This window comes from Sturnira hondurensis, unplaced genomic scaffold (genome assembly GCF_014824575.4).
Source record: "Sturnira hondurensis isolate 20B ecotype Veracruz unplaced genomic scaffold, ASM1482457v3 Scaffold0001872, whole genome shotgun sequence".
Lineage (NCBI taxonomy): Eukaryota > Metazoa > Chordata > Mammalia > Chiroptera > Phyllostomidae > Sturnira > Sturnira hondurensis.
In genome coordinates this window covers 21,247,293-21,352,110 of record NW_028074503.1, presented here as the reverse complement: position 1 = coordinate 21,352,110, position 104,818 = coordinate 21,247,293, and the positions used below count along the sequence as shown (strand labels likewise).

General features: G+C 43.5%; 1 protein-coding gene across 2 annotated transcripts; it reads left to right on the top strand.

Annotated features, from left to right (window-relative positions):
• Positions 1-7,630: 7,630 nt before the first annotated feature.
• On the top strand, positions 7,631-103,274 carry EPG5 (ectopic P-granules 5 autophagy tethering factor). 2 transcript variants are annotated; one of them, XM_037033682.1, is made up of 44 exons: positions 7,631-7,761; positions 22,205-23,149; positions 24,773-25,016; positions 25,846-25,982; positions 26,844-26,951; positions 28,285-28,358; positions 30,214-30,319; positions 31,164-31,278; positions 31,702-31,852; positions 34,769-34,924; positions 38,248-38,405; positions 39,527-39,681; positions 41,316-41,456; positions 44,857-45,021; positions 47,106-47,225; positions 47,832-48,091; positions 54,252-54,392; positions 55,171-55,315; positions 55,546-55,743; positions 56,114-56,224; positions 57,355-57,477; positions 58,292-58,458; positions 59,260-59,481; positions 61,227-61,350; positions 64,465-64,609; positions 68,105-68,276; positions 69,380-69,542; positions 73,449-73,591; positions 74,818-74,974; positions 76,973-77,167; positions 78,222-78,435; positions 80,557-80,705; positions 81,183-81,384; positions 81,939-82,011; positions 83,456-83,556; positions 86,677-86,852; positions 89,217-89,402; positions 89,881-90,090; positions 90,762-90,906; positions 93,541-93,783; positions 95,466-95,682; positions 96,158-96,373; positions 98,678-98,792; positions 101,369-103,274. In XM_037033682.1, the coding sequence occupies exons 1-44, from the start codon at positions 7,699-7,701 to the stop codon at positions 101,549-101,551; spliced, it is 7,734 nt and encodes a 2,577-aa protein (XP_036889577.1). In that variant the 5' UTR covers positions 7,631-7,698; the 3' UTR covers positions 101,552-103,274. The 2 variants fall into 2 exon arrangements, with proteins under 2 accessions (XP_036889577.1, XP_036889569.1); XM_037033674.1 differs by having other exon boundaries at positions 83,453-83,556.
• Positions 103,275-104,818: the final 1,544 nt, after the last annotated feature.

The following is a 104,818-nucleotide window of genomic DNA, read 5'->3' as shown; positions in this document are numbered from 1 at the left end:
GTCATCCAGGTTTCCACTGCGGGAAAGAAAGGAGGTGACTCACCCCAGGGGAAATAGCACAGAACAGCATGTCAGAGCACTTCCACCCCGCAGGTGGGGGAGCTGGGTGTCTGTACCAGTTTGCTAAAGCTGCTGGAATATCTACAAACTGGGCGGCCTAAATAACGGAGGTTCATTACCTCACAGTTGGGAGTTCCAAAATCAAGGTGTAGGCAGCTTTGGTTCCTTCGGAGGGCTGTGAAGGAGGGATCTGTTCCTGGCCTCGCTCCCTGCCTTGTGTGTGTCTGTGTCAAAATCCCCGCTTTCTGGAAGGACACCAGCTGTATTGAATGAGGGCCTATCCTTATGACCTCATTTTGACTTGATTACCCCATGGAAAGACCGTTTCCAAGTAAAGCCCCACATTCGGAAACACTGAGGGTTAGGACTTCAACACAAACGATTTGGGGGATGCAGTTCAACTTGTAACTATTTACAAGCTGACTCCCATGTTCCTGGGTGAGGGTTGCTTTCAGTTCAGGGCAGTGGGTTAGTTCCCTGGCACTTTTAGCCCATTGTACACGTGGCCAAGTGAGCGCTGAGGCTCAGAGGTGGTACCTGTTGGGATTTGGGTCTGCGTACTCAAAACGAAGTGCCCAGAGGATGCAAGTGGGGCATGAGCGGTGTCCGATGCTTTGGGGGTACAAATTACTGCTTCTAGGACCAATTTAAACTTTTTTCTTAATAGGTAAAATTATGAAAGGGAAAATAATAGGAAAAAGACAAGTTTTACATGTTTTTCTTCTTGTGGAAGCCAAAGTCTATTAACAGAAGAGAGCCTCTCTATACAAGAGTCTTAAAAAAATGTAGTCTGGGTATTTTTGGTAATGACTTGCACTATCGGCTAATTGTCTCAAGAAACTGAAATAATTTAGGAGTAACGTGATTTTTAATAACTTACAAATTTATTCAGTAAGCATGAATGGTGACATAATGCCTCCTACAGAATCATGTAGAGCAGGGGTCTCCCAACCCCTGGGCTGCAGACCAGTACCAGTTCAGGCCTGTTAGGAACTGGGCTGCACAGCAGGAGGTGAGCTAGAAAGTAACGCACTTGAAATTGTTCTGAAACCATCGCCCTCACCCAAGACCATGGAAAAATTGCCTTCCATGAAACTGGTCCCTGGTGCCAAAAAGGCTGGGGACCACTGATGCAGAGGAAGTAATTTACTATAAAATGAATGACTTCTTGGAAATCCTGTCACAGGAGGTTTCATCACTGCAGAGTCGCCACCAGGTGGCCACAGAGATTCTGGAATCCAATTTTGTGAGCAAGTTTGAGAAATGGCCAGGAGGGACTCCTTCCCAAGTTCATCAGCTTTCACCAAACCCTTTTCGAGGAGCGCTGTTCCTGGTGCTGGCTGACTTAGGAATCCTGGCCATGTTACATTTTGGGGTGCCGTAATATAATATGTGAATTACACTCCTTCCCTGAATGCCCGGTGTTTTGTTTTGAATTGATTAGGATTTTTCTGAGATTAAAAACTATTTTAAATTCTGAAAGTTGTAGTAAAAACTAATATAACCCACTGAAAGGAAATTTGGTAAATATTTACTAACATTAAAAATGAAAGCTTTCCAACTTGGGCCTGGCATAAAGACCCCCACAAAGAAGGGTAGCAAGAAGAAGGGCCATTCTGCCATCAACGAAGTAGTGACCAGAGAGTACAGCGTCAGTATCCACGAGCGCATTCATAGGTGTGGGTTTCAGGAAGCACGCCCCTCTGGCCCTCAAAGAGATCCAGAAATTTGCCATTCGGAGAGGGGAACTCCAGATGTGCGCATGGACACCAGGCTCAGCAAAGGCCAGGCCCTCGTCTGGGCCACAGGAATAAGGAATGTCCCAGCGGGGTTGTCCAGAAAACACAAAGAGGATAAAGATTCACCAGACAAGCTCTGTTTCTCGGTCACCTATGTACCTGTCACCACTTTCAAAAATCTGCAAACAGTTAATGTGAATGAGAACGAACAGCTGATTGCCAAGTAAAGTTATAAAACTGCCAAAAAACAAAAAAATAAAAAATGAGAATGTCTCTCATGAGCAGTAATCTCACATCTAGGCCTCTATCTTATGGAATTACACATGCACAAAAATATGTAAGTGTAGTCGCTTGTAAGCATTGTTTTTATTAGGGGACAGGTTGGAAATAATTGAATGGCCATCAGAAAGTCTAAATAAAGTTATGTAACATTTAATTAAAATGAAATAGAGCTATTTGTCCTTACAAGGAAATATCTCCAAGATTTGTAAATTAGAAAGCCACAGGTAATACGTACACTGAGTTTTTCAGAGTGTGATATTTGTACATGGGTCGAAAAATCCTGAAAGGACGCACCCTGCACTGTTGATAATAGTTAACTCTAGGGCAAGGAATGTTAATTTTTTATTATGTGCACTTTGATTGCTTGTAGAGACATTTAAGAATATTATAAATTAAGACTATTACAAAAGTAAAACTATTAGGGAAACCTTTGAAGAAAAAATAAATGCAGTACCCAATAGTTAACATTGTGACTATTATGAATAATCCAGTATCTTTTAAATAAAATATTTCTGATATTCATCTTGGCCTTGGTGTATGAGTATAGAGTATTGTAAACATGAAGAGACTAAACCTGGCTTCCTATCTTAAAAGTTCACTTTTTTGTTTTTTTAATATATTTTATTGATTATGCTATTACAGTTGTCCTATTTCTCCCCCTTTATTCCCTCTGCCCTGCACTGCCCCTCCCAACCACCTCCCCTTAGTTCATGTCCATGAGTTGTACATATAAGTTCTTTGGCTTCTACATTTCCTATACCACTCATAACCTTCCCCTGTTTTCTACATACCATTTATGCTTCTTATTCCCTGTAACTTTTCCCACATTCTTTCCCCTTCCCCTCCCCACTGATAACCATCCATGTGATCTCCATTTCTGTTCCTGTTCTACTTGTTTGTTTAGTTCGTTTTTTTTTTGTTTTAGGTTCAGTTGTTGGTAGTTATGAGTTTGTTTTCACTTTACTGTTCATATTTTTAATTTTCCTTTTCTCAGAAAAGTCCCTTTAACATTTCATATAATAAGGGCTGGGTGATGATGAACTCCTTGAACTTGACCTTATCTGGGAAGCACTTTATCTGCCCTTCCATTCTAAATGAAAGCTTTGCTGGATAAAGTAATCTTGGATGTAGGTCCTTGCCTTTCATGACTTGGAATATTTCTTTCCAGCCCCTTTTTTCCTGCAAGGTTTCTTTTGAGAAATCAGCTGACAGTCTTAGGGGTACTTCTTTATAGGTAAATCTTTTATTTATTTTTCTTTTTTTGCTGCTTTTCAGATTCTCTCCTTATCTTTAATCTTGGCTAATGTAATTATGATGTGGCTTGGTCTGTGCTTCCTTGGGTTCAACTTCTTTGGGACTCTTTGAGCTTCCTGGACTTCATGGAAGTCTATTTTTTTTTTCACTAGATTGGGGAAGTTTTCCTTCATTATTTGTTCAAATAAGTTTTCAATTTCTTGCTTTTCCACTTCTCCTTCTGGCACCCCTATAATTTGGATGTGAATTCTTCTTTCTTCATTGTTTCAACTGAGTATTTATTTCGTCCTTCTGGTCTGAACTGTTGATTCAAGTCTCAGTTTCCTTCCCATCACTGTTGGTTCCCTGTGCATTTTCCTTTATTTCACTTTTCATAGCCTTCACTTTTCCCTCTATTTTGCAACTATACTCAACCAATTCTGTGAGCATCCCAATTACCAGTGTTTTAAACGCTGCATCTGATAGGTTGGCTATCTCTTCATTGTTTAGTTCTATTATTTTCTGGAGCTTAGATCTATTCTTTCATTTGGGCTATATTTCTTTGTCTCAGTGCGCCTGTTCTGTAGTAAGGGCTGAAGCCTTAGGTATTCACCAGGCAGGGCAACGCATGTGGCTGCTGTAATGGCTCTGTATGTCGGGGAGGGGTCTGAGAGGGAACAGTGCCACCTGCTCTACTCTCTGCCAGATTTCAGTCACTTCCCCCACTTCTCCCAAGCAAAGTGGGCCCTTCTGGTGCTGATTCCTGGGTGGGTGGGTTTGTGTACATTCTAGGGCTATGTGGGTCTCTCCAAAAAACTGTCTCATGAGCCTGGGAGTTTCTCCTGCTGCCACCTCAACCCCCACAGGTGTTTTCAGTCAGAGGTTTTGAGGCTTTATTCCTCACACTGGAACCCTGGGTTGTGGGGTCTGTCTTGCTCCCCAGTTGTTCCTCCTGGTTTATCTGTACATGAGTGTGGAACTGCCTGGTCTGCCCCCCCACTGCCTACTCACCCAGATCCTCCAGCCACTGCCTTGCCGTGAGTTCTCTCTGCCTTCCACCCAGCTGCCCGTCTCCACCCCTCCTACTGGTCTCGGTAAATGTTTCTTTAACTCGTTGGTTGTTGGACTTTATTACAATTCAAGTTTCTAGCAGTTTTGATTGTTTTTTTTAAAATTTATTGTTGTCCTTCTTTTCATTGTGCGAGGAGGCAAAGTGTATCTACCTATGCCTCCGTCTTGGCCGGAAGTCCTTAAAAGTCCATTTATACCACACAACTCCATTGGTTCAAATCCCAACTCCACCATTTACTAGCTGTGTGACTTTAAACCAATAATTTAACCTCTCTGAGTCTCAGTCCCTGCCTATAAATTGAGAACAATAAAATTATTGACTTTGTAGGGTTGTTATGAGAATCAAATGAGTTATGTGAAAAGTACTCAGAACAGTCTTTGGTTGATAGTAAGAGCTCAGGAAATGGTTATTATTACCAGCCAGGAATCAATAGTGGCAAAGCCCTCACTGCTAATTAGGCCAGTAATTAAAACTGCTTGCTACCATAGTGATTTAAATTTTTTAAAAATTTATTTTTAGAGAGAGGAAAGGGATGGAGATGAAACATTGATGTGTGAGAGAAACATCAATCTATTGCCTCCTTCCTCTTGCACAACCACAACTGAGGACCTGGCCTGCAACCCAGGCTTGTGTCCCGACCTGGAATTGAACTAGCAACCTTCTGTTTGCAGGCTGGTGATCAGTTTCCTGAGCCACACCAGCTGGGGGTCAAAGTGACTTTTTTAAAAGAGTGACTTCATAAAGCATTTACTTATAGCAAAGACACTTGCCATTATTTTGTTTTTTAAAAATAATTAATCTTTTAAATTATTTAAAAATCTTTGTGCATGCAAGTCATACACATTTTAGTTTTTCCTTTTCAAATGTGACTATTTTATTTTTACTTTTTAAGTTTTTAAATAATATTTTATTGGTTATGCTATCACAGTTGTACTAATTTTTCCCCCTTTGCCCCCCTCTGCCCAGCACCCCTCGCTTTCTCAGGCAATCCCCACACCATTGTCTATGTCCAGGGGTCATGCATATAAGTTATTTGGCTACTCCATTTCCTATACTGTACTTTATATCCCCATGGCTATTCTGTAACTACCTACCTATTGGTAATTCTTTCTTTTCAGATTTAAAATATTTTTTAATTTTTGCTCTTTTTTATTGTTTAACTACAGTTGTCTCCGTTTTCCCACCACCACTTCTCTCTGCTGCACCCACCCCCACCTCCTGCCTCCCACCCTGGATCCTACCTCCTTGTTGTCTTTGTCCATGGGTCCTTTATACATGTTCCTTGAAGGCCCTTCCCCTTCTTTCCCCCTTTATACCCCTCCCCCATCCCTTCTAGTTACTGTTAGTTTGGTCTTTATTTCAATGTCTCTGGGCCACATTTTAAATTTTAGTTTTTTTTTAAGTTTCAAGTTACCTTCATAAATCTTAACATTCTACTTAAAGATCTAATTAATACATTTAAATAACCACTTTCAAGGTGTAACTTTAAGATTTGGCAAACTCAAATTACATAAAATTACATAAAATTACAAATTACAAATTACAAGCTTTGTTGAACAAATGATTCCATTTATGGCTTAAATTCCTTCAAAACCTCAGTATGAAATATATTTTGATTTCTTCTATTGCCTAAACTGACCAATAAGCATAACTTCTTACACTATACTACTAAGGTCTAACACATTTAGTTTATAAGAGTAACATATGCCTCCTTTACCCCATAGGTGGTGATACATTTTTGTACTTCATGTGTACATTTTGTCTGCTTCCCAAATAAGCTGTAAGGTGTGGGGAGTGAAGGTAGGGCCAGTTCAGTTCTGTTAAGTAGTGACTGGCACTCAGAGAACATTAAAGACCAGGAAGGATCTGAATTGGAAAGAAAAGGCCAGAGAGCGTTTTCTACACTGAAAGAAACACCAGCAAAAATTGTGGACAGTAATGGTGATAAAAAGATTTTGTTATTATTGGCCAAGTCTTGCCCATGATAATTTTATATATACTTTATACACATCCCCTCCACCCCAGGATGTGCAAGGTGCATTTATATTCTTAGTATTCTTGTAGTCTTGATAACTTTTTTGTTGTTGAAGATTTTGGATCAAAATACATGAAATTGTGATTTATATGTTTAATTAGCTCTTCAACAAGACATTATCCAGATTGCACATCTGAAGTCCTTTCTATTTCTCATGCCATATTCCTGGATTTTTCATTCTAGGTGGAGTATGCTACCAGTGGCTACAAACTGTTTTTGAAAATTTTTCCTCCTTTATACTCCACCAGCTATTTTACTCCACCATTAGACAAAACAACTCACACTCATTCATTTGATTCATCAAATACTAACTGAGCATGTACTATGCGCTCACCAGTGTTCTAGCAGCACTTGGGATGCCTCAAGGAACAAAAACAAAGAACACTGCCCTTGAGGACTTTATTTTATATTTTAGCCACAAATATGTAAGACAGACACAAATATGATGACAGATACAAATATGTAAGCAAATTATTTTAACAACAACAAAACAAAAATTAAAATGTCAAAAGGCAAATTACTTGGTATTTTAAGAGTTACTAAGGGCTTTGGAAGGGCTTTTTTTGGGAAAAAAATTGTAGAGCTGGGAAAGGGAAATGGTGTCAAGTTTCCCACACCTGGAATTTTTAAATGAAGATGTGTAAAATTTATACTAAGAATATTTTTATGGGTCTTACTGCTTTTTTTTCTGCCTTCTTCAGGACAGATTTCTCTTTCCTGCCTGAGAATTTGTACTGTAATGAAAATAACTACTATTTTTTGACATGCCTGTCATTACCAAGCACCTTTCATGATTATCCCATCTAATCTTCATTACACCGGAAAAGACAAGCTCTCCTTTTCTTGAGCACAAACTAGAGATTTAGACTAACTTGATCTGTTTATCAAAACAAGACTGACAATCACTTCTCCTTGGACTCCTTTAAGCCAATGCGGTTGAGATGTGCTTGTGATGCCACCTGTCAGTCGCATGATTCCCGCCTGCTCCCTGCTCTCCTGCCCCACCTGATACCACAAGCCCGAGGTCCAGAGTACCAGGGCACGGGGGCGGGGCCTGGACAGGAGGAGGCGGGGACACTGTCCTGTGAGGGATGGTGGGAGGACTCAGAAGTGGTTTGTCCTACGCTGCAGACCGTAGAGGCCCTGAGTTGCCGCCCCTTCTCTGGGAGTGGTGGACATTTGATCATGTGACAGTCGGAGGCGGCACCGGGTAGGTTGTGGGAAGCAGCAGGGGTTTGACAAAAACAAACAGCGACGCCGCTGCAGCCGTAGGGTCTATGGCTGAGGCTGTGAGACCCACTCGCCGTCCCAAGGCCAAGGCCAGCCGGACTAAAGCCAAGGTGAGGATACCTCTCCTCCCGCCCCCCTACTCTCCGAGGCCCAGGCCGGTGCTATTTCCCTTCCCCTCTCCTGGGCCTCTCCGGCCATTGGTAGATAGGACATTTACCTATATCCACTAAGCCCTGTGCATCCGGTGCCCCTACCTCCCCTTATTTGATTCCACCACCGGTCGACTCCATCCAGCTCCTGTCTTCCTCCACGTCCCCCTGCCAGACTTTGTCAGGAGCCCATTTTTTTCTTCTTTCTCAGACCTCGTTGGGTTTTCCCTTCTTGACTTTCCTTACCTGAGTCTGGATTCCTGCCCTGAAGCAGCTTTTCCTGCCCCAGACTTATCTGTGACTGTCTTCTTTTCTCTTTTATAACCTGGGAACATTTTCAGTCCCTTTGGCATATAGAGGGAAGGAGCCTGTCCTCCATTTGGAGAATGTATCCTTTGGCAGAGCTTCATGGGTAGCGACAGCCAGAAAGTAGACTGTAGTGGTGGGCCTGTTCACTTTTGAAATTAAAGATGATGGTGGTGGTGGTGGTGTTCTTTATTTCTCATTATCCTGTTGTTTAAGGTGAGGGCACGAATGTCCAGAAGTTAAACCGTGACGAGACTCACACATTAGGGATTTGAATTTTCTGGGTTTCGTGGATTAGACTGATTTATGATGTTGGTGTGTTTTTAGGTTGATTTGTTTTGTTTTTAGGTGCAGACTGGGTTTGCATTTCGTTCCTATATTTTTCCTGAAATGACATTTATTGTACAGTGAACAGATTAAATGCTACCCCAGGATGACTGGACCTAGATAATTTTGGCTTCCCTGAAACTGAATTTACATTAAGTAAGTTATTAGCATGATATTGTAACTTCAGGAAATTTCCATTTCTGCAAATGGGCAATGTTCCAGTGCAGGTGTGACTTAAAAATGAGAACAAAATCTGATTTTCTCTTTGGGAACAAGGCTTGAACGGGGGACTAGTGTTCAAAGGTACTATATTTAGTAAGTTGTCAATGACTTAGGAGAATCCCTTTCATTATGATGCCTTTTGAAAAGCCTCTAGTGGAGTTGTGCACCTCAGTGCTCCCAGGTCTGGGAATGTTACTCTTCAGAGAGAAAGCCCTTTTACTACCTAATTTCAGAAACATTTTTGAGAGGAGTACTTTTGCATTTAATTTGGCAAGAACTATCAAGAAGAGGAAGAAAACAGCCATCCGTCAGCTGTGCATCAGGTCCCCGAACCTAGAATACAGGAGTGTTTAACATGTACACATCAATCTGTAAAGAACAGAATCTTAATTATTTTTAATCTCTATTTTTAAAAAAATAATGATGAAATTAAAGTCTAGAGAAGTTAAATGATAAGCTGAAAGGCATGTAGTTAGTGAGAAAAGCCAGAAGTCTGAATTCTCAATCCAGTCATCAATAATTGTAATATATATATTTATATGTAACTTCTTATAGATGGAATGTTATAAAAACAGTTAACAGGATTCTCAGTCCAGTTATTTTGTTGAGAGCAGTTTCTAAAATAAATTTAAAATCTTACAACTTTTAAATCCATCATGAAAAACCAATGCACATTTTACTGACAACTTTCAGGCAACTTCCCTACACAAGCATAGTTTGACTTATTTATTTAGTCTGTTAAAATTTATGAAGAGGTGACCTGGCCATTGTGATTCAGTTGGTTGGTCATTTTCCTGCAAACCGAAAGGTCGTCGGTTGGGGCACATGCCTGGGTTGTGGGTTCGGTCCCTGGTCTGGGTGCCTACAGAAGGCAACCAATTGGCATTTCTCTCTTGCATCTATGTATCTCTCTCTTTCTGTCTCCCTTCCCCTCTCTCTAAAATCAAAAATTAAAAAAAATTATGGAGAGGTTTTCATTCTAGAAGAATTTAGTGAAACCAGAAATTCTTTTGTTAAAAATATTTTTATTTCTTTTTTTTTATTTTTAGAGAGAAGGGAAGGGAAGGAGAAAGAGAGGGAGAGAAATATTAATGTGTGGTTGCCTCTCACATGGCCCCTACTGGGGACCTGGCCTGCAACCCAGGCATATGCCCAGACTGAGAATTGAACCGTGACCTTTTGGTTCACAGCCCGTGTCCGATCCACTGAGCTACACCAGCCGGGGCTCAGACCAGAAATTCTTTACATATACTTTTTCTTACCCTCCAAAGATAATCAGCCATTAAGTCTTACCAGTTGTATTTTTAAAATGTTTTCTCAAATCTGCCCATTTCTTCCATCTTAACTATTACACCCATTCTCCAAGGAGGATTTTTTGCTAAACTGGCCTCTCCAAGTTCATTCTTGCTGTCTGTTCTCTAAACTAAAGCTGGGTTGATATTTTTAAAAACAAAATATTGATGACTGTGCTCGAAACCTTTCAAAGATAACCCAGAGGCTAGAGTCTGTAAAGTCCTTAGCATGGACTCAGGTCCTCAATGATCTGGCTTTTTCTCCTCCACCTCAGGTCTGTTCCCACTGTCCCTCTCTCCTCCCAAATCCATCAGTACCACTCGGCATCTTTGTGTCCCTCATTCCACTGGTAGTTGCTTTGGCAATATCTTTCTTATCCCTTAAAACTGTGAACTCAGAGAGGGAGGGGCCTGTCATGTTTGCCATGTTTGTGGTATTTTTCACAGCCTTTGTGGGCCCTTGATAATATTGGCTGGATGAAGGAATAAATGTCAGTATTGAAAAATATTTCCAAGCTTTGTCACTCAGAAGAATTTCCTCCTGTAAGTTTCCTGAGTAGTATGAGAAAACAAATGAAAAAGTCCACAGTACCAGCAAGGCCCTCAAACTTGTCAATCTAGAAGATTAACTCTTTTAGTGCTGGCTGTGGTTTGGCATTGATCATAAAGCCTATATCAATGAAACCTTGATCATTTGTGGTATAATTTGGCACCTATTTACAGAGCTATAAAGTAGTTCCAAGGCTCAGTTCAGGAAGTGAGTAGTGTCATGTGTTATTGTCTTTGCATAGTTTGAGCAGCGTCTGGATTCTACCCAGCTGCTGGTCTACATTCTTCAGTGTTAATCATCTGGTGGGTGACCTCACACTGCTAGGTTGTGGTGATCATCTGATACCTAATAGATAGTGCTAATAACATCTTCATTTAAAAATATCTTACACTAAACATATTCCCCATCTCAGAGGACCCTGACTTTATTGATCTTGTTAGATCTCTTGGTCTCTCCCTCCCATTTCGGTTGTAGGAGCTAAGTTGGGGGTTGCTGTATACTATGTAGCTCCTTCTGTGCCTCCTAAGATTCAGTCATTTGTTGAAGAAACACTCATTAATCACCTGTTTTGTCCCAGAAGCTGTTCTAGGCATTTGGGAAATAATAGAGGGGGGAAAAGATGCACGAAGAACCTGGCCTTAATGGAGCTTACATTCTAGAGGGAGAAAACAAATAGTAAACCCCCCAAAAAGTAAATAAAATATATCATGTTAGAAGATGATAAGTGCTATAAAAACAAAAGAGAATAAGGAGTTGGAGAATACTGGTGAGATATTAGGATGGGTTGCAGTTTTAAATAGGTCGTCATGGTAATCCTTGGTGAAGATAACATTTACATAAAGACATGAAGGAGATGAGTTAGCTCTGTGGATCTTGGGGGATAACACTGCAGGCAGAGGGGACAGCTGGGACAAACGCCTTAGGGCAGTGGCATGTCTGTCCTAGGAACTGCTGGGAGGCAGTGCTGTTCGGGTGGGGTGAGTGAGGGAGAGTAGTTTGGATGAAGTTGGAAAGGTAACACAGGGCCAGGTCAGGGACCATTGTAAGGACTTTTACCCTGAATGGAGTATGGAGTCACCTCAGGGTTTTGAGCAGAGGAGCAATGTGATTGGAGTTATGTTTTCAAGGATCACTGTGTGCGCTTTGCTGAAAATAGGCTGTAAGTGGGCAAGAGTAGAAGCAGAGAGACCATCTAAGAGACAGTTGTGTTAACCCAGGCAAGAAGAGGTGGTGGTGGTGTGGACCAGAGGTATAGGAGCAAAGGTGATGAGAAGTGTTTGAAGTCTGGGGAGTTTCTTTCTTTTTTTTAGAGAATTCTAATAAGTTTATTTGAGCCACACTGATGGCATATGCCAGGGAGCAAGATCTCATCTGCTCTCTGTAGTCTGGGGAGTTTCTGAAGATAGAGCCAGTAACTGCTGGTGACCTGGATGTGGGCCATTGGAGAAAACATTCATGGATGACCCTGAGGAGAAGAAGGCTGTGGATGGAGCAGATATTTTGTGGGGCAGGTCAGTCGTTCAGTTGTGGGCAGCTAATTTTGTAATAAATGTTTGTTAGGCGCTTGAGGGGAGCAGCATTTGCCACCCTAGAATATGCCTCTTTGAGATGCTGATTATTTTGGACTAGTTAATTTTAAGAAATGGTAGACATGGGAAAAGTTCTGAAACCCAAGCAGAAGCTACCCTTTGTAAAAGGACATTTATATTTGTAAGGGAAATCTCCATTTCTAAGGGTGTTTCCCTCACTATCTGGAAAAGGAGGATGTCAGAATCTCTAGAAAGTATTCTATGGAACGTTAAAAGCTGGACCTTTGCCCTGGTAGGTGTGGCTCAGCAGGTTGGGCATTGTCCTGCAAAGTGAAAGGTCACTGGTTCAGTTCCGGATCAGGGCATGGGCCTGGGCTGCAGGCCAGGCCCCAAGGTGGGGACGTGCAAGAGGCAACTGGTTAGTGTTTCTCTCCCTCTCCTTAAAATAAATAAAATATATAAAATTGGACCTTCATCCTTGTAAAGAGGCAGCTCATCCTTACTTTTAAGGAGGGAAAAGAGTTGTAATTTTTTTCTTAACTACATACAGTTCTAAGAGAAAGAACTGTAGTTAGTGGAAACGTCCCATTTGTTTTTCAGAATTTTTAAAAAAGACTTATTTTTGTTACAAAAGTGCTGATTCTTTTTTAAAAGTATGTCTTTATGCGTGTCCACACATACAGAGAAACAACCCCCAAAAGAAATGCTTTGAATTCCATCTCCCAGAGATAGCGGTTGGTACCAGTTTGCGGTGTGTTCTTTAGACTTTTTCCCAAGCATACTGCAACACTCAGCACGTGAACTGTCATGAATAGTGCAGTGTTCCGTGTTTGTTAACAGCTCTTCCATTTCTGTATGATTCCTTGATTGTTTTTCCTCTCAGAATTATATATTTTAAAATTGGCTCTTTACCTGTATGTAACTTTTATATGGAGGTCAAAAATAAAGATATACACATTTTTCTTAATCTCCTGCCCATTTTTAGTTCTAAGATACATGCCTTTTTCGTAAATTAGTTTGAAAGCATTAGTTTTGGCACGTGACTTGATATGCATGGTGTTCTGTTTGAAGTTTTATTTTGTGATGTGTACTGGTTAGTATAAGTACAGTATATTCTATGTCTTTATCTGTGTTAAATAGGCAAGTAGTTGTAAGCTGTTTTTTTTAATTTTGAAATGAAATTTTGTATTCTAAGTATAATAATAGATTCAGATTTTGGCATGAAAGTTCAGTTTCTTCTTAATTCTTTAGATAGTCCCTCTGTCTTCTGATGGGCATATTAAAATTTTTTTCTAAATGGTGCAGATCACATGGTAAGTGTAAATACTGTTGGATAATTTAATAATTTATTCACTTTAGGATTCCTGTACCGAGAACAGAGCTCAGCATGTACTCGGTACTCAAGAAACACCTCTTGAACACAGTGTGAAAAGTTAAAAGCAGAGCACATCCACGGAGGCATGAGATACTTACGTGGCCTCGAGACGATGCTGGGCAGCGTTGGGGTGGCCAAGGGAGGCCTCAGCCTGATCCGGGTCCTGTCATGGAACAAGAAGGAATTCAAGAGTGTGACAGAAAGATTGAGCAAAGCACAGTACATTTACTAATCCGATAGTATTACCAACAAGTTTGCCTTTTTTAATTTTAATTTTTTATTTTTTAATATATTTTATTGATTATGCCATTACAGTTGTCCTATTCCCCCCCTTCATTCCCCTCAACCCTGCACACCCCTCCCCCATCATTCCCCTCCTTTAGTTTATGTCCGTGTGTCACAAGTTCTTTAGATTCTGTATTTCCCATAGTATTCTTGCCCTCCCCCCTGTCTATTTTCTACCCACCGCCTATGCTACTTATTCTCTGTTCCTTCTCCCCCCCTCTACTTCTCCTACTCCCCTGTTGCCAACCCTCCATGTGATCTCCATTTCTATGGTTCCACTCCTGATTGAGCTGTCCTCTTAGTTTGCTTTTGTTTTAGGTGTGGTTGTTAATAACTGTGAGTTTGCTGTCCTTTCACTGTTCATATTTTTTATCTTCTTTTTTCTTAGATAAGTCCCTTTAACATTTCATATAATAAGGGCTTGGTGATGATGAACTCCTTGAATTTGACCTTATCTGAGAAGCACTTTATCTGTCCTTCCATTCTAAATGAAAGCTTTGCTGGGTAAAGCAATCTTGGCTTTAGGTCTTTAGATTTCATGACTTGGAATACTTCTTTCCAGCCCCTTCTTGCCTGTAAGGTCTCTTTTGAGAAATCAGCTGACAGTCTGATGGGAAGTCCTTTGTAGGTGACTGTCCCCTTATCTCTTGCTGCTTCTAGGATTCTCTCCTTCATTTTCATCTTGGCTAATGTAAATTATGATGTGCCTTGGTGTGTTCCTTCTTGGGTCCACCTTCTTTGGGAGCTTCCTGGATTTCCTGGAAGTCTGTTTCCTTTGCCAGATTGGGGAAGTTCTCCTTTATTATTTGTTCAAATAAGTTTTCCACTTGTGGCTGTTCCTCTTCTCCTTCTGGTACCCCTATAATTCATATGTTGGAACATTTAAAAATGTCCTGGAGGTTCCTAAGCCTCTCCTCATTTTTTAGAATTCTTGTTTCTTTATTCTTTTGTTTGGTCATTTTTTTCTTCTTTCTGGTCCACTCCCTTGATTTGAGTCCCAGTTTCCTTTCCATCACTATTGGTTTCCTGTGCATTTCCCTTCATTTCAATTAGTTTAGCCTTCATTTGTTCCTCTAATTTGTGGCTAAAATCAACCAATTCTGTGAGCATCCTGATCACCAGTGTTTTGAACTGTGCATCTGAAAGGCTGGCTATTTCTTCGTCGCTTAGAATTATAGGCTCTGGGGCTTTGAGCTGTTCTTGAGTCATGTTTTAGTCTGTTTGCACCTGTTATGTATGAGGGACGGAGCCTTAGGTGTTCACCAGGGCGGGGCGATCCAGTTCCTGGGTTACAGTGCTGTACGTGGGGGCGGGGTCAGAGAGGGAGCAATGGCGCTTGTTCTGTGTTCTCTTGGATTTCAGTCCTCTCTGCTGCTTCCCACAAGCAAATTGGGCCCCTCTGGTGCCGGTTCCCATGTGTGTGGGCCCGTGTACTCTCCAGGACCCTGTGGGTCTCTCCAGAGAACACTCTGTGGGCCTGGGAGCCTCTCCCAGCACCTCGACCCCGAAAGTCTTACCAATTGGTGCTTTCAGGCTCTAATTCCCATCGCTGGGGCCCTGGCCTGAGCAGTCTGTCTCACTGTTCACTCCTTCACTTGGTTTATCTGGGTGCGAATGTGTGACCAGGGTCAGCCAGCTGCCCGGCACCCTCACTGGGTTCGCTTTTTGCTACCCCATGCCTGGGATCCGCCCACTGCTGCCGCCTAGCCTACGCTCCTGGGTGTTCCTAGGTTGGTCCGACCAGACGATCTTTCCTGCCTGACTCTGCTCCGCTGCTGACTCTGCCCCTCTTACTGGTCTGGCTGAATGGTCTGTTGTCAGACTTCCGTACAGTTCAATTTTCTGTGTTTTGGCTGAGTTTTTGTTACTAAAACTTCGTTGTTTTTAAACTTAGTTGTGTGAGGAGGCACAGTGTTTCCACCTACACCTCCATCTTGGCCGGAAGTAAGTTTGGGTTTTTGTCTCCTGATGTAAAAGAATTTAGACCAGGGACACTGATGGAGGCTCTGCAGAGGACAAGAACACTGAGATAGGGTCTCAGGTTTTGTGTCCCAAATGTGGGGCTTAGCGGGTTTATGGCTTTGGGAGCACAAGTTGCTGGGGTTAACTGGGCAGCCAGCCGGTAGATTAGGCTTTTCTTGTTCGGAGCACTGATGTCTGGTACACGTCAGTGAAGTGAGGCATTGTGAGACTGTGCAGATGCTGAAGTGACATTCTCAACCAGAATTTGTCTCCGGGGTGGCGGCGGGGGGGGGCGTTGTGGCTTAGCTTTAGATCTGAAAAGCAAACTTACAAGAAGTCAGGGTGGTGCCTGGACCATTGCCTGTTGATAACTGCCATGGTCCTGGCGGGGCTTACCCTGATGGAGCAACTTCAGGGAACATTTTATTTTACCTGTTTCTATAGCTCGCACTTGAGAAGTGAGAGCTGGCAACCTGATGGGGTCTGGGTGGAAGGTTTTCATTAAACATGGGTGCGGGAGGTGGATAGGGTGGTCCTCGGCTTCTGATGCTGGTGGGCTTGGTCTTGTCTCTCCTGTCCAGATAGCAATTTCTTTTTGGTCCTCCTAATTACAGGAAAGTGGGGAGGGGGCACAGGTGGTCAGTGAAGGTCCCTTCCGTGATGTTCCAGCAAAGATAGAGAAGGGGAGGGGTGGGGTTTGAGGCCTTTGTTCCTGTTTTAATTTTCCTGCCTCAAAGATATTTGTGGTCTCTTTGGGGGTGGGCTGGGGACAGGATGTAAAGATAAATAATCATGTGGTGGTACTTGACAAGGACTGGCTGACAAGTACAGATTGCTGGAATTCAGGGTTGGTGTGGTTGTCGAAAATTTTGCATTGGAACTGAATCATAACTAATTTCACAGGGGCACTGAATGCCAGAGTTAAGAGTCAGTCTTTTATCAGCGGGGAGTCATGACTTTTTATGTTGCTCAAAGCGGTGTTCTATGGAGACCAGTCTTGAAGTGATGTTTGGGATGAATTGGTGGTGGGGCAAAGGCTGGAGGCTTGGAGTCATTCAGGACCTGCTCCTCTGTTCTGTGCTTTAGAGAAGCAAAGCGAGCCACCGGGAGGTTGCCACAGCTCACGAGGCAAGACATTGGTGACGATTGCATAAAAGCTCCTCTCCTCCCTATCCGTATGTCCCCCAGAAGGTCTTTCCCTTATCCAGGGCTCTGTGGGGGCAGGGCAGGCCTTTGCCACCAGCTCCAAGGTTGTGCGACCTGCTCTTGTACATCCTTGCCTCTCTCTGGCCTCTGATGGGCTAGGCCATTCTTCCAATGACATCTTCAGCTTCTTCTTTGCCCCCAACTTCTTCCCTGGGGCAACTCTATGTTAATTCCTCTTGGGACCCAACTTTACTGTCTGCATAGGTAGTTTTCTTTGGTTCCACTGTTGAAACCAAAAGAAACATTGAGTTCTTCCCTGAGGGAGAATAAAAGTCTGAAGGCCTCCGTGTTCTTCCCTGGAGGGGCTGGGAACTTTGAAAAATTCTCTGATTGGTTATCTAACCCTGTTTTCTGTTGCTCTTATGGTTACGATTATTTCCTGGAAGGTAGATCTGATGGAAGTGGGTGTGCAAGTTTGGGAGCAGCGGCTGGAGACTTCATCTTATTTGGAGAGGGGGAGAATTTGAAATCGCAAGGGCAGTCCTGCAGTGGGGAGAGAGGAAGGGTGAGGTGGGGTTGGAGTGGGGCCAGAGGCCACACAGGGAAGTTAGAAACTGCAGGATGGACGGGTTGGATGGGAAGTCTGGGGTGCCTGAGGCTGGGAGGAGGTCCTTTGCTATTTCCTCCATCATGTGGCCCGTCATGTGCCTGCCTCGTCAGCTTTCCTTCTAGTTAGCATTCACCATCCCCAGAGGTGGGTTAGAGTTTTGGAGAAGAGAGCTAAAGATTTTTTTCTCTTATTTTCCCCATTCGGGTCTCTGCTTGCTTACTTTCCTTTATTTCTGAACTTACTAAGTTTTTAGAATCTCTTGTGTTTATTTTCAAGAGCTTTATTGAGCTATAATTCACACTCTGTACAATTCTCACTTATTTAAATGTATGAGTGGTTTTTAGCATGATCACAGGGTTGTGCAACGTCACCACAGTTGGGAACTGCCAAGCTGTTTTCCATAGTGACTTCATCTTGTTCCAGTCCTTGTAGCCATGTGTGAGGCTTCCAGCTTCTCCGCACCCTTGCCACCACTTAGTATCTGACTTGAAGTAGTCACCCTCGTGGTATCTCATTCTGATTTTGATTGGCATTTCTCTAGTGGCTAATGATGTTGAGCATCTTGTTACGTGTTGTTTGTATATCTTCTTTGGAGCAACATCTGTTCGCTTCCTTTGTTTTTAAATTGACTTATTTATTTCTTAATTATTAAGTCAGAAGAGTTCTGTTAAAGAAATTTAACCCAGTAAATTTGAAGACCTACTAGGTTTTATTAAGTGATTCATGAATCGGGTAATATCCCACCCATCTAGCAACTTGAAGGGTCCTCTGAGGAGTTGAACACAATGGAAGGTTTTACAGTCAGATGGAAAGTGGGACTTAAGCATTAAGAGTGGGTTGTTTCAGTCAAGGACACCTTCCCTTACGGGAGGGCTGGGGTCTTATGGGGGGGGGCAGTTTAGCCACGGTATTGGTGGGAAATTCCAGTCTGACTGATTTAAAGTTCTCCCAGGGGAGGCTGAAACTGCAGTTAGGCTAGGTTTAAGTCTTGGTTTGGTGATGTGGTTTAGCAAAAGAGTTTGAGAGTCCATTTTGTGTTTTTTTTTTTAAATAGTTCTTTTTTCACTCTGGATGTAGGCCCCTTATAAGATTGAAACTGGAGGGCAGCTGGGTCCCTGGCTTGAGCTGCCTGTCACTGCTTGGTCTAAAATCAGAGACAGTGACTGGATTGTAACTGCGCTTTTGTTAATACTAGGGGCCACAGTCTGAGAAGGTGGTGCGTAAAACCCTAACATCCATCTCCCCTTGAGCTTTCAGAAGCAAGTCTATATAGGGGAATTGTAGGAATTTGGGAGGGGGAAATTCCTAGAGGGAGCTCAGAGGGTAGGTGGGGGACGTCCCCCTCCCCCAAGGGAGAGGGAACTGAGAGGGAGATCTGCAGCTTCTTCCCAAGCTAGCCCCTTTGTTTCCGTGTTCTCTCTCCATTTCATTAGAATTCCTCTTGCTCTCTTCCTGGGAGGCCAACGGTTTGTGGCCAGGGAGGTGAGGTATAAACCATTTACTCTCAAGTGTCCTTGGTTAGGTGAGGTGAGGTCTTGGGATTCACTAGCTGACTGTCAATTGCCCAGACTGTTTGGCTTTGTTTGATTTTCTTGTCTCAGTTTCCCCATTCCACCTGCTCAGGGATTTTCCTTGGTTCTTACTGCCTGCCTCAAGATCACTGACTTGCAAATATTTTTTCCCCATTCTGTGGAGTTGTCTTTTTACTTTCTTCGTGGTTTCATTTTCAGCACAAAATTTTTAAGCTTTTATAAAGTTCAGTTTATCGATGCTGTGGAGTATGGCAGTGTAGCACTTTATTTTATACATCACGATCAAAGGAAGAGACCTAAGGGAGTTACATGGTATCCACTGGTGATAGAGTAGGGAGCCTGGAGAAGGCAAAGCGGGAAGTGGGGGACCACTGGAATCGGATAAAAGGTAAAATGATAGACACTTCTTTTATGTGGGTGGGTAAAGTATGGTTAACAGTCAACAATTAACTCGATAACAAGAACACTAAGGGGATTGGTGCTTTCAGCTCTGGTATGTGTTGTGCCAAGAGGTTCGGGAAAAGGTAAGTTGCCTTGACATTCCATAGGTATGTTATCATAGATGCAAAAAGAGGATAGATAGGCCTGGTCCAAGTAGAGATTGACCTTGTTAGGAAAAATACCAGCCTAGCACGTTACCACCCGCCATGAGCTGCTCTTACTTAGAAAGGTTTTAATTTCCGACTTTACTGTGCGGTTACTTTAGGTCTCTGAACTTGTCAGGTTAATACGTGGCCCCTCTTCATCTGCACAGGTAGGGGTTCAGTTTCATTTGGACATCAGTTTGTCGGTGCCGTGTTTTCCTCATTGAATTGTCTCAGCACTCTTGAAAAATCAGTTGACTTTAAAGGGAAGGGCTATGTCTGGACTCTGAATTCTGTTCCGTCGGTCTCTTTGTCTAGTACGTGCTAGCACCACACATGCCAGCACCACCCTCTCGTTATTACTGCAGCGATAGTATTGTAGTAGGTTTTTTGTAAACTATGAGTTCTCCAGTTTTGTTTTTCTTTTAAAAGTTTGTTTTGTCTATTCTGAGTCCCATGTGTTTTCTCATCCTCTTGTTGTTTTCTGCAAAAAAAAAAAAGGCAGCTTAGATTTTGATAGAGATTCTGTTGAATTTGTATTGTGGTGCCAGTTTGAGGAGCCTTGTCATCTGAATAAGGTGATCTGATCCGTCAACATGGGATGTCTTTACTTTTACTAAGTCTTTAATTTCTTTTAATGTTTTGTAATTTTTGCTTTACATTTCTTTTGTTAAATTTATCCCTAAGTATTTCTTTCTTTTTGTGCTGTTGTAAATGAAATTGGTTTCTTAATTTTATTTCCTAATTGTTCGATTTGCTGACTAAAATTTGGCTGCTGCCCTGAGCAGTAAGTACTAATACACCAGTGTATCTGTCACTGTGGTAACCTTTGGTGTTTCCTGATTTTCGCTTTGGGACCTCCCATTTTGAGAAACCTGTTTATCGTAGCAAGTGTGCTCTAAATGTTACTGCAGTATCACTGGGCCTACTTTTTCATTTTCTTATGAACACTCACATAATGCTTTCCTGTTAGTCATGATTTTAGGCAGTTTGACATACTGGTCTGCATGAATTGTGTGGCTGACCTCTGATTGTGATATAGGTCACAAATGTGTAGTAAAGTAATTTTGGAGGGGCACATTGCTCCTTGAATCACTACCATTTGCAAATGTTTGGTGGCTTGGCTGTATTCATTTCCAGCAGACTGGCTTAATTCCATTTAAAAAATATTAATCCTCCTTAATTTTAGGTACATATAAACGCCTGACCTCTTTGGCTAATGTCAACTAGAAAAAAAATGTTTTTGCTGAACATTTGCTGGACAGCATAATCCAAAATCACCAATAACATATACCTGTCATATTTACCTTAAAGAAATTCCATAGTGGAAAAGTATTTGAGTGATTTTAGTCATTTTTGAAGTTTGTTTGAATGTAACAATTTTTAAAATCTTTTCATAATTTTTTAAATCCAGTTTATTTTCCTATATATCTAGTTTATATAACTAGCCAAAACATTTGTGTAAAACTTTTATTTGTTTAATTTATTGATTTTAGAGAGGGGGAAAAAGGGGATAGTGGTGAGAGGAAAACATTGATTTGTTACTCTCCTTATTTATGTGTTCAGCGATTCATTCTTGCATGTGTCCAACTGTGGGGACTGAGCCCTCAAACTTGGCATATTGGATAATGTTCTAGTTAACTGAGCCACCCAGCCAGGGCTTATTTTATTTTTTAATGGTCAACTTTTTTTCTGTATTTTGTTTTTTGGATTCCTTAGTCTTTTATGACCACAACACTTAAGTGATTTTGTAGATAGTTCCTTAATTGGGGCCTTCCCGTGGTGTTCTCTCGTAGTTACATTGAGGTTGTGCGCTGTTGGACAGGATATGGAGAGGCAGTGGGCCTTCCAGAGTCATACAGGGTTGTAGCACTGTGGTAGTAGCTTTGAATAGGTGGTTAAGGTAGGGTGTGCCAAGATTTCCTACTGAAATTACTGTTTTTCTTTGTAATACTGAATATTTAGAAGATATTTAGAGATGTTTAAAGATATTTACTTTTAGATAAATATCCAGAGTATTTAGAGATTACACAAATAATCCTGTTTTTGCTTAAATTTTTATTCACCCACTTCAGTATTGGTCTTGCATGTGGTGGTTTTATAATGGTATTGTGATGGTGATTTTTCTATTTTTTCATTCCATCTGCATTTATTAATTGAAATTCCTCTGTAAGGAAGGATTGTCACTTCTCACCCATTGAAAAAATACAGATATTCATTGATTCAGTTCTTTATGTCAGTATAAGCTTATGGATATTATCTTATTTTGTGGGTTATAATGCAATACTATAGTTATTTATTTTATAGCTTAAGTTGTTCTGACTTTTCTGCCAAAGTTTTGAGTGAATTCGTTTATCTAGATGAAGACAAACTTACTTGGAGACTGTTCTTTTCTACTTTAGCTCTAGCGGAATGGAGACCAACCAACTTTTCTTTTCTGTTCTTGAATCATAATTTGTTGCTTATTATGATGTCTTTCTCTGTTGAATTTAGACTACTGAATCTCCAAATTTCAACATACTCAAAATTGAATAATATAGAGTAGGGAACAGTGTTTGTGGAGTGAATATGGAGTCCATTTGTTAAATGAGAACATTTAGATTTTATATACAACTTAAAAATTCCTCATATTGAAAACATGGTTATTGTTGTAAGTTATTTCACAGGATAAATCTTGTTTTTAGGAAAAGAAGAAATATGAAACTCTTCAGAAGGAAGAGTCCGACGAAGTCTCCCTTCCAAAAACCTCCAGAGACCTGGAAATCCCTGCTCTAGCTTGTGAATTCAGAGGAGACCCTCTGAAGGAGTTAACTGACTCTCGGCTCCAGAATGACGCCCGTGGACGAGACGAGACTGCAATGTTTGACATACCACTCACCTCCTTAACTATAAATAATGAAGGGTCCCTGACATGTAGCATGGAGACTGTAAAAGAAGGGGAGGAGGTCGGAGCTGGCATTGGGGGTGATGCAGTCAAGCCGAAGATTGGCCCTGGAGACAACGCTGGAACCAAAGCAGAAACTCCCAGGAACTTTCCAGAAGGAGAGGAAAGTAAAGTGGTACAATGTGGACCTTCCGAAAGTACACTGCAGTCCAGTTTTTCTGCTGCTCTGCAGGGAATGGAAGACTTACAGGCCAGAGAACCTCAGCGTAGCAAAGGAGACAGACAAGCCTTGGGGCTTTCTTCAGAGGTGCTACAGAATGTTGGCTTGCAGAGTTCTCGTGAAGCCACGGGCATTTTTCAGCCACCCAGAGTGAAAACACTGTATCCCCAGCTGCCAGCTGAAATTGCTGAAGAAGTGCCCCCTTTGGTGGCAGCAAAACCCTCGCTTCGTAATGAGCGCCTCTACCCGGAGCTCCCAGCTCAACCAGAAGTGGTGCCATTTACTAAGGAACAGCTAAAAGTCTTTGAGCCTGGTTCATGGCTGGAAAATGTTGAGTCATATTTAGAGGAATTTGACAGCATGGCTCATCAAGACAAGCATGAATTTTATGAGTTGCTTTTGAACTATTCACGATGCAGGAAGCAGCTGCTTCTAGCTGAAACCGAGCTATTTGCTCTGACATCTGATTGCCAAAATGCTAAAAGTCGACTATGGCACTTTAAGGAGGAACAGTTGTCTGTACAGGTATTTTGACTAGTGTTCTGTAAAGCTTTCAGGAGCCTGGGGTACTGCTAACCAATGCCATTCATCTAGGCCAGGAGTCTGCGCCTGTACCCACACTAACCCTGTCTTAGCCCAGAGTAGTACAGTGCAGGAATCATAAAGTCAGGCACCTGCAGGGGCCATGCAAATAAATGAAGAAGCAAAGCAGGCTGAGCAAAGCAAAAAACTCATGTCCAGTCCAGCAGGGGCAGCCGCTGTTGAGTCCTAGCTGATAATTGCTGTGAGGTTGTGTTGATTCAGCATTGCCACATCTTATGATTTTCCAAATGTGAGGAATCTTGATTGGAAAATGTTGGCAACTAATTACACACACACTCACACAGTAGAGGCCAGGCAGGGCATGTGTCCAAGTCAGATTCAGCCCATGGACCTTTTGATTTGTAACCTTGGCCATAACAAGAACATCCAGTGGGTAGAGAGTATTAAGGAGAGGATGATTCATGGAGTAAGGTTTATAGAGGAGGAAACAGGGAAGGCAGTTCTATGTGTCCCAGTAGAGACCAAGGTGACCATCAGGAAAGCCATTTCATAGTGGCCTGGAAGGGATGTCAGGGAAGAGAAGGCCATTCTCAACAAGCTTGAAGGGAAGCTTAAGGAGATACCAGGGATAAACGTGATTTTTCCTCCCAGCCCTAATCCTGTTCATTGGGGTACTTGTGTTATCTCTCTTTGTAGATAGGAAGGAGTCTGGAGAGAGAGAAACATTTGGAGATACTGAAAAAGAGAGGTTGGTCTCAGTTGGTTGGAGCAGCGTCCCTTGGACTAAAGGATGGGTTGTGGGTTAAATTCCCGCTCAGGACACCTGCCTAGGTTGTGAGTTCAGTTCCCAGTCAAAAGGCAAACAGGGTTTCTCTTAGATCGTTTTTCTTTCCCTTCCTTTCTCTCCTTAGAATAATAATAAATAAAAAAGTTAGAATCAAGAGCACAGCTGGCAATGTTAGTATTGGAGAGGAGAGGAGTTTATTTGTTTTGAGCAAAATCACAAAGGATGATGAGGGTAAGTACAAACATATTTTTGAATTCCCTTAAAGTTGAGGCAGCAATCACATTGACCTCGGCGGGTTGTAAAATAGGAGGTAGGATCATCAGTCATGAGAGTCTTAGGGACAAGCTCTAAAATATTTATTTTTAGAGAGGGGAAGGGGGAGAGAAAGAGGGAGAGAAATAGCAATGTGTGGTTGCTTCTCGCATGCCTCCTACTGGGGACCTGGCCTGCAACCCAGGCATGTGCCCTGACTGGGAATTGAATCAGCAGCCCTTTGGTTTGCAGGCCCATGCTCAATCCACTGAGCCATACCAGCCAGGGCTCTATTATTTATTTGTATCTTTCTTCACCTACTTATTAGGGTTTCTCTTTGATCTTGTGGTGCATTGGTGATTGGCATTATACTGCGTGGCACTATACTCCTTGGTGGCACCTGATTCTACACTTTATTGTTCTCTACATGGTACTATGGCTCCCTCGCTGTGGTTTATAAGCGTGTTGAAGATGGCACTGAAGCCTGTGCCTCGTATGCCTGCTGCTGATTATTTTAAGTGCAAAGAGTAACTGGTTTCATATTTTACCCTTTTTTCCACTGCTAGGGTATCTGTGCAGATCAAGTGAAAGTTTCAGGCTATCATCGCTACCAAAGAGTAGAAATGAATGAAAATGCTCTGGAGGAGCTAAAGAAGCTATTTGATGCCAAATCTGAGCACCTCTACCAGACCCTGGCTCTGCACTCTTACACTTCTGTGCTCTCCAGGTTGCAAGTGGAGTCTTACATCTATGCCTTGCTTAACAGTTCGGCTGTTCTGAGATCTTTAGCAATTCATCAGCAAGGCCGAGGTGTGTAAGTAATGAAAGTCTCACTCTCTCTTGTAGTCTGAAATGCAAAAACAGTTGAGGGGTATGATCTGGTTGAATTGATTGTGCACTGATTGGTGGTATTACAAGGTAATGTTTGTGCTTGTGGTCTTGGCTTGCCTCCCCAACCCAGGACTGCGCTCCGCCTGTCTAACATTTTTAGGAGCGGTGTGAGGTCTACCTTCCCCACCATCCTTTGCTTTTCAGGAAGCCAGAAAGCTCACTCTTTACCCTTAATGTCCCAATTTATGTGCTTGTTACCATGTCAGGTCCAAATAGATTTTTTGGTTGTAAAACTGATGATAATTTTCCATCCTCCGTCTCCTGCACTTTATTTTTACTTGTCACATTAGCTGGGCTGTTTTTATTGTATTTAGATTTTCAGATCTAATGTTCTGAAACTTTCATCTTATTTTGGGTTTTAAGAAATGAGGGCTTTATTGTATTTTGTGTAAAGTATGAATGATAAACTTTTTATTTCTGGGAGAGATATTAGGATCATTTGAAGTGAAAACAATCCTTCCCCCCCATCATTGTTTTCATTACTAATCAGAGATGGGCTGATTTTTAAGTAAACGATAAATTTTAATGAAGTTAATTTCCCCTTGCTTTGAAATCCTTCACAAAGTTAAATACTTTCTTGGTTTACATATTTAGTAGAAATTCAAAATTTTTTTGACACAGCTTGTCTCCCTGGATTTTTATCTAAAGTAAATATTTTGAAGAGTTTTTTAAAAAGTGAAGATAATAAATATCCCCCCCAAACCCTACCATGTATGTGGGATTCATTCATTTTCTCTTTAATTTATAGCTTCTAAACAGGCAGAGAGCATTCCCTCTGATCTGTGTCAGCTGAAGGAGTGTATTGGTGTCTTATTCATGTTCACCAGGAGAGTGAATGAAGATACGCAGTTCCAGGATGATGTTCTCCTCTGGCTGCAGACCTTGGTGAGGGAATAGAGATAGATGCAGTAGTCTTTCTTTTTTTCTCTGATAACTTAAGAATTATTTCTTCTTTACAGTTTTTCTCCAACAGTTTCTTTAGCTAATTCATTTACCTTGTTAGTGACACTGTCTTTGATCAGGACACTCGGGAACAAGTTGTGCTTGCCTGGTGCATCATCAAACACAAAGGGCCTTTCTCTCTGATGAACCTTATGCCAGATGATTTCTGGCTTCAACTTAGGAAGAAACGGAATTGTGTGAAGCCTGCTAAATTTAAGACTGTATTCATGTTTAGAATATAGGTGTCTTCTCTAAAAGTCCATGTTTCTTTTTATCATCTTATATTTAATGTTGCACTTAGTCATACTTTAAAAAAGTTTAAAACATACTTAAAACATAGGAAGGATGTTAGGTATGTTACAGGGAAGGTTATTTGTTTATTGGTTATGTTTCTAATGGGGCTGCCTTGGACACTTTCAGGTTCATACTTTAGTTCTTAAATATGAGGTGAGGTTCTAAGCATACTCACTCAATATAGATTTGAGAAACTGTTACAGAGGAGCATAGATTAAAATACTTGACCTCTATCTATTTACAGATGGTCAGGAATGTTAGTGATTTGTGATTTGCCAGATGTAAAAATTTTGCAGAGAAACCACTTAAGATATTTTTATCATATTACTAATAGATTCATCAGCCTCTGGCTGCCTCTGTGGTAGAAACGCGATCAGTCAATGGCAGGTCTTCTGTCTGGTTACTTTTTGAAAGATCACATGTATTTGAACATTGGATGAGTAACTTCAGTAGACCCCTGGATACATTCTTCTTTTTGAGTAGTGATACTGTCCGTCCCCCATCATTTAGGTATCAGTGTTACAAAGAGTTGGCTGTCCTGGAGATCACCTCTTCCTGCTCAACCATGTTCTCCGATGCCCAGCCGGTATTAGTAAGTGGGCTGTTCCTTTTATACAGGTATGATGAATGAAGATTTTTCTGGTTTGGGGGGTATGGGAAGGAACTTTTGTTAACCAATTTTCCTGAAAAATTGTTTTAAAAAAGGCTAGTTAAAAATATTTATATTTACCTGGCTGGTGTAGCTCAGTGGACTGAGCACGGGCCTGCGAACCACACGATCGCGGTTCGATTCCCAGTCAGGGCACATGCCTGGGTTGCAGGCCAGTTCCCTGCAGGCCAACTCCCAGCAGGGGATGCACAAAAGGCAACCATACATTGATATTTCTCTCCTTCTCTCCTTCCCTTCCCCTCTAAAGATAAATAAATAATATATTTAAAAATATCTATATTTAAAATAAAATTCTTAAAATACACCCAGAATATACTTGTAGGAGATTTTTGTGCTGAAAGTTCTTGGGTCACCCATAGTGGATGAAGTTAAGTAAAACTGCAGGAGTTCGGTAGCAGTCTGGCTTGGTGTAGTGTGCAGTAGCATTTAATTCTGTAGTTTCTCTAGGACTCTTTTGTGTAATATTCAGCGTAGCTTCTTAAATTTCTTTTTTTAAAAATTCTTACTCAAGGACATGCTTACTGATTTAGAGAGAGGGGAAGGGAGGGAGAGAAGCATCAGTTGGTTGCCTTTAGTATGTGCCCTGACTGGCCACTGAAATGCAACCTAGGGAGGTACCCTGACCATTAATCGAATCCCGACCTTTCAGTTTATGGGACAGCACTCCAACCAACTGAGCCACACCGGCCAGGGATACACAGCTCCCTGAATTAAACCAGTTTACACCACAGTTGGTACAGGGAGAACAGAAACTACTGGCATCTCCAAGTTTATTAATACTGGTGTGTACCCAGGTCTGTGTGGTCAGCTCTCATATAATCAACTGAAGTGTTGATTTTATGGTTTATAGATTTTTCTCTCTGCTTCTTGCCTTTAGGTTGTGTTGTTACTAATAGCAACTACTCGGAGGAGTAGAAGCCAAGTGTATCCAAGTTCTTCACATTACCTTTTCTTTAGTATTTCTAGTGGCAAGAAGTTTGGATTTTTTAGGTAGAAGGGGGATTTTTCTTCTGTTTTGCTTATCTTTGGATTAAAATAGCACATTGTGCTTTGACCCATACTGTGACAGGTAATTATGAACGGCTCAGCTGCCTCGCTCCTGGAGCACAGCTGACTCATTACTGCTAGGGAACCCAGGAGCGGTGTTCTCACCCTTGGTCAGGTGCCAGTTGCATCTTTGTTTTCTTAACAGCGCCCTTTCTCAGAGTTCTTGTGCACTGAGATTGTGGGTACTCGGGTTGTTGGTTTTCTACAGTGTGCCTTTTCCTTCTCTGATTTCAGATCAAAGTGTTGAATAACCCATCAGGGGTCTTTCATTTCATGCAGTCCCTTGCCCTACTGATGTCTCCTGTCAAGTAAGTGTGGAAGATCTTTTTGTGTAGAAATTGAAATGCTTCTTTCTATCCAAGGGTTGGCTTTCTAAACTGTCCGTATCCAGAGAACTGTCCAGGGCCATGTCAGCATCCCAGAATTTCACATCGTAGGTTTTCTTTGGGTTCACTGCCCTTTGTCTATAAGCAACCTTATTAATGGCTTATATCTAAGTTATTGATCTTTTTGGGTCCCCCTTTTGGTGGGTTTGCCTCTCCTGTTGTGTATGTTATTGTGAAAGGCACTGTGGAGAGAGACAGAGAAGATAATCTGTTTCTTAGAGGAAGAGATTTAGTGGCAGAGGAAAAAACACCAGTTTAAGTGCTGAATCCTGTAGCTACAATCGATGTGATGAGATTGAAGAGAGCACAGTGGAGTAGCCAGGGCTTCCAAGTGGGTGAGCGGGGTTTGAAGGATGGAATGGACTTGAGTAGGAGGAGAGGAGGAGCGGGCGCTGTAGTGGGGAGAACAGCAAGCAGTGGCCCAAAGTGCAGATAAGGATAGCTCTGCAGGGGACAGGTAAGTGGACAGGTTGGCTGGGTGTGTGAGAGATGGTAATAGAGTGAGTTGGGTTATAAAAGGCCCTGACATTGAGACAGAGGGATCTAGATTTGATACTCCTTTGTTTCTTTTTGAACATGAATGAAAGTTGTATTTAAGCAAGTTTAGGCTCAACGGGAAGACAGAAGGTGTACTTCGGCTTAATTGAATTACAGTTACAGACATCTGGCTCTCCTGGCTGTGGAACCCAACCCAGCATCAAGAGAGCACCTCCTTAACTGGGGGAGAGGCAGAGTCTGTATCAAGGTGGCCTTGAGCAGTGTTACTGCCACTGGCTTTCAGTTTCAGAAAGCCTGTCTGCTTGCAAGCCTGAGATGGGGTAATAGTAGGGGGAAAGAGAAAGGGGAAGCTAAAGGTCATCTTCCTAAGAAAGCATTAGGAGTGGTTCAGATAGACCCAGTGGTAGAGAGAGGGTATTGGCAGCCCTAACAGACAGAAAAGACAGAGGGCGAGGCTGTTGTGTAAGGAGGGAGATTTGAAGTCATTGAGGTATGTGTACAAGTGGATACAGAAGTGACAGATGCCAGGGACCTTTGGAGCTCCAGGATTGGAGCTCCTGGGCACTACTAGAGCCCAGGCACTACTAGTGCCACTCCCGGGCACTACGGAGTGGGAAGTCGTGGAAGAAAGTTTCTGGTTGAAGGAAGGAATGGATGAATTCTCAGGGTCAGGCCAGAGAGGCGGGAACGGGGCTGAGAACCAAGCTGTGGTCTCAGAGAAGAAACTTTTGGCCACACCTACTCACCAGACCCAGCCAACACTGTGTGGGAATCTAGCTGGCGGGAATTCTTTCCGCCGCCTCTTTCATTTCCTGGATACAAAGATAGATATGATTTGACTTAAAAATGTGTTTGCATTTAGGTGTATTTTGTACCCCAAACAAGCTTCTACATTACCTGAGGATTACCCTTTTTTATTCAGTAAAGCATGGTTTTTAAAGTGATGACCCCCTTTTCACTGGCAACACTGAAAGCCTGGTGGGAGTTAAGGTGCTGCAGCAGTCTGTGCCTGCTGAGGTCCCACTGTGTGCAGGAGAGGTGCTAGTTTAACTGCATTTCTGCCTTTTCTTTCATCATTCCCAGCAGAATGGTTGTGGTCGCTGCACCGACATTAGTGAGATTTGGGGCTTCTTGGGTTTTAGTCAGTCCTTTCTTGTTTACCAACTTAAACCGTTTGAAGACCTAGTTGATGTCTGACTCTTCCAGGTGAGGGGGTGATCAGAATGCATGCGTGAGGGCTGCCTGTGTTTGTGACTGGGTGGTCTCGCCTGTCCTTTAGAAACCGAGCCGAGTTCCTGTGCCACATGAAGCCCAGCGAGGGGAAGCCATCTTCCTCGGGGCCTGCGTCTGGGTCGTGGACGCTGGTAGACGAAGGAGGGGAAGAGGTAACTCATCGTGTCTGCGTTACTTTGATTAATCGTTTTTGAGTTTTGAGCACTTTCCACATATTACCTCATTTAATTGTCCCAACAACCCCATGAAGCAAGTACTGTTGTGATCCCATTTTACGGATGAGAAAACTGAGGTGCAGGTGAAGAATTTGTTCAAGTCATTCTAGCTGTTCAGATCATCAAATGGCAGGGCCTCTGCAGCCTGTGCTCCGACCCCGCGTGTGGGGCTGTCACCCTTTTCTAGGCTGTCTCGCCTTTGAGCTGCGAGAATTTAGTGCCTGGAAATATTTACAGTTTATATAAACTTTGTGTTAGGGTTGTATTTTTTGTAGTAACAATTTTCAGGGCTCGAGCGCTCGCCCACAGGTTATCTGAGTCTGTGTAATAAAGAGCCAAGCACGCCAGGGTTCTGCCTTACCTCTGACAAACTTCTTATCCAGATCTTCGCATTTGGAGGGTAGAAGGTGGTTCTGTGTTTCTGGTGAGAATTTAATGGTCAAAATCCCGTTTCTCAAGATAACCCTCATTGATTTTTCTTTCTACTGTAGTGGTTAGTATATCTGTAAGGAATTTCTTTCTCCAGTTAGTTATGACCCAGATACACATGAAATGGCTGTGACCCAGATACACATGAAATTATACTCACAGTTTCAGTGGATTTGCGGCCCATCTCTGGAGCTGATACTTTGAATCTCTGTCTTGGGAGAGAAGTCCATGAATTCGTGTGAGAGTACCACACATGTATCATTGAGACCTTTGATAATTTGGCTTCTGTAACTCTCCACCACAGTGTGATCTGATCAAATCAGTGGACATAATTTTGCATCTTTTCCTTTAGGATGAAGACCCTGAGACCAGTTGGAGTCTCCTTAATGAAGACGACTTGGTCATCCTTTTATCACAGTTCCCATTTCATGAACTCTTTCAACATCTTCTTGGGTTTAAGGCAAAAGGTAGACTGATTTCTTTGGTCATATGTAAAGCGTGGTATTGGCAGGGTCGAACACGGCAGCTCAGCATCAAGTCTTGCGCCTCGTGCAGGCTCCTGCCTCAGGTTCCCCTGCGCTAGCGATGCTCTGCAGGGCTGATTGTGTCACGTCCCGATGAGGCTTCCTTCCTCTTGTGCGTGTCCTTCCCTACAGTTAGTGTGTACATGCAAGCAGGGCGACCAGCGAGCACATTGCCTGGCTTAGGTAGTTTTCATTTTGTGCTTTGTGTGAGTTCCCATTTCACATTGACCTAGGAGCCAGAGCAATGGGGATTGTTAATTCTTCTGTCTTGCCTTTGCTTCCTTATTGAGGTATCTATACCTGTGTCCTTCAGGGGTTTTCCATACTAATTATATATTTTTTCTTTTTTCTTATTTTAACTTTCAGGTGATTATTTACCGGAAACAACAAGACCTCAAGAGATGATGAAAATTTTTGCCTTTGCTAACTCCTTAGTGGATCTTCTGGCCGTGGGGTTAGAGACCTTTAACAGAGCACGCTACAGGCAGTTTGTGAAGCGAATTGGTTACATGATGAGGTAATAACTGCTGTTGCTACATCGTTTCTTTTTGCTTTGATCCTGGTCAGATACAGATGCTGTGTAATTGGGATTATGGACACTCCTGTATATGCTTCAGGTGTTAATTTATCAAACAAGGAAGAACTGGGTTTTCTCACCATCTGCTAGATGGAAATTATATCAGTGCTTCCAGTCAGAATATTTGGTTAATGATCTAAAATTTTATTGGTTTGCTTGATAATTGTTCTTGGGGTCAGCATCCTCAAAGCAACTGCTGGGTTGAACTCGGCTACAGAAACTGATCTTGGCCAAGAGAAATGCCGGCTCACTCCCCTTCCCTTGCTCTCTGTCTTCTTCTGTCTCCTAGCTTTTGCCTGGGGTCTGTCACTTAGCTATGGAAAATCAGCAATAACTCTTTTGTGTCACTCTTTTTATTTTCTTTTATTTCTTCTTATCCTAATTTCTGTTAAATATCATTTAAAGAAAACTGTACAGATTTCCTTAGTTGCTAGTCTTTCGATATGGGAAAGCATGTGATTTATTTGAGTGGAAAGTGGGTTTATGTTTTTATTATCAAGTATGAATAAAATTTGAGCATAGTTACTGCTTTTTATTGAATTAACTTTATATCCTTTTCTTGCATCATCAGTTTTTATCTCCGGGTCATTCCATACATCATATGCTGTTATTTCTTCTGACCGCCCCTTTTTCTCCAAAAAAAAAAGCTACAGAAATTTTCCTTCCTACATTTGATTTTAATTATTTTAGATGTGCATGGTATGCACGTCTAAAAAAGTCAGGTAAATGATTGTAGGATGTCCTGAAAAGGTCACGGGTCTTTTTTTAAGGTCTAGAGAAAACCTTGAGTAGAAGGTAATTAAAATGAGATGGTGGGAGGAGGGAGGGTTGGTGACTTGGAGAGTAGTTTCTTATTTACTCCTTATCACAAGTCCTGGTATTCATTTTCCGATCCTGCTTGGTAAGTGAGGGAAAATTCGTCCTTGGGCTCTCATACATGCTGTGGGGCTGAGGCACACACCGTATGCCAGCTCTGTGCCTTCTCATGTTCTTACAGTAACTCTACGGGAAAGGATTGCCATCACCATTGTTTTAAGACAGTATTCACTCTCTGTTATTTCTGTATAAATACTTATAACTGATTATTATAGTATATTATGTTTACTCTTTTTTTGTTTCCTATCTGCTTACTTTGCTTTCTCACAGATTCTTCTCCTCCCTTCCAGTTGTGGAACAATTTTCTACAAGGTCTCCCTCCTCAGGCCATCCGTTGGTTCCAGTTTTTCCTACATTCTCACTGCAACTCTGCACAGTCAGGCTTGCCCCCAACACTGCCCCGCAGCTCCGAAGAGTGAAGGTCACTAATGGGCTTTGTGCTGCTAACCCCGTGGCTGATTCTAAGTCTCCATCCTGCTTTACAGCACTCATGTAGTTCGCGCAGCAGCCTTCTCATTGTTGATCCTTTCTCCTTACGTTTTTTTTTTTTTTGCTTGGCTTCCACTTTCTCCTGGTTTCCCCCCATTTCAAGGGCTCTTCATCGTCTGTGTCCTTGGTGGTTTCTTTCTCACCTCACATACTTCTTGTTGTTGGACGGCCTCAGGGCTCAGGCCTGGGACCGCTTCTCTTTGTCCGAACTTGCTGCTTGAGTTCTTTTTCATCCATTCTTAGGTCTTTAAACATCACTTAAACACTGTGACAGTTCTCAGAATTTTATTTCCAGTCTGTATCTCTTTCCTAAGCTTGTTTATTTAGCTGCCACCTCAGCACCTCCAGTTGAATGACTCGTGAACGTGGTAATTTAATATTCCCAAAGCAGACTCACTCTTCCCACTCCCAGACTGTGCCTCCCAGTCTTCTCAGTTTCACTCAGTGGCAGCTTAATTCTTCTGGTTGCTTGGGCCAGAGCACGTAGTGTCATCCCTGACTTTTCTCTTTTCCACCCCGCATCCCATCGAGCAACCAGTTCTTCCAAACACCATCTTGTATCAAATCTGAGATGCCACCAAATCTGAAGATATATTTTGTGTGCCACTCAGAAAGAAAAAAATGCCGCCAAGTTAAGGCATGCCATCAGTTTTGATGTACATTCCAGTTGCCGAGATGGTGTGGGAGAGAAATGCATCCTTTTGAGTCAATGGAACAGGCTACTTCCAGAATCTAGCTTCTTACCACCTTCCTGGCTACCATTCTGGCTCATTCTTAGTCTTTTCTCCCTGATTGTCACAGTGGCCTCCTCACTGACCTTCCTGTTCTTGTCCTTGCACCGCTTCACGCCACCCCCTTCTTCTCCCAACGGCCAGTGTTCCCTGAAAATGGTGAGTCATCTCATGTCACTCCTCTGTCAAGACCCTGCTGCTCCCGGTCTCATTCAGAGTAAAAGCCAGTCTTCCCAGTGGCCGCCCGGACCCTTCATGGTCTGGCTTTTGTCCCTTTTCTGATTTGCTCTCCAGCCTGTCTTTCGCTTGAGCACACTGGCTGCCTGCCATGTCTTTAATGTGTCCTGAACACACCTTGCGGCCTTCACACTGGTTGTTTCTTCTACTTGGAAGCTCTTCCTTTACATATCCCTGTGACTTCTTCCTTATCTCCACACACGCATCCCAAGTTAGACCTTTCCTGCTCCCAACCAGCTCTCCTCCCGTCAGCTCCAAAGAAACTTTCTTCTCTCCAGTGCATTTTTCTCAATGTCATGTATAGCCACATGACACACTATACATTTTACTTTATTGTTTGTCTGTTTTCCCTAAGTGTAAGCTCCATCAAGGTGGGGTCCCCACCCCCTATTGTTTCCCTTCAGGACCTAAAAGATAGTAGTGTTCAATAACTCTGTTGAACAGGTGAATGCTTCAGGCAGAATTAAAGCCACCGACACTGAGCACATTAATAAAGGGCACCGTATTGTCTCCTCATGCTCAGGATGACCCTTGGCTATGTGAGCGACCATTGGGCACAGTATGTGAGCCGCAACCCAGGTGTGGGGGTGGCCCTAGAGCCCTACTCTGTGGAGAAACTACAGGTTGAATTTGATGAGCTGTTTCTGAGGACCGTCCTACATGTGCTGAGAGCCAAAAGGTAAGAAGTATGACGATAAGTATTGAGAAATGGATGCCGGCTAGTGAGAAAGAGTGACATGCAAGTATGGACTGAAGTTGATTTTTCGTGCTATCTTAGTGTATTTCATCTGTTTCTTATCCTGCACAAATTCGTGGGCTTTAGTTCCCTTAACTACAGTGTTGACTGCAATGATCTCTCAGGTTTCTGTTAGTTTTACAATAACCGGGTTCTGAGATCTAGTTTGGGCACCCCTGAACTTCTGGGGTAGCCTTGAGCTGGGGCTCACACACCCAGCTTTGGGGCCTGCAATGAGGCGGAGTAGGAGCTTGGTGCATGGCACAAGTGGTTTTTTGGCCTGGTTGTTCAGGTTGTCTTACTGTGGGGGCTTCAAGGCCCAGGACGGTCATGGGTCCTGGTCTGCTGCCTTGGCTGTTTGGATGCTGTCTTCTGACCACGCTGTCTTTGTTGCTGCTTCCAGCCTAGGTTACGTGTGAGGCAGAGGCAGGGGCACGGCAATGCACCTTGTACTCCGAGCTTCTGGCTGAGTGTAGGAGTGGGTTCCTTCTGCATCATTGTGCCCCCTGCTGGGAGGTGAGGGCCATCCTCCAGCCCCACAGAGCTCCACTAGTGAACTGCCCATTGAGCTGTCTACTCTTCTACCCTGGCCCCTTAGCCCCTGCTTCTTATTTATTTTGTGTACCCTGGGCAGGCCTCACTTGTCCATTTATAAAGTGGAGACGATGGTAACATATACTACCTCTTCCATCGATCTCATGAGTATGTCACAGGGATGAACTACAGCAGTATGTGGAAATGTTTTTTAAACCATGAAGGATTTTTCAAATGTAAGTGGTGGTTCTTTTGTGGTTTCAGATAAAAACTAGAGTACCTGCTTGCTTAGAGAAATACCAAGACTCCTTGACTAAGTTTTAATCACTTTTCAGGTACTCAGAAGGTATGGGTCTAAGATAAATACAATTTAGGCTTAGAAATTTATCTTTAGATTACTTTTGGCCCTGGCCAGCTAGCTCAGGTGGTTAGAGCGTCATCCCAAAATACCAAGGGTTGCGGGTTTAATTCCCCATTTGGGGCACATGCAGGAGACAACCAATGAATGCATAGATCAGTGGAGCAACAAAGCGATGTTTTTCTCTCTCTCTCCCACCCCCCACTCCAAATCAGTTAAAAAATTAGATTACTCTTGTTATACATTCTATGTTGCCCAGAAACTTTGTAGTCTCATGAGGTGCCACAAAACCTGTGCAGAACCCTGCCAGGGGGTCAGTACAGGAGCACCTGCCCGCCGAAGTTGGCCTGCTGCTGGGGAAGAGTCTTCTCTCTTCTGCTGTTGCTGGGTCTTGTGCTTGTGTAGCTGAGCAGGGAAGCTCTCACGGCAGTTACTTCCCTACTTACTAGCGCTCTCTCTCTCTCTCTCTCTCTTTTTTTTGGAAAAGAATTTTTCAACTTTATTTTTCAATTACAGTTTGCATTGAACATTATATTAGTTTCAAGTGTGCGACAACTTACTAGCTCCTACATTCTGAGCTGTAAACTCACCTGTAACATTGTATGTATATAGTTCACATACACAGTAATTGTTTAAAACTTGAAATAGTTGAAAACTCTTGTTCTTGAGTGCTGTTTATTTTTGGAAATTTATTTTAGAGAAGAGATTGTATGAGAATCAGTTAGTTAAGACCATGAAATTTAAATCTATTTGGCACTCCAGTGGAAATTTCTGACTAGCCACCCCTCATCTAAGGCAAAACAAATCAAAATCAAAGTACACAGAGCAAAAGCCTAGGCCAGACCTGCTGCATGTCTGCCATATAGGGACTGCATAGCCTGAAACTAGGTCTCCACCCTTCTTCTGATGGTTCTGGGATTCCTTCTACGAGAAAGTCAAGGCCCATGTGAGTGTTACAGTAATTGTTTAAGAAGCCTGGACCACCTGAACTTCTAGGGAAGTTTTTTCCACTCTTGCTTGGGAGTCTAGCTGTTGCTTTTCAGAGTCCAGGGCAGTGGTAGTTTGGGCCACGAGTGACCTGGTGGTCCACAGACGTGGGTTAGGCAGACACTATATAACTTAGTAGCCTTTTCTCTTAATAAGCTTTGTTTATTTTTAATTGGCCAATTTGTAGTTTTTCCCAAAATATAGCAACAGTTTTGAAGAGTCTCCCTGTTTCATTTAGATTTTTTTGAGATAACATTCATGTAGCATAAAATTTTTATAAACATTTATCGAATGCCGATTGTTTTTTGAGGTACCGGTTTAGGTATTGGATAATTAAAATGTAAGACTTTAGGTTACATATGGTGTATAAAGAGGAGCAAAACCTGAGTTCTGCACTCAGGTGGTTGTGGCTAGTGTGTGTACCTACATGACGGGAACTTGCGGGGTGTCTCACTGTGTAGTTTACGGACCACTTGAGTCTGAGTCACCTGGGGTGACTAAAATGTACAAGTCTTTGGGCCCCAATTTGACCTGCAAAATCAGGATTTCTGTTGGCTGACTTTTGTAATCTGCATTTCCCACAAAGACTGGAGGTCATTTTTCTGCTGCCCACTGCTGCGTGAGAACCGCGGATAAAGGCAGTGGGAATGCCAAAGTCAGGTGTAGATGGCCTCTGTAATAGTGCTGAGGTGGAAATCAGAGAGCGCTTCACAGATGGAGAGACGGCGGCGGCCTGGAGGGCGGAGGTTCTCTCCAGGCTTGTCTAGGAGTGGTCTGATCTGAACGCAGACACAGCTCTGGTCGGAAACATGGGTCTGAGCTATACTGCGGAGGCCTTTGAGTGCAGGGCTGAGGAGTTTGACACCTGGGCAGGGCTGAGGAGTTTGATGCATTGGGGTGAGCGAGGAGTCACTGGAGAGTTACCGATTCCTCTCTCGCCCAGCACACGTGCACCTATACATGTGTGCAGGCACACACACACACATCTGCACAGTCTGTCTGTCACTCAGGTCTTAAAAGAATCTTTGGTTCAGAACCCAGCTCTGCCTCTTCCTGTCACCCATTCTGTGCCTTAGCAGCCTCGTGTGTGAATCAGGATAATATCAATCATAGTAGTAGCCTTGGATTTAGTGAGGATGGAATGAGGGGGTACAGACACGAAGCAGCGATTAGAACAGTGCCTGGCACAAACTAAGTGCTTTGTATTTCCTGTTATTGTTATCTATCCTCAAGGTGTTTATGACCGAGATGTGTTAGAAAAACTGCTATAGTATGATTTAAGAATAATTTTTTTCTGTTAGAGCTGAATGTTCGTGTGCTTTCTTTCTCAGTGTGGTGAGGTTGACTGATAATATAAAATGCTTCCTGCCCTTTTTAAAACACGCAGACTTGGCATTTGGCTGTTTATGTCGGAAATGCCTTTTGGAACACTGTCCGTCCAGATGCTCTGGAAGCTCTTCTACCTCATGCACCAGGCAGAGAGCGGGAATCTGGGGACCCTCTGCAGCGCCCTCACGCCCGCCGAGTGCAAGAAGCACCTCCAAGGTACAGCCTCGACGCCGTAGACCGCCTCTGTGCCTGTCCTCTTGGTTGCTTTCTTCTCTTTACCCTTCAAAGGACTGAGGATGTTCTTTCCAGTGTATTTGTGTTGTACTTTTGAAATTTGAGAGACAGCTTTGTGGCTTTTGACTTATTAGAATATAATTCCAATTTTCATTATTTTAGAAATGCTCTGGCCAGTTATTTCTATGGTAAACCCAGTTCGCAGATAGGAAATGAAAATTGGATTGATAAGTTCATGGAGTTATTTTGAAGACACAGGAAATTTAATATACTACCTTTTTCTCAAGTGTGTAAACATATGAAAAGCATTGTTGGTTTGTTGCTCTCTTACTGTGAAAAATTCTATAAGAGACTATATTTTCTAAGCAGACTTTTTTCTTTCATTCCTCTCTACAACTTGCCTTTGAAGCATTAATTTTTTGACATGTATTGCAAAGCTATTGATCAACACTGCCCCCTAGTGACAAAATGTAATGTTGCTTACATGGCATCGTCTGAGAAATAGGCAATTGTGCCTGTCATGTTTCATTAGTATTTCAGTTACTGTTATATAATTAATTTCTTGTCCCAGATTTTCTTTTATAATCAAATCGCTTTTGTTTGGAATGCTGTGCTTGTGCTGAGTGGTTTGCCAGGCTTAGTGGTCTTCATTAGCAGGCTTGTCATCATTTGCCTGGCCCAAGTAGCTTCAAGTTTGCCCTGAAGACGTCTCTAGTGGCAGTGACAGTGCTAGTGCTTTACACTTGACAAAGCACTTCACTAGTGAAGTGTCATTTAATCTTAAGTAACCTTTGGAGACACGTGAGGAAACTGAGGCTTGGGGACGTGAAATGTCACCTGAGGCTGCATTATATTTACAGTTGGAGTTTTATCTGGCCCAGCTTTCTCCTTGGGGTCTGTAGAAATCCATTCGGAAGTTGAACGACACGTACACCACCTGTGTACACAGGGGAGACCCAGGAACACTGAGTAACCAGGAAAGAAATTTTGTATCTTTAAATATTTCTGAACGTCTTTTAATTTTGTATTCTCTTTGGAAGAGTGATTAAAGTGATGTATATTTACTCATTCCCCATTTTAATTTTCTTGGTGTGAACCTGCAGACCCAGAACATTTCGCAAACTTCGAGAAGTATCTTTCTTCCATGAATAGCTCAGAAGAAATTTGCCTTCTGACTACGTTTGCTCAGATGGCTCAGGCCAGAAGAACCAGTGTGGATGAAGACTTCATAAAAATTATTGTCCTGGAGATATATGAGGTTAGAATATCCAGTTTTGGAAGTCAGCTAAGGAATATTTTCTTTTGGATTGTCCCCTCACTGATCGTTTTGGGATTGCTTTAGAAAAGTAAAAGTGACTGTTGCATACTGTTTGCACTCAGTGGGAGCAGGTACTCGATGGAACATCACTTTGCTATAAGGAGTATTGAAAATACAGATCCTACCCTTTCCATTGCCCCTACTACTTCCTGACATTTGGTACATGAGTCTCGGTGAGGAACAGACCGTTGGACACAGCCCGACCCTTGTGGGTTCTGTACTGCCTGTCATTGTCTCCACTGCCCCCTCTGACCCTGCCTGTGATATTTGCACCCGTTAAGCCAGTGCAAATGAGATGATGGAAAGAATACTGAACCTGGAGTTTGAAGGCCTGGGTTTTAAATGTGCTATTAATTGCCCAGCTTACATCAGAAAAGATACCTTTTGCTCTGGGCTTCAGTTTCCTCATCTGTAAAATGACAGGCTGGGAGGAGATTCTCGTTTTCTTCACTTTTTCGTTGAGCCATCCCTAACAGTGGAGGAGAGTGAACTTTGGACCCCCGAGTGTCTAGGGACATAACCCAAAACAGTTATTAAAACTTTCATTGGAGTTTTGTGTATATGAAAAAAACCAAAAAAATCCCATGTACATTTTCAGTTTAGATTGTCATCTGCTTATCTTCAAAAATAAGTATTTTCTCCAACTGTACAAGTAAACTCAAGTAAAACTATGTTTCAAGAAGATTCTCTGAGTTTATTATCCTCCACCCAATACTCCGATTTGAGAATGGCAGACTGGATGAGTTCTTTTCCGGGATCTAACACTCTGTCAAGCTGTTCTCATTCTTGTATGTTGTAACCATGCATGAGGTTAGGGCCTGGATGGATCTGTAGTTCCAGACTATCTCCACGTGGTGGGAAAATTGCTTTCTCACTGGGTCTTGGCATTCTCCAGACCCTGAAGTAAACTTTATGCTCTTGAATAATGTTTAAGATGTCTAACCACCACTCACAGGGAAAATTACATTCTGGTGCTGCGTGTGCATGCGCAGAAATCCTTGTGTGACATTGAAGTGGCACTTAATTTTAGGTGGACGCACTCTCACATTTTTCTATTCTGTTTTATTCTACTATTATATTTCTGTTCTCTTCCATTGTATTTAACAAATAATTCTTGCCATTGGCACCAAGGATTGTCACCTATAGTTTGGAAGACGCTTCAGGGGGAATTGGTAAACATTGGTATTTTAGGAGCTCTTGTAGTTATTTTGTGGGAGAGAATGCATAGTCCCATGAAATGCATTCTGATTTTTATCATTTTAGTGATTTCCTCAAATTTTGAGAAGTTTTAACGCTGAAGGGACTATTTTATTGCTACGTCAGGATATACTTTCTGAAACCGGCTCTTAAGTCATCATTACACAGTTACCTTTTTCCCCCATTCCCTCTCCTCCCACCTTCCAGCCTCAAGGTAGACACTTTGTTTTTTGAAGTTTTGACATCTTTTTGAACATTGTGTGAACTAAGGCTGTGTCCTTCGACCTCACTTAAAAACATCCTAAGTAAATGAAGGAAATGTGTTTTGACTGATAATTGGTACTAAAGGTGCCGTTTCCACCCCCTTCCGCACTTAGGTATCTTACGTTACCCTGTCCACCAGAGAGACTTTTTCGAAGGTTGGTCGAGAGCTCTTAGCAGGCATTACAGCTGTTCACCCTGCGGTAATTTCTGTCCTCTTGGGTAGAGTTCAAGACACCATCGACCAGGTTGGAATGGTAAGATCACGGCTTTTGTTTATCTGGTTACTTGTGTTGCCTTTTCCTCTTCTAAATCCTGGAGTAATAGAGCAGTGGGAGAGGTAGTGCGGCTGTTGGAATGACTCACAGGCACAACAGGGCGAGGAGGGCATTTACTGTGTCTCAGACCCTGTGCCATGCGCATGCCTACTCGGGACTAGCTGCTGCTTGTAGAAGCTGCGATGGCGTTTCTTTAGTCTCTTCCAGGTGACCTTTCTACCTCCTTAATAACAGGTTTTTACTTTAAATAGTTAACTCTAAGCCTCTGGTTTATTAACAGTTTTTATTTCATATTTTATTGGCTTTCATAATTTTATATTTTGTCCTTGGAAGAAACAACTCTGATTAAGGAACCAGGCACTATTTAAATTAGTCAAAAGCAGTAGCTGAGGTTGAGCGAGACATGTAGAGTTTATGTCTGTCATTTGTCACAGTCACTTCTGTAACTTCATGTAGTTTTTAGTAAAGCTCTGTTGATGTAATTCATGTACTGTACAGTTCGTCTGTTTAGAGTGTACACGTCAGTGTGTTTTAGTATTTTCACAGACATGTACGACCATCACCACCGTCGATTTTAGAACGTTTTCATCTTGTCAAAAGGCAACCCCATGCCTGGTAACTGTTAGACATAGTCGTTCCATTCCTCCAGCCCTAAGCAACCGTGAATCTACTCTCTCTCTATAGATGGAACTATTCTGCACATTTCATGTAAATGGAATTGTATAGTATGTGGTATTTTGTGACCAGTATCTTTCCTTAGTGTGTTCTCGAGGTTCATCTGTGTTGTGGCAGGTGCTGCATTCTTTTCTATGGCCAGATAGTATTCCCTTGTAAGCACCTGCCATTTTAAAGAAGCATACACTTACTTAATGAAGGTTTTCTTCGCCATGTGTGATAAAGCTATAATGTGTGTGTTTTTCTAGTGACAGATTGTCGTGTGTTGTACCTTTAAGAGACATGTTTAAAGGAATAGTATTTGTCTTTGGACTTCTACTTACAAAGGGCTTTCCATGTTACAGTCACTGCAGGACAGGTGACTGAGAACTGTTATTACTTCATCACAGTCATAGTGGGCAGATGCCAATGAAACACTGGTTTATGAGACTTTTTTCCTGAGTGAAAAATAAATAATATATCACTCTTTGGAAAAGTACATGGTACTTTTTTATATTAAAAATCTTTAGTAGTGGTAAATTATATGCATCATAAATATACCATCTTAACCATTTTTAAGTGTGTAGTTCACCCACTGAGCACACATTGTTTTGCTCCCTGCCCTCACCTCCACCCATCCATCCATCCACAGAACTCTTGCATCCTGCAAAACTGAAACTATGCCTGGTAAATAGTAACTCCCCATTCCCTTCTCCCTGCACCGTCCAGTTGAACCCCTGGCGTCCAATGTTCTATTCTGTCTCTATTAGTTACAGGTACCTCATGTAAGTGAAATCATACAGTATATGTCTTATTATGTCTGGTTTATTTCACTTAGCATGCTATTTTCATGGTTCTTGTATGTTATAGCATGGGTCAGAATTTCCTTTTTAAGCCTGAATAAAATCTATTATATGTATATACCACATTTTGTCTATCTGTTCAAGTGTTGATGGCCACGAGTTGCTTTTACCTTTTGGTTCTCGTGAGTAACTCCACAATGAATGTGAATATACAAATATCTCTTTCAGACCTTGTTTTAATTTCTTTTAGGTATGTACCCATAAGTGGAATTGTGGGACCATATGCTAATTCTGTTTTTAATTTTTATATTTTTTACTGTTTTCCAAAGTGGCAGTGTGGTAGTCCGTGGAACTCTGCGTTCATTGTATTCCAAGGCGATGAGATTATATTGAGATGAAAGGCTCCTTATCTGCAACACAGGAGCGTGTTTTTGGTTGCTCTTTTCCTGAGAATGCCGAAAATATCTGTAGTGGGTCATGTGATTCTTTCACTTTGGTTGAGGCCATGATTCTTTTTCTCTCAAGTGTTTTACAGGGTTTGGCCACACTTACATTTTTAATTTGGTCATGATATTTCTAGTAGTAAACTGTCCCCAGAGAGATGCTTAACTTGAAGTGTATAACTGTCCCCAGAGAGATGCTTAAGTTGAAGGGCCATAATGTTTTTTAAAGCATATCTAAAAGGTGCCTCCACCTTTCTGTTCATACATGTGGTTTCTTTGTACTCTTTGAACTTGCTGGTGCTTCTGGAGGAAACATGAATATGTACTTAAAATATTCTATTTAAATTCTGTTTTGTTGAGAGTTCTTATTAGGATTTTTCCCCCTTAATTTTTAGGCCTTTAACTTCTTTTTCTTATCTTATTACATTGGCTTTGTTTTTTATTACAGTATTGAACAGAAGTGTGAGAGTGGACATTCTTCCCTTGTTCCCTTCTCATAGAGGAAAGTGCTCAAAAGTTCACGATTAAGTATGTTAGTTGTAGGTTTTTCATTGATGCTCTATGTTAGGCTGAGAAAGTTTGTAGTTTGCTGAGTTTTTTCATGAATAGTTATTCAGTTGCTTTTTTTTGCATTCACTGAGATAATCTTAAGACTTTCATCCTTTTTTCTGTTAATGTGGTGAATTACATTGACTAGTTTTCAAATGTTGAACCATCATTGTTTCTGGAATAAAAACCAGTTGATCACCGTGTATTATTCTTTCTGTGTACTGCTAGATTCAATGTGATAATATTTCTTGTTGAGGATTTTTATACGTATATTCGTGAGGGATGTTAATCTGTAATTTTTTTCTTATGCCTGTGTGAGGTGCTGGCTTTAAGGTCACATTTACCACGTGGGTGAGGCGGCCTCCCCCTGCTCTGTGTTGACTCGCTGTGTGCCCACGGTTCAGCGTCAGCACTTACCAGCTCTTTGTTGATCTCGTTTCATCTTCAACACTGTCCTCTTCTCGTTTCTTCTCCCTAGCCTGTTCTGGAGCTAGTGGAAATATTTTTTTAAATACCACAGAAGAAATAATTTTTTTAAGGTGCTAAACCTTTTTGTAAAACAATGTGAAGGTGGAGAACCTTCACATTTATTCTGACTTTAAATCTGAATCTCTAATAGGATGGTGTTCCTTAGAGGGATTATTCCAATTTACATATTGAAGAAAATCTGACCTTTATAAAGTGTTGCAACATGTGCTTTTGGTGTATCATTATTTTTATTTTTATTTTACTTTTAATTACAGTTGACATTTGTACTATTTTATGTTAAATGTATCCATTTTAATATTTATTTGATTTGGTTGTCCATTTCACTTGTCTAAAAATCAAACAAAATTCTTCCTTTTGGAGAAAAAATTTTGCAAGCAGTTTAATAAGGTATTATAGTGATATAGGATTGTTTCTAAGTTTTCTATTTTTCTTTTTAATAAGGTGTCTTTATACTTGTTTAAAGAACTGCCTTTGTATCTTTGGCGGCCTTCTGCCTCCGAGATAGCTGTGATTCGGGATTGGCTGTTGAACTACAACCTGACAATGGTGAAGAACAAATTGGCCTGTATTATTCTGGAGGGACTGCATTGGGGATTTGATGAACAGGTATGTGTTTAAACCATTCTCTAGTGATTTTCAACCTTTTTTATATCATGGCACACAAACTAATTACCAAACTCCTGTGGCACAACAGAAGTATATTTTTTGCTGATATGACCAGAAATATGGGTATACTTTTGATTTGTTCACACTGGACGGCTGTTGTTGTGTTGGCCATTGTCATTTTCTATTTGATAATTAAGGGAAAAGTGGTCAGTGCCCCTGACTAAATAGTCAGGTGTTGCAGGTTTTAACAATTCTTGTGGCTCTAGAAACTGGAGGTTCTACACACATCCATTTCAAAGAAACATTTTCTCAAAACATTAATATTTCCAAATATTATTTGCAAGGTCTGCAGATTGTTTTAGTTGTGTCAGAGTTTAGGATCTCCTCTTTAATTCTGTTTTGCAGAGGGAATATCCTCTGAATGAAGATAAATTGTTCTGCATTGAAAATTCTTCCCCTTTTTTTAGACCATTTGTATCTGTTGTTTTCTGTCTTCCTGTTTACTGCAGTTCCTCCTAATTGCCTCTCCTGCCTCTGGTCCTTCCTCCTCCTCCATTTTGTCTTGCGTGTTATTTCAGACTTGTCTTCTGAAACGCTGTGCATTGGTAAAAAGCCTGAGCCAGCCTGCCTGGGTTCGGATCCCAGATCTGCGACCTCCTGGCTCTGTGGCCCTGAGCAAGTCTTGTACTTTGTACTCTCTGGGCCTTAGTTGCTCATCTCTAAGCATCAGTACAGATAAGCTTACTTTACAGGCTTGATATAAGGATCTATGGCTGAGGACATGGTAAAACAGGACAGTTTTTGAGACACGTTGAGTACCGAGTGGTGGTAGTTTTCATTAATAATCATTTATTATTTTTAAGGCCTTGCTACTACTTATCATATGTCTCCAAAGTGTCAGGTCAGGGGGTTTGACTGTTAAACCCTTCCTGTCTCTTTACCCTATGCTTTAGTGGTTGCCTTCCCTGATCAAAATATCCAAGCATTTTAAAGGGAAAGTAGGAGAGAACTCAGCCCTCTCTAGCTGTCTGCCACATTTTGTTCTGAGCAAATCATTAGTCCTCATAGCCATTGTCAGTGATTTGCATGAGCAGGACGCCTGTTGTGCAGAGGAGGACACTGAAGCCAGGAGCTTTCCCCTAGGTTGACCCTGACCACGTGGGACTACCCATGGGTTCATCTGGGCCTTCTTTCTCTCGTGCTGGTAGGTGAGCCCTGCAGGGGGCTGCTCTCTCCACCTTCACATTCCCCTGCCCCCCTTTTCTCAGCAGTATGGAGATTCCTCTGTGAAAGTCTCCTTGGTCCTTTGTTAGAGTTAGAAAGGCCATCTTCTAGAAGAGAGTTAATGAATATATTTCTTCAGGCTGCAGAGGAAGACTGGGTGGGAAATTTGATGGACCACTTCAGGTTCCTGAATATTTTACCTGAGATGTTGAGCATTTTTTCAATGCTGATAGCCCTGGCTGGTGTAGCTCAGTGGATTGAGCACAGGCCTCCAAGCCAGAGGATTGCGATTCAATTCCCAGTCAGGGCACATGCCTGGGTTGCAGGCCAGTTCCCAGCAGGAGATGCACAAGAGGCAACCCTACATTGATATTTCTCTCCCTCTCTCCTTCCCTTTCCCTCTAAAGGTAAATAAACAAAATCTTTAAAAAATGCTGATAGTATAAGAAAAGGGAATATAGGCTTAATTTATTAAATCTCTTCCTATTTAGTAATAGTTTAAAATACTCCAGGTTTGTGGCTATGTCCTTAAACTTATAAGTTCATAGAGATTCTAGAAAGGGGAGGAAGACTACACTCAAAGGTACCTTTTTTGGCTGGGACTTAGGATGACTCAGATCTAAACCTATCTAGGTACAGCATAATGATTCTTTAAAAAAAGATTTTAATTTTTTCCTGTTACTATTTTATAACTTAATAGTTAGGGAACGTGATTTTTGGAAGATTTAGCTTCTACATCCAAGATTCTTTTTCACTGTTCTGCCTAGTCCTTTGGTTCAAAAGTATATATGTGTGTGTGTGTGTGTGTGTGTGTGTATAAATCAAGACTGCATATTTGTGATTAATTTTCTCTTTAATAGGGTACCCTTCACCTGGATCAAGCAGTCCATGCCGAAGTGGCCTTAACGGTTCTTGAAGCGTACCAGAAACACCTCGCACAGAAGCCATATGCTGGCCTTCTTTCTGAAAGCATGAAGCAGGTATTTCCATCTCTGTGTACATGCGTCTTTAGTATAAATAGCCGGGGTAGATTGAGTTACAGTGTTTGCTCTGTGTTGGATAAACATTTTTCTTTAAGAAGAAGCCTGCACACGACCACTTTCATACCACAGAATTGGAGTTGCGCTGCAGTGGTGGGCTGGAGCCGGCTTGCCCCCGCTCAGGAGGACTGAGGGACGTTTTTAGGAACTCTGCCAGCCAGGATGATCTATTGGTAGCTTCAAATTGACCATGGTGGGGGTGTTTTTTTTTTAATCCACCAAAATTGACAAATGGTGGGAATGAGCTTCTCCCACTCTCCAATGGGTAAATTTATTTTCTAGCACACTGCTATTTGCATAATAACTTTGTATTATTACTCTGTTACTTGCGCTCACTCAGATCAAGTTCATAGAATGACTAGCAAGTAAGTGGAAGTGGTCACTTTGAAAAATTGCTTTGATTTAGTGTCGCAAACCCAGAACATCAGTGAGTGATATGTCCTCTCTTTCAAGGGCTTTGTTGATCACAGAAGGAGATGGTTGGGTGAGCTTACTGTTTTCAATGTGTGTGTGACCGATGCAGTTTAAAATAAATAATTGTTTCAGGTTTCTTATTTGGCCAGTATTGTTCGATATGGAGAGACGCCTGAGACCTCATTTAACCAGTGGGCCTGGAACTTGATCTTGAGGTTAAAACTACATAAAAATGACTATGGAATACAGCCGAGTTGTCCAGCTGTCCCCTTCTCCAGCGCTGTGCCGGACATGACAGAGTCGCCCACATTCCATCGCCTCCTGAAGGCTGTTAAAGCAGGCACGCCCCTTGGCTGCTATCTGGCCTTAGCTATGACAACGGGGGGCCACAGGTACTGTGTTGGGCTGAAACTCCAGGGTTGTCGAATCTGATAGTCAGTGATTCTAGAATCTCATCTTTTACTTCCCAAGGTGTGAGGCCTCCATCAAACCTACTATCGAGGGGAAATGCCGCCCAAATTCATATGACACATTTATACTGGAAAGTCACCTTATTACATTAAGAAGAGAGTTGAACATGCCATCCAGAGTGGAATGTTTATATCAGCAGTTGATCTATTCTTTTCCTTAGAATAATGATCAAATAAAAATAATAAGTCACCTGTATAGAATTTTAAAGTGGATGGCACCCCAACTCTGGTTCCTTAGCTGGTGGGCTAAACCTGCCCAGGGGAATAAAATGCTTGATGAGATCACATGCTTCTCTGGTGTGAGCTCGTGGCTGTCTGTATTTCTTCCATTGGAGCACTTGTCACGCCATGTTGCAGTTGTCTGCTTAATTTTTTAAAAATATTTTTGAAGATTTTATTCATTTATTTTTAGAGGGGAAGGGAAGGAGAGAGGGAGAGAAATATCAATGTATGGTTGCCTCTCATATGTCCTCTGCTGGGAACTGGCCTGCAACCCAGGCATGTGCTCTGACTGGGAATCGAACCGTGATCGTCTGGCTTGCAGGCCCGCACTCAGTCCACTGAGCTATGCCAGCCTGGTATCTACTTAATTTTATCAGGGACCTTCCCTGAGCTTCGGGCTCAGGGAGTGTGTATGTCCTCTATTAACAGTAAGTAACAATGAATGAATGGCTTCTTAGTTGGTTAAAAATTCTCTTCTTTAAAGATTATTTTCCTATGATGTTTTACTTTAATTTTTTTGAGCACCCAATTTTCTAAAACCTCTCCGGACCTGTGGTTTCTGGTTCGTGCATTTCATACTCGTTGTAGCGCCTCCGTAGCATCCTGATTTAGCGTCATGTTCTGCACTGAGTAGGTTTTCAGAGGATGCCAGTAGTTCAGTGCTCAGCCCTGTGCTGTTCCGTAGGGAAGATACGGAGCTGTTAAAATGCTGCCTCAGGTTGTCGACAGTTTAGGGAGATGGTAGGATAAAATAATTGGCGGTACCAAATATATACTCATGGGCTGGATGGCGTGCATAGAGCAGAGGTTCTTTTTCTTTTTTTTAAAAGATTTTATTTATTTATCTTTAGAGGGGAAGGGAAGGAGAGAGCGAGAGAAATATCAGTGTATGGTTGCCTCTTGTGCATCCCCCACTGGGAACTGGCCTGCAACCTAGGCATGTGACCTGACTGGGAATCGAACCGTGATCCTTTGGTTTGTAGGCCCGTGCTCAATCCTCTGAGCTACATTAGCCAGGGCAGAGCAGAGGTTCTTAATGCTGCTGTTATTTAAATCAATTTTGGAATGATTCTAGAAATAGCAATGCAGGGAAGAGGGTGAGAATCTTGTCTGACTGGTCTGAGGAGCCAGGTCTCCAGATTCTTCTTTAAAAATTTTTAATTTAATTTTTAAATATGTATTTTTTTACTTTTTGAATATATTTTTATTATACTATTACAGTTGTCCCAATTTTTCATTCTTTGCCCCCCTCCACCTGGTACCCCATTCCCTCTGGCAGTCCCCCCTTAGTTCATGTCCCTGAGTCATGCATATAAGTTCTTTGTCTACTCCATTTCCTGTTCTGTTCTTAACATCCCCCACTGCCTGCCCTGTATCTGTCAATTTATGCTTCTAACCCCTGTACCTTTTCTCCCATTCTCCTTCCCCCTCCCAGCTAATAACTTTCCATATCTGTAATTCTGTTTCTGTTCTGCTTGTTTGCTTACTTTGTTTTTTAGATTCAGTTGTTGATGGTTGTGAATTGACTGCCATTTTAATGTTCATAGTTTTGATCTTACTCTTTTTGCTCAGTAAGTCCCTTTAGCATTTAATATAATAATGGCTTCATGATGATGAACTTCTTCAGCTTTACCTTGTCTGGGAAGCACTTTATCTGCCCTTCCATTCTAAATGATAGCTTTGCTGGATAGACTAATCTAGGGTGTAGGTCCTTGCTTTTCATCACTTTGAATACTTTTTGCCGGTCCTTTCTAGCCTGTAAAGTTTCTTTTGAGAAATCAGCTGACAGTCTTATGGGAACTCCTTTGTAGGTAACACTCTGCTTTTCTCTTGCTACTTTTAAGATTCTCTCTTTCTCTTTAACCTTTGGCATTTTAATGATGATGTGTCTTCGTGTGGGTCTTTTTGCATCCATCTTGTTTGGGACTCTCTCTGCCTCCTGGACTTTATGTCTATTTCCTTCACCAAATTAGGGAAGTTTTCTTTCATTATTTTTTTCAAATAAGTTTTCAATTTCTTGCTGTTTCTCATCTCCTTCCAGCACCCCTATGATTTGAATATTGGTACATTTGAAGTTGTCCCAGAGTTTCTTTAACCTGTCCTCATTTTTTTTGAATTTTTTTTCTTCTTGCTGTTCTGATGGAATGTTTTTTTCTTTCTCATGTTCCAAATCATTGATTTGATTCTTAACTTCATCCACTCCACTGAAGATTCCCTGTAAATTTTTCTTCATTTTTCTTAGCGTGACTTTCATTTCTCCCTGGGTGTTTTTTATGCTTTTAAAGTACCCAATGATGTCCTTGAGCATCCTAATAACCAGTGTTTTGAACTTGGCATATGATAGACTTATCTCCATTTCATTTAGTTCTTTTTTGGAGTTTTGTTCTGCTCTTTCATTTGGACCATATTTCTTTGTCTCCTCATTTTGGCAGCCTTCCTGTGTTTGTTACTATGTATCAGGTAGAGTGGTTTTGACTCTCTGTCTTAGTAGCTTGGCCTATTGTAGAAAAGTACAGGGGTAAGTTGGAGTGGGCAGAGCCCTAGGTAATTGCCAGGGTGGGGCAACCCATGTGAACCAGGTTGCTGGAGTTTCTGATATGATGTTGCTGCTCTGTGTTGTGAGGGAGGACTCAGAGAGAGGACAGAGCCACTGCCTGGCCTCGGGAATTTTGTCTGGAGGAATTTTGTCTGTCACTTGCCCTGATGCCAAACACTTCAGTTTCTCCCTGTATGCCACTGGTGCACTTCTAGCTGCTGCCCGGGTGCTGGAGCTGGAGTGAGTTTGCCTGAATCCTAAGTCAGTTGTGGACCCTTTCAGAGGAGACTCCTGAGAATCCCACAGTTTCTTCCACCACCCCAACTCCCACTGGTTTTTATAGTCAGAAGTTATGAGGACTTATTTTCCTGGCACTGGAACCCTAGGCTGGGTGGTCTGGTGTGGGGCTGGTATCTCTCATTCCCGAGGCATCCCACCTGATTTTTATCCAGCACGTGTGGGTGTGGGACCGTGATTCCGTGCCTCTCTACCCCTCCAACCCATCTGGATGAATGTGACTTCTGTGGTTCCTTGGTTGTCTGACTTCCATACAGCTCAGTTTTCTGGGTAATATTTGTTTTGTCATTTATTTGAAATTTTTGTTGTGGTTGTGTAAGGAGGTAGCCATGTTTACCTATGCCTCCATTTTGACCGGAAGTCAGTAACTGTCTTGGACAGCCAAGATCCATAGTAACATCAATACTGTGTCCAATAAGCTGTCCAATAGGCAGAAAACATCTCTAGGTCTCAAAGGAATTGGAATCACCAATTGGAATTGGTGTTCCTACCAGCCACCTCTTCCTCTTCTTGGGACAGGGTTAATCTGAAGTAAAATAGAAAGATAGCCTTGAGATTTGAACCTTGCCCTCTTCACTCACGTCTACCTCCTTCCCCACTTTTCTGCACCCTGCTCGGTAGCACAGACCACAGTGTTGCAAACCACCTTTCCCAGATCCCAGCCAGATTGGTTCTCTTGGGGCCCTGCCAATGGGAGGCACTGGCTGGAGATTGGAGGTGAGAGGCCAAGTTCGTCTTCCTCTCTCTCAGTGTCTGTATCACCATCTGCAGCGATTCTGGCTGTAGCTGCCACAAGGCAGTGCTTTCCTCTGCTGGTCTCCAGGTTATTCTAACATGCAGTATAGATTTAGAACCCCTCAGTATGAGCAGGAAGAATTATTTATTTATATTTTTTAATTATTATTTTTTTAGTCCTCACCTGAGGATATGTTTATTGATTTAGGGAGAGAGGGAAAGGAGAGAGAGACATTGATGTGAAAAACATCTATTGGTTGCCTCCCTCACACACCCCAACCAAGAATTGAACCTGTGTCCTTTTGGTGCATGGAACGATGCTCCAACCAATTGAGCCACCCATCCAGGGCAGGAATAATTTAAAGGAAGGAGAAGCATTAGAGCAGATTACTTTCATTGAGGAACTAGGCTTTGGAGAGGAGTGTTAATTAGAGAAGACTTCTACGGAGCAGAGTGGTGACATTCACTTTCTCTGGGTGCTCTGTGCCCACCGAGTTGAAGAGGCAGCCCGGGGACCACCCCCTTCCACCCTGCAGCACCTGTGCACTCTGAGCAATGCATTTTCTGGGCTGAGTGTAAAGGTTTCTCTCTCCCCCTCCTTCAAGGTAAAGGCATTGCCTCATTCATCTTTGCATGTCCACAACTTGAACTGAGCAGGTATTTGGTTGAATGAACAGGGGAAGGAGCCCCAGGTGTGTGAGGTGTTAGGAGGAGGGGTGGGGAAGTGATGAAGAAACGCTGCTGACTGAAACCTGTGATTCATGTTGGTGAATGGAGATGATCAGGTAGGCCAGGAGGACCAACTCATGGACCAATTGCAAGGCCAGGTAAAGGGGCAGAATTGATCTACTAGGAAGAGAGAGAGATTCTATGAGCCTTGTGGAAGGTACTCTGCACTGTTTCCAGTAGCTCTGGTGTCTTTCACAGTTTGCTGCATCTCAGGTTCCTCATCTTTCAATTTGAAGTAATAATAGCTTTGGACTTTATGAGGCTTTTGTGAGTACATTTAACATGCTTAGAGCAGTGTCTGGCATGTGAATTCTTTGAAGGTAGTGTTCTAAATTTAATTGTTTTATGATTTCTCTAATTTTTTGGTATTCATTGATGCTGCTACAGGTCCTCTCTAAGGGTAAGTACTTATTTCGTGCAAATTACTGAGTTCTCAGCGGGCGTGAGGGTAAGGATGAGGGTTTCCCTTTGGGGATGAACTCCAGTTTACACATTCACCATGACCATCTGGGATGTGTATGTTCTAGAACCGACTTAAGGCACTTTTATGAATGGGCTTGAGGTTTGGGGTAGAGTGAGCAGGGAAGGAAGTTGAACATGAACACAACATCACAGACAGTTCCGAGGACAGCAGTCGAAAAATCACCCAGCATTTCCTCACCCAGAACAGCATTGTTTTTGTTGTTACTTCTGTGCAGTGTCTTTTCTCTGAACGTGTTTAGAGCGGTGATACCTGTCACTGCACCAGCGGTGAGCACTGTAGCACCGCGTCACCCCTGGGCTCTCGCCCATCTGTGTAGTGCTTGTCTGCAGTATTTGTAGTCAGAAGCATAACATTTTACAGTTTGTTTCCAGTGTTGTAACAGCATGAATATATTTCCATGTTGCCCTTGGCCATAATGAGCATTGTTTTAAAATTGCACGATAATACTCCCATTGAGTGGCCTTTCCAGGATTTACATGTTATTTCGGCCTCAGTGTTTGCAGTTACAGTATTCTGAAAAGTGCATTTTTACACGGGTCGTCTCTCTTGTTATTTTCTATATTTGAGTTTATTCCTTAAGGATAGATTTCTCTGGGGTAAAAAAAGAACAAGTACATGTTGATGCTGAATTGGTTTCAGAAGACTTTTGCCAGACTGTCAGATTGGGCTCACTTTTGAGTCTTCTCTTTGCTGTAGAAACCTTGTGGGGCCGCAGGCGATGAGGCCTCTTGACTTGTAGAGAAGCCCCATTTAAGGGACAGAAGACGGGGGCAGCAAGCGCTCTGGACTGGAAACTTCCAAACCTGGGTTCTCATTTTGACCCTACACTAGGAAGTTAGGTGAATTGGGGCCTGATACTGCACCTTTCTTATCTACAACTTGAAAGTATAGCTGAACTTTTACGTTCCTTTTGTTTCCAGAGTTCTGGTTCTAATTTTTCTGTGGGAAGTTTGGTTATGCAAGAATGTGCTGGAGACCTAAGATAATCCCTGTAGCATGTAGGCTGACAGCTCATAGGAAGAACGTCATTTTATGAACCGGCTACCCTGCGTGCTCACTGCCTTTTTCTTTTCCCGTAGCATTGAGAAGTTCTGTGCAGAAGGCATCCCACTGTTGGGAATTCTGGTCCAGTCGAGGCATTTGAGAACAGTGGTCCACGTCCTGGATAAGATTCTGCCTTTGTTCTACCCTTGCCAGTGCTACCTTCTGAAGAATGAGCAGTAAGTAGGGAGCAGCGCAGCCGGGACAAATAACCGTCTCTGCTTTCTGGGTGCTGCAGCCACCTCTGCCGTGGTGAGCAAAGCAGGCATTGCCCTCAGACACACAGGCAGTTATCACATCCTCAGGATGTAGTTACTAGTTTTAAGGACCATGAAGGAAATCAGGATGCTATGGGAGAGGGCAGTGGGTGAGAAGGTGGCAGGAGAAGTGAGGACGTGTTCTTTGAGGAAGAGACGCTGTAGATGAGATGTGAGGGATGGTAGGAGTTTGCTGGGTTAGGTGCCGGGGCCCGCAGAAGCAAGGGCCCTGATAGAGGAGGGAGCCAGTGTGCCCAGGGAACTGAGGGCTGCCATGATCTCATTGTGGGGAAGCCCCCCCAAAGTGCCCCATATGCCACCTGTGTGAAGTGGACACCCAAGAAAACATTGTGGAATGATTTTATAAACATCTCTGCTTTTGTTAGTGGAAGTGGGGGGTAAGGAGGGGATACCAGGGCACTTTGGGGTGTTCTTCTCTTAAATGCTCGTTAATTTGCACATGTTTGTGTGTCTTGAGTCCATTCACTCTACTTCTCCAGGTAGGATTCCTTTTAACCCACATGAAATTGGAAAACTTTATTCTTTAAAATTTCTGAAGATTTATCAGAATCTCTAAATAGAGCTTTGGTCTAAAAATGGGACTACTTGATATTTTTCTGTTTTCTCCTAAGCGATTAGTCCCTGGAAATTCTGTTGACTTTGATTGGAAGATAAAGTGTGTTGTCCTGTGCGTTGGCAGGTTTTTGTCACACCTCCTTCTGTTCCTACACTTGGACAGTGGCATCCCTCAGGGTGTTACGCAGCAGGTCACTCACAAGGTGGCACAGCATCTGACTGGAGCCAGCCATGGGGACAACGTGAAACTTCTCAACAGCATGATCCAGGTCAGGGCCCTCGTAAGCCCCTGAACACGCCCCTGCCCCGCTTCCGTGTCGGACTCCCCTGGTGCTGGCACATGTATGGTTGGTCATTCCAGGGCACTCGGTGCAGGACTCTTAGCCAAGAAAGTCAGCAGATCGGGGTTTGGGTGTGGAGGTAGATACTATTTTGTTAGTGTTTTAAAGATGGGAGGTTGGTTATTACCTTTCACCTCATCTGCGCTCCTTCTCCATAGGCCCACATATCTGTAAGCACTCAGCCCAATGAAGTGGGCCCCGTTGCTGTATTGGAGTTTTGGGTTCAGGCTCTAATAAGCCAACATCTTTGGTATCGAGAACAACCCATCCTCTTCCTCATGGACCACTTGTGTAAAACAGCTTTTCAGCTGATGCAGGAGGACTGTGTGCAGAAATTACTCTACCAACAACACAAGGTAAACCTGTTAGAGAATTTAGCTTTCAGTCCTTGGCTAGACAGTAGCCTTCTAAGAAGCTTCTCCCAAATACACCATTCTCAGTGCTACACTGTGGCCACTGAATAAGCTTGCCTTAATCTCAGTAACCACAGTCTATCAGCTCAGATCCCCCTAAAGCCAAAGGAGTATCTCCTTCCCCCCTTGATTACATTTGGCTATAATACACTGCTTTGATCTGTCACTGCTGGTGGAGTAATTAATGATTGAAGTCTGTGTCTTACCAGAATATTCCATTATAGTAAGATAGTTGCTTTTATTCCTGAAAAGGTCATTGATAAGGTTTTTTCAAAGCCTCCTCTCTCTGCTCCACACCCTCTCCCTGGTGTAGAATGCTTTGGGGTACCACTGTGACCGGAGTCTGCTCTCCTCCTTGGTGAGCTGGATTGTGGCGGGCAACATCACTCCATCCTTCGTGGAGGGCTTGGCCACGCCCACTCAGGTAGGCAACCCCCTCAGGACCGTTGGTTGTCTCAGTGAACGTGAGTATTGCTGTCATCCTTACTGGTGCATTGTCACTAGCCTAACGGCTGGCATGTATTTAGCACTCCCTAGGAGAATACTTTTTTGTTTTACCCTCATGACAGCCCTCTGCCGAGGTTACGCTGCTGCTGTTTCTGTTTTACAGAGGGGCTCACTGAGGGTGAATGGCATCAGTGGCTGGCTCAGGTTCAGACCCGGTCTGCCTGACTGCATAGCCTGCCCAGCCCCATGGCCAAGTGGTGAAGAGTGGACAGGGAGCCAGAGGGTTCTGCCATTTGCTAGTGCTGGGCCTTGGGCAGCTTGCTTATCTCTCTGTCCTCCATGTCCTCAGCTGTCAAAAGGGAATAATGCTTGTACTGACACGTAACACATTAGAACAATGAGTGGTATATAGTGCTTACTAGGCATTGACTATTAATTATTGTTGTCATCATTGTATCAGCACATTGTTTTCATTGTCATTACCACCTCTCATACTTTGTGTTGAATTATGTCCGTTTCACCACTTAAACCGGTAGTAACATCCTTCAACTGCCTGTTACAGTCTCACCTCCTGCTTACACCTCCCGTGCACTAGCTGGTGCACGTCTTTGCCTTTGCCTAGCTGCTTGTCTCAACAGGCATTTCTTCCCACCAGTCTCTGTGTAGAGCCTTCTCTGACCCTGCTCTCCCTCCTCAGGCTTCCCATAGCACTTGACCTCTGATTCGGGAGTCACTGCTGCTCATGTCACATGTGGTTACTTGGACGTTAGTCTTGTCTCCTGATAGATGGGAAACTTCTTAAGGGCAGAGCTGCGTCTGGCCCCTTTTCCTGTCCCCCGTGCATACAGAAACCACCCACTAAATATTGTTGCATGAACAAACATCCTCTTTTACAAAAAAAGAATTTAACGTTTTTTTAGTGATCTATTTTATCGCAATTTATATCTGTGATAAGGGTATAGATTGGTATGAAAACATGTTAATTTTAGCCACTAAATATTCGTTGAGATGTGTGATACAGAAGCTGGTAGTTTGTGGAACATCAGGCTGTATTTTGTCTGCCCGAGTTAGTTTCGACTCCTCCCCCCTTACCTCTTGCCGTTGTAGGTCTGGTTTGCCTGGACCGTCCTGAACATGGAGTCCATCTTTGAAGAAGATTCTCAGCTCCGAAGAGTTGTTGAAGGGGAACTGGTTATAAATCCTTCTTTCACTCCAGACCAAGCTTTGAAGGTGCAAATAGCAGTTCTGCATTTGAATGGGAGAAGGTGGTTTGTGCTTGGATGCGGATGGGTTCACCTGTAGTTTTCGATTGAATGCCTGTCTTTTCCTTTGTTGTGAATGTTGGGAAAGATGCTATACTTGAAGTGTATACTTCCTTCCCAAGTTGCATTTAACGTTGAGAATCGCAGCCTGTTGAGGGCTGTGTGCATTGCATGTGTGAAGGGGATTGCCATTGTTTTAAGGCAGTTTCCCGTGTAGAGCTTGTTAAAAATAAGATTCTTGGACCCCGAACTTCTAAGATTCTGAGGTCCTGAGTCTGGAGTGGGACCAGGGGGTTATTTTTAAAAACTCCCTGCTGGTCCTCAGGCTCGCTCAGGCGTGAGAAAGACTAGAATAAGGCTTTTGAGTTAAAGACCTCTTTCAGGGTCCCACAGTGCAGACTTTGCTTTGGGATTTCAGAGCCTTTCAAGGAATTTATCACCCTTGAAAGTCCTTTTAAAAATCTAACTTTTCAAGAGATTGGTAAAGTTTGGCAGTAAACTCTACTTTTGGTTTTCATAGCCTACTTTCTTGCACTGTTGTGTTTTACATGCAGAGGATGTAAAGGCATGTCAAGGCGTGGGCATGAGATTAGATAATTAAAAGCCTTTCCAGTTCTGGGGTCCGTGAAATTATTGGACAGAATAAAAGCTACCCCTTATTCCTTGCTAACAAGGATATTAAAGTGTTAGCTAGTGAATTGTAGAAATAAGTTTTGGATCATTTAGCAACTTTTGTGATTGGACTCATTTCTTGGTTGCTCAAAGCCCCCCCTCTTTTGCAGAAAGCCCAGGCCCAGCTGAAGCTCCCCATCGTCCCGTCTCTCCAGAGGCTGCTGATTTATCGCTGGGCCCACCAGGCTCTCGTCACGCCTTCTGATCACCCTCTCCTGCCTCTCATCTGGCAGAAGTTCTTCCTCCTGTACCTTCACCGCCCAGGGCCGCAGTATGGGTAGGTGGCCACTGCAGTCGTCAGTTTCTGTGAGTCGTCCTGCCTTAACACTGCTCTGCTGCTCTGTGTTTCCGCGCTGTGGCTAGGAGTCTCCCTTCCTTGCTCTTGCACATTTATTAGACTGGCCTTTTTTGAGTTCAGGGTATCTTGTGGCAACTTTTCTCTTTACCATCCCCCATACCAACATGGCAAAGATAACAGCTGGGAACCTGGCGGGGTTTAGCACAGAACCCCTGGGCATGCAAAGGAAAGGAAACTACTGCGAACCTGCTGCTGGTGTGACTGTCATGGGGCTGTTCGAGGAGACGTGTGATGAGCCGTGCAGGTGTGGACAGTCACCCAATGCTGTCCCTGGGGGTGTCCAGCATTCCACTGGAGATGAAGAAATGCTGGCCAGCCTGAGCTGTCCCCTGTTATCTACCACTGATCTCTAGCTCCAGCTCAGTTTCCTAGCTTACCCTCTTCCTTCCTCAGCTCCCTTGGAACAAATGTTAATTCTCCAAAATTTGTTTTCTGCCAGATTGCAAGTTTTTCAAGAGCAGACTATTTTTAACCTGTTCTGTACTCTAGGTGGTGATAATATCTTGAATCTGCACAGCATTTTGTTCTTTAAAAAACTATTTTCATATGTACCATCTTGTTGGAGCCTCATAATAGCCATTTATGGTAGAAGTAGTTTGCATTAATTTAATGCGATATACAGACAGTTATAGTGAATTGACTGGTTAATTGTGACATCAAGTCACGTGGGAAGAACACATTGTATTGATCTTGTTGTGATCTGTGCTTGTATTTTTTAAGGTTACCCGTAGATGGTTGTATGGGAAGAAGGTTTTTCCAAAGCCCTGCTCATACCAATTTGTTGAAAGAAATGAAGAGGCGCCTGACCGAGGTGGCTGATTTCCACCATGCGGCGAGCAAGGCCCTCCGTGTTCCAGCAGAGGGCAGTGAAGGGCCGCCAGCGAGCCAGGCTGGCACCCCCGGTTTCCTGACTTCGCCAGAACTGCACATGGAGCTTGTGAGGTAGCCCGAGGTTATTTAGGCTTTTACATTGTTGCTTGCAGCACAGGTGCTGTGCTGGGCCTGGTATTTATGTTATAAACTACTAGATGCTCTTCTCTTGTCGGACTGGCTATGAAAGGCACTTTGACTGGAGGTTTCCGTCTTGCAGAGCTTCTCTTTTGTGTTGCTCGTGGGAGGTGGAGCAGCAGTTTGGGTACTCCTCGATCGAGCGCCTGGAGTCTGAGTGACAGCTCTTAACCAGAGGACTGGTCCTTTTTGATGTAAAAACAGAAGCCAACCCAAGTGATTGGTTGTACAGGCGAACAACTACTGAAGCTTGCTAGGACAGTTTTCTGAAACAAATAAGTGAGCGTGGCAGGGTTCTTTCTCTCAGTGGGAGTTCATGGATCCTCTGGGAGGTTTCGGGGTTCACCTGGGATGGAGTGGGATCTAGTGATCTCCCCAAACCGCTTCTAAAAAGAGGCACAATATTGGCATCCCCACAAGGTTGAAGGACTTTGAAGTAAGTTTGGGTCCCTTTCTCATTTCTCTTTACCTTTTGTTTATAAGTTTGCTATGAACCAGATTCGTCTTGTAAGTAAGACCTAATAAAAATGGCTCTTCATAATTCATCTTGGATATAAAATGTTTTGGTGTGGACACCCAGTGTTTTGAGCCACCGGCCAGTTGTCAGGCTTGACCTCAGAGCGCCTGTAGGGCTATCTCTTAGCCTCCAGATGATTTCTCCCCTTGTCTTATTGCTTGATGGAAAACGTATTTTAACCAGGTTTAACCAGCAGGAAGACTTTATCTTTGAACATTTAGATCAGCTGAGGAAGTCCTCGTCGTTCCCCTCTGCCTCTCCTGCGTCTCCCTTCCTTGGGCCTGTTGGCAAAGTAGCCGTCCAGTGGAATCGGAAGCTGGAAGAGAGGTCCATTTCAGCCTCTGTCCACGTCAAGCCCCTGCCCACGGGTCTCTGCCCACGCAGACTGCCAGGGAGGTAGCGGAGGGGATTTTCCACTTCACTGAGCAAAGCCAAGTCGCCCCACCTCCACCCAGCTCCCCACCCAGTCATTCGTGTGCCGGAGACGCCACTCTGGAACCTTTTACTGCAAACAGCTGCTTAAAATACCAGTGATTTTTAGTGAAATGGACTGTGTTCCTTGTAAAAATAAAACAAAAACAAAGGAAACGTCATTCAATTTTTTAAAAACTTTTCACTGGAAAATTGAGATTGATTTTCTTTCTCTTTTTAGCTGGGCTTTGTTTTATTCCTTCGTAGAGGGGACAGGGTGTGCACATATCCACGGTCTGTTCATGGCTCCTTGCTGCGGGGGCTGTTCATGAGCCCGAAGCCCGTGGGCTGTGCCAGTGCATAAGTTGAAAATGGCTTTCACTGTTTTCTGTGGAGAGATTTTCAGATTTCTCAGAGCCCTGAGGCGAACTGTGACTGGGTTGCTCAGGAAAGAACGTTTTTTTTCTCTTCCTGTTTACTATATTTAATATTACTTTAATAATAGAGTTCACAGAGCCATTTCTTCACATCTTTTGTTTTAGCAATTATTGCATCATATTTTAGTCATCTGTGACCTGTCTTTCTCCCTATTGGCTCACGAGCTTTTCAGGAGGGTGGTGGTTGTTGGAAACATTTTCTGTGTTATGTGCTTTCTTTTATGTTGTGGTGGCATTGTTTCTAGAGATGTAAGAAACTTCATGTGTCTGCACATCTTTTTATTTTATATATAATGACTTTTTTTTTCTTTTAGGCTCTTCAATGTGTATATATTATGGCTAGAAGATGAGAATTTTCAAAAAGGAGATACCTATATCCCTTCTCTACCAAGGCATTATGATACGCACAGGCTCGCCAAAGTGATGCAGAATCAGCAGGTGAAGCTATGGCAGTGTCTCTGTCAGCATGTCTGACTGCGGTGTGCGCTGGTCACGTTCATAATTGAATGGTAAATCCAGTTCAATTATGGAAATGGCTTGCTCGAATGGCCATTGTTTTTGTGGAGTTTCAGTATATAAGTGTGATTTGCTTAAAAAAAAGATTTTTATTTATTTATTTTAGGAAAGAGGGAAAGGGAGGGAGAAAGAGAGGGAGAGAAGCATTGATGCGTGAGAGAAACATCTGTCAGTTGCCTTTTGTACATGCCCCATGGGGTGCCGAACCCGAAACCCAGGCATGTATGTGCCCTGACCAGGAATTGAACCGGTGACCTTTGACTTTGTGGAATGACACCCAGCCGACCGAGCCATTCCGGTCAGGGCAAGGGATATTCCCTTTTGAATCTCCAGCCCCATTGTGACCCTAGCTGAAGGCTTGAAATCTGGTCTAGGACTTCCTACAATCTCACAGACATAAACTTCCTGAGACTTTCTTTTCTTTCTTATTTTAAATTGTTAGAAGCTAAATACTATGAAGCTGTCATCTCTACTCTCATAAAAAGCACAGTGTAGGACTATATTAGGATATGTATGTTACATATGAAGTTAATGGAATGAAATAGATCACCTTTATGTAGCTTTGGAGATGACTTACATAGGTGTCACAGTTCTGGTGCCCTTCTGGAAGTGCTCACTCCGAATCTCCATATATTCTAAGCTGTTCTCTCTCTCTGGCACCCGGAGATGTCTGTAGTCCTTTTTTAGGCCGTTATTACATCTGCTGGCAAAGATCGTGGGAGCAGAAGTACAGGGTGTTGTGGGAACACAGAGGAGCAGACCCCGCTTCAGACTGGGGTGGTGGTCTTTGAGCTGAGCCCTGAAGGATGAATGGGACAGGCTAGGAAAGGGGTGGTGATGGGGAGTGGCAGGGAGGGTGTTACCAGCAGAAAGACCAGCATGTGCAAAGACAGGACAGGTCAGAGGGCCTGGCATGTTCAAAAAGATGTGGGTTGGGGCATAGCTCCCGCTTGAAGATGACAGATGGGGCCGGAGAGGCGAATAGGGCTAAATCTCTAAGGGCCGTATATGCTTTTCTTAAAAAAAAAATGTTTTTCTTGACATCTGTTGGGAGAGCTATTGAAATAGCAGGAGTGATTAAATAAATGGATGGATTAAAAACATATTGAGAAAGAATTGGTAGGATCGGTAGGGTTTTTAGATACATAGTAGGATTGATTAGATACACAGAGACTCCCGGATTTCCAGCTTGGGCTGCTAGAGGTGCTGTTTGCACAGATAGGACACACTGGAAGAGGAGGTGCCAGGGGGCTTCCGAGAGAACCCTCTGTCGAAGAGTTGGATGGGAGGGGATCTATAGGTGTAGAATTCAGGGATGAGGCTGTGTAGGAAATGGGGCTTAATGGTATTGGGCCATTTAGATTAAGAAGATGAAAATCTCAGGGATGATAACATTTAAGGCACCGAGAAATAAGGCTAAGAGTGTTGAGCCAGAGAAATGGGAAAAATAAATGAGTGATCTTGGTGTCTTGAAATCTTGAGTGAAGTTTCATACTCGCTTCTTCTTTATACTTCACACACCAAGGCCTTATCCAAGGTTTTGCTCATGTAGGTACTTAGTCAGTGTTTTAAAAAATTAATCGTAGCACCCTGACTGGTATGGCTCAGTTCATTGAGCCTTGTCCAGCAAAGCGAAAGGTCACCAGTTCGATTCCTGGTCCAGGCACATGCCTGGGTTGCGGGTTTCCAACCCAGTGAAGTGCATAGTCAGAATAATCGAGACACCTCACTGGAGTGTGGGAAGAGAATACTAGAAGTCCTATTTTTTTTCTCATTTTTATTTACTTATTTTACCTTTTACAGTGAAAAAATTCAGTCACGCAGAAAATAGAACAGTACAGTGGGCAGGCGTGCTCCTTCTCCCCCCAGCCCCCTGTACTGTGTGTCTAGTTTCAGCCACAGTTTGCCCACACTCTACACCATAGTGACTTGGACCTAATCTCAGTGCATTTGGTGCATAAAGATTAAGGATTAAGAGTGTGCACTTGGCTGGCCATGTTCGCATTCACCGGGTTGCAGCCCTCCCTTTTTCCTTGAATCCTTTTTGATGATTATAAAAATGGAGATGAGGATTAAAAAACAACGTAACCCAATAGCATTTTCATCTGAAAAACATTAATAATAGGTTACTAAAAATCAAATATTTAGTCATTGTTTAAATTTCTGATTGTCTCATAAATGTCATAAAAGTTTTTCTTTTATTTGTTTTTTACAGTTTGTTTGAATCAGGATTTGCATTTTGTGATTGGTTCATAGTTTTTCTGTCTGTTTAATCTATAGGTCTTTCCCTTAATCCCCCCAACCCCTTTTGATTTTAAATCCTCACCAGAGGACCTTTGAGAGAGGGGAAGGAAGAGGGGGAGAGAGACGGAGAGAAACATCAGTGTGAGAGAGCAACACTGATCAGTTGCTTCTTGTATGTGCCCTGACCAGGGACTGGACCTGCAGTCTAAGCAGGTACCCTGACCAGGAGTCCAGTTAGTGACCTTTTGGCCTGCAGGATGACGCTCCAGCCAGCTGAGCCACACTAGCCAGGGCACTCCCCATAGCCCTGTTTTTCCCTTGCAGTTTACTTGTTGAAGAACTTGGGTAGTTTATTATTAGTTTCCCCACAGTATAGATATTGCTTACTGTATCTTTTTGGTGTAGCTTAATATCTTTTTCTGGATAAGTTGTTAGTGGGACATAAAGTTTGATCTAATGCAGATTCAGTTATTTTCAGTATCTTTATTTTTTTCTGTAAAATTTTTATTTACCTATGTCTTATAATTTAGCTCAGTAATATGTGTATATAATTTACAAATGTACAGTTAGTAGGACTATTAAAATTATTTTTTGTGATTATGATACATAATCAAAAAACTTTTGAGATCCTTGCTAAGATTGCTTGAGTATTAATTTTAAATGCAATTCATCCTAGTGCTGGAGAACTTGGAATGGACCACCTTGTGTTCAAACTTACTGGTTCACTTTATAGTTAAATGTGTCATGAATGTATCTGTGAAAGTTAATGCCCTGTGGTTTGTTTCATTGTAGGATCTGTGGGTGGAATATTTAAACATGGAGCGCATACATTATGAGTTTCAAGAAACCATTGGTCTATGGGCACAGACCAAGCTTGAGTCCCATTCTGTGCCTTGCAGTTTATCTGTGCAGTTGGACTTCACTGATCCTTTTTTGGGTGAGTTGTTGCAGCATCAGGCCCTTTGAATGAATGAATGAATGAATCAATGAATAAATATGAACAGATGAATGAGGGAATCAGAGCCATTGAGGGTTGAGTTGTACACAGTGTATGCCTAAATTCAGTAAGAATTGCTTTTTTAGGATTCATGGTTAACTTGTCTACCACTTCTAGGAATAAGTGAGAGAAAATTCCAAAACAATAATGGTTTCAGTAAGCTAGAAATGTAATTTAATTTTTCTCATGTAAAGGGAATGTGGATCAGGCATTTCAGAGCAGTGGCTCCGTGACCTACAAGCCCTCAAGGACCCCTGCTCCTCCTGTCTGCCTGCCTACTGTTATCACAGGGACGTCCGCTTGGGGTCCAAGGTGGCTGCTTACTCAGCAGGAAGGGGAGTCTCCTTTTTTAAGGACTGTTTTAAGAAGCTGCTTTCAGACTGCAAGCACATCTCATTGGCCCAAACCGAGACACGAGGGTCTGCCTACCTGAAAAAGAGACTGGAAAGTGACTGAGTATGTTTGTGCGTCATTTTCTTTTTTATGCTCTAAAGACATTTTAACCAGTATCAATGTGTAAAGTACACCTTTAAATTTCATTACTTTGGGCTTGCAGTTTTAAAATTCAGAAGTCTTTTCCTTTTATAAACTTTCCATCTGTATCTGGAACTCCTACCATACAATACAAGTGGATCATAGTCCCCAAATTTCTCAGTTGGTTGTTTTTCACAGCGCATTTTTCTAGAGAAATAATTTTATAAATTATCAATTAGTTTTCTATGCCAGGCCACAAAAACTCATTTAACATGGAAAGTTGATGACATATCTTAACAACAAAAGTGACATAAAACAGCCTTGGCTGATATGGCTCAGTAAACTGAGCACCGGCCTATGAACTGAAAGGTCGCCAGGTCGATTCCCATTCGGGGCACATGCCTGGGTTGTGGGCCAGGTCCCCAGTTCTCACACATTGATGTTTCTCTCCCTCTCTTTCTTCTTCCCTTCCCCTCTCTCTAAAAGTAAATAAATAACATCTTTTAAAAATAAAATAAAACAGTATTTGGAGATCACAACTTTAATTGTTAAGTTTATTTTTTAAATGTAGAACATGTAATAAAATTATGAGTAGAATTATTGAACAAAATATTGCCACGTGCAGTATAGTAGAACACTGCAGTGATTCAGAGAAAGGCAAAAAGACTTTCTTGCTCCGGAGCAAGAAAAGTTGTGTAATCAGAAAAATAGGAGCCTGTCTTGGCTTTAGTCCATTCTTCTATAACATAAAGGTTCTGGACAGTCTCAACAAAGGCTTTATAATTTTTCTCTCCAACATCTTTCTCCCCTGAAATAATAGTAGCCCCCCCCACCCAACTATAAAAGTTGCATGTGTTCATTGAAAAAAAATTAAATAATACAGAAAAGTATATAGGGGAAGGTACCAAAGTTGCTTCAGCCCAGCTCATATCAAGCCTTATTTTTATTCCTGAAAATCTGTTAAATAAGATGAAGAAACACTAATATGTGTACAGCTCCGGAAGCTTCTGAATGCTTCTGATCATGTCCTTCCATTTGGAGTGCTTTCATAGCCCCTTATTAACATTGCCCTTAAAGGGCCAATTGTTTTCTCTGGAGTAAAGCTACTAATTTATTGCGCCCTTAGTTTGTTCCAGGCTCTGTCCCAGCACTTTACATGTGTTAAATCAGTACTCCTAACAACCCTATGAGGTTTATCCCCATTGAGTAGGTCGTGAACCCGAGAGGTGTAAGGTGGTTAGGTAACTTGCCCGGTCACCAAGCTGATACACGGTAAAGCAGTCTTATTCCAGAGACCCTGTTCTGTGTCACTTCTTGTCCTGCCCCCGTGTCTGGGGATCACTATGGGTTGCGGTCCTAAATGAAATTAAGACCTGGATTTTTAGAATAAGAAGCTCAGGCTTTTGATGGCAGGTCAGGTGGTGGTTACACCAAGTGAGGGCGCTGGTGGTGGTGCTGGCAGGTGAATTTCAGCAGTGCTCCGCAGGGCGTTGAGTTAAACCTGTTTCGTTGGCTTCACCATTTTTGTCACATGTGGTCCAGAGTGGGATTTATAGTTAAAAATGCTCTGAGTGTATTTATTTTCCTGTCTTTTATTTTGCATTTAAAATATCCTTGATATTTTTTTAATGGTAAGTGATACTAATTTTGAAGAAGGTGCTTGAAACAAACCTAAATACGGTGAGGAATCTCATCCAGTGATGAATGTCCAACTTTACTACGTTCTGTGCCCTTAGGAGTGGTAGTTCTGGTGGGAAAACCCCAGCTGTAGGGGACGATCCTGTGCTTGACCTGTTTGGAGTGTTAAATTCCATCTGCTTGGGGTGCAGACAGTACTAGTCTTCTTATGCCAAGTAATAAAGTTGTGGCTATTAAGTTCTCTTTTATGTTTCTTAACAAGAATGGAAAATTGACAGCTACACTTGGAATGAAATCAAATTCTTAGTAATCCGTTAAGTATTTGTTGATTATGATTTGAAGCCCCTTGACCTCTCCCGCCCCGTTATCTTGCTGTTGAAAAGAACCAGGCATGTGGCAGCTTTCCTTCACGCTCCTCAGTCACTGCCTGCTGTGTGGCGTGTGTGGGGGCAGTACAGGGAGGAGGGGAGAGAGCGCACATCCGGGACCTGCTGTGTGTTCAGCTCTGTACTGGGTGTAGGGATGTGAGCATTTAACTCGGGTTGACCAGTATGAGATCATGTGCTGTGTAGTGCAAAGTTGGATGATTCAGATTTACCTTTTATTTCTTAATATGGCACCTGATTTCTTATTTGGACTCCATAAATCATTTATTGGGTAAATAAATAAGTGAATGGACGAATGAATGACCATATGACTATGTAAACCTGAATTCTGTAGGAATGTGTGTCCATGTCTTTATTCATTTTAACTCTGCTACTTTCGGCCCTCTTGTCTAAACCTTGGCCTAATTTAAGCCTTTTCACTTAGCTGTATTCCATAATGCCCATTCCTTTTTCTACCGTTCCTGTGAGTTTATCTGGGTGACTGCAGGAAACTTCTAACTGGGCTGCCTGCACCATTCCCCCAGTCCATTGTCTGGTGGTGGCTGCCGTCTCTCCCCAGCTCACTTGAGCTGTTCACTAGGTTCCCCTCGTACTAGTGTAAGTCCAGACACCCAGTGCATCATGCAAGGCTGTGTGGGGCTCGGGGCTTCAACCATCATTAAGACTTTTTGAGGATAGGAATTTTATTTAATAACACCCCATGCTCCTGATCTCCCAGCCCCTGGTAGAATATTATTAGGCCAATGATGCTCCCTCAAAACATGTAAGTAATACAGGATCATGATTTTATTCATTTAGGCCTTGGGAGTATCTGTTTGGTAGATCTCCAGCATTTTTTATGAAGGCAACAGGCCAGGGCTCTGCACCCACTTAGTACGTTACTACTTAGTAGTAGCCATTACTCAGTCATTGTGACTTTATTTATTTTTTTTTTCAGCTAAAGAGAGGGTTTTAAGTAACTTGCGGAAACATGAGGCTCCCCAGCCTCCCCTTGTTCTGCACCCACTGAGGCCTCCCGTGCCAGTTATTTCATCTGCTGTCCTCCTGAGTCAGGAGGACACCACCCAGCTAGTGTGCAGAGACCTGAATCTGTTGCAACAGCAAGCCAGGTAAGCCCATGAGACCTCCCAGATCATGCTTCCGTGCTTGCTACCTTGATAGCTTGGGTGACTTAGTGCTTGGAAGGGCTTCCTCCTCATCATCTTCCCCATGGGGAAAATTGAATGAGACCAGCCCAGACAGTTCCTTCGTTAACCAAGTTGTGACAAGTCTTTAAATTTCCATTGAAATTATGTGGCACTTTAATGGACTACAAAGTTTTACGTGTTTGTTGTGGTGTTTCTGAGTGCCAGCTAAGAAACATGTTTCTCATGCTTCTCCCTAGGAGACCTGATAATGGAAAGATTGTGTTTAAAGGGCATGAAATGAGATTTACTTTCTTTTGTCACTACTTTTTGCTCTCACTCTCCATATTTTAAAACCTGGCACAGGCACTTGATTTAAGTTTGAGCAGGTGATTTAGTGTTCTGAGTTCATAAGAGATCAGCTGTGTAAGGTTTTGGTTCTAGTGTGCCATCTTGTAAGGAGGAGCGTGTGTGCCGTAAACCTGTTATATAAAGTAAAAGAGTCTCTTTGGCAGGTCCCATGGAATCAGTCTCTTGTTGGCCTTTTTTTTCCTTGCTGTTTTTGACCAGATATTTGTCATGCATGTTGTATGTGCACACCACACACACATACATGCACGTGCTGGCCTACATGTCAAAGTAATCACCACAGGTAGAATAATATTGATACCCATGAAAACAATTAACCTTCTCCATTTTTGAAAATTCAGTTTGAGATGCTAATAAATCAGTGGAAATTACAAGTAAGGGCACCCCTTTGGGATAGTTGAATTAGGATGGATTCTCATTCATTCTTGTATATGTAAGGGTCCATTTAAAAAGCATTGCTGATATAACACAGATTCTGAATGGAGCTTTATTTCTGGCTAAGTTGTCCCACTTTTTCTTTGTTTCCTAATTTTGTGGTTCACATGACTGCCAGGGAGAGAGTTTGGGTGAGTCTTGGCACACACACCCTTGGATTTCTTATTCTGGAATACTTGGGCCTTGCTATACTCCAGTACAGGTGGGGAGAAGCTGGAAGCCTTTATCACTGATCATGAAACCTTTCTTAAGACTTTTTTTTCCCCTCCAATGACGTTCTTCAGAACAGCAGCTCTGCGGGAATCCCAGCAGGTCGCCCTGGATAGTGAGCTGTTGGACACAATGCCCAAACAGTATGTTAATCGGGAGGAACAGGCCACGCTGCATTTGGAGTGTAGAGGCAGTAGTGGGAAGAAATGCCAAGGAGCAGCAGTTGTAACAGTTCAGGTAAGAGTGTTTACATTTTTTGTAATTCCAAGAATTTTACTGGAGACCCTAATAACTGACATACTTTTGAGAAGGACTGAAAGAATTTGTACAGCAGGTGATCCAAGTCTCAGAACATTTAATAGTTTTTAGAGAAGCGAAGACACGCACAGAGCTACTGTAGTCACCCATTGCCCTAAGTGCTGATGTGTCCTATAAAACAGAACTCAAAGAAAAGCAGAATCACTGAGAAGATTTTGAGAGAGAGGGGACCTCAGACTAGTTCTTCAAAGACTCTGACAATGATGGTTTGGATTCAGTTAGAGGAGGTATGGGGGGCGGTCAGCATGACTTTGTCTGGGGGTCATGGGCCAGCCGTGTCAGTCTTTTTCAGGTTGCTTCTGGAAGTGGCAGTGGCATCCACACTGGGGGGCGGGGGGGTTGGAGTCCACACTGGAAGCGACGATTGCTTGGGAGCACTGGCCATGTGCTGCGCACAGTGTGTGTGTGGGGGGCACTGACGTCAAACATGGGAAGGACCCGCGGAAAGCAGATCGTCTGGGTGGAGTCTGCCGGAAGGCGAAAGGAGAGATGTGCAATAATTCAGTAATAGCAGTTGCCTCTAGAGTCACCTCCTTGAGTTGGGAAAGTAAAATGAGGTTGGATCTGTGACTTTTGAAGGACTTCTAAGTGGGAGTGGAGCTTTGGCCAGCATATCATGGTGTTTGCTTCACCCCGGCACTGTCTAAACACTTTACAGAACTTATTTTTTATCTTCACCACAACCCCGTAAGAGGGTACTTTTATTATCTGCATTAGGCATAGAGAGGTTAAGTTACGTTTCCGAGGTGACGCAGCCAGTGAGTGGCACAACCAGGAAGGCCCAGGCAGTGTGGTTACCAGACACATGCCCCTTAATCACCGCCCCTCCCTCTGTCTGCGTGTGGAGCCCAGATTCCTGGAGCCTGGAGAGAAATGCTTCCAGAGAGGCCTGCCCCATGCCTGACTGCATCTGCACGAAAATAGATCCTCTTTGTGGGTAGCTTTCAGAAATTGGGGAAAATTAATTTAATTGACTCTTGGTTGTCTTTCAAAAATTTCTTCCCTCTTTGTGCTGAGCCCTGTTTTAACAGTTCTTGTGTATTCTTCATCAGTCTCCTGGGGTGATTGCTCTAAAATGTCTTCTCAGAAATACCTTTTATATTTGTATTTTTTGTTGCCTTCAAAACTTATTTCTGATAAAAAAAACTGATTTGTAGGCATCTAAAGTTAGAAAATTTGATCCAGATTGTAATCAGTGATTAGGGAATTCACGGATTGGATCAATTTTTAAAATCAGCATCATGGGAAGTGAGTTTATATGTTAAACATACATTTTAAAATTAAAGTACATAAATGTTTTAATATAATTTTAATGGCTCATTTGTGAAGATTTTAAGTTATATTATGAAAATGTTGTATTGCTTGGGAGAATTTTCCTAGGAGGGAGTGCCCTGGAAATTTCCAACCATCTGCAGGTGTGTGAACTGTGTATAACTTGTTTGGGGCATACAAAAGCCAAATATGTTTTATGGGAATTGAAACGTGCTTCTTCTGTGGTTGCTTTTCTAATAGAAGCCTCTGATAACTCAGGGATATCCCCTGAGGAAATGGGGTGTGTTATAATAGGGTTCCTGTGTTGTACTTTGGTATTGTAGGGCAGGACCGAGAATCGATTTACTGTCATGTGAAAAATTTGTGCATTCCTAGAAATGGAAGATGGAAAAGACCCATGAAGGCTTCACATTATTGTAAAAAGTTAACTGAGGGGCCAGCTGTGTCCTGCTTTTAAATTTCTTTGTTTACTTAAAGCCACTCAGGAGGAGGGGCTTCCACCATGCTGCTTTGTTCTGTCATCTCCTACTTCTTGTAATTATGAGCAGGTAGTCGTTGGCTCTCTCTCACCCCCGTTCTAGGCAGAAAGGAAAACTTTCAACAGTGTTGTTGGGAACAGTGAACGAAATAAGTAGACCAGGAAGTAATGGTCATTTTGGGAGAGTGTCTGAACTTTGCTGTGCTAGTTGGTGTTCTCTGGTCCTCAGCATTAGGGGTTTCTATGCCAGGGGATGGCAGACAATGGAGTGGGTTTCGTCTTTGTCTCTCTGCACTTCTGAGTCAAGTGCGCCTCTGTTCTTTTTCTCTTGTCCTGCGTCTTTCCACTTCCTTCCGTGCTTACTGTCTTCCTTCCTTCTCTCTGACTTTCTCGTTTCCTTTCTGTGTAGCAGCTTCTCTGCAGGCCAGTCAAGGGCTGAGATCCTCAGAGTCCCTGTCTGAGTGTGACTGGGGACAGACTGGGCCAGAGAGCTGACTGCACACGTTCCTGATCACATTTTAAGCTATTAAACATTGTCTTGTTATTTGAGAGATTTCAGATTTAATATTTGTATTGATTCAGTATGTGGTTTAGTGGACGTAATTTAATTTTTTATCTTTCATTTCTCCAAAAGTAAAAACTAAAGTAATTACTATTAATATTGTATCTTACTGGAAGTCACGTTCATGGTTTTTGATTCATACTGACATTCTGTTTTTTCTTTAAAATAAGAAGTTTTGTTAAAGGCTTTTACCACAACAGTGTCACACGTTACAGAAGGAAGTTACCGTGGTGACCTTTAAAAGTGGGCATTCAGTGTGTTATCAGGGCTGTGCTGGCCGCTGTGTAAAGCAGCACAGGCAGGACCTTTTGCCCTTCAGGAGCTTTCAGCAGGGGCATAGGGGCCTCAGTCATTACATTTGTGAGCAGAGGATTTGCGTTATTCACAGAGGATGCCTGTTGCCGTGCAGTGTGGTTGAAGACTGGCGTCGGGCAGGTCCATGTGAAAGGACATGCGGTCCCTGCTGCCCACCCATGTGATTGTGGAAAACCGTCTCAGGAGAATGTAGAATTTAGAGCCCCTGCCTTCTAAATGTTCTGGTCTTTTCCGATTCTCTACCATGCCTGTAAGATGAGGCCAAGTTCCCCAGTTCGCTGTAAAGGCCTCTCCCAGACGGGGCCCTGCTCCCAAGTCTCACCGAATTGCACTCTTCAGCCCTGATCCCCACCCAGGCCCCGATCAGCCTGTCCAGGCTCCTCCTCAGTGCTCCGTCTTCCTGTCCCCATGTCCACCGACTGGTTCTGTGTTTGTGTTGCAGTCTGGGCAGAGGGTGTTTTCTGCATCGATCCATGTCCAAAAAGGACATTGAAAAGGCACTAACGGAGCAGTTGTTGTGTAGATCACCATCAGTTCATTAGTGAGGGGGTCGACAACTCCCTCAAGTAGGACAGGCACAATCTTAAAGAAGGGATAATCTTTTAAATGGAGGAAAATTTAGTTGTTTTGACAAGCTTAATAAATTCTTCTTATTTTGTACATCTTTACTGAGAGCCCGTAAAATTTGATCTCAGATAAGCTTTCAGGAACCACTGAATTAGTCAGTTGCTCTTTCCTAGGCATGCAGCTGGTTTGGACCTGTCACACTTGTCTTATTTTGTTGTTTGCTTCATGAGTATATGTCTTTTTTCCTTTCACAATGGCACACATTTTAGTAACAGCACCTGTGTCCTTTTCTGTGCTGTGCACACGTGAGACGTGCAGCCCGGTGTGGAGGTGAACTGCGTGTGCTGTTGGGTTGGGAGGACAGGGAATGGGCTCGATGTGCTGCAGGGAAGCCTCCGTGGTGGGAGACACTGAGTCACTCTTTGGTGAGGCTCTGGGAGTCGAAACACGAGGGGCATATCCTGCAGAAGCCAATTTTTTCCCATTCCCGTCCAGTTCAACCAAGAGTTTTGAGTTATCATACTAATTGAAACAATAGCCTTATCATCATGTATGCAGTATAGATGTAATAAAATATCTGCTTCAGAAACATTAGGGGCAGAAGCCTATTGACCACTTCAACTTCTGTCAGTTTGAAGGTATGCACAAGAATGAGGCGGTAAGCCAGCAGCTTCGTGTTTTGCGGAAAGAAGTGAAGCAGTTGCAAGCAGAAGCCACCATCCCGCCACCACTCAATATTGTGGAAGCTGCTGTGCATGCAGAAAACTTGATCACGTGAGTTCTGAGGGCACTGCACTTTAAAATGCTCTTTCCTTGTTATCCATGCAGGTCATGCTGCTAAGGTCATGCTGCTACAGCCCCCAGGCACCCACTGATTGAATTAGCACAGGGATTGGCACACCGTGGCCTTTAGACCAAATCTGCCCTGCCATATAGTTGTGTAAATAAAGTTTTATTGGAATACAACCATGCCCACTTATTAATGTCTATGGCTTTTATGCTGCAATGGCAACATGGAGTAGCTGTAACAGTTTATGGCCTATAAAGCATAAAATAATTACTATCTGGCCCTTTGTAAAATAAGTGTGCAGATCCCTGAAATGAGAGATGATATAGTACATTGAAATTCAGTCATGGAGAGATTTAGTGCTGAAGTTTTATATCAAAGTCACATTTACCTAAGAAGTCATCACTGTCAACTCAGATTATTGAGCACAGTTTACTGTGGATTTGCTCAGAGTTAGGACTTTTGGGTATAGGTGCCAACTTGCATGGGGCTATTGTGGTTTTCCTTTGGTGCTCCTGGTTTATTCTCACCATCCCCTTTCTTCCCAGAGCTACCAGAACATGATCTGGGAGAAGGGAGGTTGAGTGCCTTTTACTTTGCGGGGACTCCACATTCTAGTACCAGCCACTAATCCCAAGGTTGATTTGGGAGGGTGTTGGGGAGGGGGCACTGCGGCTTTCTGTGGGTTGAATTGGGGGTTCTGAGGAGGAGGGAGGAGAGAAGGTGAACAAGAAGTTGATGTTTCTTTTACCAGTAAAGGAACTAAAAAAAATATGTGAGAATTAGAAGAGATTTCTTTAGGAGCTTATTCTATATAAAAATCTTTACCCTCACCCTAAGTCACTCTTTTGGATTTTAAAATTTAGAAAACTCAGGGTTCTTGTTTTTAAAAACATGTGTTATCTAAAAATACATGAAGGTAAGTAATTATGAATTACATGTGAAATGTGAAAAAATTTAATAAAGGTGAGAATGTTAGACATTTTAATACAGCTGATTTTTTTTCTCTAGAAGGGCATAAAATCATTTTTGTATTTTGAAAATGAGGTGTTGGGTCAAGTTGGAAGGTAACCCATAAAATATTTCTTAAGTGACATTTGTAGGAGACTCTGAGCACTCCTAGGAATAATGCCTGGGAAAGGGGGGTGTCATAGAAATGTGAGTGAGTCTGGATTCTCATACTGCGGACCACTTCTCACCTGTTTTCCGACAGGGCCTTAGTGAATGCCTACAAGTTGCAGCCCACTCCTGGGGTTCAGAAGGTTGGCATTAGCCTCTTCTTTACTGTCGTGGATTATGTCAGCGATGAGACCCAGCGCCATCCTCCCACAAGGCAGTTCTTTACTTCGTGCATTGAGATTTTGGGACAGGTGAGATTAGCCTGTGTGGTTAGCCTTTTTCGGATACAGTAAGTCCCTACAGTATTCTCATCAGATGTGTGACTTTAGACTTACATTGTAGGTTCCGAATCTTACCTAAGTCAGAAGTCACTTTGAATTGTTAGCTTCTAAAGATGTGATTAGAATTGTTGGTGTAGAATTCCACTTTTCATACAGGAGATTAAATATTCGTATTTGAAAGCCTCTGGGAGACATCAGATTCTAGCATATGCTCTTGGTGGTGTTGCCTGTAACATCAGTGAAGCTCGTGTTGTTTAAAATGCTTTCCGATTCATTATTTTATTTCGTCCTCACAGAGACTTTCTGTGAGTGATATCATCCCTATTTCAAAGATGAGAGAACTGGGCTCTGAAAGATTACTGACTTGCCTAAAGAAGGCAGCTGCTGAGTGCCGGAGCTCAGACTGGCTCCTGGGTCTTCTGACCCAGCGTTCAGAGCTCTGCCCCCTTCTACTTGCTCTTCTCAGTCACCATTGATTTGTTTACTTGACTTACTGTTACAATACAGATACTTAACAAGAACCAAGGCAGTGTATCCATATAGATTTATGAAATGTGTCATAAAACAAAAAAGCCACTTGTTGGAAAATATGTAGACACTAAGTAACCAGGTACTCTCACCTAAATTCGTTGGTGGGTACTTATTTATGGGATACTTGTTAGGAGGTGATGCTGAGAAGTTACTGGAATAGATTAAAATTTTTTCCTGATTATAAAATTGATGTCTGTTAATTTGCTTTAAGCAATGCAGACAGTGCAGAAAATATAAAGAAAAAATTTTCAGAATTCTAATTATCAGGAGAAAATGATTATACAGCTACCATTTCATTATAGTTTGTCTTATGTATGTGTGTGTTAGCGTGTGTGTATGAAAATGATTTATTATTCCTACATATAGATAAATAGATAAATAGATATAGATACACACTCAAAAACCACATGTGCTATTTTGTAACCTGCTTTTGTTCATTCAGACACATCCTTTTAGACATTTTTTCTGTGTTAATATATATACACCTATAATATGGTATTTATTTTTAATTTTAAAAAATTTTATTTTTCAATTACATTTGACACAGTATTATTTTATATTGATTTCAAGTGTTACAACATAGTGGTTAGATAATTATATAATTTACTAAGTGATCCCCTTGATAATTTAAATACTCACCTGGCACCAGACATGGTTATTACAATATTATTGACTATATTCCCTATGCTGTACTTTATATTCCTGTACTTTATGTGCTGTTTTGTTAACTACCAATTTGTACTTCTTAATCTTTTCATATTCTTCACCCACTCCCCCAACCCCCTTTCCCATGCTGGCAGCCCCTTAGTTTGTTCTCTGTTCCCTATGCATCTGTTTCTAACATGGTATTTATTTACTTATTTTTAAATATTTTATTTATTTATTTTCAAAGAGAGGGGAAGGGAAGGAGAAAAAGAGAAAGAAACATCAGTGTTTGAGAGAAACATTGGTCAGTTGCTTCCCACATGTCCTCCTAAGTGGGGACCTGTCCCTCAGCTCAGGCAGCATGTGCCCTGACTGGGGATCGAACTGGTGACCCCAGTCTGTGGACGACACTTAGCTTACTGAGCCACACCAGTCAGGGCCACATATATTCTAGTACTTTTAAACATTAGAACCAGGTTCAAACAATGTGATGTTATTCTGACTATACAGTAATTGTCAAAAGTTAGCTTTTTAAAGGTAATGAAATTATAACCCAGAAGTTTTGTTTTCTTGATAAAATGCAGGATCACTTTGGTAAGGTAGACTGCAAATTTTTAATATTACCTGCATTGGAAGTTTACCTGTGTTGGTTTTAGATTTCTTTTGATTGTTTTATATTTTCATTTAGGAAAAATTTTGTTTGCCTTGTATACTACCCCTTAAAAGTTGGTTGCTTAAATAAGGGTTGGGGAGTGGAGAACCGAAGACATTTTTCTCTCTTGTTCTGTCCAGGTGTTCATCAGTGGCACTAGGTCAGAATGCAGAAGGCTACTGGAGACCATCCTGAAGAACAGCAGGCTCTGCTCTCTTCTGTCTCCGTTCTTCACTCCCAATGCCGCGCCTGCGGAGTTCATTCCACTCTATGAGAAAGTGGTGAAGTGTCTCAGTGAGGACAACAGCGACCTGATTTTCATGCTGCTGACCAAGGTGAGATGTGGTCCGGTCCTGGTGTCACCGTCCGAGTGTGGAAACTGTGCTTGTTTCCCACTGCGTAGACGGTGAGGCCCGCGGAGCCCTGTTTACTGGTGGACCAGAGCCCCAGGCCCTGTTCTCGACTGCGTGACCTTTACGCAGCCCATCCCACAGCTTCCTCTCATGGGGGTTCCGTTGTGTTGGGTGGGACAGTCTAACTCCGCTGTAAAAAGGACCCACCACCCAAACTCCCTTTGAAAACTTAGTACAGTTTTGAAGTATACATAATAGTAATTTAGGACATCCTTTTTTTGAATTTATACTGAATTAATGCCTAAATTGTGTTTGATAAATGAGTTGTAATACGTCCAAGTCTTTCATATTTAGAAAAAGCCAGATCTAAGCAAATTGCCTTTGTCTTCATTCCAAGTAGAATGTTAACGCAGACCAAGGCCATGAATTTACTTAACGAGTTGGGGGATTAGAGCCTTCGATGTTTTGTCTTCAGCTGTAGTTCTCTCACATCCACGAGTCCTGAAACCTGGCAGCCTTTTAGGGCCAGGACGGACCTCAGTCTATAATTGAGGGAGAATATGTTGTATAGCTGGGGACTCTGGAAGGTGGTCTCACACCCCGGAGTATTTGGTAACTGAGATGGGGAGAGACACAGGTTCAGCAATGTGGCTGTTGGTTGGAGACAGTGTCAGAAAGTGGCCACTTGCCTGTGGCCCTTTGACCAGTGAAAGAGCTGCAAGGGTCCGATCCTTGTCTTGTGGGGAAAACTTACCAACCAAGATCCTTAAATTACCAAAAAGCACACAGAACTGAGAAAGCCCAGCCCCTGCAGTCCCAGAGAGTGAGGTAGAGACAGCGGCATGGCTCCCTCAGTCGGTGAACCGCCCAGGTTCCTTCAGGTGCTCATTTGTATACAGACGTTAGTTGGAATCTTGGTGACAAACTAAATGCATAGTAGTCTTCGACCTTTAAACTAAATTGTACAGACTTTGCTCTGCCTCAGTTAATTTTCTGGTGTCAATAAAAATTGCTTCTCCTTTCTTTTTCTTTTTAGTTCGATCTTAAGCAATGGTTAAACGCCACTAAACCTCCTCTGTCTGACCGCACCAGGCTGCTGGAGTCCATTCATTTGGCGCTTACGTCCTGGGGCCTTGAACCAGATGAAGATATTTTGCTGCCATTTAATCTCTTCTGTAAGCACTGGACTTACCTTCTTCTGTACCAGTTCCCTGACCAGTACAGTGACATTCTCCGGCTGCTGATGCAGAGTAAGTGACTGACTGGACTGTAGTGAGTAGTGGGACACCGTTCTGCAGGGGTCAGCCAAAAATGTGAAAATAATACAAGTGTGCAGGACTTTAGGATGACTGATTTTTACCTGAATTACTTGATGAGCCCAAAGGGCGGCTGCCTGTAAAAATGGTCATTTATTGTCCAGCGGGTCAGAAAGGACCCTGGCTGGGCGAGGCAGCACTCCGTCTGGTATCGGAGCCCACAGTGGTGCACCCACCTGTCTGCCTTGGCTTTGCAGCTGCGTTGGATGGGGTGGGGGCAGTAGTGGGCTTGGTTTCTCTGCTGACTACAGATTTGGTAACAGAAGGAATTTGCTCTTGTATGACTGTTGGTTTCTCTGTAGTTCAAAGACACTCCCTCCTAATTTTTTTGCAAATGAATTTTACCCCCACATAATGATAGACCATGTTTACATGTGCCCAGGGAGAGAGCAGCATCACACTTCCCACATCCCCACCATCTCTGCCTCCTTCCAGCAACTGCCCATCGGAATGTTTGAGATTAGAGGAGAAATAAAGGGTATAGGCTTTTTTTTTTTATTTTTGGAATGTTACTAGGCAAAATTTTATTTGAAAAATGAGATTGTATTTACTTTTTCATGCAAACTTTATACTGTTTATAGATGTAATGGAAAACTAAATTTTGCTTTACGCTAAACCTTTGTGTTACTTAATAGAGATTATTTAATGAGTAGGTTAATGGTTTTATATGCTGGACTGCCCAACAAACACTGAAATGTGTGGCCCCATTTTCAAAGCACTTCCAGCTGTCACTGTTTCCTACAGAGGGGAGGTGCAGGGTGGGTAGAGAAAACTGACAGAGAAGTAGACCTGTACAGATTTTGATGCATTTTTGCATAGCTATTTTTTTGTTCTAAATTTTCAAAATTTGATCAAGTATGTATTGTTTTTCTCCTGGAACCTTTTTAAGAGATTGTAACCTGTTCATGTAGGCAGTCAGAGACTTGCATACAGCAGAAAATTTATACTTTCCAGGGAGAGTAATTCAGTTAAAGGTGTAAGAAGAACAGCACAGCTGTGACTGGTGTGGCTTGGTTGATTGGGTGTCATTCCACAAAGCGAGGGGCTATCGGTCTGATTCCCAGGCAAGGCACGTGCCTTGGTTGCAGCCCGGTCCCTGGTGGGGGAGTGTGCGAGAGGCAGCTCATCGATGCTTCTCTTCCTCTCGTTCTCCCTCCCCTCCCCCTCTCTAAAAATAAATAAAATCTTAAAAAAGAAAAATAACATTACCACCTCTGTCAGATTCCATGACCCCCAGCCTCCTGGTTTCCCCTCTCCCTGGCCACCATGTCACTTCCCAGGGTTCCATTCTTGACTCATCTGATCTCTTCATTTGCCCTCGGTGAACCTGTTGTTTTTTCTGGCTTCACTGCTCTCTTCTAGGTATGCATGACTCCCCTACTTGTAGCTTGAATCAAGGCCTGTGCCCCAAGATCCACGGGTCACAGTTGGACACAAACCCTATCCTGTCCCCTAGACACCTCATACTCAATGTAGTGCCGCGGACCCTCCACCCTTGCCCTCAGACCTGCCCCTTTGAGCCTCTGCTACTCTGTTTGATCCCAGAGGAGGAAAGGACACGAGGAGGTGTTGTTCCTGTCTTCTGGGACATGAGCTTTCACGTAGCAGACCACTGGTCGCTAGTCTCTCCTTTAGGTTTTGTCCCTCGGGGGAGTGCAGTTTTAGGGGTGAGTAGGACACCTTCTTCAGAGGGCCGGGACTCTGCTGCTGCGCCTGCACCCAGTCTCCCCAGCCTGTCACCAGTGTTTGTCTCACATCAGCCAGCCAGGGAGATGGCACCTTACCGTTACCGTCAGGGTCTGATGGTGGCATTTCTCTTGCGGCTCCAGCAGTGCTTACTCGCACAGGGTTGTCAGGGACAGGAAAGTCGTTTTCAGGGGCATAGTTCTTGTAATAGGTTCTCTTTACTTGGGTTTCTTCACTACAAATCTTTATGAATTCATTTTGGAATCTTTTTACTGATATTCCTTTGTAAAATTTATGTATTCTTTGATTCAAGTTGAACAACTTAGTTTGTGAAAGATGCTGATTGTCCCCTGTCCCCTGCCCCATAAGGCTCTGCTGAGCAGCTGCTGAGCCCCGAGTGTTGGAAAGCCACTCTGCGAGCCCTGGGCTGCTGCACCCCCAACTGCCAGCAGGGGGCGACCTCTGCTGCAAGCAACACGCTTCAGAGCTCTGGAGAAGTTCTCTTGTCAGACAAGCAGGTGTGTGGCTTTTGGCATCGGATGTTTCTGTCTATGCATTTCTTTCCCATTTCCTTTGCTTTAAGAGCTCTGTGCTTTTGTTGGTCACTTGCTCCCCCCACCCCTCCTTTGTCTGGGTTGCCTTTCTCTCACACTGCAGTGTGATTCTTGCCCATCTGTCCTCCCCTCTCCCCACCTTAACCCACCTACTTACTTCTTAACCTCACACCACTGGCTCGTTTGGCCAGGGTTTCGTGCGGTGTCCCACAGAGCTCTCAGTTTCATAAATTTTACAGGGTCCGGGTCCACGTGGAATTTTACTTGAAAGAGTGGTTCCTCTGCTTTAGAAAAAGTTTTGCTGGGATGTGATTTACTTTTCATGTGCCACTGAACTTTGCAGCCCTGTTACAGAATCAGAGCCTTCCATCACAGTCCACTGTGACGCTCTGCGCAAGTAGGTATTCAGGGAGCACTTTTTAACAAGTCATTCTCTTGCAGGTAATGGAGACTATACAGTGGCTCTCAGACTTTTTTTACAAGCTTCGGTTATCCACGTTGGACTTTAAAAGTTTTGGCTTATTCTCAAAATGGAGCCCTTACATGGATGACGTGAAGACACTCTTGGGCTATCTTGTAAGAAGGCTTCTTGACTCAGAAATGGCTTGCTTTGCCCAAGATTCATCTGCCAGCAGCAAAACAGGTAATACGCCTTGAGTGCAATGTGGAGGTGGATGTTTTGACCTTCCATTAGGAGAGACTTGAATGGACACATTAAGAGACTTAAATCTTTGCAATAAAACTATCTGAGTGTCAAGCAGAGGAAATGGGAAATATATAGCGTAGGTGTGAAACCGTGTGTGTGTCACACCTGTGTTTACTTAGACAGTCGGGCTTGTTTTAGTGTGTTTCTGCCCCCGCTTTTGTAGGGCACGGTGCCAAGAGATGATAGGTTTCAATCTCCAACTCTTTCTTCCTATTATTTATATCACCAAGAAAGGGGTCCTCAATATTTAAGAATTGGTCTTTTTAAAAAATGTGGCGGTATAAAATTATCTGGCATTATGTAATAAAAATTCCATTCAGGAAATTCCATTGTAGCAAATGAAAATGTGCTTAGTTACATTAAATATTTTGTTTTTATATCAATGCAAGCTCATGAGTATACAAATAAGTAGATTCTTTTATATAGTGTTATCAATGATATTACAAAAGACACAGTTGCTTCTTGTCTGTGAAAATGTTCGTTTGTTCTAGTGCTGAGGTCCTTGCATTCACTGATCATCCAGCTCTTTAAGCCCTGGATCCTGGTCGTAGAGGACGGCGCCAGGTACGTTCGATACTCAAGTTCGTGCGCCACTTGCAGACTTAAAGTTCTGATGGTGTTTTGGTACAAGTGATGCATTCACGGATTTAATCTCTTTGAAGTTAGGGATATGTTTAAGTTTAGAAAATGCTTCTTTATAAAAAAAACTTAAGATATTTTCTGTTTGTGGAGTTTCTAGTCCAGGAGATCAGAGCTATTATCTTTATATTAATTTTGAAGCAGAACTGGGTGATCATTTCCAGTTTCCATGGTGAAGAAGTTGGTACTTAAGTTTAGGTACTTAATTTCAAAAAAACAGATGTGCTGCTCTCTTTACTTAGGTTTGGATAGTGTAACACTAAAAACATGATACTAACTTATCTTATTTAGTTCCTTAGTTATTTTTGGAACTAAGTTGGCTTTCAGATGAGTGGGTGGGAATTACCCTTTTAACATGAGCTCTTTGATGAAATGAAAGCATTGTTTTGTGAGCATTTAGGAGAGAGGTGTAGAGCTGTCCACGTGACCCCTTCCGAGTGTTTTCCCCCTAGACACGTGCAGACAAAAGCTAGGTGACCTTGACAGGAGTTTTGGGAAAATGACAGCAGTGGTAGACATTACAGTATTCAAGGTGTTTGCACAAATATTGATTAATCTGATTCTAAGACTCAGAAAAATTAAATGTCTTGCCCCAGTCCCACAGCCAGTGTGGGCCAGAACTGGGGCCCGAGGCCTTACATGGATCCATGCACTTCTTGAAGAAAACAGGAAAGGTTCTGGACCTTTGCTTTGGCTAGAGGGCTGTTCTTAAACAATCTGCAGGAATTTTTAGTGTCTGTTGAACTGCTAATCATCATGCAAGTTTTCTGTTTATTTCTAGGAAGAATTAATGGAACTTATTCTGATATTGAACTTTCTGGACCAGTTTCAGAATCAAATTTTCATATAAAGAGTTTTTGTTTAGTTATTTCTCATTTATTTCTTGGACATCTTTTTGTTACATGAAATTTTCTTTCTCTTCCTCCTCCCCCGTTCCCGCCCCCTTCTTACTTTCAAGGCCACCTGGCAGTGTATTTCTAAGGCGTGTAAAATGTAACCAAGATGCACAGGGTATAGATAGGTTTGGGGGTATAAACTGAATGCACAGCAGTGTTCATTTGTTATTTAATTTAGGGAACACACTTCTAAAACTTCATTATGTTGGAATAAAGGTTAGGAGGGAAAGTATATAAAGTATATAAAGTATATAAAGTTTTAAAGTATATAAAACTGTGTGGTTGATCATTGCAAGCGACAATTCACCTCCAAGAATTTAAATGTGTCTTAGGGCTACATAACACAGTGTTGTCTATGACTTAGTCAAGCCTTATACTTTGGAACCTAGAGTAATTTCATCATGCTATTTCATTTCTGAGTATGTTTGTTTTATTTTGTTTACTTATTTATGTGCTTTTTCTGTTTAAAGCAGCCAACGGCATTACCCCTGGCTGGAGAGCGACTCTGTGGTGGCCGCAGGCGCCGTGCAGCTGTTTGCCAGCTGCATCGAGTCCCTGCACGAGCGTTTCAGAGGTAGGGAGGTGCTGGGTTACGTCCCTGGTCAGCGTTCACTTTTCCCCTGAGACGTTCAGTTAATTTTTTGTTCCTGCTTTCGTACTTTATTTAATTTTAGTTCAGTTCATACTTCAGTTCGGAGGCAGCCCTCTTTGACCAAAGGAAACTTACACAGTATTCAGTGTAGAGTTCATAACCTCTTAACCTTGTTCGCGATGAAGCAGTTTGGAGTGCCATCAGTTGTGGAAGATGTGCCATCTTTTTCTTCCAAATATTGTCAGCCCCCCACCCCCTTGTCGAACTTCATTCTGTCTCCTGTGACTTTGACTTCTTTTTCATTTGGTTTTGGGCAAATTAATGAGGTTTCTTTCCCAATTTACTCTGACTCTGTATCTAGTCAACTTTGAGGAATATCCATTGAATTTCTTATTTCAGTTTGTAGAGATTTTATTTATTCTTCAGATCTACCCCGATTGCTTTTGGTGGCATCTTATTTTTTGTTTTCATTTGTTTAAAATTCCAGTTTTTCTTCCTTTAAAGTGTTTAAACGGGCGCACTTTCCTTCATGATCTCTATGCAACAGTTCCATTATAGGAAGCTCCCACTGGGAGGCGGATTGTGCTGCCTTTGGGTTCCTTCCGACTCTTACTCCTAGAGGCTCGTTTTCTGTGTATTGTGTAATTTTGTGTTCTAAGCCTTACTTAGAGACTTTATCTTGGGAGATTGTGTGAAGACCAGGATGAGTGTGCGTGCCCCCAGAGAAAATCTGCATTTGTTGCCAGTTGTAACTAACAGTCATTTCTTGGGTTGGGGTTTCTCACACCACACACTGATGTGAAATCAAAGTCTGAACTAAACTCAGTTCTCAGTTATCACAGTAAACCTTTTTCCCTCCCCGAGTTGGGGCTAAGGTAGAAGAGGTGCCTTCTCCCCTAACAGTCCGTTCAGTGAGGATATAATGCTCAGAAGAGCTTGTCTTCTGTCTGCTTGTGCTGTTAAAACCCAGCATAAGCACACAGTCCTGGGGCAACTGCGGCTTCAGTATCCGTTCACTACTCAGTTTCCTCGTCTCTGCTTTTGGCTCCTGGTGTTTCTCCCTCATGAGTGGACTAGCTGTGCATTTTCAAAGGTGTGATCTTACTGAAATGGGTATTAAAATGCCTTCTGTCGGGAGGTTATGAGGATATTAGGTCTACCCAACTCAGATTCTTGCAGTAGCTTCCTGTTCCCCACCTCCAGTTTCTGGTCCTATCTGTTTACTAGGTTAATTCTCCTAAAACACTGTTTATGTCCTAAACTTACTCAGAAACTTTTATTTTTATTTTTTTTAAAGATTTTATTTATTTATCTTTAGAGGGGAAGGGAAGGAGAGAGGGAGAGAAATATCAATGTATGGTTGCCCCTGCTGGGGACACGCAATGTATCGTGTATCCCCTGCCAGGAACTGGCCTGCAACCCAGGCGTGTGCCCTGACTGGGAATTGAACCGCGATCATCTGGTTCGAAGGCCCGTGCTCAATCCACTGAGCTACACCAGCCAGGGCAGAAACTTTTAAATGGGATGTTTTAGTTCAGTTTCAGCTCTGTCTGGCCCAGTGCATTTGAACATTATGTGACGGTTTTTTGATGGATACACTCTGCTCCAGCCAAACCATTCTCCTCACTGTTCCCTAAAGGCCCTTGGATCTTCTTTCTGCCCCGCAATTACGAGGCCACAGAATTTGTTTGTGTCTTGGGCTGGGGCCAGCTGAGTCTTGTCCTAGGAGATTACCTCCCAGATGTCTTCTACCTGTGTATCCATCTTTACCTAAACAAAACTATCTTTTATTTATATTTGAATAAATGCATCCTTCACCATCTTAAAAGGTTATTAAAAACATGTGTTAATATGTCATGCTATAGAATATATAAAATAGACCTTACTTTTTAAGAGCAGTTTTAGGCAAAATAGAGCAGAAAGTACAGAGAGTCTCCCCCGCCCCTACCCCGTACAGCCTCCCCCGTGGTTAACGCCCTGCACCAGAGTGGTGCATCCGTTAGAATCAGTGGACCTACACTGACACCAGGTGCTGAGTATTTGTGCCTGTTTGATGAATATTGGTTCAGTGAACAACATGCAATGTTCTAATAGTACTCTTTTTTTATTTTAAAACCGCAGATTCTTGTAGCTGCTTTTTTCTACTGAGAATACATTTATTAGTGAGAAGAATCTTGAGCATAAAGTTATAGTCACAAAGGCTTTATGTTTAATTCCTTAGTATAAGGGGCAGGCACTCTCATAGGCTCTTGACTGTGTACATAAGAAAAGGGCTTAAGAACAGGAGGGTGCTGAGATAATGGCAAGGACTGGTAGCTAAGTTCAGAGAGAGGAAACAGAGCTGTGCAAAGCAGGATGAAGAAGTATGAAATTGTAGCCATTTAGTGAGGTCATGGGTCCAGTTCTGTCCTTCTGTTGATGAAAAAATGCTGAAAAGCACAGTGAATTTTTCCGAGCTGGGCTGGAACTAGAAGCTCCTTGTTGTTCTAAGAGATTGATTACCTGCTAGATGTCTTCTACCTACATACCGTCCTCATCTAAACAAAACTATCTTTCATCCATATTTAAACAAGTGCTACCTTCACCCCGTCCTAAAAGGTTGTGAGAGACACATGTTCATGTTCCGTGCTGCAGAGTAGAGTGAGGACTGGGCCCCTGTGGCCCAGGAATGTTAGGAGTGGAGAATCAGCTGGTACCGTGTGCTGCTGCTCCTTGTGTTTCAAAAGTGGGTATTGAGAAACACCGATTGCTGTTCTCGTCGTGAGGGCGACAGACCGAAGGGATGTCTAGAAGTGGCTAGAGTTGTGGAAGTGTATTTGAGTTAAAAAGCCGTCTGTTTAGAAGTTTTGAAGGAAAACTGATCGCCCAACTCTCTCCCACATGCCAAGTGCTTATTCCAGTCACGCTAGGAGTGATTAAAGCACCATTCATTCTTCATTACTAACCTGCCACTAGTGTTTTTCCCCTGGTGTGTGAAATTGGGTAATTATTGAGAACCTTAGGTTTTAGACTTGAGTTCAAATTTGTATGTTGTATCATTATCATCATTATTCTAAAAGATAACCCAAAAGGTCTTGAGCTGTATTTTCTGTTTGAATTTAGGCAAGCTGTTGCCAGGCGACGCAGAAGCTCTTCGGTTACACCTGATGCATTATTGTGAAGTGTGTACGGCGCCCAAAATGCCCGAGTTCATCCTGTACGCTCTTCACAGTGCCTACCGGAGACTGCCGTGGAGGGACCTGCACCCCGACCAGATGCTCATGGAGGCCTTCTTCAAGGTGAGCCCCTCACTCCCTGCCGCCCGGAGATTTGGTCCTGGGGGCAGCAGCCTGAGCTCCCTGCACTCTGGGCCCTGGGCACAGTTGCCATGTGTGCCAGAGTGGACTGTGCCCATGATCTGTGTGGCCCAGATGGTACTCATGTGAAGCATCATCTCACGGAAATCATGTTAAGGTGTTGGCAGATGATGGGAGGACATTTATAGGACCACTTTTAAACCTGGAGGAAGACTTTGTCCATAACAGGGCAGTCATCACCTAGACTTTAGTAATACTGCCATGTGTGTCCCTAGTCTAATGACTGTGTCCCAGTCATCTTGGTGTTATCTGTGTGTGCTTGTTTTCTAGGACTGTACCGTTAGAGCTGCATCTGGTCCATGTTCTGTTAGAGCAAAGTGCAGATGGGAGCGAGCCACTGGTTTCTGTGTGGAGTTACACGGGGAGTTACTAGGGTGTAGGAGACAGACATGTGACACCGGGGATGCATCGTTGTGTGAAGACCTGAAGTGACCTGGCAGAATGCCACCAAGTGTGTGCACGTCTTTGCGGTAGAAGCAGCTGCGACCAAAAGCAGGCACAGTGGTGTTGCTTACAGGCAGTTTTGTTGTTTTTCTGTTTTAAAAAGCCATTCGTAATCTTCACTTTATACAATTGTTTCAGTTTGTTTGCTCATAGCCGTCAGTTCATTTGTGTTTACTCTTACCTTAATGTCATGTGTTACTGAAACTCCCTTCGTGCTTTCGTTACTGCAGGCCCAGGTGTGTGTGAGGTGCTGGCCTGTGCATCAGTCTGTGCACTTCGAGGCTGCAGTGTGTGCAGTAAGAGGTCCTGCAGTCTTGATGTGCTTTCAGTGGCAGCTGCACGCAGGGTTCCTCTTGTCAGCCATCCCTCTAGCTCCATCGAAAGCTGAGGACAGTTGTCTTAAAGAAACAGCAGGTTCAGAAGGGTTTCATAGCTAGGTTGAGTATGGGAGACAGGCACTAAGTAGATGTTCATGACTGTTACGAATGTGGAAGGGAGTGTTTGTTTAAAGAGCTGTGAGATGGTGTAGAAGGAAGGGAGCAGCCTTAGCTGTACGGCAGATGAAATAGTCCAGCAGTCTGTGGAGGGGTGCCGTGGGTGCTGTGTCTCTAGGAGTTTCTTTTTGATCATAGATGACCCTGACGTGCCCCCAAACTGGGAACCTTTGTTCTGTGGGCTCTGTTGGCATAATGAGGCGCATCTTTGGAGGGAGTTGATGGTGAGGACAGAGAGCAGGTTATAAAGGACAATTAAGGACCATTTTCTAAAAGGGAAAAAGAGTAAGTGGCTGGCATGGTGTGATGATGGTGGTAATGGAAGGGCATGAATCATCACTAGATTCTGTTGATTGATTTTATAAATGGAGTAAAGCTTCTTCATCTTTGTTTTGAAAGGAAAAATTTGTAGCTAGCTGTTTCATTATAAACAGATTTGAAACAGGCATATAACTTTGACATTGATAATATACTTTATAATACATTTGTTACCCCCCAATTTCTAATAATTTTAAATAGGATTTAATTTAAATATTATACTATCATCCAAAATTATAAAGACCAAGGATATGGAGACATTTTTGTAACATAACATGTCATATATACTAACATAGTCTCAAAGTATGGCGCCAGGACCAGCAGCATCAGTACCACCTGCGAACTTGTTAGAAATGCAGATTTCTGCCCTGGCTGGTGCGGCTCAGTGGACTGAGTGCCAGCCTACAAACCAAAGAATTGCTGGCTCATTCCCAATCAGGGCATCCGCCTGGGTTGCAGGTCAGTTCCCCAGTAGGGGATAACCAGACATTGATGTTTCTCCCCCTCTCTTTCTCTGTGCCTTCCCCTCTCTAAAAATAAATAAATGCACATTTTGTGCCTACCCCCAGACGTAGGGTAGTGAAAAATTCCAGGCCTGGGGGCCCCACAGCCTGTGTGTCAGCAAGTGCTCCAGGTGGTTCTGATGCGCACTCTGCGAGGGAACTGGGAGTTGATCCCAACCTTTGTTTTGTCCCAGCGCATCTGAGGGCTTCGATAGGCCCCCCTCAGCCCCAGTGACTCACGCAGGGATTTGCCACCTGGTCAGACCTAGGGAAGCTCATTCCTCTCCTGCTGAGAATTAGTAGAATAAGCAGTGAATTCTAAACAGGCTGCACAATGTACACTCACGAAGCATGGAAGGAAAGATCTTTACCTCTGAATCTCTAGGGGGTAGGATTATGAGTGACTTTTGTAATCTGGGAAAAATGTGATTTTTAAAATATAATTTAGTAAATATCAGTTTGTATACATTTCCAAGACATAGAGGTACCTTAAAGCCAAACATTGGTTTTAATTTGTTTTCTTTCAGGTGGAACGGGGAAGCCCCAAGAGCTGCTTCTTATTTTTGGGGTCTGTCCTCTGCGAAGTCAACTGGGGCAGTGTGCTCGCTGATGCCTGGAGCCCCAGCCCCCTCCCCGAGACCCGGAGCATGGTTGTCTGCCTCCTTTTCATGATGGTCTTACTGGCAAAGGAGGACCAGCTGGTTGACCAGCCAGTAAGTTTGGAGAGTCTGTGACAGAGCTTGGCAAGGCCTCCCGGTTCCCGCTGTCTGTGCAGCTGTCACTGTCAGTTGTCCCCTGCTGCCTCGCTCTCCGTCAGTGTGACTGCTCAGCCTGTGGGATGTGCCCCTAACTAGATGCCTGATTGCCGTGGCCATTCATAATCTGACTCTAGATTATGAAGGGAACCGCAGTGAGTCAGAGTATAAAAATTAATTTTATTTCACACCTCATGAGTTGCTAGTTCTAAAACCAGACCAGAGAGTTCCTTTGGAAATTGGTTTCTGAATACTTACAGATCTTCCTGTGTTTTTGCTTTCACCAGTACTCCTGACTTCAATGGGTACTTACAGGATGTCTCAACTGTTCTGTGCTGATTACCAAATAGGCCATCGTAGTGGTCACTTGAGAGACTAGTTGGGGACTCATTTCTGGCAAAATGGGAGCTCTTGAACTGAAGAGTTTTATTTTCAGGATTCGCCTCTGCTTAGTCTCCTTGGGCAGACGGCCTCTCTGTCGTGGCATCTCGTGGACATTGTGTCGTATCGGAGTGTGCTGGGCTACTTCAGCAGCCATTACCAGCCGTCCATCCTCCTGGCAAAGGAAGCTGCTGCTGAGTTAGTCGTGAAGCTCCTAAAAGTGACTGCGGGCCTTTCCATTCCCGCTGACGGCCAGAAGCATCCTGTAAGTTGAGTGGCTGCTTTAACAGGCAGAGAGTGTCCTTTGGCGCTGGTAACAGTGTGAGTGGTCCTGAGGACAGCCTTCAAGTCTGAGGCAGCTCATCAGTGTGTGTGAGAGGGTGTCTGTTGTGTGTGCTCCCATTTTGGCATCTTGGATCTTTTAATTTTATTTATCTTTTGATAATTGGGGTCACATGCTAATAAGAGGCCAAAAGGATTATGCTGTAGTGATCTGAATGTCATTGGCAGCTGAACGGCAGGGAAGCCTTGAGTTTGAGTTCTAAAACACTCAGGTCCCCAGCTCGCTGCATACTGATCTTGGTGTCTTATCTGAATTGGAATAATACCTCGCCTTAAAGTGTTGTTCTGAGGCTTAAATGAGATCACGAACGTAAATGTTTGTGGAGAAGTTCCTGGCCAGTAATTAGTGTGTAAATGTGTCAATGTAGTGAAAAAGGAAGAATGCCCCACCAGAATTTGGGGGAGTATAGGTTCTGGTCCGAGTGTCACCACAGATCTGCGTACCCCTCAGTCACACCTGTAGTGTGGCTTCCGGCTCTGTCCCCTGCACTCCCCGCCAAGGCGGTTAGTGCAGCACCATGCTCCCAGGGGGGACTCGGATAACACTGGTTGCATGGATCCTTTTGAATGAATGATTCTTTTTTTGATTGTTAGGATGCAGTTCCAAAATGCCAAGCCTTCATTCATCAGATGGTTCAATTCCTCAGCTCCCTGGAACAAAATGGAAAAATCACCTTAGCGATTCTAGAGCAGCAAATGTCTAAGCTCTTGGATGACATCATTGTCTTTAACCCACCTGGTAAGTGACCCCTGAGAGGTCATGTCTTTATTCAGTAAATGAATTCTGGTTGTCTGTAAGGCATTGTGGCGTCAGGAAGAGGCGAAGATACAGTCATTTCTGTTTCCAGAGAAGCAGTGGTCAGAGGTGACTGGACCCTAGGGACACTGTCACCTCAGCCTGGGGAGTGGGGCAGAGCATGAATATTCAGAACTGGAGGGGGGCTGACTTTGTCAGGTGCTGGTGTGAGGCTGCCGGAACTGAGCGCTGAGGTGGGTGACTGGGTTGAGGGATTGGGAGATCCCAGGGACTGTCCGGAGAGCAGCATCTCCGCTCCTTCGGCCTTCTAAGAGGGCACTTCAGGATCCCCTGGAGGCTTCGAAAGAGACTGGGAGAACTTGTGCCACCAGCGGTTCGATGGACTGGGCATCCTCACTGCTTCCTCTGCTGAAAAGGACTGTAAAATGTGGGTGCGTGTAAACAAAGCCCCCTATATAAAACCCCAGGAATCTTGCCTTTAGGAGTTAAAATGCAAAAGCCTAAATTAGGATATATGACCACCAGTATATGTATGTTAGGAAGGAGGTTGTGCTAAAGGAAGGTTTTTACTGTTGTTTGAGAGCATCAAGAAATGGATGAAACTGACACCTTAATTTAAATGTGAATGTCAAAAAGTCTAAGAAATTCACCAAAAGAATAGAAATAAAATGTGTAACTTCTAAGCTGGTAGAGGGAGATAAAAAGGAATGGCTAAAACATGTTTAATCCAAAGGTGGCAAAAAAAAGAAGCATGGAGGAGGTGAGAGAAGTAACCAGAATAAGATGATAAAATTCATATACATCAGCAATAGTAAATGGACTGATGTTCAGGTTAGACGGGGCTTTCAGACTGGATTCACAAGCAGCACCATCCTACATTAAGTGGTTGGTAAGAAGTACAGGAACAGCTTTCCGTGAGGCAGCCACATCAGGCAGATACCAAAAGAGAAAGCCGGCACAGCTCTCCTCATACCAGACAGGTGGGCTGGAAGGCAGGAAGCATCACGAAGCCAGATGAGCTTTCATGTGTTTTCCTGAAGCTGCATGACAAAAAATAGGGAAGAAGCAGCATTAGTAGAGATAGTCACTGGAAATTGATAAAAGGTTCAGTTTGGAAATTGATAAAAGGTTCTCACAAGGAGATGTAATACTGCTCAACTTATTTGTATCTAATAACACAGGAGCAAGTGCATAAAGTGACAATTGGTAGAACTAGGAAGAGAGATGTCAAATTCACAGTGAGAGATTTTGACATGTCTCACGGTGATTGATCAATCAAGTGGACAGAATCAGTAAGACTACAGGAAGTCTGAGCAGCACAGCTGCATGTGATGGGCGTGAAAGAACGGTGCACCTGTTTCATACATGTAGCACAGGTGTGGAAGAGATAATGCATCAAAAGTTTCACCCCGGCTTGGCAAGTCACAGCATTCGGGGAATGTTGAAAAAAAAAGAAAAATTAGAGTACTAATTTTTTTGGAGAAACTTTTAGAATTGATCATGCATTTGGGCCCTGAAGTTTGAGTAACAGCTGACCAGGCAGAGGGGAGAAGGGTGTTCTAAAAAGATGTTAGAACAGAAGGCTGTTCTGATGTTAATCAGAAGGCTGATGGGATCAGATGTGATTTTTAAGAAGCATTTGTCGGCCCTGTTGATGATTATAAGGAAGGGGAGAGGCTGAGTCTGTTAGGAGGCTAACTACAGTCATTTTTTATTCCTATGAATCATAATTAAAAGGTAAATTAAAATTGCTGTTCAGCTGACATTCAGAGATAAACCTTTAAAGTCCTTGCCCCAAAATAAGTAGGTCTTATAGTGACAATTACACTAGGGCTTATTTAATGTTGTGTACGTGTGTGAATTTGCTCTGATGGGTGTGATGAGTAATACTTCCCTACTCCCATTGACGTGAGTACTGAAGCTATGGTGTGAGAAAGCCACGGCTCTATTCTGTTAAAAAAATGTGTGCCCAACTCAGGGAGAGCTAGAAATAGTTGGCAGAATTATACCTGTTGAATAGTTTCTCCACACACTCTCAGTGAAAGACCTATTTATATTACCATTCTGTCTTTTTCTTATTTAAAAACGGCAAAAAAACTGCTGTTTTGAGCCTTTAAAAAGGATTTTCCACCTTTTATATTTTGTTTTAAACAGTAAGTGTTCTGGGTAAACCACTCTAGAATCTACAGTTTGGGTGGTGGTGGAAGTATTGTTTCCAGTGAGTTTATCAAATGATTGCTGAGGTCTGTGTATTTGGTTTTCCAAATGAGCGAAGTTTGGGAAATGGTGACTAAGTAAGCATCTTCTGATGAGTAAGTCACTCCTCCCCACCCATGTGTGTCTGTTTATTAGATGCATTGGTTGGCTGTGCTGCTGTGCCCAAGGATCGTGCAGTAGTGGTTCCTACTTTGCTCTCACAGAGTACTCATGTGCCACACATCCCATTCTTGAAAGCTAACCACCACCCAGAGTCTTCTTTCTGGTCTCTGAGACTGGCCACAGAATTGTAAAGTCTGCCTGGAGAGCAGCTGAGATCAAAGCACTTTGTTCCCTCAGTCACATGTGTATCGCCTTTCCAGCAGCCTGTCACGAGTGTGTGTCTGTGTCCTCCTCCAGACGTGGACAGCCAGACCCGCCACATGGCCCTCAGTGGCCTCTTCATGGAAGTCCTGATGATGATGAACAACGCGACCATCCCAACCGCAGAGTTCCTCCGGGGCAGCATCCGGACCTGGATCGAGCGGAATGTGCACGGGCTGGTGGTTCTGCCCCTTCTCACCGCGGCCTGCCAGAGCCTGGCTTCCGTCCGCCACATGGCCGAGACCACAGAAGCCTGCATCACCTCCTACTTCAAAGAAGGTAAGGGGACTGTCATCTCATGCTCTCTGTAAATGCTGCTGTTTCAGAAAGTTTTTTGTCTTTTTCGTGAAGATCTGAGGTCAGCATGAGAACCTGTGGCCCATATCTGTTGGTACAGTTCGCTTCGAACCTCTCATTCATTTTACTGGTTTTGGAGCATCAGACCAGCACTTCTGTGACAGACAAATCCTGTTGTGTGTCCCAGGCCCAGTCACAGCCCTCGGAGAACGTGCTATAAACCAGTGTCTATAATAATGCCATAGTAATTTTTCCTCTGTTTTGTCACTTGTTAAAATGAGTTTTTGTAGGACTTCTTTCATTGTTTCTTGTCACATCTTTTAAACCTTTATGAAGAGGTTACCTCCCCTTCCCACACCACTTCCCTTTATCTTCCTTACTCTCTCTCTCTCTAAACTGTCACCTTCTGGAAGCAGCCTGGCCTGGTTAAGAAGTGCTCAGGAGAGCATATCCCAGCTCCTGGTGCACTGTGTCCCACCACGGCGCACATAGTAGGTGAGAAAGAAGGATACTGGAGTGAGAATGCCAGGAAGCGCCTGTATTCTGCCTTTTTTAAAAAAAGAAAAGACTTTATTTAGTTTTTAAAGAGAGGGGAACGGAGGGAGAAAGAGAGAGAAACATCAGTGTGAGAGAGAAACATTGATTGGTTGCCTCTCACACACCCTCTCCTGGGGACCTGGCCCACAACCCAGGTTTGTATTCTGACTGGGTATTGAATCAGCAACCTTTCAGTTCACAGGCAGCGGTCAGTCCACTGAGCCACATCAGCCAGAGCCTGCCCTTTTATTTATTTTTTGGTAGAGAGTAAAGTTTTTATTTACTCTCCAAGAAAGGAGAGGGGCATAGTGTGGAAAGATACACCAACCAGGGCCCGCCCATTTTTTGACAAACCATGAATCTCCATGGGAGGTGCTATGCACGTCACCGTGTCACCGCATTATAAATCTCCCCAAGAATTGAGAGCCGTTAGGATAACACCCCTGGTCCAAGTTGCTTGTGTTACTAAACTCAAAATTGTCTCTTTTTTAAATCTGTGAAACAGTTTCAAGTATTTCTGTTGAGATATGAGTCAAACCAAGCCTGAATAAAAATAGAGTAATGATTTCCTTTGGAAAAGCGTTAGTATTCATAATATAAAATGTTATGTTAAAGTTAGCACTTTCAGATGACTGGGACAGGCAGTGTCTGCATGTCAGTTTAGTGATCTTACCATGATGAGAAAGGTGATTTATAAAAATGCAACACTGAGTTCTGATTTCTTTTTTTTTTAAGGTTCTATTTATTTATTTTTAGACAGAGGGGAAGGGGTGGAGAGAAAAAGAAACATCAATGTGTGGTTGCATCTCACGTGCCCTCTGCTGGGGATCTGGCCTACAGTCCAGACATGTGCTGTGACTGGGAATCGAACCAGTGACTCTTTGGTTCATAGGCCAGTGGTCAATCCACTGAGCCACAGCAGCCAGGTTATTTTTGATTTCTTGACCCTCTCTGTGACTAGCCAGGGCACAGGCATTTAGCATGAGGACTTTCCAGCTAGGCTGCAAGGCATGTTTCACTTCTGGGGCCTCAAGGGCCCCTGTGGAGCTTGAAGTGAGAGCTTGAATTACAGCAATTCCACAGTTTGAATCTGGCTTTTATCTTGCTGTCTCCTCTTGTTTTCTTAGGCTCCAGCAACCAGATTTTAGGATGGGGCCCCATTCTGGTGTCCCTTCAAGTTCCTGAGCTCACCATGGAAGAATTTCTGCAGGAGTGCCTGTCCCTTGGCAGCTACTTGACTCTCTATGTCTACTTGCTGCAGTGCTTGAACAGCGAACAGACGCTGAGGAACGAAATGAAAGTGCTGCTCCTCTTAAGCAAGTGGCTGGAACAGGTGTACCCGAGGTGGGTCAGCCCATCGGCTGCTGTGTCAGACTCACTGGGTTTGCACCACTTGGAAAGGAGGGTGAAGCGAGTGTTCATTTCAGTGCACAGAACCAGGTGAAACAAACAAACAAGGCTGTGAGGTACAGGGACACGTTTTTAAGAAAGATTTTTACTTGCACGCGCTAATTTTCTGAACAGGATTTTTATTTCCTACAAGCGGCATTTGAAGCACCAACCTTTAGGTCTCTTACCAGTTCAGTTAGCGAGAACAACAACGTTTATGCCCCACGGGGCTGTTACGAGGGCTCACACGCAGTGTCTGGCCTGTCATAAGTGTTCAATAAGTGATAGCTGTTAAGGCCTCCCTACTTTATTAACGTTGTTATGCATTAACGTAAGCTTTAAAAATACTAAATGACCCTTACACTTAAATCTCAAGTGTGGGTAGGAAAAACCCATTCCTGATTTTCTTTTCCTCCTGCTCCCCCTCCAGGTCTGTGCAGGAAGAGGCGAAGCTGTTCTTGTGGTGGCACCAGGTCCTCCAGCTGTCCCTGGTTCAGGCCGAGCAGAGTGATTCGGTCTTGACAGGATCTGTCATTCGAGTTCTGCTCATGCTCCAGAGCAGGCAGAGCCTGCTGGCCGAGGAGAGGCTCAGCTCCGGGATTCTGGGGGCGATTGGGTTTGGCCGAAAATCGCCCCTGTCTAACAGGTGGGGAAGGCCCTGCTGCTCCTCTCTGGATGGGGCCCGGCGTCTGCACCCGCCTAGGGGTTGTGGTGCCGCAGTGGGTGTTGGACACAGGGGATAGGTTTCCTTCAAAGACTAAGGTGGGAAAAAGGAGGCCTGATTACATCTTATTTTTTAAATCATATTTATGTTTTTCTCATTTTGAAACAATTTTGTTTTTGTGTTCAAAGGACTTTTTAAAGAGATTTTATTTATTTTTAGAGGGAGGGGAAGGAAGGGAGAGAAACATCAATGTGTGGTTGCCTCTTATGCACCCGCTACTGGGGACCTGGCCTGTGGCGGCATGTGCCCTGACTGGGAATCGAACTGGTGACCCTTTCGTTTGAAGGCTGGCACTCAGTTCACTGAGCCACATCAGCCAGGGCTCAAAGAATGTTTTTTTTTTTACAAGTATTTCTTGTTGTGTTTTGATTTTGTAACCTCACTGCACTAATGATTTCTTTTTGCCTTGGAGCCAGTGATGGTGGGTGGGATTAGGTTAAAATACCAGTCTCTGTAGGTGGCTTCACTGTCTGCATGTTATCAGAGTAATCCAGGCTCCAGGCAACGAGAACTGTTAAATCAAGATGAGTTAAAGTTAACTGATAAGAAGGGAAAGCGGAGAGAAACAAATCTAGATTTTTGTCACTGAACATTCTAAGGTATGAAAGAATTTGCCATTAGCCTCTCATTTTATCTCCTGATACTTATTTCATTCCGGAACCCTGTAGAGCCCTTATCAGTGTTGGAAAGGGTTCTCCTAGTTACCGTGTCAGGTGTCGAGTTCGNCTCAAAGAATGTTTTTTTTTTTACAAGTATTTCTTGTTGTGTTTTGATTTTGTAACCTCACTGCACTAATGATTTCTTTTTGCCTTGGAGCCAGTGATGGTGGGTGGGATTAGGTTAAAATACCAGTCTCTGTAGGTGGCTTCACTGTCTGCATGTTATCAGAGTAATCCAGGCTCCAGGCAACGAGAACTGTTAAATCAAGATGAGTTAAAAAGGGAAAGCGGAGAGAAACAAATCTAGATTTTTGTCACTGAACATTCTAAGGTATGAAAGAATTTGCCATTAGCCTCTCATTTTGTCTCCTGAACTTATTTCATTCCGGAACCCTGTAGAGCCCTTATCAGTGTTGGAAAGGGTTCTCCTAGTTCCCGTGTCAGATGTCGCGCTCCTGTGGAATGACTCGCGCTGTTGTTGTGGCTTTGGGAGCCACTTGGTTCAGGCATCCTGTTTCCCTGTTTATGGTAGAACTTATCAGCACTGTGTGGTTATGATTCACTTCAATTCTGGTAAAATTACATGCAACATAAAACTTATCATGGTAACCATTCTAAAACATACAGTTAATGGCACTTAGTACATGCACGATGTTGTTGCGACCGTCTCCAGTAGTCTAGTTCTGGACTGTCTTCCCTGCCCAGATGGAAATCCTGGGCCCATTGGGCAGCCACTCCCTGTGCCCCTCCCCCCAGGTCTCTGGCAACTGATTGGCTTCTGAATACGTATATCTTATTCTGAACATCTCTTATAAACAGAATCATGGGTATTAATACAGGGTGAGGCAAAAGTCGGTTTATAGTTGGAAGACGCAACACATAATTTATTTTGTTATTATTATTCATTAATTGTAGTATTTTTGGTATGAACAACTGTAAACCTGCTCTCGCCACAGCCTGGATGTGGCCTCTTGGGTCTGACTTCTGTCACTTGGCACAGTGTCCAGACTCACCCATGTTGTAGCGTGTGTCACTGCCTTGTTCCTTTCTGTGACTGAAGACCGTTCTGTTGTGTGGCTAACGCTGCGTTTCCTTCATCTGTTCATCAGTTGATAGGCATTTTTTTTCTGTCTTTTGGCTGCTATGAAATTTGTTGACAAGTTTTTGTTAAAACCAGAGTTTTTAGTTCTTTTCGGTATACGTAGCTGGGAGTGGAATGCCCGGGCCATGCCATTGCTCTGTGTTTAACTTTGGAGGAGCTGCTGGACTTCCCCAGGGCACCTGCCCCGGTTCCGCATTCCCACCTGTGGCGTTGGAGGGTTCCAGTTGTTCTACACCTGGCCAACACCTTCACCCTGGTCTGAATTATGCTTACATTGTTTGGGGGGTAATGATGGGAGGGAAGATTAAGGCTCCTTCTTGATCATGTTTAAGTTTCCTGAAGAGGCTAAAAACAACAGTAGGTATGGAAATGTGTTAGTCTTGTCTTTTAATAGAGAATAGGATATTTGTGTTAAATGCTTGCTTTAATACTCATTTCCTACTCCTGACCTCTCCCTAACACTAGGTTCCGAGTGGTTGCCCGAGGTATGGCCGCCTTCCTTTCGGTGCAGGTTCCCGCTGAGGATCAGCTTCGTTTGAAGCCTGGCTCTGAATTGTGTCTCACCCTGAAAGCTCAGCAGGTCAGTGGCCATAGCTTTACAGTGAAGGGGTAGATGTTTTCCATCAGGCCAAGGAGGCGGGGAGGGGCAGCTGCAGTCTTCACACCTAATGCATGGTGCAGGGAATGGGGAACGTGTGTGCCTGCCCCGGATTTTAGACCACGTTTGTAAAGGGCCCTGCGCTATTGCCACTGTTGTGGAAGGAGCAAGGCCATAGGCAAGCCAGTCTGGCGGAGAGTTTGGTTTGATGCATGTGGCTGTGTGCTGCCTGCCACGTGCGGCAGGCTGGGGACTGGCACAGAGGAGGTGGCCCCAGTTGAGAATGATGGAGGTTAGTTGAGCTTTTACTTGGAACCAAGGAAATGGTTCCTGTTTTGTGAATCTGGAGGTTGACTACTGTTGGCTGATGCTGGAGTAACCTAACATGGACAGAATGGTACCTGCGAGAAATTACAGATTGTTCTAAAAATGGAGGGGGGCACATGGCAGTGGTCCCATTCCTGTAACTATTGTCACCTGTCATCAGCCTGGCCAGGTGCAAATGATGGCCTCGTTGTTGAGTGCTGACTGCATGCCAGACACTGTGCTGAGTTTTAACTCACTTGCTGCTGATGAGTTAAAGTTTTAATTCATTTAATCCTCACAACAAACCTTATGGTACAGGCACTGTTATTATCCTAGAGTTTGTGGATGCGGAAATGGAGACAAAAAGAGGCTAATGAGTGCTGGGGCCAGGGTTTGGGATTCTCCGGTCCAGGCTGCCTCCACACACACGCTCTCGCCACTCCGAGGTGCTGTACCTGCTAGTGGCAGCCAGGTGGACCCCGCAGCTCTTCTCCTCTGCAGCTTTTTCACATCTCAGCAGCCGCGTTCAGGCGGTATCTCGGTTATTAGGAGCAGGGATCAAGCAGCACAGTCGGCAGGTCCTGCGCCGCCATCTCGGTTTATGCAACACCCGAGGCGTGCTGTGCGCTCACTAGACACCACCGTCTGAGTCCCTGTGCTGCACACGCGCCGTCACAGGTCGGCGGGTGGGTCTCCTGGCTGTGAGGTCAGGGCAGTGCCTTGCAGGGTGGCGTATTTGAGAAATCGCTCCTCTCCGGCGGCCACCAGTACCTGGATGGACTGTGCCTTTTGCTTCACTGCGGCTACCAGGTGTCCCAGGTCTTTCCTTTCTGCCTGCATCGCAGTAGACTTGAAGTAGCCATGCATACTTCTCATCAGGATTATCAGACTTGAGAAGCCACCTTTTTATAAAATGATTCCTCTTAGGCAAGCTCTCACAGAAGACCACTTTGGGAGCTGAACTTTAAAACAGAAATGGGAGAGAAAATAGGGACGTATGGACTGTGGTCCGTGGGAGGGGCGCTTGTCCCCGTCCTTTCCTGTTCTTGGATTGGCTGCCCACGCAGCAGGTATCCTGGTCCCAGAACCCCTTAGGTGGTTCATCTCCAACCCCCTGCTAATTTATTTCTAAGCTGCCAGTTCATTTATTATCCTCAGAAACATGTCCCTTGTTGCTCTGAGCATTGTGGCTCGGTTGGGTGCCGTTCTATGTGTGAGCAAAGGGTCCCTGGTTCAATTCCTGGTCGGGGCACATGCCTGGGTTGTGGGTTCAGTCCTCTGTTGGGGCACGTGCGAGAGGCAACCAGTCGATGTTTCTGTACCTCTCTTCCTCCCTCCTGTAACTTTCTCTCTAAAAATAAATAGATAAAGCCTTAAAAATGATCTCCCTTCTTGTTTGCAGAGAGAAGCAGAGTTCACCTTTAACCTGTATTCTCTAGTGCAGTGGTCTCCACAAATAGGGGGTGGGACTTCGTGGCTCACATTCAGAATCCTGAGGTTGGGTGGCTTTGTGTAATTGGAAAATAAAGCTTCTTACCCCCAAGAACCACAGTTCTGACGTTTTGTTTGTTTTCTTCAAATAGTCTTTTTTCTCTTCTCCCTCTATGAAAGAAAAAAATGAAATTATGGAATAAAGCATGTTTTCTTTATTCCTGAAGAGAGGCATGGGGACATTTTCCTTGTTTCTGTGGGCAGAAGCTGGGGGAATCTCGATGTTTATGCATGTTGGCTAACAGAATGACCTCTTTGCTGACCCTCAGCAGAACTTAGCCACTGGTTTCTTTTGAATGTCATTCAGTTGGACAGTTTAATACGACATTATTATGTGATCTAAGAACAAACCCAACAGCAAGTTAAATAAGTAGGTGTCACAGGCAGCCGGTACCTATGATTTCCATTTGGGGGTTTGAGGGGAGGTAGCCGATGGGCTGGTGGAGAGGGCTCCCTGCTGGTGCTGGGGCGGGGGCATGGCTACAGCCGTGGCTCTTTGTGGGGAAGGGCTGGGAGGGGGCACGGGCCAGGAAGAGGGTGGGTTGTATGTAGAAGGTGGCAAAAGCCCCTGAAGCTTAGGTTGTTGGCTGCCTCTTGCGTGTGGTTAATCAGTGCCTGCCTTTGGGGCTTCTCATTTCAGTTCCCTAGCTTCCCCAGAGGCTCACGGTTGTACCCGATGATAGTGGAAGGCGTGCTACACCTGCTGGAATCACGTTACATGTGCCCAGGTGTTTAACCCTCTTGTCTCCCATGTCTTTCAGGCCCTGAGTGCACTCGAGTCCTTGACCTCAAGTAAGCAGTATGTTGAATACCAGGATCAGATATCGCAAGCCGCACAATTCATAAAGCATCCCGGCCATTGCCTCCAGGATGGGAAAAGCTTCCTGGCTCTTCTTGTTAACCGTCTCTACCCAGAAGTGCATTATTTGGACAATATACGATAGCAATGCTGAGGCTCTCGAAAAACCCGTGGCTGTTTATGTTTACATTTAACTTTGCTGTTGCACAAGTAACTTTATTCAGTTTCACTGCAGAGCTCAGTGTGGCCCATGAGAGGGTAGGTTGGGACGGAAGTCAGAGGCTCTAGATGATTCTGTTGTGCATGTGTGAGTGTGTATGTGTGTGTTCGTAACTCTTAAAACCTTCCATAGACTTTTCAGTTTCTGCGTTCAGCCAGTGAGGTAAACTTACCAAGTTCCCCTTGGGGACAGAGCTCCTCACAGTTGCCGAATACCCCAGTCATCCCTCCAGGCCCCAGGACGGGGCCCCCTGTGTGCTTCTGCTTCTGTCTTCTCTCGGTTTCTCCAACTGTCGAGCCCCCTGTGCCGGATTTAACTGCTTTAGGGCCTCACTTTTGAGCCCCGTGTGTGTTTTTCCAAAGTGAAACAATCTTTGAAAGTTTTGCCTTTCTCAACTGTGGGGAGATACATCAGCCTAAAACTATTGTGTTGTTTTTCTCAGAGGGGAGATAAGAATGCTGAATTATAGTCAGTCATTGTCTAGAATGTGACCACTTGATCCTAATTAGAGTGGACAGCAGAGAGGGTGGCCAGTGCGTTTCCGTCAGCCATGTGTCCCTGTAGAGAAGGGGCCATCCATCTCAGTCGGGCGTGGCATGACATCCGTCTGTGAGGCTGCTGGGCACACATGTGTCTTGTTTCGGTCACGTGGGTGGAGAATGGAAACGGCTTACGCTCTGCAGCTCAGTGTAGGCGTGAGCTCCCTCCTGTTCTGTCCCAGCCCGTTCCCTCATTCATTCATTGCTTGGCCCCTGTGGACGTGTAAGTTTGCAGCTCTTTACAGACACCGAGTTAGGTACCTGAAGGCCCTACTGAGGGCAGAGAGAGTGAGAGAACAAGAATGAACTGGCTTCTCTCTTCCCAGCTTGTTTCTTTACTCCATTTGAAACTGAAATGACGCTAACACACTTGCTGAAACACTGGCCATGGAAACTAGGTCAGGTCAGGAGACTTGACTGGAAACCGGCTTTTTTCCAGTAGCCCTGTGCCTTCCGTTGCTGTTAACTGTTCATTCATTACCAAAGCCTGTCTGTAACATTGCTGAATTCTCCTGTCGTCTTCCTGCTTTGTCAGTTCCCTCAGGAATTAGCTATTTGACTTCCGTTATCACAGTCATAATTCTGCTGGCTCAAAATTAATTTTGTTTGTCCACTTGCTTAATGTGTCTTTTGTTTATGGGTTATCTGCAGCCCAAGGATGTTTACCTAAAACTATCTAAACAGTCACCGAGAGCTTTCAGCAGGGGATGAAGATACAGGTTAACAAGGACACTTCTGTTCAGACATCCTCTCGGAACACTTCCCCAGACATTCGGGGTGTGCAGCTGTTTGTCATTTGGGGCTCCTTTGGGTGGACAGACAATTCTGCCTCACAGGCACGGTCCGATAGAGGCCACCCGCCAAGTCCTGTGGGCCGTGCTGGTCCCCTTAGGCAGGTGCATCTCAGAGCACTCCTAGTTTTGGCCCCTCTCCATGTTCAAAATCCGTCATCTTCCTCGTGCCACATGCAAGAAAATGTTAGATTCTGGGGGCGATTTAGAGGCTGATTCGGCAACAAAGATTTCATGACAACATTTTGTGTGTTGTTTTCTTGGAGGACGATGTAATTATGGGTATCCTAGAATGTGAAATTTTTGTCTGAATATGTATATTTTAAAGAAAATTATGATTAATCTGTTAATTTTTGAAGGTTTATGATATTTATAATGTACTTGGCCTCTGAAAATTATAAAAAATAAAATCATTCTTTGATTGTGGCTGGTGAGAGTCTGACTTTAGTCTGCCACACTGCCCTGTAAACATCTGCAGTTGTCACGGCTGATGAAGATTTTTGTGCCTGACGACGTGTAATTTATGTGACGGTGGAACCTGAGTGTCAGAGGTGGTGGGTCAAAGTGCTGCTGCTTTAACTCCCTCGTGCGGAACAGGTGGCTTACTACTCACGGCTTCGCTTCCCGGGAGGGTCTGGGCTAGAAAGCACTTTAAAGGCGCGGGGAGAGTTCAGTGGTGGCGTGGCGGTGCTGCCGTAGCCTCCTGGCACTGAGGACACCCAGCGTGACCTTCGGCGCTCAGGAGTCACGAGCCGCTGCTGGCAAAAGCAGTCAGCATCCACAGGGTGCAGGGCCAGCCACTGAGCCCGTCACTGGTGCGGCACGTGGGTCCCTGGGTCAGGCAAGGCCAAGGCCGCCTCTGGGTCCAGCAGCCTTGAGGGTGAGCAAGCGCATGAGGCCATTGGTGGCATCTGGTGCAGATGGGGGTGTCTAGCAGCTTTCCGGTCTTGTGAAAAGTGTCTCCTGGGCTTCACCCGTGTCCCTGCTCTGCAGGGCACAAAGGGTGCTGATCTGGGAGGCACAGAGGCGAAGGGAGGGAGGTCCTGCGGACGTGTCTGCTCAGCCTGATGGGGGCCAGGACCCGCCCCCGCGTGTTCCCAAAGCTCCTGGGCACACGGGCCGCGGCCCCAGGCATGTCTCTGTTCTCTGAGGCCGGGAAGGCCTGGTCTAGAAAATGAAACTCCCAGAGCAGCCTGACTTCATTTTAACCAAGTGCCAACCCCGTTCCTCCCAGTCGGTCACCAAAATCAGTGTGTCTACGTTGTACAAGGTAGAGCGTGAGAACACTCTGGCCCTTTCTTCCTTTCGAATGAAGGCGATGCAGTTTTCCAGTGGGTTTTTAAGCCTAAAGTTGATGATTCCTTCTGGAGCAGCAGGCAGATGTCGTGGCATCCCAAGTCCAAGTCCGCAGGGGCATTAGAGCTCATTTAGTCCCTCCTCTCCCTCAGCAGGGAGCCCCAGCCCCAGCCCTTCAGCCCCTCTTTCGCCCTTTCCTGTGGCAGGTTGTCCCGCAGCCAGAGGCTGTTGATGGACTCTTTGTATTAAGCCAAAACGTTGGCTTAATTTCCAGTATTAGGACACTGGCCTCCTGGAAACACATTGGTTCCGGTCCTGCTGGGGTGGGCCAAGCTGCGGCTGCTCTTACCCCTCCTGACAGACCTTCGGATGCTTTGAGACCTTCTCACACCTCTGACCCCCTGCCCCCTGGCCTGGCCTCTTTCGTCTCCAGGCCGAATACTCAGTGCCTTTTGCTGTCCTGGTCTGGCACAGTGTCTAACAGGGCTGCACTTTGGTTGGGTGCCCAAAGTAGCCCTTGCCATTTTAAGAGGGCCGTGCTGTGGATCAGCAGGGCGAGGACTCAG

Bases quoted from the DNA above. Each gene is read 5' to 3' on its own strand.
- EPG5 (XM_037033674.1), top strand. From the start codon at position 7,699: ATGGCTGAGGCTGTGAGACCCACTCGCCGTCCCAAGGCCAAGGCCAGC. The intron at 45,022-47,105 runs GTATGTGTTTAA...TCTCTTTAATAG, and splicing joins ATTGGGGATTTGATGAACAG to GGTACCCTTCACCTGGATCA. The intron at 95,683-96,157 runs GTGGGTCAGCCC...CTCCCCCTCCAG, and splicing joins CTGGAACAGGTGTACCCGAG to GTCTGTGCAGGAAGAGGCGA.